The sequence below is a fragment of the Electrona antarctica genome (assembly GCF_951216825.1).
Source record: "Electrona antarctica genome assembly, chromosome: 5".
Lineage (NCBI taxonomy): Eukaryota > Metazoa > Chordata > Actinopteri > Myctophiformes > Myctophidae > Electrona > Electrona antarctica.
This window is the reverse complement of record NC_136810.1, coordinates 18,921,076-19,065,254: the sequence shown is the minus strand read 5'-3', so window position 1 is coordinate 19,065,254 and position 144,179 is coordinate 18,921,076. Positions and strand designations below refer to the sequence as shown.

Genomic DNA, 144,179 nt, shown 5'->3' with positions numbered 1-144,179 from the left:
GAGCCAGAGACTTGTTTCCATTGTGGTTCATAAACATTCAAACGTCTAGAGATAAACAACAGCAAAATAAACAATAGACAAATCTCCTGTTATTTTATTTTTTGTATTTTATTTTTGTATCAATGTTGTACTCAAAGGGAACAGCAGACTGTGTTGTGGCAGGTAGCAAGTAGATCAGTGACTTAGCACACTGGCTGCATGATCTGGAAATTGTGTGTTCAAACACCACTCAAACCTTTACTTGCCAAAATCTGCCATTGACCCCCATTCTGAATTTCTCAAATTTAAAAGAACTATATTTCTAAAACGATGAAACATTTCAAAGATTCCTTTTCAGGCAAACATGTCCACCGTAAGATGAACCTAAATAGGTTTGAATGGGGTTTCTAGGTGTAAGTATGTAGGACTAGTAGCATGCCAAAGTTTGTGCTATTGCCATTGGGAATGCATTGGGCGTTTAACTTAAATAACTCAGAAACTACAAAACATTTCAAAGTAAAAAGTTCCAGCATGTGTCTCCACAGAAAGCTGAATTATAGAACGTGTGAATTCTAGGTGAAAGTGCTTTTTTGACGTGCCAATATCTGCCATTGAGCCCCATTGTAAATGTCTCAAATTTGAAAGCACTATATTTCTAAAACGATGAAACATTTCAAAGATTCCTTTTCAGGCAAACATGTCCACCGTAAGATGAACCTAAATAGGTTTGAATGGGGTTTCTAGGTGTAAGTATGTAGGACTAGTAGCATGCCAAAGTTTATGCTATTGCCATTGGGAATGCATTGGGCGTTTAACTTAAATAACTCAGAAACTACAAAACATTTCAAAGTAAAAAGTTCCAGCATGTGTCTCCACAGAAAGCTGAATTATAAAACGTGTGAATGGAGTTTCTAGGTGAAAGTGCTTTTTTGACGTGCCAATATCTGCCATTGAGCCCCATTGTAAATGTCTCAAATTTGAAAGCACTATATTTCTAAAACGATTAAACATTTCAAAGATTCCTTTTCAGGCAAACATGTCCACCGTGAGATGAACCTGAATAGGTTTGAATGGGGTTTCTAGGTGTAAGTATGTAGGACTAGTAGCATGCCAAAGTTTGTGCTATTGCCATTGGGAATGCATTGGGCGTTTAACTTAAATAACTCAGAAACTACAAAACATTTCAAAGTAAAAAGTTCCAGCATGTGTCTCCACAGAAAGCTGAATTATAAAACGTGTGAATGGAGTTTCTAGGTGAAAGTGCTTTTTTGACGTGCCAATATCTGCCATTGAGCCCCATTGTAAATGTCTCAAATTTGAAAGCACTATATTTCTAAAACGATGAAACATTTCAAAGATTCCTTTTCAGGCAAACATGTCGACCGTAAGATGAACCTAAATAGGTTTGAATGGGGTTTCTAGGTGTAAGTATGTAGGACTAGTAGCATGCCAAAGTTTGTGCTATTGCCATTGGGAATGCATTGGGCGTTTAACTTAAATAACTCAGAAACTACAAAACATTTCAAAGTAAAAAGTTCCAGCATGTGTCTCCACAGAAAGCTGAATTATAAAACGTGTGAATGGAGTTTCTAGGTGAAAGTGCTTTTTTGACGTGCCAATATCTGCCATTGAGCCCCATTGTAAATGTCTCAAATTTGAAAGCACTATATTTCTAAAACGATGAAACATTTCAAAGATTCCTTTTCAGGCAAACATGTCGACCGTAAGATGAACCTAAATAGGTTTGAATGGGGTTTCTAGGTGTAAGTATGTAGGACTAGTAGCATGCCAAAGTTTGTGCTATTGCCATTGGGAATGCATTGGGCGTTTAACTTAAATAACTCAGAAACTACAAAACATTTCAAAGTAAAAAGTTCCAGCATGTGTCTCCACAGAATTTGATTTTGGACTATTTGAAAAAAAGATGAAAATCATGAAAAAACGACATACTATAGTTCATGGCTTCAGACGGCATACTATAGCATGTCGTTTTTCATGATTTTGGAGGATTTGAAAAAAAGATGAAAATCATGAAAAAACGACATACTATAGTTCATGGCTTCGGACGGCATACTATAGCATGTCGTTTTTCATGATTTTGGAGGATTTGAAAAAAAGATGAAAATCATGAAAAAACGACATACTATAGTCCATGGTTTGGGACGGCATAATATATTTTGCCATATTTTCATGATTTTGGGACACTATGTCAGAGCCAGGACTTGAACCTGCAGCCTCCTGATTCCCAGGCAGGCTCTGTACCCAGTGAGCCACTGTGCATGCTGTTCTTAAAAGGCCGAATAGATAATGACAGAAGAGCCAGAGACTTGTTTCCATTGTGGTTCATAAACATTCAAACGTCTAGAGATAAACAACAGCAAAAGAAACAATTGACAAATTTCCTGTTATTTTATTTTTTGTATTTTATTTTTGTATCAATGTTGTACTCAAAGGGAACAGCAGACTGTGTTGTGGCAGGTAGCAAGTAGATCAGTGACTTAGCACACTGGCTGCATGATCTGGAGATTGTGGGTTCAAACCCCACTCAAACCTTTACTTGCCAAAATCTGCCATTGACCCCCATTCTGAATTTCTCAAATTTAAAAGCACTATATTTCTAAAACAATGAAACATTTCAAAGATTCCTTTTCAGGCAAACATGTCCACCGTAAGATGAACCTAAATAGGTTTGAATGGGGTTTCTAGGTGTAAGTATGTAGGACTAGTAGCATGCCAAAGTTTGTGCTATTGCCATTGGGAATGCATTGGGCGTTTAACTTAAATAACTCAGAAACTACAAAACATTTCAAAGTAAAAAGTTCCAGCATGTGTCTCCACAGAAAGCTGAATTATACAACGTGTGAATGGAGTTTCTAGGTGAAAGTGCTTTTTTGACGTGCCAATATCTGCCATTGAGCCCCATTGTAAATGTCTCAAATTTGAAAGCACTATATTTCTAAAACGATGAAACATTTCAAAGATTCCTTTTCAGGCAAACATGTCCACCGTAAGATGAACCTAAATAGGTTAGAATGGGGTTTCTAGGTGTAAGTATGTAGGACAAGTAGCATGCCAAAGTTTGTGCTATTGCCATTGAGAATGCATTGGGCGTTTAACTTAAATAACTCAGAAACTACAAAACATTTCAAAGTAAAAAGTTCCAGCATGTGTCTCCACAGAAAGCTGAATTATAAAAAGTGTGAATGGAGTTTCTAGGTGAATGATTTTTTGACGTTCCACTATCTGCCATTATACATTTCTCAAATTTAAAGCACTATATTTCTAAAACTATGAAACATTTCAAAGATTCCTTTTCAGGCAAACATGTCCACCGTAAGATGAACCTAAATAGGTTTGAATGGGGATTCTAGGTGTAAGTATGTAGGACTAGTAGCATGCCAAAGTTATAATTTTTTTCGGACGGCATACTATAGCATGTCGTTTTTCGTGATTTTGGACTGTTTGAAAAAAAGATGAAAATCATGAAAAAACTACATACTATAGTCCATGGTTTGGGACGGCATAATATATTTTGTCTTTCATGATTTAGGGACACTATGTCAGAGCCAGGACTTGAACCTGCAGCCTCCTGATTCCCAGGCAGGCTCTGTACCCAGTGAGCCACTGTGCATGCTGTTCTTAAAAGGCCGAATAGATAATGACAGAAGAGCCAGAGACTTGTTTCCATTGTGGTTCATAAACATTCAAACGTCTAGAGATAAACAACAGCAAAAGAAACAATTGACAAATTTCCTGTTATTTTATTTTTTGTATTTTATTTTTGTAACAATGTTGTACTCAAAGGGAACAGCAGACTGTGTTGTGGCAGGTAGCAAGTAGATCAGTGACTTAGCACACTGGCTGCATGATCTGGAGATTGTGTGTTCAAACACCACTCAAACCTTTACTTGCCAAAATCTGCCATTGACCCCCATTCTGAATTTCTCAAATTTAAAAGCACTATATTTCTAAAACAATGAAACATTTCAAAGATTCCTTTTCAGGCAAACATGTCCACTGTAAGATGAACCTAAATAGGTTTGAAAGGGGTTTCTAGGTGTAAGTATGTAGGACTAGTAGCATGCCAAAGTTTGTGCTATTGCCATTGGGAATGCATTGGGCGTTTAACTTAAATAACTCAGAAACTACAAAACCTTTCAAAGTAAAAAGTTCCAGCATGTGTCTCCACAGAAAGCTGAATTATAAAACGTGCTAATGGAGTTTCTAGGTGAAAGTGCTTTTTTGACGTGCCAATATCTGCCATTGAGCCCCATTGTAAATGTCTCAAATTTGAAAGCACTATATTTCTAAAACGATGAAACATTTCAAAGATTCCTTTTCAGGCAAACATGTCCACCGTAAGATGAACCTGAATAGGTTTGAATGGGGTTTCTAGGTGTAAGTATGTAGGACTAGTAGCATGCCAAAGTTTGTGCTATTGCCATTGGGAATGCATTGGGCGTTTAACTTAAATAACTCAGAAACTACAAAACATTTCAAAGTAAAAAGTTCCAGCATGTGTCTCCACAGAAAGCTGAATTATAAAACGTGTGAATGGAGTTTCTAGGTGAAAGTGCTTTTTTGACGTGCCAATATCTGCCATTGAGCCCCATTGTAAATGTCTCAAATTTGAAAGCACTATATTTCTAAAACGATGAAACATTTCAAAGATTCCTTTTCAGGCAAACATGTCCACCATAAGATGAACCTAAATAGGTTTGAATGGGGTTTCTAGGTTTAAGTATGTAGGACTAGTAGCATGCCAAAGTTTGTGCTATTGCCATTGAGAATGCATTGGGCGTTTAACTTAAATAACTCAGAAACTACAAAACATTTCAAAGTAAAAAGTTCCAGCATGTGTCTCCACAGAAAGCTGAATTATAAAACGTGTGAATGGAGTTTCTAGGTGAAAGTGCTTTTTTGATGTGCCAATATCTGCCATTGAGCCCCATTGTAAATGTCTCAAATTTGAAAGCACTATATTTCTAAAACGATGAAACATTTCAAAGATTCCTTTTCAGGCAAACATGTCCACCGTAAGATGAACCTAAATAGGTTTGAATGGGGTTTCTAGGTTTAAGTATGTAGGACTAGTAGCATGCCAAAGTTTGTGCTATTGCCATTGAGAATGCATTGGGCATTTAACTCAGAAACTACAAAACATTTCAAAGTAAAAAGTTCCAGCATGTGTCTCCACAGAAAGCTGAATTATAAATAGTGTGAATGGAGTTTCTAGGTGAATGATTTTTTGACGTGCCACTATCTGCCATTATACATTTCTCAAATTGAAAGCACTATATTTCTAAAACTATGAAACATTTCAAAGATGTCCACCGTAAGATGAACCTAAATAGGTTTGAATGGGGATTCTAGGTGTAAGTATGTAGGACTAGTAGCATGCCAAAGTTATAATTTTTTTCGGACGGCATAGCATGTCGTTTTTCGTGATTTTGGACTATTTGAAAAAAAGATGAAAATCATGAAAAAACGACATACTATAGTTCATGGCTTCGGACGGCATACTATAGCATGTCGTTTTTCATGATTTTGGAGGATTTGAAAAAAAGATGAAAATCATGAAAAAACGACATACTATAGTCCATGGTTTGGGACGGCATAATATATTTTGTCATATTTTCATGATTTTGGGACACTATGTCAGAGCCAGGACTTGAACCTGCAGCCTCCTGATTCCCAGGCAGGCTCTGTACCCAGTGCGCCACTGTGCATGCTGTTCTTAAAAGGCAGAATAGATAATGACAGAAGAGCCAGAGACTTGTTTCCAATGTGGTTCATAAACATTCAAACGTCTAGAGATAAACAACAGCAAAAGAAACAATAGACAAATCTCCTGTTATTTTATTTTTTGTATTTTATTTTTGTATCAATGTTGTACTCAAAGCGAACAGCAGACTGTGTTGTGGCAGGTAGCAAGTAGATCAGTGACTTAGCACACTGGCTGCATGATCTGGAGATTGTGGGTTCAAACCCCACTCAAATCTTTACTTGCCAAAATCTGCCATTGACCCCCATTCTGAATTTCTCAAATTTAAAAGCACTATATTTCTAAAACGATGAAACATTTCAAAGATTCCTTATCAGGCAAACATGTCCACCGTAAGATGAACCTAAATAGGTTTGAATTGGGTTTCTGGGTGTAAGTATGTAGGACTAGTATTATGCCAAAGTTTGTGCTATAGAGCGTCGCAGTCCCGCCCCCTGTCATAACGACGGCAAACAGAAATTTCCTTTTTCCTACGAAAAAGCGTGACGGAAAAGCGCGACGGAAAAGCGTGACGAAAAGCGTCTATCTATCTATCTGTCTGTAGTGTCTGTCTGTCTGTCTGTCTGTCTGTCTGTCTGTCTGTCTGTCTGTCTGTCTGTCTGTCTGTCTGTCTCTCTGTCTGTCTGTCTGTCTGTCTGTCTGTCTGTCTATCAATCTTCAAGCCTGCCTAACTTCTTTTATTTTGAAGTTGTAGAAGGACCAAGACCATGTGATTTAACCATGTGACCAGGGAACATAATAGACACGTGACTTCAATTTTTTTATTCAGAAACAAATGGAGCAGTGTGTGGAATCGTATTTTGTATTGTCCTTTCTCCTCCATCAGGCGCCCCGGCTGGCCAGGGGGAGGCAGTTTAGAGACCAGGATTACTGCATGTTTTTGTGAGGGTACCTACCCTAGGGGACACGGGGAGAACATGCAAACTCCACACAGAAAGGCCCTTTCGCCAACCTCGCCACGGGTATGGGCACTGATGACGCGGAGGAGGAAACACGCCGCCAGCACCCACAGTGTCCCGAACGGGATTTGAACGCAGGACCTTCTAGCTGTGAGGCGGCAACACTACCAACTGTGCCACCGTGCCCCCCATTTTTGAACTTTTGAAAGAAAGATGAAAATCTTGAAAAAACGACATACTAAAGTTCATGGTTTCGGACATTATAAAACACACATCACAACTGTCACTCGATCCTGTAGGTTTACACTCTATAACATACAACAAATTAGACCGTTCCTCACCCAGGAGTCAGCCCAGCTCCTAATCCAGACAACAGTCTGGTCAAAACTTGACTATTGTAACTCCCTCCTTAGTCCTTACTGGCCTACCGGCATGTGCACTTAAGCCTCTCCAACTAATCCAAAATGCCGCAGCTCGCTTGGTCTGCAGCCAAAATTCTCACACGTCTCCCCCCTTCTCCGCTCCCTCCATTGGCTCCTGGTCGCTGCCCGCACAGAATACAAAACTCTGATGCTGGCAAAGCAAAGCAACCAAAGGCATGGCTCCCCCATATCTCACAAGTATGATCGAACCTATTGCAGTCAGAACTGCAGACTCACTCCCAATCTTCCACCGTAGTCTGAAAACCCACCTTTTCAGACTCCATCATGGCCCGTAGGACTTGCCCTAGCCCCTTTTGATAGCATTTTATACAGACTTATAGCATGTTAGACAGCACTAGAATTGCATTTTATGTAGTCATAGAACTTTATAGTACATAAATATAGTCCTAGCGCCACGCGGCGCAAATGGGAAGAAGGCAATAGCGGGAGGGTTCTGTACTGTACTGTACTGTACTGTACTGTACTGTACTGTACTGTACTGTACTGTACTGTACTGTACTGTACTGTACTGTACTGTACTGTACTGTAAGTCACACGGGCCACAGTGTTCCGTGGCCCGTGTGTGTGAGTGTGTGCGTGCGGGGGTGTGGGTGCTTGTAGCCATAGTGTTTGTAGGAAAGAAAAGCATAGCCGGCGTGAGTGTGGAAGGGAGGCGACTTTGGTGGCAGTACAATGACCATTGTTCCGCGGGTGGTGTTGAGGCTCGGCGTGCGGCGCGACATGAGGAGATAGATCTGGAACTACGCGGAGGGTAAGTCTGTGACGTCAGTGCCGTGTGAGTGTAGTGTGTAGGACGGCAGCAGTATGGTGGTCTTGGCATGACGTAGCTGTTGACTTTGGGTCCCTTATCCGTGTTTTGCGCACACCATTAGCTATAGATAATAATATAGTATAGTATGCATAGTTTATATATATAGTTTAATTATATAGATACTCCATTGTCACGCTCTTAGCTTAACTACTTTTTATGTATGTGATGTAGGCTATGCCATGCTTTTTTGTTATTGCTTAATGTAAGTCGCTCTGGATTAAGAGCGTCTGCTAAATGCCTAAATTGTAAATTGTAAATTGTAGGTTTACGTATATTTGGTCTATTCTTTTAAAGGCTTTTTAACCTAAATCCTCTTAGAGTGTGCTTGAAGTTTACCTATTTCAATGGGACCCGTCTTCATTGATTCGGTTCGGTTGGCTATGCTATAGCCACTATAGGCCAAGCTGACTGGATCTCTGTCTGGACTGTGAGCTGATTGTCACACTATGCCAAGCCCTATTGGGGATTTTCTCTCCAATTGGTCCACCTTGGGATCGTACCCAACACAAACATTGTACACAAACATTGAAGGCGAAGGTGAGGACGCACATTTTGATTGGCTGGAATGAGATGATGTATGATAATGTGCCATGATGATGATCAGCGGCACTCACTTCACACGGATGTGATGTTTTTTTATCGATATAAAAGCACATTCATATTGAATACCAGCCAATATGTTTGCATAATATTAGAACTGAAGATAGAAACGGTGAGGCTATATGAGTAAATGACACGCAAAAGCCGAGAGTCAGATTCAAACTTGCGATGTTACGAGGACACACACAGCACCCTCCTTAGACTGCCCCCCACCCTTTGCCTATGTGTAATTATTGTCCATTTAGTTGATTGTCTGTAATTACTGGTTAGCTGTCAGCATCAGAGAGTCCCTCTCAGCCTCTGTGACATGTTGCTGCTCATCTACCTACATAGAGACACCGCTGTTGAAGAGGGAGGGAGGATGGGCAACAGAACCGGCGCAGAGGAAACAACTAGAGGGAAGCTAACAGGAGAGAAGGGTTGCAGGGGGTGCATGATGGAGGTGGGGGAGCGAGAAGAGGAGAGAGGATTGGAGAGGACAAGAAAGCGTAGGACAGGAGCGAGTGTTGACATGTGTTTCTGTCAAAGACAGAACCTTGCTATTCACAGGGTCAAGCGGCTGCTATTTTTTGTCTGTTCTCTCTTTCTTCGAGCTGCCCATCATGCCTTTCTTCCTTTCTTTTGTCACGGGGAGGAAAGGAAGAGGGCCTTTCAGCGAGTTAATTTCCCTATCATTTAAAGTGATGAACCCAAACCTTTTTGACAAGTGCAGTAATTGCAGGGCTTCTGATCATGTTCTGAGATGAGAAGAGTCATGTGCATAATTTATTTATATTTTTCATGTGATCTTCCTACACTTTTTTTTTCTGTTAAAAAGAAAATCCCAATGAAATCTTCCACGGTTTTACTTATTTTGAATTAAAATGTATATAGGCCTATATATATGTGTTTAACCAAGCTGAAAATGTTTATATAGTTGTCAAGGCAGGTGTATCTTAATTCTAATCACATACTTCATATACTCAATATACATACTTCAAAACACAAATTAGACGTACGTACAAGTAATAATAATTATTATTTTATAATGATTATACTAAAACACAGGACAATTTAATAAACATCACTCCTCCTTTCTGCATGCATTTCCTCTTCCTTGTCACTGTCCTAAAGCATATAACAATCTTTAAAGATGCCAATTCCACAATTTGGAATGTTGGGGAAATGTAGCACAATTGTCAAAGAAAGATTTGTGCCCCCAACTTGGACACTTTGGATCTCAAAGGATTTGTCAGAACTGTCAGAACGTCTTCCCCTCAGATCCAATTACCAAACCCTATAGGGTCATTAGAGGTGTGGGGGAGGAGCTCAACTAATGTCTCAGTAAATCACATGTAAAAAGCCACACACTCACCGAGCAGACAGTTAATACCATAAATTATGTTTTAATTTGAATATTAATATTTGAATGTCAGGCATGTTTTTCCTGTAATGGGGATCACAGGATAATCTCCTTGATGGGGCTTTGAACTAAAGAGCATTGGAGAGAGAGAGAGAGAGAGAGAGAGAGAGAGAGGGGGGGGGGGGGGGGGGGGGGGGAGGGAGGGAGGGATGGAGAGGGATGATAAAGAGAGAGTAGGAGGAGCTAGAGAGCACTAGAAGAGAACTGAGTGAGGGAGCGATGGATGGGTGAGGAGGGAAGGAGAGAGAGATATGGGTGAGGAGGGAAGGAGAGAGATGGGTGAGGAGGGAAGGAAAGAGATGGGTGAGGAGGGAAGGAGAGAGAGAGATGGGTGAGGAGGGAAGGAGAGAGATGGGTGAGGAGGGAAGGAGAGAGATGGGTGAGGAGGGAAGGAGAGAGAGATATGGGTGAGGAGGGAAGGGGAGAGAGATGGGTGAGGAGGGAAGGAGAGAGAGATATGGGTGAGGAGGGAAGGAGAGAGAGAGATGGGTGAGGAGGGAAGGAGAGAGATGGGTGAGGAGGGAAGGAGAGAGAGATATGGGTGAGGAGGGAAGGAGAGAGAGAGATGGGTGAGGAGGGAAGGAGAGAGATGGGTGAGGAGGGAAGGAGAGAGATGGGTGAGGAGGGAAGGAGATAGATGGGTGAGGAGGGAAGGAGAGAGATGGGAGAGGAGGGAAGGAGAGAGAGAGATGGGTGAGGAGGGAAGGAGAGAGAGATGGGTGAGGAGGGAAGGAGAGAGAGAGATGGGTGAGGAGGGAAGGAGAGAGATGGGTGAGGAGGGAAGGAGAGAGATGGGTGAGGAGGGAAGGAGAGAGATGGGTGAGGAGGGAAGGAGAGAGAGAGATATGGGTGAGGAAGGAAGGAGAGAGAGAGATGGGTGAGGAGGGAATGAGAGAGATGGGTGAGGAGGGAAGGGGAGAGAGATGGGTGAGGAGGGAAGGAGAGAGAGAGATGGGTGAGGAGGGAAGGAGAGAGATGGGTGAGGAGGGAAGGAGAGAGAGAGATATGGGTGAGGAGGGAAGGAGAGAGATGGGTGAGGAGGGAAGGAGAGAGATGGGTGAGGAGGGAAGGAGAGAGATGGGTGAGGAGGGAAGGAGAGAGAGATATGGGTGAGGAGGGAAGGAGAGAGAGAGATGGGTGAGGAGGGAAGGAGAGAGAGAGATGGGTGAGGAGGGAAGGAGAGAGATGGGTGAGGAGGGAAGGAGAGAGATGGGTGAGGAGGGAAGGAGAGAGATGGGTGAGGAGGGAAGGAGAGAGAGAGATGGGTGAGGAGGGAAGGAGAGAGAGAGATGGGTGAGGAGGGAAGGAGAGAGATGGGTGAGGAGGGAAGGAGAGAGAGAGATGGGTGAGGAGGGAAGGAGAGAGAGAGATGGGTGAGGAGGGAAGGAGAGAGATGGGTGAGGAGGGAAGGAGAGAGAGAGATGGGTGAGGGCCAGTGAGTAAAGGTAAATGTATCAATGCTGCAATGTAGAAATAGGCTACTCTCTTACAAGTAAAAGTCCGGAATTCAACATTTACAGTAAAAAGTGTTTGTATGAAAATGTACTTAAAGTACCAAAAGTAGAAAGTACTCATTCATTATGAATGCATGTCCCATTTCACAAGTTTTCAAATGTATACAAATCTTTTGAAAATAGCAGATCTACAAGCTCACAATGCGTCGCATCTCGACAAAGTAACTATAGTAACTAAAGTTTTCAAATAATTGTAGTGGAGTAAAAGTACAATATTCGCCTCTGAGATGTAGTGGAGTAGAAGTATTGAATAAGTACTGAAAATTGGAAATCCTCTAATAAAGTAAAGAAAAATACCTCAAAATTGTACTCAAGTACAATACTTGAGAAAAAGTACTTACTTACTTACTTAGGAGGTAAATGGAAAATGGTATTTATATAGCGCCTTTATCCAAGGCGCTTTATCTATGTAAAGCGGCTTTACAGAGTGTGCATTACATTCACACACACATTCATACACTGATGGCGGCGGAAACCACGCAAGGCACCAACCAGGGAGGGCGGGCGGGGGGTGTCCCACGTTCGTAGCATCTTTCTCTCTTCCCCTCTGCCCTCTCTCTAACCCGCACGCTGACTGCCTTTTGTCAAGCCTGTTGTGGTGATCAGACATATAAGGATGAATGGACCGAGAGCTATCACACTGTTACAGACAGATCACTTCTGTGTAAAGACTAACAGAAGGGACAGAGAGAGAGAGAGAGAGAAGGAATCGGAGAAAGATGAAGAGGGATGAATGGAAAGAGGGAGGAGGGAATAGAGATATCACACTAATACAGACACGTATGTAAAGACATTAATAAGACTAATAGAGACCATACTGGACATAAATTTAATGGCGGAGTCGCCGGCATCTGATGATACGTTAGCCTTAATCTGCTTCATTTCCATTCCCTGTTGAAAGATGGACAGCAATAAGAAGGCCAGATTTTTATGTCTCGACTGTCGTGCGGTGCTTAAAATATGAACACACTCACAACCGCCAATTACATTAATGCCTTTTTTACAGAGCATTTGCATATGCCAGCAGCATATGGCCTGTGGTTAAATGCTTCGTGTGGACTGCAGCAGTGTTGAAGCTATAATGTGTGGATGTAAATGAGGTTGACTTCTGATAATGTCCAAAGGTAAAGCTTTAAATCTCAACTGTGTAACGTCAAAATGTGGGTGCAGGCTTTGTTGGCCCCTGCATGCATTCCCCTGAACAATGTTTGTGCCAAGTTTGTGGCCAACCTGAGCAACGGTGCACCTCGCAAGTCCGGATGTTACGCTTGTGCCATCGACCCACCGTCGACCCATTAGGAAGTTTAGATAGGATATTAGCATATTACGTCCCATAGAATGAAAGGTTGCATTTAATAAGCATTAAGCAACAAATCCCATGCTTCCCTGACTCTTACTGCTATAGAGGCTTTATTATGTGCTAGGGTATGTCCAGTGGCAGGCATCCAGGCAATCCAGTTGTGTTAGTGTTACACAGGAACATAAACAACATATGAAACATCTGAGATGAATAGAAAAGGGTTATTTGATTTTAATAACCCAACATGGCGACCAAAGCCTCTAGCAGTGAAACCACTGAGTATGATTATATTATGTTTATGTACTTACTAAAAAGTAACATACAGCTTTGTTGCAACCCTTTTTGTCAAGCGTTGCTCGATAAATATGAGTAATTTCAATTGAAAGACAGTTATGTCGTTAACTGTTGTGGGTAGGGGTCATGTTACAAAGTGCAGCTTGTGTAAACTTTGTCATACAGTACTTTGTTCCAGATCTACAGTGAGTGACACTCCAGCAGATGGAGGTAAAACTATAAGTCTGTGAGATTTTGCGATTTTGCGATTTTAGAGTGTCACATGCGCACACATACAGTATATATAGTTTTAAAACCAACCACTGCTCTAAACTCACCTATATCAGACAGAGATGTGGCAGAATATATGCTTTGGATTTGGTAAAGGTGTGGGAAATCATTTTGACCCCTATGTGTCATGAAAACACAATTATAATGGTATGGATACAGTACATGATTCATTCATATTGTTTTTGAAATGTAGAGTTAGAAGATTGTGTCTGAGGTTGGTATAACCTTTCTGTAATTAATGTCTTAATGTGTGTGTGTGTGTGTGTGTGTGTGTGTGTGTGCGTGCGTGCGTGCGTGCGTGCGTGCGTGCGTGCGTGCGTGCGTGCGTGCGTGCGTGCGTGCGTGCGTGTGCCCCAGTGAGTCCGTTGGACCAGAGCGTTTGTTGGGAGGATGAATGTAAATGAGTGTGATCTTTAATTAAGAGAGCAGAGAAAACATTTCCATTATCTCTCATATGGAGATGAGCCTGGGGACGCGGATATTCCCTGGTGAAAGCCTCATGTTGATAAAACCACACACACACCACTAGCTGGCACAAGAACAACCCCCATGAAGCTTCTATGGGTCTGTCTGTCTGTCTGTCTGTCTGTCTGTCTGTCTGTCTGTCTGTCTGTCTGTCTGTCTGTCTGTCTGTCTGTCTGTCTGTCTGCCTGCCTGCCTGCCTGCCTGCCTGCCTGCCCGCCCGCCTGCCTGCCTGCCTGCCTGCCTGCCTGTCTGTCTGTTTGTCTGTTTGTCTGTTTGTCAATATTTTTGTAAGATTTATTTTAATTTTGTCCCATTCCCAATTCCAATAGTTTGATTAATAATGTTAACTCTGGTATACTGAGTCTCCTGCATCCGCTCATCAAATTATTGGCTTAGGAATAATGTCACAAAAACAAAAAGACCTGGGGTGTGTAATTGATAGAAAATAAAGTAATTGTTTGGGTGAACTACACCTTTTGGTGGTTAAGATGACTTCCACCCGCAAATAATTAACTCAAGATCTAACTGTCATATTAATCTCTCTCTCTCTCTCTCTCTCTCTCTCTCTCTCTCTCTCTCAAATTATATGAGATCACAAGTAATTAACTCTCCATGTGGCCTTGTAGAGATATACTAACATCAAGAACGAAGGACATAACTGTCACTTTTTTCATTTACTCTTTCTATAGCACTGTAGCTCTTGACGTTTAGCTCTCTTCCTGTGAAGCAATCAACATAACGACACAGTAACCCTGTATCAACCGTTCAAATCCCTTTCTGTAGATATTTCCAATATGTACAATTACTAGATGATCATCAACACCCAGTCTCGTCAAGTGGTTCCAAAATGTTGGGATTGGCAAAAGGGCCTTTCTGTGTGGAGTTTGTATGTAATCCTCGTGTCCCTAGGGTATAGGTACCCTCACAAAACACATGCAGTAAACATACAATAATCCTTTACTGCATCCAAACAGGTTCTCCTGACCATAGATGTCTCATTGGCGGCTGCAGTTCATTGGAGCACCGTGTCTCCATTGAAGGCAGGAAGTCAAGCGGAAGTGCTTGGCATTTGCTGAAGTCGTGCTTGCGTCGGCTGCGTCGCTGCCCAAAGTGACGTCACTCATGCGACTCCTCCATGTCTCTCGCTGCCACTCAAGTGACTACTGGCCAATCACAGCACGACTTTTCCGGGACTGCTGTGACTTCGCAAGGAATCTCGTGAAAATTGTGCCTTCAATTTTGACGACCCAGAGCCAGAAGAGGTGTCTATGCTCCTATAAACGCCCAGCACAGGTATTATTCTCTCCGATTTAAGTCGTCTCTGTTGAGCACCTTGCTTCACCTTGACTTCTCTTGTCCCTCCTTCAATCAACTATATATTGTCACATCACTGGTTTACACAAGTGTAAAGAAGTGAGTGAACATATTAGTCTTTGCAATTGCATAAAGCCATGGTTGTTTTACAGAAAGGGAGAAGAAGATAAAAGTGCTGGGAGGGAGAGGGACAGCAGGGAGAATAATAATATGGTACAGTATACTGTGTGTGTACACGCTCACTCACACATGCATTGCACACGCACGCACGCACGCACGCACGCACACGCGCACGCGCACACATGCACACATGCACACATGCACACATGCACACACACACACACACACACACACACACACACACACAGCATCATAGTGAGGGCCGCGCTGTTTACTGTCAGTTGTTCCTTCTTATTCTCACCTTGTCACCACAAAGGAGACAAAACTAAAACATCATGAATAATCTAAATTGTCATGAATAATTCACCGTGCGAGCAAAACAAATGCCATTTTACAGGAAATGCATTTACATACATTTCAATGAGAGTCATATGGATTATCCACTTGCCTTATGAAGTCATATTCCCCTGAAATATGAAGCAATTTACCTTTCACACGAGCACACATACGCATGCGCGCGCACACGCGCACACACAATCAAGCATGCACGCGCATGCACGCACACACACACACACACACACACACACACACACACACACACACACACACACACACACACACACACACACACGAAAACACACAAAAACACACACACGCGCGTGCGTGCACACACACATGCGCACACACATGCGCACACACAAGCACACAGACAGACAGGGAGATCAGCATGTTAATAGAGGACAGTAAAAACAGAATAATGTGAGATTCTTGCATAAACAGGAAATTATTTCGTCTTAATTTAGCCGTGATGCATTCAAGGAGCAGACAGGGGTTATTCCTTGTTCATCTAGAACAGGCTGCTTTCAACAGAGAACCCATTTGTTGTTCATTTTGTGCATTCAGCGAAAGATTGACGAGGCGCTCCGTAATCTCAGACTGCTGATGTTTAACAGGAGGTGACAGCCCTGATCGTCTGATTTCAGCTGCTGCTGAATTGTTCTCTAATTTATGCTCTATCATAGGACAGTGCCGCGTGTTGGAAATAGAGCTCATACACCTCGCAAGCTTGTGAGCGTGTATATAAAATAAAATACAATAAAAGGGTATACATTCACTGAGTAAAGGCACATGTGTAAGGTTCACGTGCCTTCGGAGCGCTCACATCTAGCAGCACGCGTTAAAAAAAACTAAAAAAGGAAAGAAAAAGAAAATCAGTCGGCTTCCCATCATGCACCTGCATAACCCAGTGGCGGATTTGAGAAACGGAAGCTGCAAAAGCTGGGTTGAAAATGCAGAGGTAAAGTGAGTGATGTCAGAGCACAGGCACAGCACAGGACTCAACGGCACTTCCACATATTCTGTGAGCAGCCTCTCTCAATTGTAATGAGTACATTCAACTATTATACCAAACGGTCATCCACGTTTTTAGTCCATATGACCTGCATGGCCGAAAGAATAAGGTCGTGAATACAAGCGGCCGAAATGAGTTTTCTTCGACGGGTGGCTGGCATCTCCCTTAGAGATAGGGTGAGAAGTTCAGACTCGGAGTGGAGCCGCTGCTTCTTCGCCTGGAAAGGAGCCAGCTTAGGTGGTTCGGGCATCTGCTTAGGAAGCCTCTCTTGCGTCTCCCTAGGGAGGTCCTCGAGGCACGTCCCACTGGGAGGAGACCCCGGGGCAGACCAAGGCGCAGTTGGAGGAAACACATCGACTCACTGGCCTTGGAAAGTCTCGGGATTCCCCAGGAGGAAGTCACTAATGTTGTTCTGGAGCAGGGTACGGTCTGCAACACTCTGGTGGAGCTGTTGCCCCCGCGACCCGACTAAGGATAAGCGGTTGAAGATGGATGGATGACCGGCATTATGCAGAGGAAAGTTGCTCCAGGCTCGTTCTAAATTAAATAAATCTCTGTTCGTTAGTGACCCCACACCCACACTGTTTTGAACATCTTCTTGTTTGTCTTTAAAGGGCCACTTCACCCCTTTTGCAACCAGATCTTATTTTAATGATGTTTGGGAGACAAGAAACACTTTCCTGGGGGTTTTGTGTGGGTAATATGTGTTTTTAGATATTTTTGTATTTCAAAGTGCCAGTGATGTCATGGACACTGGTCTCACTTCCTTCCTGGTGTCACAGTATGTGGCTGTGTGTGGGCGTCATCAACTCTTCAGCCCTGACAGTATTTAAACCCTGGTCTTCACTCCACTCATCGCCAGATCATTGCACAACCTTTCATGGTAGTACTATAGCTTGACTCTAGCCAGTGTTTACTAGTGAAGTTATAGTTTAGTTATATTGCCTATAGTATTTTGCTCCTGTGTTTCCTGCAACTCAAGCTCTTCTCCTCTCCTCCAGAACCCAGCTCACCTGTTCTACTGCCTGCTCGTCTGCCTGCCACCTGCCTGGACTGCTCTCCTCATTCCTCCATGTTTGTTTTACATGCAACCTTCCACAAGCTCCAATTCACCATATTGTGAATAAATACCTTAAATTTGCCCCTGTGTTTGGCTCTGCATTTGGGTTCAACTTTCTGCTACCGTGACACCTGGACTACATGTTGTCACCGTTTGGTGTTTTAAGCATTCTTTTATAATTTAGCTATTGAAAAATAGCAGATCTACAAGATCATAGCGCGGCACCGAGTGAGCTTGGTCTGCTATTTTTGAAACATCGTGAAAATGCTTTGGAATATATATTCTTTCAGAGTGAACATTTTTAACTCAAATCTTGGAACAACATATTTTCAGATGGGGGTCGGCGGCCAAATACATATATTTTTGCGGGACCTTGACATGAAAATGTATGAGAACGACTAAAACTGTCAGGATTTAGAAGGCATTTGTAGAATCGTCCTCAGGTCTAAATGGGTTAAAGTCATATTGCCCAGCCCTAATCTGGTGTCCGCTGTACGGACGGGGTCCATGGCGCTGTACGGACGGGGTCCATGGCGCTGTACGGACGGGGTCCATGGCGCTGTACGGACGGGGTCCATGGCGCTGTACGGACGGGGTCCATGGCGCTGTACGGACGGGGTCCATGGCGCTCTTTGCCTTGGGGTCAAACCCAGTACGGACGGGGTCCATGGCGCTGTACGGACGGGGTCCATGGCGCTGTACGGACGGGGTCCATGACGCTGTACGGACGGGGTCCATGGCGCTGTACGGACGGGGTCCATGGCGCTCTGTACGGACGGGGTCCATGACGCTGTACGGACGGGGTCCATGGCGCTGTACGGACGGGGTCCATGGCGCTGTACGGACGGGGTCCATGACGCTCTTTGCCTTGGGGTCAAACCCAGCGCTGTACGGACGGGGTCCATGACGCTCTTTGCCTTGGGGTCAAACCCAGCGCTGTACGGACGGGGTCCATGGCGCTCTTTGCCTTGGGGTCAAACCCAGCTGTACGGACGGGGTCCATGGCGCTCTTTGCCTTGGGGTCAAACCCAGCGCTGTACGGACGGGGTCCATGGCGCTCTTTGCCTTGGGGTCAAACCCAGCGCTGTACGGACGGGGTCCATGGCGCTCTTTGCCTTGGGGTCAAACCCAGCGCTGTACGGACGGGGTCCATGGCGGTCTTTGCCTTGGGGTCAAACCCAGCGCTGTACGGACGGGGTCCATGGCGCTCTTTGCCTTGGGGTCAAACCCAGCGCGGGACTGAACGAGGACGAGGTTCTCATCTGACAGTGCTGATTTCACGCTACGACTGACTGACAAGGAACCAAAACGACTAATTGAGCTAATCTGGTACTAATCCTATAACATTAACGGCTAATTTATATAATCTAAGAGCTAATTTGTTTCTATAAGCTGTGTGCAGCTTCACCACGTGAGAGAATAATAATGTGCACTGTAAAATACAGCGTGTCGATCTAACTCTGAGACTGTTACAGATGGGCCCAAAAGGGTCCGTTTTGACACTCTTTGAGTCAAAGCTCCAGATTTGACTGTGTGATATTGATGCCCCGGGCCCTGAGTGTTAGGGGAGATGGAGACAGCACATCGTTCCCCGAGGAGCAACAAGGTCAATCGTATTACACACTGAATAATCATACTCTGTTAAACACACACACACACACACACGCTTGCGCACGCACACGCGCGCACGCACACACACACACACACACACACACACACACACACACACACACACACACACACACACACACACACACACACACACACACACACACACACACACACACACACACACACACACACACACACACACACACACACTAATGATACTCTTGATCTGTCTGATGTTGTTTTCACTGTGTTTCTGTCTCATGTGGCTCACTGGCTCTTTCTCTCTCTCTTTCTCTCTCTCTCTCTCTCTCCCCATCTCCCTATCTCTGATCCCAGAAGGCCTGAAGCCCATCTGTTCCTTAAATGAACCAACCACACACACATTACACGCACGCACGCACGCACGCACGCACGCACGCACGCACGCACACACACACACACACACACACACACACACACACACACACACACACACACACACACACACACACACACACACACACACACACACACACACACACACACACACACACACACACACACACACACAGAGAGAGAGAGAGAGAGATGCGTGATTGGTTGAAAACATGTTGAAGACATTTAATTACAACAACACATAGGGACACCAAAGTATTCCCATGTCTCTTTTCTTTCCCTCTCCATCTCTTCAACTCTCTATAGCTGTCTCGGTTCTCCCAAAATTCCTCTCATAACACAAGCTGTATAGGCTGTACGCACAGACATCTGTTTTATTCTATTCTTGTATTAATATACAAATAAAGACACCTGAATGCCGTGATTTTTGTACTTTTTGTCTATGGAGTTGCATTAAGTTCCTCTCGAAGAGTCATATGGGGTCCAGCCACTAGATGGCACAGACACACAGAGTTTACTGTGCACTCACGAGCAAATTCTATTGGGTGTGGAGCTATGTGGATTAGAGACATACTAGACCTGTATATGGAGATATCATTTGGGCCCTGTCCAGAGCCCAGGGAGAGGCTTTATGTGCTGGTTCTGGACAACAGTGTATCCGACGGACTCGACACCGGGCAGTGCAGTGCATTCCCTGTGATGGTGTGGAACGCGTGTGTCAAATTTGAAGTCTGTGGGGCAAACAGTTCCCGAGTTACGTGGATTACAGATGTACACACGTACTGTATGTACGTACGTACTGTACGTATACACACAGAGACTTGGGGCATTTATAAATAGATTATTTGATTAGAATTAGACCTGTACGTGCCCGTCGCAGTCGGCCACCGGTCTACTTGGGAACGATGCAACTTGGGAACCTAATGATATACGTTGTCATAGCACCCGTTTTAACTGTCAGCCGGTGTCCCACATGGAGATCTGTTTATGTGCCTGTGTGTGAAGACTGCAAACTGAAAAGTGTACTTGGCAATCAATTCGGCCCACTGGCAGAGCCTGATTGGTTGAGCCTCAATTGGCTGAGGCAGAGGCCGGAAATTGCACAGGTGAAAGGAGTTGGCCTCATTAGGCCCACTGGCAGAGCCTGGCCTAGGTGAAAGGAGTTGGCCTCATTAGGCCCACTGGCAGAGCCTGGCCTAGGTGAAAGGAGTTGGCCTCATTAGGCCCACTGGCAGAGCCTGACCAGAGCCTTTTGTGGTGGTTCTGAAGAACCGTGGGTCCGACCGACTCGATACCTGGCACTGCACTCCCTGTGGGGGTGTGGAACGCGTGTGTCGAATGTGAAGTCGGTGGGGCGAACGGTTCTCGAGTTACGTGCATTACAACCGTGCACACACGCACACACAGATTTATAGTAGGATAGCATGAATTCATCATTCTGTTATCGTTGAAAACCATGAAAAGTGACATACACACAATATATAGTGAGACAAGGCAACTGTAAGGAAGTAAAATCAGAACGAGACACAAATGCAGTGAGAGGATACTGTGTGAGAGAAGACTGAGTGAAGAGAGCTACAGATGAAAGAAGAAACAGCAGGAACAAGAAGGGATGCAAGAGTTCTGGCCTAAGGGAGCCATCTAGTGGTGTAGTACTGAAATAACAGCTTTTAGAAATAAGGTCATATTTTCAGCCAGATGTAATTCATCTTTAGTGGCATCTCTGTGGGAGGAAATAACAAAATGTATCTCTTTTGCTTTTGATAATCATAGTCCTGAGACCATAGTGCCTCCTACTCCTCACATCAAAAGTCCTGTGTTAAAGTTAGAAAAAGATTGGAAGATTTGGATTAAAACCTCTAACATAACATAAATGGTTTATGATTATGAAGGTAAATCCTGCACAACATGACTATGCTTAAATTATGACTTTGGTGCCGACTATGTTAATGACTATCATTGTGTTTTGTGGATATTTAAACCCACCTTTATCTACATATAGATTCATTATTCAATAGTTTCTCAAATTAACCATTTAATATCCCGTGTGTGACAGGATATTATGAGTCATGGTCTGTAACTGACATACTGGCATGATACTGCAGGCCATGACAATGACCAGTACCGATGCAGCTATAGGGCTCAATCTTGCGCCACCCTTATCCCAAAACTAATTTGCCATTTGTTACTATTTTAAAAATCATTTCAAAATAGTTCAACTAGCCGATCTACATCGAGACATTGTGAGCGGCTATTTGAACTATTTTAAAAGTTTTTTTTAAATAGTAAAAAATGGCAAATTAGTTGAGGGATAAGGGGTGGAGCAAGATATAGCTCATACTCTACAAGGGTTTAGATTTTTGTAGATACTGTAGGTCAAATGTCACTGACTGCTTTGTTAAGAGAAAGACACACAGCAATAAAGTAATGCCATTGTATTTGTTTATTTATAAATCTGCTTTTAACAATAATGGAACAATTTACAAAACAAGCCTTTATGGAAATATAAAATTCTAGGTCTACAACTACATTTCTAAAAAAAGAAAAAAAAGTCTAACATCAGGAAGTCAGGTTATGTACATAAACTGTACATTATGACATGAAAACAAAATCAGACATGTCATATACAATAATACATTAACAATAATAATAAGAACTCACAACACAAACAACCCACCAATCATTCAAGTTCAGCAGAGTTAAATTACTTCAAGTACATACACACACATACAAAGCTCCACTATTGAGGTGTGAATCAAAATGCACATAATGTAGTTAACAGTATTTCCTCTACAATTTGAGCTATGCATGTTTTAATACTGGCCTGGTGGTTTAAAACTTCACAGAGACCCCTTTTCCACCGGTTGGTTCCCAATGGGAACCGGTTCAGTTATTTTTGGTTCTTAGTCCATGAGCCAGAGCTCCAACATTGGAACGTTAATTATGAATTGAGTATTCAAAACTATACCTACAGTATATTAAATTGTTCATAGGATCAATATAAGTACATTAATATACCGTATGATAACCCTTCCACAGTAGTAGCTTTTTCATATTTTCTATTTTTTTTCACATTTTCCTATATAATGCCTCATTTGCATATTTACACATTTTAAATGTGTAATACAATGAATCATTGTCTTCATGTAGCCTAAGTCAGGGGTTCTCAACGTTTTTGGCCGGGGACCCCCGAAAATGCTTTGGCAACGTCTCGGGACCCCCGCCCCGCCCACTCCCGACCCCCAATATAAATTGACTGCTACAATAACCTTAATAATAGAGACAATACACCATAAATAAATACTGAAACCAGATATAGTCATTAGGTAAGGTGTATGCATGTACTATGTGTACTATATGTAAACTCTTCATTTCCATTTTCCAGCCATTCAGTTGCATAAAAATAAAAACAAATACGTTTTTTTTTTTTTTATTATTTGGGGACCCCCCAAAATAATTTGGCGACCCCCCGAGGGGTCGCGACCCACGGGTTGAGAACCCCTGGCCTAAGTAATCAACTGGGGAAGTTTCATGGTGATAACAATCTAATATAGGTATGGTTTTGCTCGACTCAATTCATGATTAACGTTCCAATTTTGTAGCTCTGTCTCATGGACTAAGAACCAAAAATAATTGAAACCGGTTCAGTTCCCATTGGGAATCAACCGGTGGAAAAAGGGGGTCAGAAAGGGCAGACATACTGCACTAGGACACCACTACGTGTTCTCACTCATGCACAATGTGGGGAAAGGTTTGTCTATATTGGAAATTGAGTTAATAAAACTGACAATAAGTTGATATTATCCTCGTTTGTCTTCAAAACCAGCTCATACTAACCCTTTTCTGTACATTAGGCAATAATTTAAACTGCCAATTGTAGAAATTATTTAACAATAATGATGCAAAGTATCTCTTTAGCTGAGGTTCTAATAACAACCTTTTTACCACACAATGATCAGTGATAAAGACAATAAAATGTGTTTGGAGCTACTTTATGCAGAGTGAAGGAGGGTTGCACCATCATTTTGTAAAATATGTAAAATAATTATCATTCATAGCAAGCATTATAAAATCAATCTCTTCTAAGAAGGGGAACAGGGCTGTGCATGCAGTGTAGAATATTGTATATAGTTTTGATCCTTAATATATTGCGGAAACACAGATTGTCTGACACCGTAACATTGATGTTTGAGATCAGATGACATTTAGATATCTGATATATCCCTATTTTGGACAGTCCTATAGGCCACCGATATCATTGATATGTAATGTTTTGAGCAATATTTTTAACTATAGAATTTATTTGAACAGCGACCAGTGGCACATTGTGACTTATTTTTGAAGACAAAACATTTATAAATATTCACCTGTAATGTCCAAAATAGGGCCACCAGATTGAAAGTGGTTACAAATCAGAACATGTTGGCTGCATAATTGCGGATATTAATGTCATCAGAAAAGTCACCATGACCATGTATTGGTCGGGCTCTATTAGATATGATCTTGATGTAAACACTCAAGTTTGATGTTTTTTTCATACTTTGTGGACCTGCTAGGCTGAGAGTTCCCCTTTTTGTTGTGGCCACCAAAGTCACAATCAGTTCACCTTTTGTATTGCATTGGCAATGTTTGGCTTTGTAGCGAAACATCTTCCTACTAGAGAACATTGGCTATTACAGTGAAAACAAAAACACCACAGTTGTACTGTCAAGGCTGTATCTTGGCATCAAGACAGTCTACCGGGGCAGTTGGACTGCGTGACAGACCAAAAGCATGTTTCGCTCTCTAACTTCCAGACTTGTGACTAGACTGTGTCCGTGGCATGAATTAGAAATGATAGCCGACCGGGTAAAAATGAAATGTTGTGTCATTTGAATCATAGCCATGTTCAGATCAGTGACACTCTGTTAGGTTCACTCTTATTTCTGCTCAAATTGGCTCCGTTTAGTTCACGTCATTCAGTTCAGGCAAAGATTTTTATCAATACTCCTCCAGCACAGTTGGCGACTGTAAACGTTAAGTCTCCATCGCACGACTGATCTCGCTGCTGTAAGTGAGCGAGCTGTTACTGGTTCACTGGTCCTGGTGTCATTGATATTATGCACATTATTGGCACATGTCTTCCTGGCAAATGACAAAGCAAGAACCTGCAAGAGTACAGAGTAAGGCCCCAAGCAAACAATGTGATCGGTAGGTTGCTCACTTCCAAATAGTGTATGTGTGCTACTGTGCTCTTCTATTCACTAAAACAGGCCTCCTCCAGGATAGCCTTGGCTTTCTGTTGAGGGAAGAAGTTCTGTTGCTTGCTACCATTATGCATCTGTTCAAGTATTCATTAGGTTTGACTGTAGTCAGGGAGCCAAATAGACCCTTTAAAATGAATGGCGTCCACCTGTATCCATTACCTTGTTGTGCAAACTCTTTTCTAAAAAAAAAAACCTCTTGCATCCAATATTCCAAAGCTTTCAAATGGCAGACTCTGGAGCTGGTTCCGCTGTGCTGTCATATGTACCATTGCTATGGTAACAATGTGTGACATCCTTTAGTTTCTGCAGCATGGTCACCTGGACGTGTTTAGGAGGTAAAAGGGGGGAGGGGGGGGGGGGGGGGAGCAGAGAGGGGGAGCAGAGAGAGTGAGAGGTAGGGATTGGGTGTGTCATATCTCTGAACGGGCATGAACTAGTTTATTTAATTGGTTATTGCCGACTCTACGCATCGTACCTTTGGTGGACAGTACAAGCTATATCTGAGCATAACTTATGATACTTTACAGTACAATTCCAAGTTCGAATTCCAAGTTCCAAACAACTAAAATTAGTAAATACATAAACGGACTATTATGAAAATGCTCTCTTCCTGTAACATGTACTAACAAAAGTGCATCTAAATATACAAATACAGGAACACACAAACAAACAACAGACACACATGAACACGCCAAGACAAAGGCCAACCGTGTCAGTCATACTAACCATTGGGTCGGGCTTTGAGCCTGTGCCATGGTTACTAGAGAAACACGCGTCTTTGGGACAAAGGCGGAGCAAATCCTGGTGGGTGGGACCAGAGGACCAGGGCCAGCTGGCAATCACCCAGTCAGTAGGATCCTCCCACTCTGCTCCAGCGTCAGACAGCTGCCACACACGCACACGCACACACACACACACACACACACACACACACACACACACACACACACACACACACACACACACACACACACACACACACACACACACACACACACGCCACAATAGCACATGAACTAGAAGGCTGGATTTTTAATAACAGCAAATAGCTCATTACTAACTATGACAGTGTAGAGCGTCGCAGTCCCGCCCCCTCGAGAGACCCGGAAAAGAATTCCACTTTCATTTTCCTCAGACTTTTCAAAAAATATTTATTTAAAGACGTTTACGCTGCGGACAAAGCCAACTCTTGTCGTGACAAATCATGACAATAAACACAATGTTTTGGGCCGAACAAATAATTAGAAAGAAGAAAAAAACGGCAGGTTACAACACTTTTTTTGTTGTTTTTCTTCTTTGTAATTATTTGTTTGGTCCAAAATATTGTGTTTGTTGTCATGAATTGTCACGACTCCAGTTGGCTTAATGGAACTACAAAATTAGTGTACAAAATTATTTTTTGTACACTCTCAGAGTTAAATTAACATTGATTTTACAATATAAAGTGGGGGTCCAAGAGATAGAATTGCCATTAAATGGGGGTCCATAGACTAATGCATGCAAACGGGTTGAGAATCACTGCTAGAGCCGTACAAAATCTTCTCTTATGTGGGGGTCCCTGGCATATCTCTTCACATGGGGGGTCTGCGGGCAAAGAAATGTCAATTTGGGGGTCCTTGACATGAAAAAGTTTGGGAACCACTGCTCTATAGTACACACGCACAGTTGTACAGTACCTGTCTCAAAGCCTTCAGACAGTATGGGATGACGGCATAGTTCCACAGGCGGGTAAACCACGATCTGGAAGCTTCCACTGACATGGGACAAGACAGGAAGAGACCTGGCCCTGCAGAAGAGCATCACAGTCACTTTCTGACAATGGACTGTTTGAGCATCTGTCTGATCCACAACTCGAGTAAAAGTCAAATGTTCTTTTCCTACATTAATATATACTAGAGCGGCCCCCTGTGTGTGTGTGTGTGTGTGTGTGTGTGCGTGCGTGCGTGCGTGCGTGCGTGCGTGCGTGCGTGTTAAGAATTAAGAAATTCCATAAAATTACAATTAAGAAGTTGTGAAAATAGCTGATCTAAAAGCTCGCCCCGCTTGTAGTACAGTACAGTACCTATAGAGACATCTGCAGAAGTGTGCATATCCAGGAAGTGGTCGAGGTGCTGCCAGACTGCCAGCAGCCAATCAACAACCTTGTTCATCTCAGGGTTCCGACAGCGACTGCTTAGCTCCGCCTGTAGAAGCTGTCTCCGTAGGAAACGACCCAGGAAGCCTTTCACAGGCTCCGCCTTACTGGACCACGTGATCCAGCTAGAACCAATGAGAGATGGCCAATAAAATACAATATAATAAATCAAAATCATTATAATATAGCTCATTTAAAGGAGTATTCAGTGATTTGGGACCTCCCCCCCCCCCCCCCCCCCCCCGCTTCGCCCGCTAACAAGATGTGCACACTACAGTGGGGGACACGCAACCGGCCAACAGCACGCACACCAAGGCCCGCCCCCGCTCGATCATGATTGGCGGAAGGCCCCTCTCTCTCCTGATTGGATGAAGGCTGGGCCACCTAGCCAAAAACGAAACCTACGTTTTTTTTTTACCCCAGGGGTCAACTGGGGACAGGGTAAGGTCAGCACACTAGGGAGGATTATCACAACAAAACAAAAAAAGAAGTGATAAATTAAGTGAAATCACTAAATATACCTTTAAGCCACTCACTCTATGCATGTGCATGTCCCCTCTATAGTGGATAACAGTATTAGAAGGTGGTCTCTAGGACGGATGGACAGACAGACAGACAGACAGACAGAAAGACAGTAGTGTACCTGAGGCTGTGCTGGGGCTGAAGCTCAGCAGGACAGGTCTGACTCATGGTTCCAATGACATAGGGACTGGAGAACAACACAACGCACACAGTAAGCTGCTTTGATGTTTGTAGTTGCTGAACGCAAGACAATTGGCTGTTAGTTGTATTTGTGCACATACAGCATGCATTGCATTACATACTGACCAGTGGTGTTGAGTGGTGTTACACAGCCCATTGATCAGTTCCGTAGGTGGTGATGGGAAGTTGTGGAGGTTCTCTACAATCACCACTAGGGGCAGCACTTTATCCCCTCTCCCACTGTTACTGCCCTTGTACTGCTCACACAGCTTACAAAGAGACTGATGGACCTCCTGTTCACGAGCGCACACACACACGTACGGTTTGTTAACTCATTGTTTAGCCAAAAAATGAGCTGGAAATTCTCCTGTATCAGAAAACTTGTCTGCAAAAATATTGCAAGAAAAGGTCACAGTCAAGTTTTGTTGAGTAGTGTGTTATGAATGTGATTGCAAATACCCACAAATACCCACAAATTAAAGATGACCCTATACTTTATTTTATTTTTATTTTTTTTCATTATACTGGTTATATGTCAGACAGGAAGTTCTGTTTTCATTTCAACCATGTGGAGGTCAGGTCATGGTGTTTGTCAGCCCTGCTCAAGGACAGATGAGTGGTTTCACAACATCCCAATTAAACAATTAAAACCTATATACTTTGTTGACTCGAGTCCGCCAGGGTTCAATACTAGGCCCCCTCCTTTTCCTTCTCTACACCAAATCTACAAGCTATTTAGAGCTTGTAGATCAGCTTTTTTCGCCCGAATGTTCACCCCAGAATAGGGATGCTATGGTTCATGTGGCTAACAATGACACACAAACAGAAAACATGTTGGACGCACACACACACACACTTGCATGCACACACCTGCACGTTGTCCTCCCCAACACTGAAGGTAGTGATTAGTCCTGGCGTGACGTCTAGCCCCTCCCTCAGTACAAAGTGCTCAGCCAATCGGACGGCCAGGAAACTCTTGCCCGTGCCGCTGGGCCCCGACAGAACCACACAGCGACGCTCCTGCAGCTGTGAGATGTACTGTTGCATTATGGGTAACGGGAGCAGCGTCTCGAACACCAGGCCATCGGGACATTGGAGAGATGAGTCTGGAGAGAGAAAGACTCACATTTAACGATGATTTGTTCATTTCTGGAACACAGGAACACACCATCTAAGATTCCCCTATTATGGGAAATCCAAAAACAAGAAATAACGCCATGGCGCATGACCCAGGGGGATAATAGCGCCCTCTAGCGGCAGTCACAGTGATTTCAGACTTTACGGTGCTCTAAAGTCTAAAGTGTCTTTTCTGCTTTCGCTAGTCTACATTAAATAGCCGATCTTGACCTCTTCAAGTATCCACAGAGAAGACAAGACAAGACAAGACAAGACAAGACAAGACAAGACAAGACAAGACAAGACAAGACAAGACAGACAGACAGACAGACCTTTCAGAGAGACAGATATGGTGTCGCTGTCTCCCACCAGGTATCCGCAGGGCAGCAGTTCCGGTGTCTGTAAGCCAGGGTGACGGTGGATGTCTGCGATACTGTAGCCCAGGACGCTGTCACTGGACAGACCCAGCTGGCCCACAGGGTCTATGTGGAGGACATACTCCTACCAGCAGCCAGAGAGGAGATACATAGACAGCACCAAGTCAACATATCATTCAGTAAATGTCGGATACGGAAAATACGGATGCTGGGTTTCAATTGGTTAACCCATTTAGACCTGAGAACAGATTCTACAAATGTCAACCTACGTTTCTATGTCAGTGGTTCTCAAAGTTTTCATGTCAAGGACACCAAAAACTATAATGTAATTGGCCACCGACCCCCATCTGAAAATATGTAGTTCCGCTAGGGACCCCCCAGAAGCAAAGATTTTAGTTAAAAACGTTTGCTGTGCAAGAATATATATTCAAAGATTTGCGCCAAATTTCACGATAAAAAGAAAATAGCAGATCTACAAGCTCGTAGCGCGGCACTCGGTGCCGTGTTATGAGCTTGTAGATCTGCTATTTTTCAATAGCTAAAGTATAACATAATGCTTAAAGGGCAAACAGGGAGCGATAAAACGCACCTACTGTATAGTTCATTTTCAATGAGACCTGCGTTTTTGCTCGGAGAAGTCGTGGTGCGACAACGCAAGCGTATTTACGTGAGCACGGTCCCGTGAATTTGTTGCGCGCGTGCTCGTTACGTGCACAAGCCCGCGACTCACCAGACCTGGATTCTGTTTAGCTTTTTTTTTACGCTTGCGTTGTTGCGCCCCTCTTCAACAGACCTGGAGGAGACCTGTGTTGATCCAGGCAACAACGCCTGCGTTCCTCGCTTCACGTTTGCAAGGCCATAAAACAACAAAAGGGGTTCCCGCCCAGAATGGGTAAAGAGAGAACAGAACAAGATAACTAAAGTAAAATAGAATCTAATCGATGGATTTTTATTTTACCTTGAACAGACTCCGGACCACTCCATCCAGAACGTCCCACCTGGTCCGCCCACTCACCCGCATGCAGCCAATCAGGAACTGCGTCTCATTGTCCTCCTGGAACACCAACCCAAAATAACATGCATGATTTGTACACAGAAAATGAGTGAGTTATACTCCTCAAATGTAGTAATTCTCGAAATACTTCCTTTTTTCAACATTATATTGAAATATGAGTTCACAAATAGAGACATGATCGCCAAATTCAGTCAAGACTTTCACGATGGTGTCTTGCGGTGCAAATAGTCAAACCTACAAGCTCACACCACGTGTCAGCATGACGTGTTGTGAGCTCGTAGATCTGCTATTTTCGGTGCGAGACACAGCACACAACTAAGTGTCAATCAGGCTTTACACAGCCGTTGCATTGACCCGCCAGATTGGTAAAAAAAAAAGGTTTGATTGATTGATTGATTGATTGATTGAAGTATTTATTAACAGTTTGCAGAATGTGTACATTTCACATGAAAGCACAACTCAATACAAAGACTGTTACTGTGGACGACACACTGATAAACCATTACACTTTACAACAGGGTCCACCATTTTCAATTCATCAGAACGATGAACAAAGATGTACAAATATACACTTCTATATTTAAAAGAAATCACACCCGTGTGAAGTGAGTGGTGCAACTCCGTGTGGGGGTTCCCAGGAACGCGTCCAGGGGGCCGGGCCGATTCCGGCGTGCCGCCCCGCGTCCGAAACGGTTGAGAAATGACAGAGTTATTGTGTACTGTACTGTACTGTACTGTACTGTACTGTACTGTACTGTACTGTACTGTACTGTACTGTACTGTACTGTACTGTACTGTACTGTCACTGTTGAACTCCCTCTGGTGTTGTGGGTGTGAACTTCGTTGACATTAAGGAAGTATTTAGACAGGTACATGCGTATCTTGGTGGTGTAGTGAATCTTGTGGACCAGACCCATTGCAAGATGCTATACTCCCACTCTAAGGCAGTCCAGCCTGTCAAAGTGGGCAGGGGTGAGGTGGGTTTGGGGAGTGAGGCCAAGTAGTAGCCTGAAAGGTCTTCAAAGTCATTCCATGTTTACTTTAGAAATGTGCAGATACCCTGTAATGTATACCAGAGGTTCAAAACCACTGGTGCTAGTAGTACCACTGGTGGTACTTGAGCCCCTCTCTAGTGGTACACAGAGGAGTCGCCCCAAAAAAAGGAGAAAAAAAGACAAAAGTGGAATGAAATCTTTGTATATTACTACAGGTAGTTCTTCTGACCAAGCAATTGGCTGAAATAGCTAGGCTATCCAGCCGTGTTGAAATGAGCATGACAGCACACTTAGCCGTTATCTTCTGAGGTGGTACTTCAGAATAAAAAGGTTGGGAACCAATGCTGTATACTACACTTATACTGTATGTTGGTTTGTTTACTGTTGACGGTTTACTGTTAAAGCTAATCATCTGGGGACCCCCCAAAACAATGTGTTTACTGTTAAAGCTAATCATCTGGGGACCCCCCAAAACAATGTGTTTACTGTTAAAGCTAATCATCTGGGGACCCCCCAAAACAATGTGTTTACTGTTAAAGCTAATCATCTGGGGACCCCCCAAAACAATGTGTTTACTGTTAAAGCTAATCATCTGGGGACCCCCCAAAACAATGTGTTTACTGTTAAAGCTAATCATCTGGGGACCCCCCAAAACAATGTGTTTACTGTTAAAGCTAATCATCTGGGGACCCCCCAAAACAATGTGTTTACTGTTAAAGCTAATCATCTGGGGACCCCCCAAAACAATGTGTTTACTGTTAAAGCTAATCATCTGGGGACCCCCCAAAACAATGTGTTTACTGTTAAAGCTAATCATCTGGGGACCAAGTGTTTGGAAACAAGATCCATACACAGCATCTCCAGACTCAAATACCACACGACACGAGTGTGATTTGAGTCTGGCTTATTAGCCAGGCTACAGCAGTACCCCCCCCCCCCCCCCCCCCCCCCTAATTTGAAAAGATATGCCAGGGACCCCCATAAGAGAAGATTTTTACGGCTCTAGCAGTGATTTTCAACCCGTTTAATTTCAAGGACCCCCAGTTTGACATGCATCAGTCTACGGACCCCCACTTAATGGCATTTCTATCTCCGGGACACCCAATTTATATTGTAAAAATCTATGTTAATTTAACTCTGAGAGTGTACAAAATGGAACCATTTAGGGTCCATTTGGTTCCATTTGTACACTCTCAGAGTTACAAACCCATAAGGGTCCATTTGGTTCCAAACTATCATGTAGCTGGGGACCCCCTGGAACTCCCTCAAGGACCCCTGGTACTACAGTACCTGTGTGTTGCTCCTGTGGGACAGAGACACCACCACTTTGACATGTCTGCCTTCTTTCCTGCTGCCGCTCTCTGCACCGTCCAACAGCAGCATGTCTGCAACACAACACAGAGACTACAATGTAGGGCTGAACCATGTTGGAAGAATTGACATTGTTGAAAAGCCTTTTCCCCCTCCCCTTTTGTTGTGCCTGATTTGCCTAGCGTTTCACACTTGGGAAAATCCCCCCCTCTTTGTTGTCTGTGACAATGCTTGGACAATTTGCTGATGTTTCACTGAAATGCCAAGTGAAACTTGCAGATTAGTCAGATTAGTCAAATTCTCTCAATGAGTAAAAAAAACTGTTTTAGTACAATTTGCCTTAGCTGCATCCTTTTTTATTATCCCACCCCATCCATCTATATATTCAATATGGCTGACTTATTTTACCCAGCCCAGTAGACTCTGTGACGTTTGAAGAAGCGTGCTGGTTCTGAGTGTGACCCACGCAGGGATGCGTTCCTCCTTCTCCTCCTCCTTCCACCACGACGCCTCCTCTGTAGAAGCCGCTGTGCTGCCGGCCGGGCTGCTGCTGCTGGCCGTTGGACTGCTGTGAGCCACCGTGGTTCTGCTGGTGGTGGTTCAGGTACGCGTTGTGGTTGTGGTGGTTGTGGTTGAACTGAGCCTGATGCTGGCCGAGGAGGAGGCTCTGTGCTGCTGGGTTCTGCTGGCCTGCAGGCGTCTGGCTGGTGGGGTTCACAACACTGTGCTGCTGGTCGTGTTGTTGTGTCTCCACCTTCAGTCTCACGTTCTCCTGCCTCAGTGCCTCCATCTCTCCCTGTTGTGTTGATACAGGGGCCACTGTTCATTTCGGCGACTAAAAACTAAGACGAAAAACGTTCGTCGACTACCTTTTTTCACTGACGAAAACCTAAATGGAAACTAAATTAAAACTAAGCCATGATGACTAAAATTAAGACTGAATATATTGACAATTTCGTCAACAAATTGTGTCTCCACCTTCAGTCTCACGTTCTCCTGCCTCAGTGCCTCCATCTCTCCCTGTTGTGTTGATACAGGGAGAGATGTGTACAGCAGGCCACTGTTCATTTCGTCGACTATAAAACTAAGACGAAAAATGTTCGTCCGACTACCTTTTTTCACTGAGGAAAACTAAATGGAAACTAAATGAAAACTAAGCTATGATGACTAAAACTGAAACTGAATATGTTGACAATTTCGTCAACAAATAAAAACTAGACTAAAATGTTAGGAAGGGACTAGTGGACAAGAGATCCAGTATAAGTAATTTTACACTTGGTTGCATGCTGAAAATAGCAGATCTACAACGCGTCGCGTCGCAGCGCAACGCGTTGTGAGCTTCAAGTATAAAAACAGTCATTACGACGGCATCAAGGCCCGTCAAAATACATTTTAGTTGACTAAATCAACTGTAGATTTAGTCGACTAAAATCTTATGATATTTAGTCGACTAAAACTAGACTAACACTAAAACATTCTGGGTGACTATTCAAAAAACTATTCAAGAGACTATGACTAAAACTAAAATAAAAATGTGGTGCCAAAAACATCACTGATACAGGCCAGTGTTCATTTCGGCGACTAAATCTTGTAGATCAGCTATTTTCAGCATGCAAGCAAGTGTAAAATATTTCATTACGATGCCATCAAGGCACGCCAAAATGCCTTTTAGTCGACTAAAGTCTCTAAAATTTGAACCAAAACCTTTCAGATTACTAAAATATGAAAACGAAATCAAACTTTGCTGTCAAAATGAACACTGATACATCAGCATCATGCATGTTGTATACTCTTCATACGTTATAATTTCAAGTTTTGAAATGTAATTTCTACAAAGAGACCACCTCCAACCACCACAATTTGGTTACTTAAATTGTGTTAAAATGCTAACTACAGTTAAGCTTAAAATATCCTTTTATTATTATTTTAAATAAATTGTGGATTATTGAGGCGTTCCAAGGGGCCTGAGCTTAATGATTGTCAATGGAACCAAATGGACCATTTGATTCATTTTGTACATTCTCAGAGTTAGGGGGGGTCCATGGCCTAGTAGTGCATTGTAAACCAAAATGAACATTTTTTAATAATACGCAAAGTAAGTAGGAATAATATGCAACAGCTTTAATCTGGTTAGTTAATAATAGTTTACAATGACTTATTTTATGAACGTTATACCTGCATGCGCGTCATAGCTTCCCGTAAAGTGTCCAGCTGGTGGGCTGAACTCAGAGCCTCCAGCCTGATGTCGGTCAGCTTCATCTCTTTGTCTCTCAGTTCAGTGCGAAGCTGCATCACCGTCTCTCTCTCCTCACTGGCAGAGACACTCTCCGAGATCCTGAACACAATACAAACATATAGTTCACACTCAGTTACCCCATTAAAAGTTAGTCCATTAAAAACCCATTCTGGGCGGGAATCTACAAGCTCATAGCGTGGCACTGAGTGCCGCGCTACAAGCTTGTAGGTCTGCTATTTTTGAAAAATCGCAAACATGTGGTGCAAATCTTGGAATATATATTCGTTCACAGCAAACGTTTTTAACTCAAAACTTTGCTTCTGGGGGGTCCCTGGAAGTTGGAACAACATATTTTCAGATGGGGGTCGGTGGCCAATTACATATATTTTTGGGGTTCCTTGACATGAAAATGTTTGAGAACGACATAGAAACAAGGGTTTTTCCGAAAACTGAAAAATTTAGAAGACATTTGTAGAATCGTTCCCAGGTCAAAATGGGTTAACTGTTTTCATTTCACTTGTGAAATTGCCAGACAATTTAACATGCCCCAAAGTCAGTGAATCATGTACATGTGTACATTAAATCATGTGTACATTAAGAGGTCAAATAAAATCAAGTCCTCCACTCCCATCAGACCCAGATATTCCTAAACTAGTTACTTGATTCCACTTAGATTTGATGTACCGTTCAGATAAAGCCATTGCAGATGTCCCATTTGTACTGCTTTAGTTGTTGCACTATACTGCCGCACTGCCGTTCCATCTTTGAGAGATTTTTTCCTTTTCAGACACCAAATGGTTTAGAGTTGTGTGTTCTATTTAAGTTATTTAAGTTTTAATTAGTTTTTTTTAGATTGAATAGACTACGGAGATTGTTGCAGTATAGCGGATAGTTGTAGCAAAGTTGCAAGATAAGGGACATCTACCATGGCTGCCATTGTATCGTGAAGACTGGTGAGAAAGAGAAGACAATTAGAGAGGAAGGCTTTGTGGATTATAAACATGAGGTTGCATGCCGCATGCAGACAGAGGTTTGTGCATTTCAGCGAACAATAATCCATCACAGTTTCATCATCAAGCTGTGCGAGTGTCTCCATTTATTCAACAAACCTTTAATTACTTTGAGGGAGAGTTTGTCTGAGGACCTACAGTTACAACCTGTGATTGATTGATTGATTATTGCCTTTTGTGGGACCTCTAACCCGTGATTGATTGATTATTGCCTTTCAAATGAGATAGTTTGTTTAATTTGAGGCCAGTTTACCGAGCCAAAGAGCCAGTCCTCAACAGTGAGCTGTAAGCCCAGCTTCCGACAGCAGGGGGCAGACAGGGACTACACAAACACATGTGCATAAACACAACACAACATAGAATAAATGAAAGAAACAACTAAAACAGTAGGGTTTGACAGTGTGGCTAAGTAAAATATCATCTTTATATTAAAGGACCATGCCGGTGGTTTTGGCATGTTGAGCCCATTGACTAATACTCACATTACTTTGACACTATACTGCTTGGATGGTATGAAAATCTACTTGCAGACTAAGTAGATGTTCAGAATCGTACCATACCGAAATAAACAAACTAAATTATTCAGTAAATCCAATCCATTTTTGGACAAAATATCTAAATCAAACTAATGTGATGTCAAAGGAAATTAACAGGTAAATGGTGTGCTTATGTACGTTATAGACCTAAGCTGGAATAGACAATGACAGATGCTGATATGGTCCTTCAAAGCAGTGGTTCTCAACATGTGGGTCCCCACATTATTTGGGACACACACCAAAAAAAGGAAAATAAATCAAATGAAATGAAAGAAGACCATTACTGCTTCAAATGTAATCAACGAATTATACTATAAAACTGGCCAAACATTAAAATAGCTGATCTGCAAATCAACCTAAGTCATATCATAACTAGTCAGATCTGGCCCAGAATAAGCTATATTATTTAAACGAAGACGTCCTGGAAATGACGTAAAGATCATCCCCATATGTGATTTGGCCTAGTCCTGAACAAAGTAATATAGTAAGAGAGTGGCGACACTAGTGTTGACTCCCATTGTAACAATGGAACGTCATCATAACGTCATTGTGACGTCATTTGGCTTGCTGGGGGTGGGCCAGAAAAGGTTGAGAACCACTGCTTTAAAGGGAAGTTGCAGCTATAACTGTAACTATAGCCAGCTATAGACTTACAGAGAGCCGGAATGGGGGTTCCCCAATCCTGTTCTGATGGGATTGTGGGAGGTCTTAGAGACATTCTGGTTGTGTTGGGAAGAGGCCTTGGGACATTCTGTGTTCTGTTGTTTTTTCTGACCGGAGGACAGCTTGGAGTTGGTGGGCACAGAGGAATCCTCCATGTCCGAATGGGACGAGACTGCTTTCTGAGTCCTCCTCTTTCCAAAGGCCTGCTTGAAGGAACTGCGCAGCTGGAGGAAGACGGAATGAAGACGGTAACAAAAGAGAAGGGACAACATTTTAGTTAACTATCAGAGGGGTTATAGGTGTATTAGCTACCAGACTATCAGCTACCAGACTATCAGAGGGGTTATAGGTGTATTAGCTACCAGACTATCAGAGGGGTTATAGGTGTATTAGCTACCAGACTATCAGAGGGGTTATAGGTGTATTAGCTACCAGACTATCAGAGGGGTTATAGGTGTATTAGCTACCAGACTATCAGAGGGGTTATAGGTGTATTAGCTACCAGACTATCAGAGGGGTTATAGGTGTATTAGCTACCAGACTATCAGAGGGGTTATAGGTGTATTAGCTACCAGACTATCAGAGGGGTTATAGGTGTATTAGCTACCAGACTATCAGAGGGGTTATAGGTGTATTAGCTACCAGACTATCAGAGGGGTTATAGGTGTATTAGCTACCAACAGCAATGTTCTTAGAATAATACAGTGTTTCTCAATCATTGCAGCATGACCCACTTTTGGTGTCACAGACAAAGAACATCTCAGGAGAATACCGTTATCCATTTCATGAAGAAAGTACATTTTTGGTGTACCTTGAGTAAAACTAAACTGAGAAGCACTGGACAGTGCTTCTGGTGTTTTAAGCATTATTTTATACTTTAGCTATTGAAAAATAGCAGATCTACAAGCTCATAGCGCGGCACCGAGTTCCGCGCTACGAGCTTGTAGGTCTGCTATTTTTGAAAAATTGTGAAAATGTGGCGCAAATCTTTGAATATATATTCTTTCAGAAACAGGATATGTACAGTACAGTACAGTACAGTACAGTACAGTACAGTACAGTACAGTACAGTACAGTACAGTACAGTACAGTACAGTACAGTACAGTACAGTACAGTACAGTACAGTATTCTACACATGACCACACATGTTAACAGGCTTGTCTCATGTCAGCACCAGAGTTTTTCCTAAATTCTTCATTCCGCAAATCATGACTTGTATGTTCATTTATTTAAATTGTGCCCAATTTAGTCATGATGCCAGTTCCCCTTGAACAATGAAGTACACTTGAACAAGGTTCCTGATGTTAAAAAACTATGAACTAATTATAATACTAATAAAAACTATTCCGATTACAGAACAAGACATCACAATGAACCAAGATTGTAGGTATAGGTAATCTGGAAAAGCTTTATATGGGGGATAAGGTCAAGGGGTTAAATACACAAAGATGTTCGCCCCAGTGTACCCTGGCAACCCTGCACACACAAAGAAAGGCAGGCACATACTGTGAACATTAACCCATAGACTGAGGTCCATTCTACAAATGCCTTCTAGTAGTTCTCAAACCATTTCGCACCAAGGACCTCCAACATGATATGTATTTGGCCACATTTGTTTCATAAAAAATATCGAAAATGACACTTTTCCAGTTTGAACCCAATTAGACCTGAGGCCGATTCTGAAAAGCTTATATGAACAAATATGTATTCAAAATGTTGCTATATACTATGCTAGTTGTATGTACCAAAAAGGGTTCCCGGATTGAAAGGTATAGTTAGGTTCCCGGTCTAAATGGGTTAACCCATTTTGGTGTTTCAAGCATTATGTTATACTTTAGCTATTGAAAAATAGCAGATCTACAAGCTTGTAGATCCAGAATGCTGCAGCTCGCTTGGTCTTCAACCAGCCAAAATTCTCACATGTCTCCCCCCTTCTCCGCTCCGCTCCTGGTCGCTGCCCACACAGAGTACAAAACTGATGCTGGCCTTCAAAGCAACCAAAGGTATGGCCCCTTATAGTGATGTGTGGATAGAACACGGCAACCCGCCTGTCCCGTACCCACACACACACACATGAAGGCATCATGGAGTCATTCTTCTCCTTACCCAGTTCTTGGTCTTCTTCTTATTGGTGTTGCTGGCGTGGTTGTTATGGAGGTCGTTGTTGCTGCTGCTGAGGCTGGAGGAGCGGCTGGTGTGGCTGTTGCCGCTGGTCAGACTGGTCACGCTGTCTGTGGACGGCTGGCGGACCATGGAGGACTCCGAGCCATCGGAGCCTCCGCTGACCGTACTGCCCTGTTCAGAGCCTGTGTCTGTGGAGAGGGGAGGAGAGGAGCAACACGTTAGCATATTTTGTTTATTTATTTATTAATGAACTGAGTGTCTGGGAGCCCTGGCAAATTAATTTCACCCTTATTTTACTGTGAATAATTTTTAAGGTGAGACAATAAAGTCTTTCTTATTCTGAAAATAATAAATCAGCTAAAGATTGTTCTTTTGTCCATCTACTTCTCTTTCAACAGTTAGTTTTAATTAAGATGCATTTTGATTGATTGATTGATTGAAAAATGTATTAACAGTTTGCAGAATTACAGTACATTTCAAGCACAAACTCAATACAAAGGCTGTTAACTGTGAGTGGACGACCCAATTAAGCATTACACTTGTTTCCAATAGGGTCCACAATGTTCAATTCATCAAATTTGTGATATATTAATGATCTTTATATTTATCAGCCGTTTATATTTATATTCCCCCCCCCCCCCCCCCCCACACACACACACACACACACAAACAGAAAAGAAAACACCTTAAACATCCATGTGCATAACATGGCATATTAGTTATTACACATGTCTGGGACATACAAAAGCAGCCAATTTATGGCCAGGGAGTCATTTTTACTGAAAGGTAATGGCTGGTAATGGCTTCAGCACCCCATAAAACCCCTATTTACACACCTCACAAGCTCATATTAGCTCATTTTAAAATGTCCTGCTGTTAGCCTAGGCCCTCTGGGTACCCCAACTTTGATTGGCTCCCACAAAGTATCCCAAGGGAGTTGGCTTGGAACAAATTTTTCTGTGATTTTTTCGATCTAAATATTAGTATTAGTGATTTACAGTGTGCGTGCGTGCGTGCGTGCGTGCGTGCGTGCGTGCGTGCGTGCGTGCGTGCGTGCGTGGTTCACCTGGCGTGCAGGTTTCAGTCGTGTTAACAGCAGTGTTAATGGTGGCCTGAGTCCTGTTGTTGGTGTGCTTCTTGAGTTCCTCAACGGTCCGTCTCAGCTCGCTCAGTTCACTGTCCTGGAGCAGAGGGTGGAATGTGGCAGAAGGTCAGTGAGCGCCGTATAACCATATCTCAACCCTCACCACACTCTGCATGACCCAGAGGAGCATGCGCAGCTGGTTCACTTCTTTGTCACGTTTACAACAAAGTTGGACATGCTGCCGCATGTTACAGGACAGACAGACAGACAGACAGACAGACAGACAGACAGACAGACAGACAGACAGACAGACAGACAGACAGACAGACAGACAGACAGACAGACAGACAGACAGACAGACAGACAGACAGACAGACAGACAGACAGGTTTCAGTCGTCTGTCTGTCTGTCTGTCTGTCTGTCTGTCTGGGCTGACGCCTTGGATTGTTCTGGAGCTCAGAGCAGTGTTCCTCAAACATGTTCATGTTCATATCAGGGACAACCATCGCATTGTAAAGCGGCAGCTATATGGCTCACAAACACAATGCGTTTGTGACACGTTGTGAGATTGTAGCAATGTTTGGTGCGTGACACCATCATTGTCATTGCGTACACTGTACATAATGACACGTTTCTATTTGCCTATTTGTGTATAGGGTCAGTGACGTGACACCCCTAAAAAAGTGTTTTTTAAAAACCTTTAAATAACAGGAATAAAAATTATTTACTTTTGTTCTACTCACTCTCATCTTTATGGAAACATATTTAGTTTTTAGATATTTTATTGGAATCAGAATTTATTCAGCATTTTGTTGTACTTGTGCCTAAAATCATCATATGGTGTGACATGACAATAATTGTTTATAAAATGAAAATGGAGTACACCTTTCTTAAGTTACTCACTTTATCAAAGTCCTTTATCATAACTAACCTGTAATCCACTATAGTTTTGTGAAAATGTATTAAATCTGTATATTATTTTCGTAATCAACACTCAATGTGAGGCCCATGTTGTCGGTCTTTCAACATATTTTGTATTTATTGTGACAAAACTTTCTCTAAAATTACACAAATATTTGTGACTCTTCCTTATACTATTTGCTATGTAATCCATGAACATTAATGGTTTCATCATTAATAAAGGTATGATTTTTTTCACTATTTGGAACGTCACACCAAATGATTTAGTGTCACACCGTATGATCATATCTTCATTTTTCAAAGCAAACTGTGTTTTAACCTACCTATTAGTGAGTACTGAACTTTACAGATTGATTAAACAATTACTCAGGAAAAACAGCAACAGGAAAATTGCTTTAACATGGAATAACATGCAATGACTGAATAAAACAAAATTAAACACATTTTATTGTGGATAGTTGCAGATTTTAGGTGAAGCTGCTTAAAACAAATGTTTAAATGGACAAAAGAAACATGGGTCTTTGTTATTTATTGTTATATCTGTAGGAAAATACAGTTTGCATCATATGGTGTGACAAAAAAGTCATATGGCGTGACAGGCAGACAGTCACACCATTATGATATAGTGTCACACCATATTATGTTTTCTGCACTTAACATAACCTTGAGGCTACTAGCTACACATTAGCATGCTAACAACATGCTAGCTATAACAAAGCAACATAGATTTACATGTAATTATGACCAAAAAATCTAATAACTTTAGCTTTTTTAATGAAAAAGGTGTCACACCCACAGACACTCGGATGAGTCGCATTGGTCAGCGTTCCAACAAGATCGTATTTCATGGAAATGTTAAAATGATAATTCACCACAGACACCTGTCATGCTATTGTAATGCAAGTGCTGAGCAGCCTTACTGAAGAAGGACCTCTCTATCCCAATGGGTGTCCAAACAATTGCCTGTTGAAATTTCCCAAAATGGTGTCACACAATATGATTTTGGTTTGGGGGACAAAATATTTTTGATCAGAAATGACTGAAAACATTATGCTTGGACTTTGAAAAGATTAGGCTCACAAATAGACATCTATATTATATTTATGGAATCTTTAAAATAATTTTAGCATTTTTTCCCCTTAGTTTTATTCAAGTTCCTACTTTGAGAAACAGGGCCAGGACAGTCGCACCATATGAGTTTTGCTATGTTTGGTTGAAAATTCTGAAGAAATGAGGAATGAAATGTTTTAATCTTGAGTATGTTCACATGAAGCATAATGTCCTGCACAATATTCAGATGGTTTTTGACAAATATATTTTTTATTTATACGTGTTTGACACTGAGGACAGCAAAGGACAGCATGTCACGTCACCCACCCATCATGTACAGTACAGTACAGTACAGTACAGTACAGTACAGTACAGTACATGTCAAGGACCCCCAAATTGACACTGATGAACCCGCTGACCCCCATTTGAAAAAGATACGCCCAGGGACCCCCACAAGAGAAGATTTTGACGGCTCTAGCAGTGATTCTCAACCCGTTTAATTTCAAGTTTGACATGCATATTAGTCTACGGACCCCCATTTAATGACATTTCTATCTCTGGGACCCCCGATTTATATTGTCACTTCACTCACTCACTTCACTCACTCACTTCACTCACTTCACTCACTTATTCACTCACTTCACTCACTCACTTATTCACTCACCTCGCTCACTCACTCTTTCCCCCTTGTCCTCCTCTCTCTCTCTAGCCTGGCTAATAAGCCAGACTAATATCACCAACGGCTGATTCGGTCTGGCTTATTAGCCAGGCTACTCTCTCTCAGCCATCTCTCTACCTACCTTCTGTTCAGCAGCAGTAGTGAGGTTCTGCAGCCTGACTGTCATGTTGCCCAGACTTTGCTCAAAGGCGGCCACCAGGTGGGACTGTAGGGAAGGAATCACAATACTTCCATCAGCAGCGAGATTGACAGTCAAAGTGGTTAACTTAAGTGGATAATTTAAGTGGTCCCCATCGAGACCTCAGGCCAATTCTACAAATGTCTTCTAATATAAATCAGCAGTTCTCACACATTCGAGAATGTTCAAAAACATGAGATGCTAAAATGTGTTTTGGCGAGCCTTGATGCTGTTGTAATGTCTGATTTTACACTTGCTTCAAAAACAGGACGTTGCATCATAAGTCATAATGTGAAACATCCATTTCCAGATGTCTTTTTGGCAGGTAATCCAAAGGATTTTGCTGCACCTGAGTGACATTTTGGCGACAGGTGCATTGGAGTTAATAAAACTACAGCCGCACACCCATGTCTTCTTCAGGCATGCCTGATTATTGATAGCGATAAGTGAAGACAGTCTGCTGTCCACACAGTAGTATTTTTTTTTTTTTTTATCACATCAACATTGTTGTTATGCAACATTCACATACTGTCAGCCGCGCCATGCTGGAGCTCTGACTGGAGCCGTGATCCCAGATAACATCGTCACTGTCGGCTGAAAACCTCATATGTTCAACACAGTTCCTTTTTTATTATTATTATTAAAATAGTGAAATAGCCTGCAGATCTGGTATTCTCCACTACTTTTTGTGACACTTTTGAATAATGAAGGCATTAATAATAATAATAATAATAATAATAATAATAATAATAAAAACGTTTAAACATAGAGGTATGAGCTTTCTGCCTGACAGCAATGATATGATGGTGGATGTGTAAAGGCGTGCAGTCTAGACACTCAACAGACCAGAGCAGATGTCCTGTGATGTACATCTCAGACAGCAGACAGCATCATACGGCAGCCACAAGGAACAGATTTCACTCTCCCAACTGGTACTAAAATGATCACTGCTTTGACCCTGAGATTCCCAGTAAACCTTGGACCAGTTTTCCAACCCCATGTTTAGCTAACTGTCGCACCGTCAGGCCTTGTACTGAGGGACTACGTTAGAGCTGGTTCGTCACAAACACAAAATGTGGTATATAAGCACATGAGCACAATTAACCACTTAACACATTAAGAGGCTGAGGCCGATTCTAAAAGTGTCTTCTAAGTCCTAACAGTTTTCTGAAAAAAATTTATGTTGCTATATCAGTGGTGCTCAAACTATTTCATGTCAAGGACACCCCAAAATTATAAGTATTTGGCCTCATCTCAAATATTTATTCCCATAGAAGCAACCAAGTATAGTGGTTAATATATTTATAGTCGCACTAAATTATTAAGGGCTGCAACTGATTATTCCCTTAGAGTCTACTCTATTCTATCCATGACTTTATCGATTAATTGCATAATCGAGAAGCGTAGCCATATATTTCTTATCAACCGATGGACGCAAAAATGTGTACTTTTTTTGTTCAAAATTGATTTGTTTGATTAATTAACACGAACGTGAATAAAATAATAAATAAGAATGCCAACCCAACAGGGAGCAACGTGCACGCACGCCGCTTCAATCAGACTCACGTTGGCATTGAGTTGTGTGGTCAGAACAGAAACCTTCTCCTGAGAGGAATCCAGCTCCCTGCGCAGCTTACGGATCTAAACGGGACACAGCAGAAACCAATGTCAGGTAACGAGTTAACAACCATTGATAACGTAATGGGGTGGATGATGTGTTCGTATCAATAACGGTATAAACCCAGACTAGTAACTCAATCTCACCTCAGACTGAGACTTCTCCTCAGGCTGCAAAACAGAGTGAGAGGGAGAACAAAAAGAGTACAGAGAGATAGTCAAAACAGGTGAAAAGTATAAAACACAGAAGTTAGAACATGTCTGTGTGTGATTATATAGTAGATGGATGGATAGATGTGTCAGTCTGATAAATTATCTCAACATATCCACTTGCACCCCTGACGCACGCACGCACGCACGCACGCACGCACGCACGCACGCACGCACGCACGCACGCACGCACGCACGCACGCACGCACTGTGCATGTTCTCACCGTGGTGGAGTAGACAGATGAGGTGCTGGAGACCAGGGACAGACTGGAACCATTCACTACACAAACAAAAACAAGCAAACAGTCGTGAACACGCTGAAAACACAAAGTCTGCCTCAACTTCTGGACCGGTTGAGACAAAACAGGGAATTACAGAAAGACACACAGACTGACATACTGACAGGCACTAGACCTCATGATTTAGGGAATTAATTAATCATGCCTAACTTATACTTCATAGAGCAGTGCTTTTCCAACTTCAAACCAGTGAAAAAAGTGTAAAACTAAATAAAACAGAAACAAAAAGGAAATAATAATTCAAAAGTTTTCGAATCGTTGTATTAGAATAATGTATATAGTTGTTACAAAATCACGAGGTACAGCTGGACTATTCTGGAACTACATGCCATATAAAGATGGTGTTAACTTGTGATACATTGTTCGCTTGAAGATCCATTCTTTTAAGCACTGTCTACATATTGATTGAGCGATTGACGTGTTTATTGACAAAAATGCACATAGTATACTACATGAACACATTTGTACATATCTGTCAAATGCTCGAGAGCTTATTTCCATTGTCCTTTGGCTATATTATAGGTTTTATTGCCTCAAGGTTCTTGCCCATTATGTGACCTCTTGTTGTTCAGATCAGCGGTTCTCAAAGTGGGCCTAAACATGGGTCCATTTGGTTCCATTTGTATACTGTCAGAGTTATGGGGGAAGGGGGGGAGTTCTTGAAATGCAAGCGTTTGAGAACCACTGGTTCAGATCACCTGCATGGGAGCTTCTACTGGATTCTGTGACTCACTTCATTTGTTCTGACATGTCGATGAAACGTTGTCAGGCGTCTAATGAACTTTCTAATCCTCATAATGGTAGCGATGACCTTTTCCCAATGATTCAACCTACAGGAATAATACTGAGTCACAGAGTGGTGAAGGCTGGGACAAGAACGGACTGCTCCCTGCGCAAGGGAAAGTTAGGCGTGTGTGTGTGTGTGTGTGTGTGTGTGTGTGTGTGTGTGTGTGTGTGTGTGTGTGTGTGTGTGTGTGTGTGTGTGTGTGTGTGTGTGCGTGCGTGCGTGCGTGCGTGCGTGCGTGCGTGCGTGCGTGCGTGCGTGCGTGCGTGCGTGCGTGCGTGCGTGCGTGCGTGCGTGCGTGCGTGCGTGCGTGCGTGCGTGCGTGCGTGCGTACTTTGTACTCCTAGGGCCTTTGTGTAGTTGCCAACCTCTACCAGGTCTAAAACCGTGGCTTATGAGGTATCGAAACTATCCATCATCATTAGTCTACAGCTGACAGAACCACTGTTCACTAATAACAGTATAAGAACCCTCTAAGAAAGAAAGAGACAGACAGACAGACAGACAGACAGACAGACAGACAGACAGACAGACAGACAGACTCCTACCCTCCTCCAGGCCGTCTCTGAAGGAGGCAGAGGAAGAGATGGTCCTGCTCTTCTCGTCCAGTGACATATCAGAGCTCTTGTGCGCGTCACAGCTCCCCGTCTCCTGATTGGACAGCCCGTTTGCCACGCCCCCACCACCCCGTGGAATAGACTGGGTTCCTGAATTGCCTACCGTAGGACATCCTATAATTGAGACAGACAGGCGGGGGGACAAAAAGACACACACCCACACACACAGATAGACAGCATGTTAGTAATTGTGGGCCCAGCCCACTATTTTGTTCCTTTTTTTTCCCGTGCCCGTTTTTCCTGCTGGGCTGTGACATCATGTGGGTCGACCAATAGGAAGACAGAGGAAGGGGGGGGGGGGGGGGGAGGTCATGTGGGTGATCATCGAGTTGAGAAGTTACTCAAGCCCACACTGTTTCTTCAGGAACAGTATTTTCTACTAGTTTTGACTTGATATTGAGTGAGTTAATATATGACTTCACATGTTTACAAAAGGTTTACAGGTAATTCGGGTCGGGACGAGTAGGCGGTTATCCAGAACCGATGCAATCTGACCGATACGCCCATATATAGACATACTGTATAGTCAAATACATAGGCAAATATAGGGATCTGGATTTTTATTTCATCATATGACAGTGTCACTCAAAATGGGTGTAAATAGTAAATACTCAATCTACAAGCTAATAACGTTGTGAGCTTGTTGATCTGCTATTCAAAAATCTTTGAACATTAAGATTTTCACTATAACGACATGCCCAATAGGAACATAAAGTATATTTTACAAATATATAACCAATGAAAAAGTATTAACCAGAGCTTGCAACTTAGGCGCGTTTCATACTCCTATTTTAGAGCCGAATAAAAGTCGGTTCGGCTCTGTAGAGCCTACAATGTGAGGTCATTTGAGGTTCGGGGGGCGGGTACCGTCCTAAAGTCGGCTCTTCGGTGCTACTGAAAATTTCTGACGAGCCGAAATCATTTCGGCACTACAGCGGTAAAATAGGAGTATGAATCGGCCCTAATAACTACATGGGATCCTTTGGAAAACATGGTACATTTTTTACCATAAATTGAAAAGTAATAGATTTGGACATACGGTGTGGTTGTGGCAGGCTGTACCCACCTAGCTGAGAGGTGTAGGTGAAACGTGCTCCCGAAGGCGAAGGGGAGGAAGCGCCCGCCTCCTGGACACCTCCTCCCGAATGGGAGCGCAGCCAATCACGAGGCTCCTCTCCTCGCAGAGGGGACAGGTGGCCGTACCTATATAGAATGATGGACAGGGATATGGACCAATCAGTGCTGTACGTGGTAACAGTCATATCCCCATAGAAGACAGTCACTTTCTGTGCTTTCATCTGAAACTGAAATGTAATGTCAAACCATTTGGAACCCCAGTGTACTGTATATTCTGGGGCGAGACATCAGCCAAAACAATGGCAGATCTATAAGCTCATAATGTGTCGCACTGCGACACATTGTGAGCTTGTAGATCGGCTATTTTTGGCAAAGAAATTTGGTGTAGAGACTGTAGACGGAAGTACAGTTATGTAACTCAAGTCCAGTTGTATATGGGGCTTTGTCTTTCCAGCAACACATTATGTGCTCACAAATCTGCCAAGGTCACAGTCAGGCATTTCCATTTCACTTTTATTTACTGTATCTAGATTTAGTTTTTATTCAGTTGTAGTGTTTCATTTATTCTAGTTATACAGCGTCAAAGGGGCCCAACATGTACCGTCGAACAGGGTTTGTTTGTATCTGTCTGTACCGCTGGCCCCACAAAAGTAGACCAATCACAGTGAGCCGCACTGCTCAGGTGGCACTGCTGCACCAATCCCAGCTCACCTTGCGCTTGCACAAAGAAGTCACAACGCTATTAAGAGTCTGTGTCTCGTTTTCTTTTATGAACCAATTCTGTTTTTATCTCACCTGCACACAGTTATTTATTTTCTTTCCTTTCCTTTCCACATGCAATCATTTTTATTACGAGCAAACAGACTAGCCTGGACAATAGTGGACGTTTTTGCTTTAATTGCCACTCATGCACACAGCACTATCAAAACATTCCTGAGGTCAACACTTTGAGGCTGAACTGTGTGTGTGTGTGTGTGTGTGTGTGTGTGTGTGTGTGTGTGTGTGTGTGTGTGTGTGTGTGTGTGTGTGTGTGTGTGTGTGTGTGTGTGTGTGTGTGTGTGTGTGTGTGTGTGTGTCCCATGAGCAACAATGGCTCACAGTCTGTCTGTATGTAGGTCATGGCTTTCTTCCTGTCACATGTGCAGTGTGACCCAGCTGACATTTCAGTGACACTGTATTATACATGATGATGTGCATCTACAATCACAACATCATCTGCACAAGGGATGCACAGGGACATGCATTCTACAATCACAACATCATCTGCACAAGGGATGCACAGGGACATGCATTCTACAATCACAACATCATCTGCACAAGGGATGCACAGGGACATGCATTCTACAATCACAACATCATCTGCACAAGGGATGCACAGGGACATGCATTCCATGCAGTGGCGGAAAGAGTGCATTTACTTAAGTACTGTACTACAGACCACTATACTTCTACTCTGCTACATCTGCAAATGTTGTACTTTTTACTCCACTCAAATTATGTATTAGTTAGTTACTAGTTACTTCTTTTTATTTTCTTTTTTTTTTAAATGTTGGTACTTTAGGTATACCTTGATGCCAATACTTTTGTACTGGAGAAACATTTTGAATACAGTATTTCACTTACTAACAGAGTACCTTTTACATTGTGGTATATCTACTTTTAAAATCGGCGGAGTACTGCTTCCACCATTGATTCCATAGCCTGGGGTCCACCTATGCTTTCTATGGCATAGGCAGCTCCCGGCAGGATCCGCTGGGAGGCTGTAGACGCAGCTGCGCGACATGCGACTAATTAATTAGAGCGACAGAGATGAGTGTGTGTGTGTACGGGTGTGCGTGTGTGTGTCAATTTAACAAAGGTGCAGACGATCAGAAATCAGCAGAGAGTGATCGACGTTTGCACTACTGTATGCCGAATTGAAGTGAACTCGGTCCCAAACTTTTTTTTTTCTCCCTGGAAATAAAAACGTCTGGGTTTCCGAGGCTATTGATTCCATGACACCTCCCTGAGTCCCTATAGTCAAGAACAGTGACCTACTGACTCAACATTAACATGAACTCAAGCATGCACGCACGCACGCACGCACGCACGCACGCACTCGCGCACGCACGCCAGGAGTGAAAGGGTGGAACAGTATGAGTCTGATGCAGAAGAAGAAGAAGGTCGGTAGTGGCTTATTGTCGGTATCAGCCACACGGGAGTCAATCCCCGTTAGGCCGTTACAATGCGCTAGACCCCTGGGAGATGGAGTCTATCCCCGTTACAATGTGCTAGACCCCTGGGAGATGGAGTCTATCCCCGTTACAATGTGCTAGACCCCTGGGAGATGGAGTCTATCGCCGTTACAATGTGCTAGACCCCTGGGAGATGGATTGCTGAGGTGGAGCGCCACACCTACCATCAGCTCCCAGTACTTGCTGCACCAAGCCGTGCTACTCATTCACTGAGTTGGCGGTGCCCAGGATCGAACCCATGAACTTGTGGTCCAAAGGCGAGGGCTCTACCGACTGTAAAAATACTATTTGTGCTCAGTTGAGTTTGCATGGAAGAATCCGTTTAACTAAACGCAAAGTTGATAACTGTACAAACTGTCGGTTACGGTTGGTTGGGCTGTCTGTCTGTAGTGTCAGATCAAAGTTTTCAAGCCCAAACCGAAAGCGGGTCGCATCGTATCACTGATCAGTTAAAATTAGTGTAAACGAATTGACCTTACAGGCCCGGGTTTTGCACAGTTAAATGGACACTCACAATTGTTGCGCTGTGTAGATTATCATCACAACACAAGTGCTGAGAATAATTCAAATGATGGTCATAATCAAAATAACAGTGCTGACATCAGTTAAAACAGGACGAGAGAGAGAGAGGGAAGATCACTATAATTACACCTATAGACTGCTGCGCGGAGGCGAGGTGTGTGACTGAGAGAGGCCGCTAACAACAAGGTTCACTTGCAACTGAACACCCACCCACGCGCACACGCACACGCACACACACACACACACACACACACACACACACACACACAATTAAACCAAACACAGACACACTGTCCACAGCAGGTCTGGCCTCTCAATGCACTTTCAGGTCAATCTTCATTCCAGGAGGCGTTCTCATTCCTCTCCATTTGAACGCTCATTACAAGGAAGTTTTCGTATGGTAATCTATGAACTAATCATTAAGGATGAATACTCTATACGCCTGGGCCGGCTCAGCGGTCCAGGCACCTTGGCTGGTAATCCAGCATGACAGCGTGTCGCGGGTTCGAGTCCTGATTCAGACGAACTGTACTGTGTGAGTGTGTGTCGTCGTCATCCCCCCCTCCATCTCTCTCCTCGTTTCCTGTCTACCTACTGTACATCTATCCATAAAAGGCAAAAAGCCCCAAAAATAATATCTTAAAAAAGGAAGGACTCTGTCATTAGGTAAATTCATCCCAAATACAAGTGTCACCATCCTAGTCTCGGCTGCTTTAGACCAGGGGTTTTCAACTGGTGGTCCGTGGACCACTGGTGGTCCGTGAAGGTATTGCATGTGGTCCCAGCTGACCATGCATTTAGTAATGTAGGAAATTGAAGACTTGTTTAAATCGACCATTAGTTGAGAAACAGTGCACTGAATGACCTGGTGGTGTATAATGGGTTAATGGCGCGTCAATGTTTTCATTTACTGGGAAGTCGGATGTCAAGAAAGGGAGTTAGAATCTCAAGAGGAACTGTACCGGATTAGCCTCGGGAAACCCAGACGTTTTTATTTCCAGGGAGAAAAAAAAGTATGGGACCGAATCCACTTCAATTCGGCATAGAGTAGCGCAAACGTCGATCACTCTCTGCTGATTTCTGATCGTCTGCACCTTTGTTAAATTGACGCACACACGCACACCCATACACACACACACAATCCTCTCTCTGTCGCTCTAATTAATTAGTCTCATGTCGTGCATGTCGTGCAGCTGCGTCTAGATTCTCCCGGCGGATCCTGCCGGGAGCTGCCTATGCCATAGAAAGCATAGGTGGACCCCAGGCTAGTACCGGATTGACTGGTTGAGTCACCATTGTTTGGGAAATGTGCCCATATAATCAATCTCATGTGTCTGCTTGCTCATACATAGGTTGCAATGAATCAGACATGAGGTTAATATGGAAGGTTATGAGAACATAGTAAGGGCAACTACAGGGAATGGAATGGATCAGTGGTTCTCAATTTTATGTCAGTTAAATATATGAATTGTGACTGTAGGGCTTGATTCACCTCAAATAAACAAATTGAATTAAGCCCCACGGTCAATATTTAAGCGCCACCTTTTGAGCTTGTGGATCTGCTACTTTTGCTATTTTTGTGTGACGCTGTGACATGATCAAGTACACTACAGCGTTACATTAATTTACAAAAAACCCCACAAAAGGTTACAATATTATATGGAGATAAGAGGTTTCTGCCCGACATCAACAGTACATAATAATGGGTCCTGGCCTCCTGGCCCATGGGTCCTGCCCTCCTGGGCCATGGGTCCTGGCCTCCTGGGCCATGCAGTGTTTGGGAGGCACTAAGTTAAAGTACAGAAGCAGACACAGACAGCCACAGACAGCTCTCTGAAGAGAGGTGTCCTGATGCACACCTACAGCCACAGACAGCTCTCTGAAGAGAGGTGTCCTGATGCACACCTACAGCCACAGACAGCTCTCTGAAGAGAGGTGTCCTGATGCACACCTACAGCCACAGACAGGTGCATCGGAGTAATTAACTAAAACGATGGGGATAAAGGGGGAACAGGGAGAGGGAGTCCCGCACACTGTCTTGACTTACAAAAACAACATTTCGGTCACTCTGACTTTCGTCAGGTCCTACAGAAATCAACGTTTTTTAACTCATTTTTAGACGACCCTTTAGACGTCTATTAGACAAAAAAATGCTCAGTGGGTTGTCGGTAAATGGTAAATGGTGCATTTATATAGCGCCTTTATCCAAGGCGCTTTACCCTGTCAGTCGAGGACAACAAATGCATTTTGCAGACTATACTCTATAGAGCGTCGCAGTCCCGTCCCCTACCATGGACCAGGAAATGAATCCCAATGCATTTTTCCCATAGACATTTCTAAAAGTATTTATTTAAAGACGGTTACGCCGCGGACAAAGCCAACTCGAGTCGTGACAACTCATGACAACACAAACAATATTTTGGACCAAACAAATAATTACAAAGAAGAAAAACAACAAAAAAAGTGTTGTAACCTGCCGTTTTTTCTTCTTTCTAATTATTTGTTCGGCCCAAAAAATTGGGTTTGTTGTCATGATTTGTCACGACTCGAGTTGGCTTTGTCCGCGGCGTAAACGTCTTTAAATAAATACTTTCTGAAATGTCTATGAGGAAAATGAACGGAGAATCATTTCCTGGTCCATGGTAGGGGGCGGGACTGCGACGCTCTATAGTCTACAACATTAGTAATTAATCATTTCTCTAGTCACTAGATAAATGATTCATTACTAACTACATTCAAACGCCCGTGACTTTATTGGCCATGCAATTATACATTTAGCCAACACTGACTCTGCAGTTATTCAGATGTGTTTGGTAACATTTTACTGACTTTAGGGAGAAATATAGAAAAACTGCAAATCTAAAACTATAAAGCCTTTAACGGGGGAAATGGTCTATGTTTATGTACGATTTATGACTGAAGCTACGAATGTCCTGACGCCGGTATGGTCCCTTAGGTTTCCAGCCATTCAGTGGTGGAAAGTAACTAAGTACTTTTACTTAAGTACTGTACTTAAGTACAATTTTGAGGTATTTGTACCTTACTTGAGTATTTCCAATTTTGTACTTCTACTCCACTACATCTCAGAGACAAAATTTGTACTTTTACTCCACTACAATTATTTGAAAACTTTAGTTACTAGTTACTTTTGTTCTTTTACTCAAGTACATTTTCAATTCCGTACTTTTATTTGTAACAGAGTAGTTCTAAATTGCAGTATTGGTACTTTTACTTAAGTAAAACAATTGAGTACTTTTTCCACCACTGCCAGTCATTCAGTTTCCCTCTGCCAAACCACCGCTGAAATCCCTTTTTTTCTAGCAGTATTAGCTTATTGAGCATGAAGCACTGGGAGCTACTGGTGCGTCCCATGCTCAGTGGTATAAATCATCTAGATAGGGAGAGAGAGGGGGCTCTGGCATCATGTGATTGGCCTGGGAATGAATGGTAAAAGTACTAACTTAGCTTTGTTATCTCGTGGACAAATTCAATTAGGAATGCTGGGGCAGTGTTGATTTTGTCGACTTTAAAACTAAGACGAAAAATGTTCGTCGACTACCTTTTTTTCACTGACGAAAACTGAATGGAAACTAAATGAAAACGACTAAATATACTGACGATTTCGTCAACAAATAAAAACTAGACAAAAATGTTAGGAAGGGACTAGTGGACAAGAGATCAAGTCATTTTACACTTGGTTGCATGCTGAAAATAGCTGTATGTCTGTCTTAGCCTGGCTAATAAGCCAGACTAATATCACACAACACTGTCGCGGTATATCAGTCTGGGCTGGCTCCACTTGGATTTCATTTCCCGGGGAACATTTTCTCTTTGACGCAATTGGTCAGAGCTACTGTCAGTCAAAGGTCTCAAGCATTGAACGTCACTGTACCAAAGCCCGCCTATATTGCATACCGTGTCCCGATTGGTCCGACCTGTTCTCTGCTGTAGGAAAGAGGCGTGCTACTGAGCCTCGCCAGACCGTAATCCGCTGGTAGGCAACTTTTTTTTGCCAACGGCTGATTCGGTCTGGTTTATTAACCAGGCTATGTCTGTCTGTCTGTAAGCCCAAATCCACATAACCGCACACAACCATACAATATAACATGCACGTCTGATGCCAATTATTGGTTATTTGGAGTATTGCACGACTCACACATGTGACTCAAAATGTTACCAGATTATTCCTGAGAAACATTTGTTTTGAATAATGCCCAGAGAAGCACAGACACATCAACAGCCTCCAGACAGAAACAAGCCTCCATTTCCTTTCTGCCCCCGTCGATCCTAAACATAACAAAGTCTCCAGCACTGCCACATGAATTTAAGGAATGCCCCTTTACAGCAGCACCACTGGACCATGTCATTGGCCATGGTCGGAACAGGAGCTGTAAATCTGCCTGGTGACATCTCTGGGATAGGCCGGGCCATGCAGCTAAAGATTAATGCGTAGATTAGTAATCAAAACAGTGTTGCTGTGATAGTGTCTGAGTGGGGATGTGGAGATGGCAGCATTAGGGCACAGACCAGTGACTCCAACGGATCGTGTACCAAAACAGGCTCGGTTCTGTGGGTTTCCAGTCAGGGACTATAGCGTGCAGCGGAATGTGGCCCTTTTTTTTATATTTGAGTCGCTGTCGCGAAAACTAATGAAGTATAGCGTCATGTTCACCGCATTAAAATTCAATTAATCAAGCTTAAAAGCACAAACATGTTACTCCAAGTTAAAGGAATTTGGGCCAAGACTAGCAGATCATTATGGCTTATCAGAGACGCAGCTTTAGAACATTTTGCGGCTGTTTTCTCTCGCTCTCAGGGCCATGAATCATTTCGCACTCATTCTGGACACTCAGCTGGGAACTGCAATTACAAACAGCACCGTAGACGTAAGATGTAGAAATAAGATTTTTTTTTTTGCAGGATTCCTGCCTGGTGGCCTACTGTATGTCATATGTCACTGTAAAATCCTTGGCATTAATTTATCTCTGATAGTGTAAAAATGAACACAGATGGACATTGTAAGGTGAATTCAGTGCTGATGGTTTTGCGGTGCAGGGTTGAAGAGAAGGCCATCACTTACCTCGGTAGGGTAGTAGAGGCCACGTCAGGATACTTTCCTCTAGTCAGCCTGCTCCCCAGGGATGGCACGGAGTCTCCTGACCCCCCCAACCCACTGTCCTCTCCTCCACACACGCCGTTCTGTTTGTCCTCCTCGCCGCCTCTTCTCCTTTCTCCTCCTCCTTTATCTCTGTCTGTGCGGTTGACTGAGGGCAGCTTGGACCCGAGTCCGACGCTCCTCTTGGTGCCGCTCGTGTTTACCCTGGAGTCGGTTCCCGGAATGTCGACCGCGGCGGCCGTGCAGTGGGAGACGGCGGTCATGGAGCTGTTGCTGCGGTTACCAGCGGAGCTGCCGTGGCTTCGGCTGGGCCGCGGCAGACTGCGGTACTGGAGGACCGACTGGCGACTGTTGACGGAGAGGCAGCCGTCGTCTACGCTCCCGTGTCGGCCCATGGAGCGTGCGCTGAAGCCAGGCTGCTGACAGCGGCTGCCGGTCCCGGTGGTGCCGCCGCCGCCGAGGGCAGAGTGCTGCTGCAGTTTGCCCACCGTGGCAGAGCCGCTCGTGATGGTGATGCCGCTGGAGGTCACTGAGGTTCCTGACCCTCCTCCTGTTCACAAGAAGCAGAGGAGAGAAATCAATACCAATAATTACACTCAACCACTAGAACCCTAAGCATCTATTCTGGAGGAATCATTTGGCAATCCATAGACTTGACTGCTAGACATGACGAGGTGGCAGCCAAGAATATGGACTTTTTGGCCTGGGGCCGTGGCTCAGCGGTCCAGGCACCTTGGCTGGTAGTTCCAGTCTGGCAGTGTGCCGCGGGTTCGACTCCCGATCCTGACGGCCTTCACTGCATGTCACCCAACCCCCCCCGCCAATCTCTCTCCCCATTTCCTGTCAGCCTATTGTCTGTTCCTCCTCTATAAAAAATATAAAATAAAGGCGAAAGCCACAAAAAAGCATAAAAAATAATAATAATATAGACTTTTTAGTCCATCCTGGCTTGTTTCTTGTATGATGTAAGATGTATTTATATCGTCCACATGATGCCTTACATTGTCATTTAGTGCCCTAAACATTAACGTCCATAGACTTCGCTGGCAAATGATCTATGTCATAAAGGCTCTAAACAAACATAAAAAATCAGACCAGTCTGAAGCGAGTGGTGCAACAGCACCCCCTATTGGTACTCTAAACATAGTCACATTTGGTACTCTAAACATAGTCCCATAGGGACAAAGCTGTTCCTTGGAGTGGTTGCACCACTCAAAAATATTATTATTATTATTATTCAATCTTCATCATATATACTGTACATCGACGAGCAATACAACTGATGCGACCCAGTCTGCTGCAAAGCAGCATCTCCGTATCAAATGAAAACCTACCGCCACCCGGGAAGTATTTCTTGAATCCCAGAGTGCTGGTTGTTGCCGTTCTAGCCGAGCCAAGTCTCCTGGTGGTGTCCTCCCCAGCAGCAGATGGAGAGTGGAGCAGGAGGCTCCTGGGAGACAGACAGCTGCTCCTCTCTGATACCTTGGCATCATCTGTCTTCGCTGCAGGCCATGGAGAGAGACAATAGTGAAATAGTGAGTGTAATAGTGAAAACATCTACAGGCTCAATGCGTTACGATGCGACGCGTTGTGTGAGATTTTTTACATTTTTCCCTTTCTTAATTATTTTGTAAAATGTTTTTTTTTATGTGTGTGTGTGTGTGTGTGTGTGTGTGTGTGTGTGTGTGCGTGCGTGCGTGCGTGCGTGCGTGCGTGCGTGCGTGCGTGCGTGCGTGCGTGCGTGCAGGGTAGAATTAGAGCGATAGCCACTCAACATCAAAATAAAGAAAAGAGCACTTAGAGCACTGTTTTTGGTTATACTGACCATTCCATGACCTCTATGTTCTGGACATAGAGGTCATGTCCCCCCCCCCCTCTGAAATAATATACATTCAAAGATTTGCGCCACATTGTCACGATTTTTCAAAAATAGCAGATCTACAAGCTTGTAGCGTGGCACTCGGTGCCACGCTAGAAGCTTGTAGATCTGCTATTTTTCAATAGCTAAAGTATAACATAATGCTTGAAACACCAAAAGATGTTCCCGCCCAGAATGGGTAAATAGTTACCTGTTCCCTGAGTCTTCAGTGAGGTGCTTGTCATACTGATCATCTGTGGAGTCTTGGCTCTGGGAGAGGCCACACCCACCTGCAATACAGCAATACATCAATTAACCTATAGCAAAGCCCCTCCCCAAACTGCTATGGTCCAATCACAGCTAAGCATAACATGGGTTAGACAAACCTCTCCACCAATAGTTGTCCTATATGATAAAACATTATTTAAAAAAAAAAATGTCACAGACATATTTTTCCAGTGCATACGGCAGGCCTTGTTGTTGGATTTGGAAGAGATTTTGAAGGTCTGGTTCAAAAAATGAACCAGTATTTAATGTCTAAAATCCATGATATTTAAATAGGCCCATCTCACAGCCCGCTTTCCACGCCCACTTCCGGTAAATAGTGGTGTCTTTAACGTGAGCATTTACACGTTTTTTTCTCTGGATAATCTAAGTACATTTTCTAATGTAAAAATGTGACAGACCAATATTATTATGAAGCAAACAAGATGGTAAATCAGGTCGAACAGATAGAACAAACCTTACCTTGAGAAAACAAAAGTTGTAGACTTCTTAAATTACCTCTGTTAACATGTAGCGTCTATGGAGTGACGTCACGCTATCACCACTAACCCCGAAAGGGGGCGTATTTAGGGGGGCGGGGAAATTCTGTGAGATAGGCTTATTGGAATGAATGAGCCCGGCTGGAAAGTGTCCAAGTGGGAGTGTCTAAGTGGGAGAGGCCGGGGCTTAGCTAAAGGTGAATCGCACTATTATGACATTATTTTGTGATAGTATTTGCAAATATTACGCTTCATTTTAATCAACTCTGAAAAACAATTGGCATCAAGAATTAAATTATAGTTGGTGACTATTTTAAGAATGTTATGAAATTAAATGAAGAGGTTACTGAAGATAGCTGATCTACTGAGGGTACTTCCAGCTTCCCTGCGTTGGCTGATCTGAGTGTGCGGGAGGGTTTGTAGGGTTCGATCATACTTGCAAGATATGGGGGAGCCATACCTTTGGTTGCATTTTTTGGGGGGGCACTACCGACACATTTAACTGTGTTGCTCATTCCATGAACACCTGGTCCTTAAAAGCTGTACCTCGTTGCAAAGGTGACTAATCAACCTTTGCAATAAAATACAATACCAAGTGGTGTTATTAAAGGGGTGAAATAATCTACGAAAGTTAAGTTTCCAAACTTTTTGTGAGGAGTGCATACCTAGGAGCAGAACCACACCTACCTGTGCAGTCATGCCCCGCCTCCAGGAGCCTGTCTGACCAATGGAAGGTGCCTTCCTGCCCGAGGAGCTGTGCTGTGATTTGTCAGTCATTTCTGCTCCAGAAAAGTAGCGGGCATTGCAGCACTCTGCAGCAGCACCACGATTCTCACAGTCTGCCTCTGTCTGCAGGAGAAAAAATAGAGTGGGTGTTTGTTTGTTGTTTGTTTGTTTGTTTGGTTAGTTTCTTTAATTCCCCATTATCCTTCTGTTGTTAGCTTAAAGCTGCTACTAATAATTGGTTTCAATGTGGAATCTTAACAGTGTGCTGCTGAATTCTGAGACGAGGTGATTTTGGTGTGCGTGCGTGCGTGCGTGCGTGCGTGCGTGCGTGCGTGCGTGCGTCCTCTTGACTTAGAGGATGAGTTAACAGGCTACTGCGGTGCCAGAAAAAGGCTCAGCCGGATTCTTTCCATGATGTATATTGCTAAAAAAACACATTATCTCTGTTCAGTGTGCACCTGATTTCTTTGGCTACGAGTACAGACAAAACATTGACGGATCAACACAGCAATCATTCATCATCACACCAGGCAGATGAATGTTTTCCAAATGGGGTAGGAGTGGATGTCAGAGTGAGAACACGTTCAGTAGTTCACTGAAAAGAGACTGGACTGGATTAAAGCACTGCAGCTCATTTACACAGTGAGATTAGCGTAGCCCTGCCCGAAGTAATACAATAAAAATCACACCCATGTGAACTGAGTGGTGCAACTCCGTGTGGGGGTCCCCGGAACTTCCAGACCCACAGGAACGCGCCCAGGGTGCCAGCCCGGTTACGGCGAGCCGCCCCGTGTCCGAAACGGTCGAGAAATGACAGAGTTACTGTGTGGGGGAATTAGCATTTAGCAGAAACCTCTCTCTCGCTCTCTCTCTCTCTCTCTCTGTCATTAGCAGGCAACAGTGCAACACTATCGCTCTCTCTCTGTTTCTAGCACAACAGCGCCACTTTTGCCCCTACTGGTACTCTAAACATAGGGACAGGTACGTGCATAGACATATATAGGTAGACGCCCCTTTCGGATCTGGAGCGTATGTGCTCAAGGGAGGGCAAAAGATTCCCGAGATTCCTTGCGAAGCCCCTCGGAAGCATGAGCGCGCGTCACAGAGCGCATATTTGGGTCTGTAAGTCCCGGGAAAAGACGCGCTGTGATTGTAACGATATAGTTCTAAATTGCAGTATTGGTACTTTTACTTAAGTAAAACAATTGAGTACTTTTTCCACCACTGGGTACATGTAAATTGGTTTTGACTTTGATTGGTTTGCTCACCTCTAGAGTGACGTCCTTATGGAGGGCGACAGGCACAGGTGTGTTGGCAAACTCGTTGTGAAGTGACGAGCCTCTGATGTCGTCGAGATCAAAGCCATCGCTGATACCGCTGCTCACCGAGCTACTGTCGTCCCAACTAGAGAGACACACCACAGAAACAGTCGCATTTTAGTTTGAATACAAGCTCACAACACATCGCAGTGCGACACATTGTGAGCTCATAGATCTGCTATTTTCCCGGGGTGTTAAAAGTATAACTCAGGCTTTAGAAGAGTGTGTGCCCGATTTACTCACACATAAAAAGGAATGACAGAGAAATGGTGAGTAGAGAAAGGGAGGGACGCAAAGGAGACAAAGAGAGAGAGAGAGAGAGAGAGAGAGAGAGAGTGGGGGGGGGGTGATTCAAACATCAAAGTAGATCAACAGAAAGGAACCTGTTTAGTTCCACGATGCTCTGACTTTTGTCCCTGTGTGTAGCGGACGCTTTCTTGGCTAGTAGGATGAAAAAGATGCTTGAAAACTCTGGCTGTCCTGCTGTTGCTGTCAGAAAACCCATTTGAGTGGAGCGCCAAACTCTTTATTTTATACCCTAGCACCGTTAGATACAACTGCTCTTCATTGAAAACACAGCTTTAGCTTAACAGCTAAAGCTGTACGGGGGGGTTCCCAATGGTCACATTTTAATTAAAAGTGGAATTAGATTAGGGTTAGGTTTACCAAGCTAATTCATTCCTGGTGTCCCAGCTGCAGAGGCTGACTGAAGAATAGAGCAGATATGCTTATATATTCCATCAATTGCACAACAACAGTGAAATGCACGCTGTTGACACTTCCATGCATCTGTACGTTGTTTTTCGTAAGCATATCGTAGTGCAATGCAAACGAGCGTATGAACAATCAGAGTTCTAGATTTGTGTTTTGTTTTCCCTGGACGAAAACTATTCCCAAACTGTCCTTGACATTTTGTGTGTGTGCTGTGCGCCTTTGCGTGCATGCGCGCGTGCGTGTGCATGTGCGTGTGTTGGGGAGGGGGGGTACAAAGGTGAACCTTGCTTTAAAGTCAGGTTCAGACACAAAAGCACAAGTGATAATAGATTAAAGTGGATGAATGTAAAGCAGAGACAAGACAGACACTGTCAGATCCACTGAGTCCAGTGCTAAACCATTAGTTCTACATCACTAGTCTCTTCTTCTGGAACTATTCAGCTCTGTTGCCTGGTGATGAATAGTATCACCAGAGAATGCCAAACTATGCTCCAATCACAAGTGTGCGCACACACACACAAATACAGTACAGTACACGTAACCCCTTAGTGTTAAGTTAACCCTGAGAGAGTACAAATGGAACCAACAGGTCCATTTGGTTCCATTTGTACCGGCAGTCTCTCGTCGAGGCGCACGCACGCACGCACGCGCACACACACACACACACACACACACACACACACACACACACACACACACACACACACACACACACACACACACACACACACACACACACACACACACACACACACACACACACACACACACACACACACACACACACACACACACACACACACACACACACACACACACACACACACACGTTGCAAAACATTAATCTGCAGCTCTGATTAATACTTTGCATACTGTAACTCTAACTACTGTATGATAAATAAAGTAGCCTACTGATCATAGTGTAGACAGTTCACGTCGGACATTGGCTTCTGTTGTGTTTACCCTAGTGGCTTCGAAGAGAGCCATCATTGTCTTAAAAGAGGTCAACTGTGGCTTGGGATCTAGACCACAACTTGTCTGAGGTGCCTTGTCTGTCACATATTGCTTCGAAGTCAACGTTGCTCCATTCAGGACACACCGTCGCCACATAATCATTCACTTGGGTAAATGGTAGTCAGTATTGGTTTGTTTGTCAGTCTGGTTTGTCTCGTTTGTTCAGTATTTGCACACTGATATCCCACCGACAGGTTGAGGTTTGACCCTATATGACGTCAAACTGTACCGACTCGCATTCGTTCCCAATTGGATGCCATTTAGGCGCGCGACAATTAATCAAAACAGATTTCGTCGATTATAAAACAAATAATACATGTTAATACAAATTGATTTTCAAAAACACAGAAAATAGCTATTTATCGCTATTTTGTGTAATTTCTATTTTATTTTATCCAGACAAATAAGGTTATCTTATTCGATGAATTGAAAAAAAGTCGTGTGGAAGAATCACACATGAAACATAAATAATCGCATGCGTAGCAATTATCACAGTGCATTCCCACTATATGAGCAGCTTCTAACAGTAACTTGTTGTCACAGAGTGCTGACAGATGGACTCTCACACAGTCACACTCACCACGTTCTCCTCTGTTCTTCTTCTTTCTCTCGTCCGCTTTAGTTTACACTTTGTTCACCTCATTCTTCAGTGCATTGTTTAATTTCCTGCTCACCTTAATGCTTCTCTTTTCCTTTCCCTCTTTGTCCTCTTTGCTCTCTTTCTATCTGCTCTGCTGTTTAGCTCCGAACTGCTTCTTCCAGCTCACGAACTGGCCACAGGCAGCCTCTTCACCACTGAGCCACTGACTGACTAAGCTTTCGCCTGAAGCTGTACACACACACACGCACACACGCACGCAAACACACGCAAACACACACACACACACACACACACACACACACACACACACACACACACACACACACACACACACACACACACACACACACACACACACACACACACACACACACACACACACACACACACACACACACACACACACACAGAAGGGAGGAGGGGGGGCCTGGCTGTCTCAGCACGCACTATTCATTCGCCACTTAAACAAACATCAACCAACTGATATCCAGGAGACAAAAAGCTCTGCATGGACGAACATGTACATATACACAACCCTTTTAAACAAGCACACGCACGCACACGCACGCACACACACACGCACAACAGACAAGACACTCCTGTGTGCAGCAATTTGATCCCTGTTAACCTGGAGTAACTTCACTACTGAGAACTAGGAGGACACGCGCACGCACGCACGCACGCTTGTGAGGAGATCATGGAGGAGATACTAACAATCACTTTCATTCCCTAACCACTGACCTTAACCTTAACGTGATCAGTCATGATGTTTGAAAAGCCTTTTTTTAAAGCGGTAATTAACCACTTAAACGTTGTTGAATGGAGTCCCTCAGGGCTCTATCCTATAGTGTTTTCTGTTTTCACTCTACATTAAATACCTTTGCTGAAACTAGCTGATCTATACAAGCTTACATCACATTGTAAGCAAACCTGACTGATATATCAGTCATTATTTCACTGATATTATTTGATATCAGTATCAACAATCTTTACGCATGTCTGAATCTGGCGTCCCTACTTTTGGACAGGTCATAATAAGCAAAAATAAGCTTTTTCAAAAACTCACAACAAGTCACAACCCAATGTTAGGTTAGATCGCCTCTTTGTATTTGAATAGGGTTTTAAAAAGTGATTTGAGCTTATGATTAGTTTTATTGCTCATAAACTAGATTTTCCACAAAAATAGAAACTTTATTCAAATGTTCTATCAAATTAAAGTCATTGGCTGCCAAGACAATGTTAGAAGATGTTGCACTTTCTTTTACAAAATGTTGGTCAAAACAACGACTTTCAAAAAATGGGATTGGCATCGTACCAAAACTGATCAGGCAACAAAGAGCATGTGTGAGGTCGCGTGCCCTTGAGCAATGCACGCAAACTAACCCCCAACTGTTTTGGCAGAGCAGTGGAGAGCAGTGTTGTTTTTGGCAGCAAATTTTGATTTTAGTTTTAGTCATAGTCTCTTGAATAGTTTTCACTTAGTTTTAGTCACATTGTAGTCACCTGGAATGTTTTAGTGTTAGTCTAGTTTTAGTCGGCTAAATATAAGATTTTAGTTGACTAAATCTACAGTTGATTTAGTCGAACAAAATGTATTTTGGCGGGCCTTGATGCCGTCATAATGAATCACTTGCTGAAAATAGCCGATCTACAATTTTCAGCATGTAACTAATTGTAAAATTACTTATACTGGATCTCTTCTCCACCACTAGTCCCTTCCTAACATTTTAGTATAGTTTGTATTTGTTGACGAAATTATCAGTATATTTAGTCTTAGTTTTAGTCATTATAGCTTAGTTTTTATTTAGTTTCCATTCAGTTTTCGTCAGTGAAAAAAAGGTAGTCGACGATAATTTTTCGACTACAGTTGGAGGCCATCGATATTGTCCTTTTCTTTTTGCTGAGGTTTGCGTGATCTGCACAAAAAGACAGTTAACCCATTTTGGGCGGGAACCCCTTTTGGTGTTTTAAACATTGTTATAATTTAGCTATTGAAAAATAGCAGATCTACAAGCTCATAGCGCGCCACCGAGTGGCGCGCTACGAGCTTGTAGATCTGCTATTTTTTGAAAAATCGTGAAAATATTTATTTCAGAAAACTGGAGGATTTTAAAAATGTTGAGGTCAGGCCTAAATGGGTCAAATGATAAGGGACAATATCGGTGGCACCCAACTGTAAATCAACTCCGGTGGAGAGCTGTGCGTGCAGCTCTCAGATGGCCATGTGTGCAACAACCACCGCTGCCTGAAAACAAACATGCAGTACGTGCTCAGAAAAACCTTCAGTGGGTAAACAAACCATAGGTTATGCTTCATTTAACTCTGTTTGCCCTAAAACACCCATAGGCTCATTCCACTGCAAATGTGCAGCTTAATGAGAAATATAGAAGCGCATGCAGCGAGTCATTTGCCCTCACATATATACCCTCAGGAATACCACAAAGTGGTGTTTAGCCTCGGAATAAAAGTATAGGTTTTAAGTATAAGTGTCAACAGCCACACTGCAGTAAAGTGCCTGCCTCCTATGTTTAGCATTATGTTGTTAACCATAGACAAGCAGGACGTCAGATGGATAAAAGGCAGACAGACAGACAGACAGACAGACAGACAGAATGTTTCTTAAAGAGCATACATTTACGTTTACAAGCCGCCCTAGATACACAGTTAGGGTGGAGCAGGTGTGCTACGTATGGTTTTATAAAAGTTCAGTTGTATGCTGTCTTTACGTATATGGCTTTCAATATTCCAGCCCTTTCGTTCTTATTATATTACTAGTTTTTATTGGGGTTTTTTTGTATAGACAAGACAGACAAAACCCCTTATTAATAAGCGTGACTCAAACGGTGTCACGTGGTGAAAACAGTTGATTGACACGCTCACAACCCCCCAAAAAATGGGGCGGCAGTGGCTCAGGGTTAGAGTGGCCGTGAGGTTCCCAGTTCGAACCCGGTCGTCCCCCCCCCCCCCCCCGAGTTTGTGTCGAAGTGTCCTTGAGCAAGATACTGAACCCCTAGATCAGGGTTCCCCAATAGGCGGCCCGCGGGCCATTTGCGGCCCGCGGAGCGCCTCCTGGCGGCCCGCGGAAGAATTTAAAAAAAAAAACAAAAAAAAAACCTTTTTATTTTTTTTTGGGGGGGGGGGGGGGGGGGTCCCAGATATAAATGGCATTAAATGGGGGTCAGTAGCCTATGCATGTCAAACTGGGCACCCTTTTCAAATGGGGTCCTGCCCTGAAAATGAATTTTCAGGGCAAGACCTCGACCTCACGCGTGCGGACTCGGCCCCCAGCCTGGTACCCTAGTCAAAATATGGCCCTCGAGGAAAATTAATTGGGGAACCCTGCCCTAGATGCTCCCGTCGACGTGCAGGTTGGTGCCTGGCATAGTTTCCTCCGCAAATTGGTGTATGAATTGGTGAATGCAATGCACAATCTATGTAAACGCGCTTTGGATAAAAGCACTATAATGTACCATTTACAATTATGCTGCATTGCAAGTTTTGCAACCTACCTGTACAGGCTACTGTAACACAGTATAGTTGACCTGGACCACTAGATGGCGCTCAGCTCGCATATCAACAGTTATTATGAGGTAAGGGATGAACTCTACGGTGAGGTTATGACACTATGCTGCAGAACACAATACTGACTTTATTTACTAGTAATCCCTGAATTACCCACATTTTTAAAAGCCTGACCCATGCAGTTTATGCGTGCGTGCGTGCGTGCGTGCGTGCGTGCGTGCGTGCGTGCGTGCGTGCGTGCGTGCGTGCGTGCGTGCGTGCGTGCGTGCATGTTGCTTTGATTCATGGCCCTAGAGTGAACTCCGACCAATGTGGCCTCAATTTTCCCAGACGGTGGAGGCTGGATTAACTGGCTAGCAAAGCAAAGTAACGCACATGCACACGCAAACACACGGCTGACAGTTCCAAGTGCATAATGCATGCCCACCTGACAGAGCAGACCTTAACTGTTGTTGCAAAAGTGACATTTAGAGTTGCTCTTTAAGTTGAGTGGTCCAGTGGGTTGTGTGTGTGTGTGTGGGGGGGGGGGGGGGGGGGTGGCTTCTTTCTTTAACCCATTTAGACCTGAGGCCGATTCTACAAAATGTCTTCTAAATCCTGACAGTTATCTGAAAACCCTATGTTTCTATGTCATGTATTTGGCCGCCGACCCCCATCTGAAAATATGTTGTTCCAGGAACCTCCCCAGAAGCAAAGATTTGAGTTTAAAACGTTCGCTCTGAAACTTCAATCAAAGATTTGCGCCAAATATACATGATTTTTCAAAAATAGCAGACCTACAAGCTCGTAGCGCGGCACTCGGTGCCATGCTACGAGCTTGTAGATCTGCTGTTTTTCAATAGCTAAAGTATAACATAATGCTTAAAACACCAAAAGGGGTTCCCGCCACAGAATGGGTTAAAAGCAAGCGTTCCACAATGAATGACAAAATAGAAACACCACTTTATAGTGACTGACTCGCCATAACCTACTGGAAACAAGCAGATACAATGCCACTGACAGTGGTGGGCAATAACAATTAAAGTACATTTACTTCAGTATAGTACTGTAGTACTGTATACTCAAGTACTTTACTTGAACTTATTTCAAAGACAAAAGTTTTACACAATTTGACCCCACTACACTTCTATAGGAAAGGGAAGGGAAACAATTTCAAAATGTTATTTTTTGAAAATATAGAGAGTCAGTGTAGAGTCAGTGTCGACTAAAACTAAGACGAAAAATGTTCGTCGACTACCTTTTTTCACTGAGGAAAACTAAATGGAAACTAAATGAAAACTAAGCTACGATGACTAAAACTACAAGACTATATAGGATACTGAACATAGGAACTCACTAATTAACAGCTAAATGACATAATATTATTATGTCATTTAGCTGTTAATTAGTGAGTTCCTTTGTTCAATATTAGATAGTCTGCTGCTGTCCGCATTAAAACCCAGAGAGTTCATATAACTCTGCACTGCAGGTGTAAAGGTAACCACCTTTACCGTCGGTTTTCCGAAAAATGCGTGTGCAGGGACCTTAAACGTGGGCCATTCATTTGATTTTACACTCTCAGAGTTGAATTAACACTCCAGATTCTGCTTTGTAGCTGTCGCACCGACAAGCTGTCGCACCAACAAGACAATACTGTATGTCTGAACTTCACACTCTGAGCACTGAACTTTGAGGAAAGGTGAATTGTCACATGACCTGAGATACAGGAAATATATATATATATATATATAGGTCCTATGCAAATATTGGACCTAGTTGTGTTGCGTTGCGTACAAATAGGTACGCAAGGCAAATACAGAGACAGTCACTCGCGCACACGCGCACGCACGCACACACACACACACACACACACACACACACACACACACACACACACACACACACACACACACACACACACACACACACACACACACACACACACACACACACACACACACACACACACACACACACACACACACACACACACACACAGGGTAAACCTGGAACCTCCATGTGTGTGGTTGTGTGTGTGTGTAAAAAGCCCCCTAGGCTTCAAACAATGGCTGCTCTGTTGACTAACCTCTGTATTATCCTATTAGTGAGCAGACACAGTCCCACGCATACACTTACACGCACGCACACCACACTACACCACAGTACTGACCACTGTGCTGCTGACCGCTCACACTCACCAGTCACTACACCACAGTACTGACCACCGTGCTGCTGACCTCTCACACTCACCAGTCACTACACCACAGTACTGACCACCGTGCTGCTGACCTCTCACACTCACCAGTCACTACACCACAGTACTGACCACCGTGCTGCTGACCGCTCACACTCACCAGTCACTACACCACAGTACTGACCACCGTGCTGCTGACCACTCACACTCACCAGTCACTACACCACAGTACTGACCACTGTGCTGCTGACCACTCACACTCACCAGTCACTACACCACAGTACTGACCACTGTGCTGCCGACCACTCACACTCACCAGTCACTACACCACAGTACTGACCACCGTGCTGCTGACCGCTCACACTCACCAGTCACTACACCACAGTACTGACCACCGTGCTGCTGACCGCTCACACTCACCAGTCACTACACCACAGTACTGACCACCGTGCTGCTGACCGCTCACACTCACCAGTCACTACACCACAGTACTGACCACCGTGCTGCTGACCGCTCACACTCACCAGTCACTACACCACAGTACTGACCACCGTGCTGCTGACCGCTCACACTCACCAGTCACTACACCACAGTAGTGACCACCGTGCTGCTGACCGCTCACACTCACCAGTCACTACACCACAGTACTGACCACCGTGCTGCTGACCACTCACACTCACCAGTCACTACACCACAGTAGTGACCACCGTGCTGCTGACCGCTCACACTCACCAGTCACTACACCACAGTACTGACCACCGTGCTGCTGACCGCTCACACTCACCAGTCACTACACCACAGTAGTGACCACCGTGCTGCTGACCGCTCACACTCACCAGTCACTACACCACAGTACTGACCACCGTGCTGCTGACCGCTCACACTCACCAGTCACTACACCACAGTAGTGACCACCGTGCTGCTGACCGCTCACACTCACCAGTCACTACACCACAGTACTGACCACCGTGCTGCTGACCGCTCACACTCACCAGTCACTACACCACAGTACTGACCACCGTGCTGCTGACCGCTCACACTCACCAGTCACTACACCACAGTACTGACCACCGTGCTGCTGACCGCTCACACTCACCAGTCACTACACCACAGTAGTGACCACCGTGCTGCTGACCGCTCACACTCACCAGTCACTACACCACAGTACTGACCACCGTGCTGCTGACCGCTCACACTCACCAGTCACTACACCACAGTACTGACCACCGTGCTGCTGACCGCTCACACTCACCAGTCACTCAGACCATTGCAACCTATTCTTATACCCTGAGGAGGGAGGGAGACATATGTACAGTGACACTGACAAATACCCCCCAAATCAACTAATAAAGGAGACATCTGAAAAGTGATGTCACGTGACGTTGACTGGGGGCTAAAAACAGTTCAATAAGTGCCTTTAGGTTTCGCTAACTGACATACACCATTGTTATTATATACCTTAGCCTCCACCCGCTCCCTCCGCTCTGGAAATTCTAACACACTCAAAACCACCAAAACAAAACTCCGCACCATGGGGGACCGGGCCTTCTGTTCAGCTGCTCCTCGGCTGTGGAATGCCCTCCCCGACCACCTGAGAGCACCACAATCCGTGGACGCTTTTAAAAGGGGACTTAAGACATTTATTTTTAACAAGGCATTTGGCCAGTTGGACCATTAGATGCCCGGTGTACTTTTAATCCTTTTAGCAGTATACCATGAAATGCATGAATTGTGCTAATTTTAGTCCTTTTATTTACTCATGCATTATTCTTCTTCTCTTGTTGTAGCACTTCAAATTTGCTTGAAATGTAAAGTGCGTTATAAATAAAATGTATTATTATTATTATTTACCTTCGGAGTTCAATTAAAACTCCAGATTTGACCGTGTAGTACTAAACTAGTGGTTCTCAAAGTGGGGTCCCCCAGGGGGCCCTTGACGGGGTTATAGTCAGTAAACTAGTGGTTCTCAAAGTGGGGTCCCCCAGGGGGCCCTTGACGGGGTTATAGTCAGTAAACAAATGGACCCTCATTGGTCTGTAACTCTCAGAGTTACGGCCCGTGGCCTAATAATGCATACCGAACTGGGGGCCCTTGGTTTGAGAACCGCTGCACTATAGGCTCGCTCGCTACCTGAGAGGGACGGGGTACATCCTACCTGAGAGGGACGGGGTACATCCTACCTGAGAGGGACGGGGTACATCCTACCTGAGAGGGACGGGGTACATCCTACCTGAGAGGGACGGGGTACATCCTACCTGAGAGGGACGGGGTACATCCTACCTGAGAGGGTAGGATGTACCTGTTTTCCAGTCCACGAATGCAGCATTTACTATGGTGAAAGAAATGCAAATGCCACTCCTTTCCGCATGCCATGTTGGAAGGCAGCATTCCCCAAAGTCTCCTGAACTTGAACTCAGCATTTTGCGTTTAACAAATTTGTTTAGAAATCCATGTCGTTACACTGCATCTCCACTAGGAAAAGAGTGCTGGGTTGCGCCCTGAACTACTGCTATTTTTGTACAAAAGTGCCCTCCTACAGGATTTCAGCCCCTGCCCCTCAAACAGTCTCTGCACGTCCCTGTCTCTGACAGGCAGCTGCAGAGGGGTATACTTGTCTAGCCTGGCTAATAAACCAGAATCAAATCACACTGTCGTGTGGTATTTGAGTCTGGAGATGCTGTGTATGGATCTTGTTTCCCGGGGGGCGGGTTCAAACATTTTCTCTTTGACGCAATTGGTCAGAGCTACTGTCAGTCAAAGGTCTCAAGCATTGAACGTCACTGTACCAAAGCCCGCCCATATTGCATACCGTGTCCCGATTGGCCACACCAGTTCTCTGGTGTAGGAAATGGGCGTACAATTGAGCCTCTCCAGACCGTAATCCGCCGGCAGGCAATTTATTTTTGCCAACGGCTGATTCGGTCTGGCTTATTAGCCAGGCTAATACTTGTCCTAGAGCAGCGGTTCTCCAACTTAGTTTTTTCTCAGGTCACTCATGTAAACAATATTTTCATCCAATTAAGGCACCACTGAATTGAATTGATACTTTACAGAAGCTTACATTTATAGTCATATTATGGTACGTGAATATGCATCTTTCCCCCGAAAGACACGGTATGTGTCAGGAGGAAAACTTGAGAGAATACTATAGTTTCCATTACGACAGATTGAAAATAACTTCCCCTTTGACATCTAACCACATGAACCGCAGCATCCCTATTCTGGGGGGAACATTCACCAAAAATAGCAGATCTACGAGCTTGTGAGCTTGTAGATTGTGAGCTTGTAGATTGTGAGCTTGTAGATTGGCTATTTTTGATGAGGAGGTTTGGTGGTCTTACTACTTACTAAGTATAGTGGGATTAAGTCGACTAAAACCAAGACGAAAAATGTTCGTCGACAACCTTTTTTCACTGACGAAAACTACATGGAAACTAAATGAAAACTAAGCTTGTAGATCGGCTATTTTCATGCATCGAGGCCCGCCAAAATACATTTTTGTCGACTAAATCAACTGTAGATTTAGTCGACTAAAATCTTATGATATTTAGTCGACTAACACTAAAACATTTAGGTGACTAAAATGTGACTAAAACTAAATGAAAACTATTCAACAGACTACAATTAAAACTAAAATCAAAATTTGCTGCCAAAAACAACACTGGTTTGGTGGTCTTACTACTTACTAAGTATATGGATTAACCACACTGAAGTGATAGTGATAAATTCCAAATATGTCATTTCTTGCGGCACGGCACCCCTGGACTTGCATCATGGAACCCACTCTGAGAACCATGAGGGACAGACAGGCATCATGTCCTACCTGTCATAGTCCCGGTGGTCTTTGACAGGCAGCTGCAGAGCAGCGCGTCTCGAGGAAGCCACAGATGATGTCATGACGTCAAGCTGGGAGAGGCTGGCCATGCGCCGGCAAAACACGCCAAACTGTCTGTCTGCTAGATCTCTGTGATAATGCAGAGAACACACACACACACACACACACACACACACACACACACACACACAGATGTTATTTCAAAATGCATTCGCAGTATAGTATATACTATTGAAACACAAACATTAATGCACAGACACATCTCAATTGTAAGAGAAACACTGATCAAGTACTGACCAATGAAATAAGACAATGTACTGTATTTACAACTACACAGGGGCACCAAAGATGCACTAAAACGAACTGATGAACACACACACACACACACACACACACACACACACACACACACACACACACACACACACACACACACACACACACACACACACACACACACACACACACACACACACACACACACACACATGCGCGCGCTAATGCACAGCACGCACACACATTTACTTGCAGTAAAATTGGTGGTAAAAGGAGACTGTTTAACAGATATGTCATCAAACATTCCCGTCAAACTTACTGTACACACCTTAGACAAACACCTTCCCCCTTCAACCTGCCACAGCAACACAACTCTTGTGTCTGTAAGGTTTACAGACGGTAACTGACATGCCCCTTCAACCTGCCACAGCAACACAACTCTTGTGTCTGTAAGGTTTACAGACGGTAACTGACATGCCCCTTCAACCTGCCACAGCAACACAACTCTTGTGTCTGTAAGGTTTACAGACGGTAACTGACATGCCCCTTCAACATGCCACAGCAACACAACTCTTGTGTCTGTAAGGTTTACAGACGGTAACTGACATGCCCCTTCAACCTGCCACAGCAACACAACTCTTGTGTCTGTAAGGTTTACAGACGGTAACTGACATGCCCCTTTAACCTGCCACAGCAACACAACTCTTGTGTCTGTAAGGTTTACAGACGGTAACTGACATGCCCCTTCAACCTGCCACAGCAACACAACTCTTGTGTCTGTAAGGTTTACAGACGGTAACTGACATGCCCCTTCAACATGCCACAGCAACACAACTCTTGTGTCTGTAAGGTTTACAGACGGTAACTGACATGCCCCTTCAACCTGCCACAGCAACACAACTCTTGTGTCTGTAAGGTTTACAGACGGTAACTGACATGCCCCTTCAACCTGCCACAGCAACACAACTCTTGTGTCTGTAAGGTTTACAGACGGTAACTGACATGTTTTATAGCAGTCTGAAAACCAATAAAGAAACCAGACCGGCTTGAAATTGTATATGAATTTCAGAATATTGTTTCTGAAATTAACGCTTCACATGCTCGCAGAGTTTGATTTTTAACACCATAAGCTGCCTAAGACTATCTAAATACATCAAAACTGAATCAAATGTCACATTTTGTGAATTTGCAATCAGAACAAATTGGACCAGTAAAAAAATATATACTAAACTTGTCTTTAGATATTATAAACGGACAGTATTTGTATCAATAACCTAAAGATATTTGATTTAATAAATCACTATGTAAAAAAGCAAAGGCAAAAGTGGGGCGACAGTAGGTCAACCAACACCTTACTGAAGATATATGGTGGATATAATTAATATAAAGCTATATTACAGTATATTCTGTATAGAAGTATAATAGAACACTGACCATAGAGATAAAAGGTACATAGAGGTTCTACTACGATAGAGTTATAAAGTTATAATATGGTCCTTCAAAGAGGTCAGAAGGAGAAGAGCTCTACAGATTAAATGTTTTCATTCTACAAATGCCTTCTAAATCCTGACATTTTCATGTCAAGGACTCCCAAAAATATATGTAATTGGCCTCCGACCCCCCATCTGAAAATATGTTTGTTCCAGGGAACCTCCAGAAGCAAAGATATGAGTTAAAACTTTCGCTCTGAAAGAATATATATTCAAAGATTTGCACCACATTTTCACGATTAAAAAAAATAGCAGATCTACAAGCTCGTAGCGCGGCACTCTTTTTCAATAGCCAAAGTATAACATAATGCTTAAAACACCAAAAGGGGTTCCCGCCCACTAACTTAACTTCCACTGAAGCTTTTGCCACAGTTGAGTAGTCACAGTAACAGTTTAAGCCTGGAATTGATTGATCGATTGAATACTTTTATTAACAGTTTGCAAAAAGTACAGAGGTACAGTTATACAATAACGCTACACACAAAAAGCCCTGAGCGCTTGTTTCGATTGCAGTCCTGTGTATTCAATTCATCAAGGAATTCACTGTCGTCCAATAATGTGAAGTGACAGGCTGTTTGTCATCTGCATGGCAAGCAGCGCTCCAAATAATTATTTGTCTTAAAGTTTGTTTATGTTTTAGCACTTTACAGGAATTAGGACCTATAAAAGTTCACTGCTCCGGTGTAACTATAGCTCCATAACCAATTATGCTCAAGTTATGCTTCATCGCATGACGTGTACGTGTCGCGTGCTGAAAATATCAGATCTACAAGTGTCACAATGTGTCACATGCGAGTTGCCTTGCGAGTTTGCGCGCTTGTGGGTCTGCAATTTTTAGGCAAGAAACAGTGTCGAAGTATATAGATCAGGCTTTAAATGACAGCACACTGTACCTGTTTCCTTCTTTCTACTGATAAAAGAAATTTCCAAGTAGGGGTCCGCCTCTCTTTTCTCCTATTTGCTTTCTTTCTTTGTCTTTCTCTCTCTTTTTTGTTCCTCTGTTGTTCTGTGTTTGTATCTCTCTCTCTCTCTCTCTCTTCTGTAAATGCCAGCCAGGTAACATGTAGAAGCAGGTGGTGTTTGTGGGTGTGGCTCTGTTAGGCTGAAAGTGGCTGTTATTGGCTAATAATAGTGTTATTGTCACACAGAGGGAAAAGAAGAAGAAATGTGTTTTATTTCCCTGTCAGTGCAAGCAGTAACAGAACCCCTTGGAGCATACTGTAGGATTAGAATACGATAATTAATATTTACCACATCATTATTTTTTCATACCATCATGGCTGGTTTGTGTGGGTGACTTTTAGAATGCTGGGAGGCTCAGAAATGTTTAAACTAGGCTAGAAAAGCTATGCCTCAGTCTTCAACCCTCTTGGCTATAGTCGCAAATTCTTGCATTGTAGGAAATAACTGTTGTAATTAACCAACACATTACCATGCAAGAATGTTGATTTGACTGTAGATATCAATTTGGTTCTGTCTGGTCAGAACATTAGCATACTAACTACAGGCCTGAGAGGAAGTGTCATTTCCTCTGATAAGACCCAGTGCTGACAAGTTATAAACAACGGCCAACTCTTCTCTTTTCTCTGATTTTTCTCCTACGGCCAAACTGGTTTCTCTGAAACGAGAGATTCAGCAGTTGCACACGTCTGTTTGGGGAAACAAACAGCTGTGCCAATTAAGGACATTTGACTGAGAGATGGTAGTGAAACCTAATTGAATTTATCTTCCCTTGTCTGATTCTTTGAGCAATCAAAATGCAATAACTCAATCATGTTGAGTCATTGTAAACGGTTCCAACAGCTGTAATGACTAATCATCTACATGACCAATAGTACTGTATTTCATAATCCATGTATTCCTCATGACCTACTTTGATTAGAGCAGTAATTTGTTTGTCAAGGTGGCTTTCACGGATTGCTGGAGATCAGACCATGAACAAACAAGCATAAAGCAGACAAGCTTATTTATTGGATGTTTTATGATGTAAAGTGTTGCCAAATCCTCAGCCACACCAGCATGATGACTCACAGAAGCTGACTCATCAACAGAACCTTTTGTTTTCAACAAGGCACAGCCACAGGGAAAGGTTTGGTAAGCTTTAAGGTTTGCTAAGTCAAGTGTAAGCTTATACTAACTAAACATGACAACAAATACTTGCACTACGACATGCACACACTTTCCTTCACAGGGTAAGAAACTGTGGCACGCGGAAGCCTCAGGAGGTCAGGAGGTAGAGTGGCCGTTTGGCAATGGGAAGGTTCCCAGTTCAATCCCCAGCTCCTCCTTGGCTTTTAGTGTCAACGTGTCCTTGAGCAAAACAACCGCAACACCAACTGCTGAGAGCTGTTCAACAGTTGCCTTACTGCTTCCAATATATAGTTATGATGATGAGTTAAATGTAAAGGACAAATACCAGACGCAAATGCACACGACACGATGTCGACTGAAATACTTAGTCCCAACAATGACTAAAGGGGGCACATTTTTATAAAACAGTATTTTTAAGCTGCTTGCATTGAAACGACCGTTGTAATCATAATTAATTGCTTGTTTAGACTAGAGAATCTTCTTTGTAGCTTTGGTGAAATTATGTCTTTATTATGTTTTTTTTGTACATGTGAGTTTATTTGTAGCCTCCAGACTTCACTTAAACCTAGTACTTAGTTTACCAGATTCCCAAGGGCTCTAAGTACAGTATCTTCTCCAAAACTAGCCGATCTAATAATTGTAGATCTGCTATATTCCTCAAACATTAGCCCCAGAATGGGGAGATGTTATAGGTTTCTAGTGGTTAATGACTCAGGTCAAACAGCCTGAGGTGTGGTGTGTTTGGATGGGGTGGGGGGGTCCGTCTGCAGACATTCCACTGACCCAGCAGTGTAAGCCAGTGACATCATCGTTGTGTTCCCTCCTACTGACCCCATTGGTATTCCGTCTGTACAATGACATTAAGCTGAATGTATATACTCCATCACGCCAGGGTGTCACCGCGTTGCACCGTGACGTGTTGTTACTGTAGCTTATATGGTAGATCTGTTTCTTTTTGGCAAGCAACACTGTTGAATAAGAGATACAGAGTGATAGATAGGCTGGGTTAGAAGAGAAAGAACGGCGTTGAAGAATGGTTGATGGTTTACTGAACAACACGAGTATAGCTGAGAGAAAACGGCAGACAGAGAAACAGAGTGATGGCTGCAGAGAAACAGAGTGATGGCTGCAGAGAAACAGAGAAACAGAGTGATGGCTGCAGAGAAACAGAGAAACAGAGTGATGGCTGCAGAGAAACAGAGAAACAAACGGACTGGAGGTTTGTTAACCGTGGTTACTGAACAACAAAGGTCGCTGGGAATGACATTAGAGCCCTTGAGGGGCGTGTGTGTGTGTGTGTGCGTGCGTGCGTGCGTGCGTGCGTGCGTGCGTGCGTGCGTGCGTGCGTGCGTGCGTGCGTGCGTGCGTGAAGTGAAGTGTTGGCAGTAATATCTATGGCCCCTATAAGCCAATGACCTCCCGGCTAACCTGTGGTCTTGACCCTAAACAAATCACAGGTAACAAGGTCAGAGGGTCATGAGACAAGTACTGACTAGCAGATTCTCACGTTGAAAATTATGACTTGAAAATATGTTCAGTGTAGAATGTAACGGTAACCCAATGTTTATGAGCTTGATGTATTAACATTATCCATTAATCTATTGTATCGTTTTATCCACACTAATTCCATGATGTTCAGTCAGTCTGCCAAGATAAATATAAAAATACATTTAAATATTTACTATTGAATTTAGACAAGTGGTTCTCAAAGTGGAGTCCATATGGACCCTCAGACTCAGAGTTCCTTGAGGGGGTTCCAAATGGACCCTTACAGGTCTGTAACTCTGGAAGTGTATATATGGAACCAATTGGACCCATATGGGTCTTTTTGTACACTTTCAGAGTTATGGGGATCTTTGAAATGTAAAAAAACAATAACACATTTCTGGCGGGAACCCCTTTTGGTGTTTTAAGCATTCTGTTATACTTAAGCTAGTGAAAAATAGCAGATCTACAAGCTCATAGCGCAGCACCGAGTACCACGCTACGAGCTTGTAGGTCTGCTATTTTTTTTAAATCGTGAAAATGTGCCGCAAATCTTTGAATATATATTCTTTCAGAGCGAACGTTTTTAACTCAAATCTTTGCTTCTGGGGGGGGGGGGGGTGTCCCTGGAACTACATATTTTCAGATGGGGGTCGGCGGCCAATTTCATATATTTTTGGGGGTCCTTCACAAGAAAATGTTTGAGAACAGGATTTAGAATCGTCTTCAGGTCTAAATGGGACAATAATAATAATACTACTACTACTAATAATCATAATAATACAAAATAATAAAAATTGAGAACCAGCGATGTAGAGTGCAGATGTACTGTCCAGTGTGTGATTTGTTTTCACTAAGACAGAAAGAAGCACTCTTAAACACACTGCTGGCACAGTCTGAGGTAAAAGAGCTGCATGCTGCCATACTGGATCGCCATGGAAACTGGGCATGTCGCAGCCTGTCCGTCTGACTGTCTGTCGAAAAACTAAAGAATAATTAAAGCATTTAACAGCTGGGTTTTAGTTACGCGCTTCACTGCCAGTAATGTGTGTGTGTGTGTGTGTGTGTGTGTGTGTGTGTGTGTGTGTGTGTGTGTGTGTGTGTGTGTGTGTGTGTGTGTGTGTGTGTGTTTGCTTGTATTACTATTTGTGAGGACCAAATGTCTAGTATAGTATAGTAGAATCAGAGAAATATACAGTACATTGTGAGGAGTTATTATGCCTGATTAGTTCTGCAGCTGTGTCATGCATCAAAACTATTTTCGGCTTTTGGGTTGAGGTTTAAAATGTCAAAACATTGGAAATATGGCATTAATAAAAGTCCTCACAAGTATAGTAATATATAACTGTGTGTGTGTGTGTGTGTGTGTGTGTGTGTGTGTGTGTGTGTGTGTGTGTGTGTGTGTGTGTGTGTGTGTGTTGTGAAACAGCAGAGACATTGTAACCTGTGGCTGTCTGTCTATCAGCTGACTCAGATGCATGTGGAGAAATGGCTAAGAAACTAAAACATTATCGCTCTGACTGACATACCCTCAGGTGTGTGTGTGTGTGTGTGTGTGTGTGTGTGTGTGTGTGTGTGTGTGTGTGTGTGTGTGTGTGTGTGTGTGCGTGCGTGCGTGCGTGCGTGCGTGTGTGTGTGCGTGCGTGCGTGCGCCAACAAAGCAGTGAACAGTAGGCATTTTAAAACTTGTTCCTGTCATGGACCTATATTGATTCTGTCCTAGGGGCCCTGATATGAGAATATTAAATTGTGTAAGACTATGTCATCATTTTACACAAGAAATAGATTCACAGTGGTGATATTGTTAGAATAGTACAGAGCTTGTATGTAGATTGTCTATTTTCACAATGTTTGCCTCTTCTGTACATAATATTTGGTCAATTTGGTATTAAAAACCTCTTAAAATTACATTACATTGTAACTTTAGAAATGTGCAGATACCATGTGTACACTTTACTTTATACTATACTGTATGTTGGTTTGTTTACTGTTGAGTGAGAAAACAATGTTGCATTAAGCTAATCATCTGGGGACCATAAAACACTGTTGATGGTATTGTCTGCAAAAGTAGTGGGTTATAAATTTAAGAACTCTTCTCAGATATTTGTTCCTGGCACAGAATCCCAGCACGCCGGAGACTAATGTGTAACTATTTTCCTCCGTAAATGTATTTGGGAAGCCCTTGTGCAGTACCATGGTTCTCAAAACATTTCTCAAACCACTGCCCTAGTAGTGAATGGAGATGGGTGTACTGCTGCCATCTAGTGGCTCACACCTCTACTTACAAGCACTGTGCTGCTATGCTGCTCATACAGAGAACAGCTGAGCTGTTACATGATGTTGGTGAGGTTGAGAAGTCTAATATTGATTTCAACAAGGGGCTACTGGTGGCTATTAAACATAATAGAAAGAAAGAATTACAGGCCATGGGCATAAAAAAAGCATAACAAATAAATAATTAACTAACAAAGTCTTGGTCAAACCGACCGATTAATCATTAGAATCGACTATGAGGGGAACAGCCCTACAGACTAGATTTGGTGGTTAGGGACAGGTTGAAGGGTCAGGTTAGCTAAATGACTGACCTGGTGTTGTGTGTCATTGTGGTCTTCTTCCCCAGCACGTCGCCATCACTGGAGTAGCCACCCGCTTCCATGGAACCGGCCTTTGCATCGTCTGCTTTCTCCTAGGAGAAGACATTGATTTTACAAATGTCTTCTAAATCATGACAGTTTTCTGAAAAACCCTATGTTTCTATGTCATTTCCATGTCAAGGACCCCCAGAATTATCTGTATTTGGCCACGGACCCCCGTCTGAAAATATGTTGTTCCAGGGACCGCCTAGAAGTAAAGATTTGACTTAAAAACGTTCGCTCCGAAAGAATATATATTCAAAGATTTGCGCGCCACATTTTCACGATTTTTCAAAAATATCAGACCTACAAGCTCGTAGCGCGGCACTCGGTGCCGCGCTGTGAGCTTGTAGATCTGCTATTTTTCAATATATAAAGTTTAAAATAATGGTTAAAACACCAAAAGGGGTTCCTGCCCAGAATGGCTTAATTTAAGAAATGAGTTTCAGTGGTCCAGTGTTGAATTTATAGTCACCTTAAATGTTTTGCTTTAGGGTCTAGGTTTAGTTAAATCTACAGTTAATTTTAGTCAACTAAAATGTATTTCGGCAGACCTTAATGGTGTCGTAATGCATGATCACAACGATCATGCCATTTTCAGAGCACAACACCCGAGCCGCGCGCAACCAAACGTAAAATGACTTGTCTTTTAGTTCGACTGGATATCCCTAACATTTTAGTCTAGTTTTTATTTGTTGACACAATGTTGTCATAGTTTTACTTTTAGTCATCAATAGCTTATTTTTTAATTAGCTTTTATTTAGTTTTCCTCGGGGGAAAAAGGTAATCGACAGACATTTTTCGGCATAGTTTCAGTCAATGAAATCAACGCTGCAGTGGTGTAAAACAAAAGGAAAGTCTGAGGCCACTAAAACCCTGGGTCCTAAAACCCTGGGTCCTCCAGGCCCACTAAAACCCTGGGTTCTCCAGGCCCACTAAAACCCTGGGTCCTCCAGGCCCACTAAAACCCTGGGTCCTCCAGGCCCACTAAAACCCTGGGTCCAGGCCCACTAAAACCCTGGGTCCTCCAGGCCCACTAAAACCCTGGGTCCTCCAGGCCCACTAAAACCCTGGGTCCAGGCCCACTAAAACCCTGGGTCCAGGCCCACTAAAACCCTGGGTCCTCCAGGCCCACTAAAACCCTGGGTCCAGGCCCACTAAAACCCTGGGTCCTCCAGGCCCACTAAAACCCTGGGTCCAGGCCCACTAAAACCCTGGGTCCTCCAGGCCCACTAAAACCCTGGGTCCTCCAGGCCCACTAAAACCCTGGGTCCTCCAGGCCCACTAAAACCCTGGGTCCTCCAGGCCCACTAAAACCCTGGGTCCAGGCCCACTAAAACCCTGGGTCCTCCAGGCCCACTAAAACCCTGGGTCCAGGCCCACTAAAACCCTGGGTCCTCCAGGCCCACTAAAACCCTGGGTCCAGGCCCACTAAAACCCTGGGTCCAGGCCCACTAGAACCCTGGGTCCAGGCCCACTAGAACCCTGGGTCCAGGCCCACTAGAACCCTGGGTCCAGGCCCACTAGAACCCTGGGTCCTCCAGGCCCACTAGAACCCTGGGTCCAGGCCCACTAGAACACTGGGTCCTCCAGGCCCACTAGAACCGTGGGTCCAGGCCCACTAGAACCCTGCGTCCTCCAGGCCCACTAGAACCCTGGGTCCAGGCCGACTAAAACCCTGGGTCCTCCAGGCCCACTAAAACCCTGGGTCCTCCAGGCCCACTAAAACCCTGGGTCCTCCAGGCCCACTAGAACCCTGGGTCCAGGCCCACTAGAACCCTGGGTCCAGGCCCACTAAAACCCTGGGTCCTCCAGGCCCACTAGGGCTTAACATTCCCCAGAAATTATATTTGAATATTGGTCTTAACAATTGGCCGAATATCGAATATTATTATGCATAATAGGCTTAATAGGCATAATAGGCTTTACATATGTCAGGAGTCAGGACATTGCCCTCACCTCAGTAAACAATATCTTTAGTTTGAGTGATAACAGTGCCAGTTAAGTGTTCCAATTAGTTCACTGACAAGTCAAACAAATCATGAAAACAGGAGGTAAAAAACAAATCTAAAACATTAGCTAATGTTTCTTCAGTTTTCAAAAAGGTTCCAAGTCCAGTAGCTAGAGCTAGGATGAAATCCAGGACACAGTAACTGGCAGTGACTGCAAGCGCTCAACTACATACATACGCGAGTAAGGGACACACACAGCATGTGTGTCTATTCCAATAATAATATATTTTGTACACGCCCACTATTCGAATATTATTTTTTTATATTCCAATCAGTGTTGTTTTTGGCAGAAATTTTTGATCACCTGGAAAGTTTTAGTGTCTAGTTTTAGTCGACTAAATATCATACGATTTTAGTCGACTAAATCTACAGTTGATTTAGTCGAACGAAATGTGTTTAGGCGGGCCTTGATGCCGTCGTAATGGCTGTTTTTTTACCTTGCTGAAAATAGCCGATCTACAAGCCCACAACGCGTCACAGTGCGACGCGTTGTGAGCTTGTAGATCGGCTATTTTCAGCATGCAACCAAGTGTAAAATGACTTATACTGGATCTCTTGTCCACTAGTCCCTTCCTAACATTTTAGTCTAGTTTTTATTTGTTGACGAAATTGTCAGTATATTTAGTCTTAGTTTTAGTCATCATGGCTTAGTTTTCATGTAGTTTCCATTTAGTTTTCGTCAGTGGAAAAAGGTAGTCGACGAACATTTTTCGTCATAGTATTAGTCGACGAAAACAACACTGATTCCAATGTATTTCCCCCCCCCCCCCCCCCCCCCATATTCGAGGATTATTCGAATAATGAATATGAATCTACCGCACCCTCTCCTGTCCGGCAGGCTGTGGTCTCTTCAGGTAGCGCCCGCTCACTGGACTGTCAGCTCTGTTGCTCAGGCGTGGCACGCTCCTGTAGCCGTTGCCCACGGAGGGGGCATCGCCAGCCTGTAGCCGAGGAGGACGGGACATACTGGCCAGTCGCCAGGGTAACGTGGAGGAGCCGGCAGGAGGCCCGGGGCTGGGGAGAGGCTTCACACCACTGCTGTCGGCCTCCATGACAGCGCTGACATCAGGAGAGGAGGAGAATGCCCAGGACACTTAGTTATTAACCACTTAAAACAGTGGTTTTCAACCCTTTTCATACCAAGGCACCATTATGAATTGGGCATTTGAGCCACGGACCACCATTTGATGATATGTTTAGCCTCCGTCTTAGGCGCAAGACATAGAATATTTTGTTGAATAAGATTTTGTCCCATTTTGTCCATTGAATTGATGTTGGTACCATTAGGAGAGATACCAGGCAAACGTTGATCAAAATAACAATTCATGCTTAGTATTTTGGGGGGCTATCGTGCCCAGAATGAATGAATGAATGAATGAATAGACACAGACACAGACACAGACACAGACACACACACACACACACACACACACACACACACACACACACACACACACACACACACACACACACACACACACACACACACACACACACACACACACACCCACCCACCCTACCAGTCTGATCTGATCTGGGTTCCTCTCAGACAGGACATCGTCTCCTGGAGATTCTGCCTGAGGTCAGCCATGTTTCTCACTGTCTGCAGACGCCTCACCTCAACTGGGTCCTCACCTGTGGGAGTACAGAGGAGACGAAAGGGAATGTCAAACCCCTCAAAGGCTGTTGCAATAAAATGTCTTACCTGCAGAGAATATCCATGACTACTTCAAGTAAGAAGTGTGCATCAGCAAAAAGCACTGCATTGCAGTATTGCATAAAACTATTAGAATGGGTCCAGAGTTTATACAGTTCTCAATTCTCGGCTCCAAAATAATTCTTGAGAAGCTAGAAGAGCTACCTCTAGTGTAAGGTTCTGTGGTCTGAAATATCTGGAGACAAGAAGGTTAGCCGTCAAGAGAGTGTCCTGGAAAGATCAGCAACCTTGTCTGCTGTGTTTACGCCGGGTCCACAGGCAAAAATCAAGTGTGTGTGAAAAGAAAAAACAGTAGCCTGCCTCTACACATCAGAGAGGGATTTAAACCTTCTGCACACACACAAACACAAGCGCATGCACTTACACACTGGTGCAGAGCCTTGAAAAACAGGGCTAAGTTCCCTAGTGCGTGCGTGCGTGCGTGCGTGCGTGCGTGCGTGCGTGCGTGCGTGCGTGCATTTATACAGCATTCCAGGGGGGGTTTGAGAACAATCAGTCTTTTCTCTGAGTTCAACCTGCTTTTTAAAATGAACAGTAAATCTTAAACACACACATACACACCCTCAACAAACATGCACACAAATGCATGAAGGCATAAACAAATTCACGGTCACAGTCACACACAGCATGCTGTAGGGATGGATGGGGCGTGACATGTATTGCATGCACACATACGTAACGGTACATACGCATACACACACATTGCAATGTGTTGGTTGGTGTAACTGCAGGGATGTGACACAGTTAATCATATATGACCACACCCACTTGTCAGATCCTCCAGGGAGCTGTGCGCTGATTGGCTGAAAGTTGCCTTTCTGCATTGCACCTCTAGGAATCCTGCACCGGTGACATCAGGCTGGGACCTGCACAACACAGACAGGGGGTTCACGGGGAAGGTCACTGGGTCAATTATTATTGCCAAAAGAATTGAAGGATGGCATTTTGCAGGATATATATTTTCGTGCAGTGGCATATTAACCCATTTTGGGGATTGGGAACCCCTTTTGGTGTTTTAAGCATTATGTTATACTATTGAAAAATAGCAAATCTACAAGCTCATAGCGCGGCACCGAGTGCCGCGCTACGAGCTTGTAGATCTGCTATTTTTGAAAAATCGTTAAAATGTTGCGCAAATCTTTGAATATATTCTTTCAGAGCAAACGTTTTTAACTCAAATCTTTGCCTCGGGGGGGGGGGGGGGGGGGTCCCTGGAACAACATATTTTCAGATGGGGGTCCGCAGCCAAATTCTGGGGGTCCTTGACGTGAAAAAGGTTGAGCACCACTAACATAGAAACAGAGCTTTTTCAGATTACTATTAGGATCTAGAAGCCATTTTCAGGTCTAAATGGGTTAAACAGCAGACAGCTACATACCTGTATATATATGGCGCTACAGTGGCCATGTTATGGTGGCTGTAAAGTTGTGTTCTGGGGAGCTGAATGCTGCCTGTAGTGCTGATTGGAACACCACTCTGTGCAGGGCCATTCCCCGCCACAGGGGGCACTACCGCACTCTCGGCCTGGTGGTGGCTGCCGGCGACCTGCGGGGGGTCGAGGCCAGAGCAGGAAGTGGACCTCTGTCTCTCCGACCGTCGGTCTGACAGTTTTTCAACCTTTCTTTCAGTCCGTGTTTCAGCCTGATTTACTGTCTCTCTGTCCGTTTGATCTCGGCGCACAGCCAGGTCATTACCGTCCCGTCTCTCTCCTTCCATGACAGGACAGGTCAGTGTGCCAAATGAGCCTTTCCTCTGTTTGTTGGCGACAGGCTTGGGGATGCTGCTGGTGGTAGTAGTGGCAGAGAATGTGGAAGTGGACGGAAAGAAGATGGCGGGGTTGTTGGAACTCCCCTTTTTGGTTCCACCGGATTTGTTTTCATTAGCGCCATGATGAAGGCTGGAGAGCTGATTCGTGGTGCCCTTCCTTGCATGCTCCGCCTCTGACCCCACCCCTTCCTAGAATAAAGAACAGTGATGTCATTTAGGCGGATGAATGGTTTGAAATAGTGGTACACAAACTACACGGTGTATATTTCTGATGTGATACAGATATTGTCATTTTCACACCCTGATACCGATCATGTCCGCCAGGCCGGGCGGTCGAAGGCCATGAAGAGATTATGTTTTTTTCCCCGCCCCTTGTCTGTTTGGGACCGTCTGTGAACAGATAATCTTTGCATGCACACTCCCGGTAGACAACGGGAATGTTTCAAATCAGCCTCTAAAATAGTACTATAGCTTGTGAAGCGGTCATTAGTATTAAAGGAGCATTCAGTGATTTGGACCCCCGGTCCGCCCCGGTAACAAGATGTGCACATGCACGCACTACAGTGGGGGGGAGGGGGCACGCCAACACACAGGCCAACACATGCACACCAAGGCCCGCCCCCGCTCGATCATGATTGGCGGAAGGCCCCTCTCTATCCTGATTGGATGAAGGATGGGCCACCTAGCCAAAAACGAAACTTGGACTGGACTTTTTTGAGTCCAGGGCTTAACTGGGGACAGGGAGGATTATCAAAACAAAAAAACAACAAAAAAAGAAGTGATATTTGAATTAAGTGAAACCACTGAATATACCTTTAACCATCTCCAACCTCAGTTGTTCCACTGTAACCAGTGCCAACTGACAAGACACTATTTCAGATGACAATATATACAGTACATTTTGTTATCATTAACCGTCACATAAAAAAACATGTTTAATAAGCCCACTGTCCAGTGTTTCATGCAAGGATGTATACAGCCATACTGACCTGTCTGACCACCAGTGGTCCAGACTGCGAGCTTCTCCTAGAGCCAAACACTGAAGCACCCTTCACCTTCTCCTTGCCTCCATTCTTCTCCCTATATGAGCATGGGATCAAGCAGTGTCAAACAGTAAATAGTGTTATGAACAGGAGATGCTTTTCAGACAACACTACTTTTCTGACAAGGTACTTAGTTGACCGGAGTCCCCTAGAGCTCTATACTACTGTAGGTCCCTCCTATTTTTCGCTTTACAAAATAGCTTTAAGAAAAATATCTGTTTTTACTGAACGTCTACAGAATGGAGTCGCTAGGGGTTCATGTGTTAAAAGGTGCAGTATGCTACTTTAAATAAACGCTAAGCATATTCTAAATTGTGAGCATCATAATTATAGACTGTTACTGTTACATTCATCAATATGTGATGAATTTGTTGAAAATGTGTCTCTGTTCAACAAACTGAGACTATGAGACGGCTTTTAGTTAAACGTACTTGTGTGCGTGCGTGCGTGCGTGCGTGCGTGCGTGCGTGCGTGCGTGCGTGCGTGCGTGCGTGCGTGCGTGCGTGCATGTGTTAAATGTGTGTGTCTGGGCCGCAAGCGAACTGGGGGTGGCAGGAGCCGTACGAGCAAAAGAAGGGACAACAGTGTCAATTTTGTGTCTCCAGAATTACTATCAAATTAGATGGTGTTACAAGCAGGGACGTGCAGAGAGTGTTAGAGGCTGAAATCCCGTCAAGAGGGCACTTTTGGACGAAAATAGCAGATCTACAAGCTTGTAGATCTGCTATTTTCTGGGCGCGACCCAGCACTCTTTAGCTAGTGGAGATGCGGTGTACGACATGGATTTCTAAACAAATTTGTTCAATGCAAAATGCTGTGTTCAAGTTCAGGAGACTTCGGAAAAAAGCAATTCTCTGTGTGCACATCCCTGGTTACAAGATAATATAGCTAGACACTAAGCTAAAGCAAAAGAACACAAAAAGATGGGCATCTGTCCTCAAATGTGTTTACAGTCTCTTTCCATCTATATTCGCTCCTTCCCGTTTTCTTTCTTCTCGTTGTTGTTTGTGGTTGGTTGCAGTGCAAAAGGAACTTTTGAGGATGCTGAGTTTTTGGCCATACTTGTAAACAAAGTACAAGCACAACTACAGCCTGTCTGTCAATCGTGTCATTGACAAGCATGATTAACAGTCAGTAGGTTAGTTTAAGTTCAAGTTCATAATAAATCCCCAAATAAATAAAAGAATGTTGCCACTTTTAACACTTATGAAATGAAATTAAATAAAAATACAACATCCAATTTATATAGTACTTTTCTTGGTACTCAAAAGTCAAATAAAATAAACAACTTGCTAACAGAATTGTTAAAAGGCATAATATTAACTAATCAGAGTTAACACAGTAAAATGTATATACTCTCTGAGTTAAATGAACACTTGCAATGCAAACCTTCCGTTTTCTTTAGTTCCATTCCTGTCTCTGTCTTTGGCTCCAGGTCTGTCCTCCCTAGAGACTGCCTTGTCTTTAAACCCCAGAACAGCCTGGGACCTGTCCTTGTCCCCCTGCTTCAGGGTGTCCTTGTCCCCCTGCTTCAGGGTGCCCTTCCTGGGTGACATCAGATCAGAGCAAAGTATTGTAGAACACAACAACATAGAGTCAATCTGACCAGATCAAAGTAGAGAAGTAGAGGGCTTTTCATGCAGTGAAATGAAATCAAAACAAAGCTCCCTTGTGGAATCCATTACCCTTAGCGTTAGGACAAAAGGTTGCAGGTGCTCAAACCATTGCTTTTTTGGGTGTCTTTAGTTAATGCACTGTGGGATCTCATCTGCAGTGTTGCATATCTGTGTTGTGTATCTTTGAAACACATAGTTCCAATCCAAACTAGTTCTACAAATGTGTTGGAAATAATACTCTTTTTAAATGGGGATAATAAAGATCTTGGGGCTGCATTATCATCATTTCAAATAAATGGTACCATGAGCAAGTATGCGGGATTGCAGCATTTTACATTTCTTCAATCTTCAGTCAAATTACTAGACATATTTTACACAAATGTTTCATTTGTTTGCTGTGTGCCAGCATGAAGTTACAGGAGATGGAATAAACAGACTATAGCATGAAGTTAAATGTCTACAGGAGATGGAATAAACAGACTATAGCATGAAGTTAAATGTATACAGGAGATGGAATAAATACACAGATTAGCAGGTGTACCTGCTGGTCAGCGCTCGTCCCAGGGTCCTTAGAGCCTGCTTGGGACTGGGCAAGGAGGGGGCAGGGGAGGGGGAGGGAGGGGAGACGGCAGGAGGAGGTGGGCTGCAGGGGGAGGTCCCCAAGGCATCCTCTTTGATGGAAGCCACACTCTGGGATCTCTTTTCGCGTCCCCTTCTCTTCTCTCCTTTCTCCATGCTCTTCTCCTCCTTTTCCACTTTCTCTGCCATCTTGTCTGCCTTAATCTTCTCTGCCCGCTTCTCTCCTCTCCCTTTTTTCTGCGCGTCGCGTCCTCTCCGAGCGTCCGCCTGCTGTCCAGTGCTGCAGTCGCCGCTTCCGCCACCCCTGGTAGCTGACTTACTGTTGAACAGCTTGAGTTTCTCCAACATGGACTTCTGAGCTATGACTTTAGGGGGAACTTCCAGGGCTTTGCCCTGGGCCTTGGATTGTCTTTGGGGTTTGGGCTGCAGGCCTTGGTTAATCTGGGGCTGAGGCAGGGAAAGGGCCAGGGTCTTGGGATGGTTTCGGGTCTGTTTCTGGTCCTCGCCACCGTGAGATTGTTGGATGGGTGCCTGATAGAGGAGCTGAGGCAAAGAGCAAGACAGCGCTTGGGATGGAGGCGACGGAGATGGAGGGAGAGTGTCTGTCTGTCTGACAGACAGCAGAGATGAGGAGATGGCAGAATGTTTAGCGCCGAGGGATTTGCTCTTCCAGGCTTTGTAGCTGCTGCTGTCGAACACCGACTGGGCCAGAGGGGAGTTAGAGCGGCAGGAGGTGGTAGGTAGTGGCAGGGACGAGGTGGAGGAGGTATACTGTGGGAGCGATTGAGAAGAGAAGGTGGAGCAGGACGGGGATGGGTCGAGCGGTTCTGCCAGGGAGAGAGCCCGTTCCATTGTGATAGGAGAGGGGGAAATACTGCCCTCTGTTGGACAGGGACAGTGAGGAGGGAAAGACTGTATTTAGCATAATTTTCTTCTACGGCAAACGCCTTAGAAATCAATGTCAAAATCAGGACCCATATGTATACGGCAGCTGGACATTTAATCATCAGCATTGTTGTGATGGCACAAACCAGGCACACTCATAGCCACGATGCTGGAAATGTATTAACAGAAACCAACGTTTCGACCTGTAAGGTCTTCTTCAGGGAATGAACAGTCAATGAAATTGATTGAAACAGGCTGATCAGTGACTGGCACCCTTCACACATCAATATTACAGTAACAAACTAGAACGATTACAGGCTGTATAGAGTTAATATTCATAACTACGGCAACACTGTGCAACTGTCAAGATATCTATGCCATTTCAACCTTTAGATAATTTTGCCCTTGACCTTTGCCCTTTTCGACCCAAAAGTTAAAGAGGTGACAGTACTTCATCAGACACCCTGGAGTCATTTGTATGTGCAATGATGTATTAACTTTGTATTTAGGGTTTCTTCCTGGAGGCTGAACCCTTGACAGTCAAACGGGCCTCCCCTAACCCCCCCCCACCCCCCACCCCCCTTATCATACAACTACAGCTGTGGGTGCGGCTTCAGTTCAGGTGATACTTAATGAACTGGTGGGCGTGCCCACATAGAGACAACATTTTAACAAATACTGTACACTTTTTAGAAAATATTATACCTCCTTATATAACAATAAGACATCAGGCTCAGTCTTGATAAACAGTTGTATATTGAGGAGCTTGTCTGTTCTATTATACCCTCCTCCCGTGTGAGACCTACCTCTTGGCTGTTGCATGCTGGCTGCAGGCTGGAGACAGGCCCTGGGCCGGTCATAATGGCTGAAACTCAGAGAACTGGAGTGGGAGCGGGAAGGGGAGGAGGCCATACCATTACCTGGTGGGACACGCATGATGGGTGCTGGCAGTCTATATGAGAGCGAGGAACAGAGGAATGCGGAGATAAGAGCAGGGGGAATATGGGGGGAAATAGAACAGGGGGAGGGGGAGTTTGGGGGAGAGCGAAAAAGAGTGGGTAGAAAGTGAAGGAAATTGAGTTAGATTAACAGAAAATGAATTTTAGAGAATGTAAGTAACTAGAGCGGTGCCTGTTTGGCACTGGCCTACTTGGAACGATGCAAGTTGGAAATGCATGCCCCATCCAGTAATGACTTGCGCAACTTTGTGCTGGTTCTGGACAACGGCGTATCCGACGGACTCAACACCGGGCAATGGTGTGGAACGCGTGTGTCGAATTTGATGTCGGTGGGGCGAGCGGTTTTCGAGTTACGTGGATTACAGACGTACACACATACGTATGTACGGCGTGCGTACGTGCGTACGTACAGAGACTTGGTGCATTTATAGATAGATGTTCTATACCCCACCATCCGTTGTTGCCCACTTGTTATTAAGCCTTTGACAATGATGAATACCTGGAGGATACTTGAGTATGGCTGAGAAAAAAAGTACTGCCGTAGCAGACAACCCGCAGCACTTAAAGGTTAAAACAAAATCCTTCTAGGTGCAAGGCTCGAAGATATAAGTTGAAGTGAAGAAAATGCCAGCACTCATAATTGTATGTCCTTTTGCATTCCTCAGCGTTGACAACACTGAGGAAGGCCATACAGGCCGAAACGCGTACGTTGTTCACTCTCGTCAGAGGTAAATAAAATCATGCAAAAGGACATACAATGAGTACTTGAGTATGGCACCTACTGTTTATGTTATTTGGTTCCATTTGTACACTCCAGAGTTATGGGGGACTTGGGGGTCATTGAAATTAAAACGTTTGAGAACCCTAAATGTACTGGAACAGAACCTTAAAGGACCACTTCACCACTTTTCAACTTCTCTTCCTATAATTGGTCCTAACTAATGTTCATGATAAAATGCCACAATTTTTTCCTACTCAGTCTGTGTCTCATAGGAAGGCTGTGGGCAGTTCAGAAACCCGTCCACCAATGACATCATCGATGGTGAATCCAAGCTAATAGAAACGGCAGGCTTTCTTTTCCTGAAAAGTTGCAATGCAAAAGTTGAAGCCATCATTCTCACGATAATAAAAATCTAAATATATTTTAAAACAAATCTTGTTTAAAAAATAATCTGCCTAATGATGATGTCACTGGTGGACGGGTGTCCGAACTGCCCAAAGCCCTCCTATGAGACACAGACTGAGTAGGAAAAAATGGTGGTGTTTTATCATGAACATTAGTGATAGCAATTATATGAAGAGATGTTGAAAAGTGGTGAAGTGGTCCTTTAATTAGTATCATCGGTAACACCTATTTCCAAAATGGCTGCTGTGCCTGTACCCCTATAGAGCGTCAATTTACAATCACAATTTAGGCATTTAGCAGACGCTCTTAATCCAGAGCGCCTTACATTAGGCAAGAACAAAAAAAGCATGGGGATACATCACATATATAGCGTCGCAGTCCCGCCCCCTGTCATGACGACGCCAGGCCCAGGAAATTATTCCCAATGCATTTTTCCCATAGACATTTCAAAAAGTATTTATTTAAAGACGGTTACGCCGCGGACAAAGCAGACTCCAGTCGTGACAAATCATGACAATAAACACAATATTTTGGACCAAACAAATAATTACAAAGAAGAAAAACAACAAAAAAAGTGTAACCTGACGTTTTTTTCTTCTTTCTAATTCTTTGTTCGGCCCAATTTTTTTTGTTTGTTGTCATGATTTGTCACGACAAGAGTTGGCTTTGTACGACACTTAAAAGGTCTTTAAATAAATTTGAAATGTCTATGAGGAAAATGAACGGAGAATCATTTCCTGGGCCCTGGTAGGGGGCGGGACTGCGACGCTCTATTGGGTGTGTGTACTGTGTCCACACCACAGCACAACCATGTCTACAACAAATATCCAAGGTTAGGGTCAGTTCACTTTCAGTTCTACCAAATCGAAATATAAATATAATGTGCATTTTATTTGTAGATAATGGCTGACATGTCTATATCATTTGCATTTTCACAACCCTTTCATGAAAACGTCTCAAGCTCTTCAGCTTTTAGAAAAACTGAAGTACTTCCTGAAATGATGGACCTGAAGAAGTGAAAGAACCTCATTGGCGGGATAAAGTAAACGCAGACTGACATTCAGTGTACGACCCCGGGGGACAAATAATGAGCGAGTGCAGTATAGCACGACATTTTTTCGTCAACTACCTTTTTTCACTGACGAAAACTAAATTAAAACTAAGCTATGATGACTAAAACTAAGACTAAATAGTAAATATATTGACAATTTCGTCAACAAATAAAAACTAGACTAAAATGTTACTAGTGGACAAGTGGACAAGAGATCTTGGTTGCATGCTGAAAATTGCAGATCTACAAGCACACAACCCGTCACAGTGCGACGCGTTGTGAGCTTGTAGATCGGCTATTTTCAGCAAGTGTAAAATCAGCCATTACGACGGCATCAAGGCCCGCCAAATTACCTTTTTTTTTTATATATATAATTTTTATTTTGCAACCCAGTTTTTTCACCCAGTGCCAATTATCTACTGTAATCCTGGGCGCTACACTTCCTCTGCCAACCTGGGGGGGGCAGCGGACTGACCTCATGCCTCCTTCTATGCATGAGGAGTCCAAGCTGCTTCTTTTCACCTGACAGGGGGGAATTTCCCTGGCAGGACGTAGCGCGTGGAAGGAACACGTTATTCCGACCAGTTTTGGAGACCAGGATTACTGCATGTTTTTGTGAAGGTACCTACCCTAGGGGACACGGGGAGAACATGCAAACTCCACACAGAAAGGCCCTTTCGCCAACCCCACCTCGGGTATGGGCACTGATGACGCGGAGGAGGGAGCACGCCCCCGGCGCCCACAGCGTCTCCAGCGGGAATCGAACCCAGGACCTTCTAGCTGTGAGGCGACAGCACTACCGACTGTGCCACCAAATTACATTTTAGTCGACTAAATCAACTGTAGATTTAGTCGACTAAAATCTTATGACATTAAATGAAAACTACTCAAATTACATGAAATTTGCTGTCAAAAACAACACTGATGAGAGGAAAATGAATTGCAGACCTAGCGGTCGTTCTCTGAGCCGGTGACAACGCCCCACCTCCGGTCATCTGGGATGGACTGCAGCAAACACAGAGAGACAGATTAGGTATTGTTGAAGATGGGTGGAAGGAAAGACAGAGAGAGATCAGAGAAAAGAAGAAAGGTGAAAAATAGTGTAGCCCTGGTGTGACTATTGTGATGGCAGACCCCTGCCCTGACCAGTGTTGGTGCCAAGTTTGGTGTGGATTGGAGCAACGCTGCGCCTCTCGGGTCTGCATGTTACATTTGTGATGTCCACCCACTGTCCGTACGCCCACCGTCGACCCACTAGGCAATTAATTAAGCAAGATTACACGAGAGGGGGTGGTTTAACGTCATTAATGCACGCCTGTGATGCTGCAGGAATGAGCCCACAGGGCGAGTTCCGAAAGCAACGCAGAAGTTAAACCAAGTTAAACCAGTTAAACCACCCCTTCTCGTGTAATATTGCAATTATACAACAGTTACCCTTAAAACTAAGAAAATCGCGGAAAAAACATTTGTTTTGATTAGGTGTGGAGCTTGTTTGAACCACGGCTAGAAGGCTGTTTCAACCAATCAGATTGCTTCCTCGAAACAACCTGTTGTATAATATAGGATAATGTAGTACTTTTATTCAAAGAAAGAGTTCTCACTTGGTGACTGCATCAGCAGATGGTGTTTTGTGTTTGTCCGGTGTGTGGCGGGGCCTCTCTGTTGGTTTGCTGTGGATCAGACTGGCCTGTTCAGAAGTAATGGGCTTTTCAGACAGTCCGGTCTGTCTTACAGTGACAGTCTTCTGGTGCTGCTGCTGTTTGTACTTTGACAGGCTGAAGAACAGACTCAGAATGGTCTTGAGGTTTCCTCCATTGATCTCTGAAAGAGAGACAGAGAGTTGGGCAGGAGAGAGAGAGAGACAGACATGCATACTTAAAGGACCACTTCGCCACTTTTCAACCTATCTTCATATAATAGGTCCTCACTAATAATCATGATAAAATGGAACGATTTTTTTCTACTCAGTCTGTGTCTCATAGGAGGGCTGTGGGCAGTTTAGAAACCGCCTTCCAGTGACATTTTTTAAACAAGATTTTTTTACAAAAATGTTTAGATTTCCATTATCGTGAGAACGAAGGCTTCCATTTTCGCATTGCAACTTTTCAGGACTAGAAAGCCTGCAGTTTTTATTAGCTTGTATTCCCCATCGATGATGTCACTGGAAGACGGTTTCTGAACTGCCCACAGCCCTCCTATGAGACACAGACCGAGTAGAAAACAATTGCGCCATTTTTTCAAGATTATTAGTGAGGACCTATTATATGAAGATAGGTTGAAAAGTGGTGAAGTGGTCCTTTAAGCAATGTTCTTCAAGCTGACTGTTTAATGATATTAGCATGTTGGTGCTGAATAACTGTAACTTGTTTCAAACTAACAGTGATTAGCGTGAATGGCTTACTGAACAGGCCTCTAGTGCTGTTACAATAGAATAACTCACGCTCTGAACACAGGCCCTGGATGTTGATTCCTTTAGCAGCCAAGAAACCCAGAGACACTTCAATATTCTCAATCTTACATGGAGAGGAGAGGAATTCACATATAGGTTATTGAATACATACATTATATCTAATTCTTTGATTTGATTGATTGAAATATTTATTAACAGTTTGCAGAATTACAGTACATTTCAAGAACAAACTCAATACAAAGACTGTTAACTGTGAGTGGACGACCCAATAAAGCATTACACTTGTTTACAAGAGGGTCCACCTTGTTCAATTCATCAAAACATTTAGAGACATACAAATAGACACTTCTATATAGCCAAAGAACAGAACAGGAATTCATCAGGAATTCCACTGTAGTAGGAGAAAAAAAACTTGCCTTAAAGGCCTATTTCACTTTGAAACTTGTCATTTTATCTACTCTGGCTTTTGTGAGCACCCCAGACAGTTTTATGTTGCTTAATAGTATTTAGATATTTTATATTAATATTATTGTTTTTGATTAATTGAGTATGAAGGACCCCAATGGAAACAAGCCATATAGGCTTTATTGGGTTTAAATCCTCTTGGCAGACCTTGTATTACTTTCCTGTGCTTTTTTTCCTCTATCCATCAATGAATCAATCAATCATGGTTAAAATAGAGTTTGAAGTTACAGCGGGTCCGTATATAAAGGGGGCGTGTCTGATTAAATTAATATCAAATAGGCCTAAATCTAAATACTGAATTGAGCTATTTAAAAACAGTCAAAAGAAATGAAATGTCCCTTTAATATGAAACATTATTCATATCAGCAACACTTCTGGTTCAACAGCTACTAAATGTCTCCACTCACCATCTGAGCTCTGGTCTTTGGGACACCATTAATGCCACATATCTCCTCATTGGCTGTGGACGAAGGGAAACATAGGTTTCGTGAGCGCAAATGGGCTTCAGTTCATAAAGGTTACTTTTTAATGGGTATCATTCAGTGGCGTTTCCAGGAATTACATTTTGGGCAGTCAAGATGTATTAATGCATTTACATTCCAATGGGTGATTGAGGATTGTGCTCTACTGCAACGGCCAATCAGCTGTCCACTAATAGTTCTCAGGTCTTGTTTTTGTCCTCTTTTTTGAGTGGTGTAAACCACTCCTACAACTGGCTTTGTTAGTTTACGTGTCTGTCCGTACCAAAAAAATCACACCCGTGTGAACTGAGTGGTGTAAGGTCTTATATAGCCTGTCTGACGTAATGAAATCATGTCTGACGTAATGAAATCACACCCGGGTGAACAGGGTGAACATTTTTGAGTGGTGTAAACTACTCCTACAACTGGCTTTGTTAGTGCAGAAAAAATGAGCATGGTTGCTATGTTCACCCGGGTGTGATTTCATTACATGGCTTTGTTAGTGCAGAAAAAATGAGTATGGTTGCTATGTTCACCCGGGTGTGATTTCATTACGTCAGACATGATTTCATTACGTCAGACAGGCTATACCTTACACCACTCAGTTCACACGGGTGTGATTTTTTCTGCACAGACTAACAAAGCCAGTTGTAGGAGTGGTTTACACCACTCAATAATGAAATCACACCCGGGTGAACAGGGTGAACATAGCAACCATACTCATTTTTTCTGCACTAACAAAGCCAGTTGTAGGAGTGGTTTACACCACTCAAAAAAATGAGCATGGTTGCTATGGTCACCCAGTTCACCCGGGTGTGATTTCAGCTTTGTTAGTTTACGTGTCTGTTCGTACCAAAAAATGAGCATGGTTGCTATGGTCACCCAGTTCACACGGGTGTGATTTCATTACGTCAGACCACAGCTGATCAGTCTATATAAGACCTCACACCACTCAGTTCACACGGGTGTGATTTTTTCTCATTGTATGGATTTTGGCCAGGCCAGAAATGGATTTGGACAGGCGGACGCCTGCCCTCGCCTTATTGTAGATACGCCTCTGGTATCATTGTTGTACCATGTCATAACACATTGAATATGATAAGCAAAGGTTTAGCCTGTATTTAATAAAGTGATGTTTTAAGAACAGGCAAGTCATCTCTGATAGTAAAAGAGTGGTAGTACAGTAAAGGAGTATAGTAAAGTAAAAGAATGGTTAATTGTCAGTGCCAGTTAATTTGGAGATTAGGTTGACACACACATACCGACCACCTGTATAACCTGGGCCAACAGAACTCCATCATTTAAGTCCTGCTGAAGGTCCTTTATCAGTCGCTGGTGACCTGACTTGGTCAGATAATGGTTGGCCCAGTCTGTATAGATCTAGGTGCAAAGACAGAGATACACACAGAATATAGTACAATTAGTAAGTTGTGACTTACACAGATATTAGTAACTGTAGTAGCAGAACCTCAGAAACACAGAGGTTTCCGTCACTGGTTTCTGGTTGTTTCACAACTACCAAATTCACCTATACGGACGGCTGCAATTCGAAACGGCCCCCCGTAAAACCTGAATCCCCACCCACCCCTTTTCCCCCTCACTGTATATGTTCCCCCCCCCCTTTTTCCCTCCTTTTATGATGATTTCCTGTTTTTGGTTATCACATCCCACCAAAGTCAGCAATGCAACACTGTCGGAAGCAAACAACTCTGACTTGAATTGTTGGAATAATCTTCCTTTGCTTTGTCCAATCTGTAAAAATGACCACTATAGGAATACTGATGTTCTGCTTAAAACAAATATTTTTGTTTTGTTTTTCCCTTTGTTTTCATTTGCTGTACTATTTGTGCAACAATGTCTATAATCTGTATGCTATTGGCCAGTGTCTGAGATGCCTGTTTTTGTACCATTTAAAATGGGAACTTCCTGAAGTTATATAATATTTATTAAGTTACTCATGGATTAAAGAAAAAATTTAATCTTGCGACTAAACTAAACAGACTAAACAATTAGCTCAACATGTAGACTAGATTTTGTAGAATTATGATGGCATGAAAGCAATGGCTTTAACCCTTTATTTTATGAAATATCCATGGTCATTAGGAATCTCTGGAAGATTTATACTGTATTCTATTCTTAGTGTGAGTGTGACCACTTCAAATACTCTGTAATCTTAAAATGACTAATAGCCCAAAATATTTTTGGTGTGATCATGTGTCATGCTTCATCCAACTGACTGAAATCAGTCGTGGTGACTGAGAAGTTGAATCCATGTAAATTAGATAAGGAATACCCTTAGAGTATAAATACCCTTCTCCTAGCCCTGCCATTTTTTTGCCTGATATAATGATCAATCAACAGCAGAGGGCAGCACTGTGTCTATGATGATAGCTACACAAGAGATGGGACTGCTGGCGGGCTGGGCTGGAATTTATCCACTCTCAAATAAAGTCTGTATTAAAAAAAAAAATAATATATTGATTCTAAGAGCAGTTGGATTTTAAAGAAAATCTAAATCCTGTATTGATTAAGCAAAAAGTGAATGGTGGATATACAGGTAAGACACAATCAAATACTAACGCATACTGTAAATATTTATTTTCTCCCTTTTTACCTCTATGATGATTTTCTGTTTTTGGCTATATAGAAGTGTATATTTGTCTCTAAATGTTATGATGATGATGGTGGACCAGTCAATCAGTCAGTCAATCAATCAATATCTGGGTGCTGGTGCACTGTGAGCTGCCAAAGCAATTGGCAATATGGCTTGAGAATAGATTCTGCAAATGAAGATAACTATAAGTCGGCATGAGATGAGCAGAAAAATGACGCAATCATTTACGGTTGAATATTTCCAGATCATCGCTGTCGGTGGAAACCTTGTACCAGACCGGTATGGTCAAAACGTTTACTTTTCAGGAAATACCTATATGTTCCAATGTAGGCCTATAGTTATTATTTAGTCACAAGCGCCAATACTTTTCATTGGTTCAATATACAATCCACACACTGTCACATCACTTGTAATGTGACAAAAACAATGATATACGAGCTGTTGTGAGATTGTAGATCAGCTATTTGTGCTACTTTTGGGTGGCACAGTAGTATGATGAAGTAGGGCAGTAACGAGAAAACATAAAACGTTGAAATATAGAGACACAAGGTTTCTGGCCAACAGATTTATTGGTCCCCCTCATATGTTTGTACTTTTGTATCTTGTTCTACTGTCTGAATATGTGATGTGAATGTCTTTTTGTCTGTTTTTAGTGCACTGAAACAAATTCCAATCAACCCTGTTGACATGGCAATAAAGTCTTAAAAGAAAGAGAAAAGAAAAAGAAAAGAAAAAAAAAAAGATTTTGATGAACGGTTCTCAGATTGACCCTAACCTTCCTGCAGTCTAGTGTTTGAATAACGCTGACATACTGACCTGTATTCTGATCAGACAGAAGCAAAACCCCAAAACTCATCTATTATTGATCACTAAACCCTACGGAAGGACTGAGGGGTCTGATATTCCTCACTGCCAACCCCCCTCCCCCCATCACATGCACGTACGCACGCACGCACGCACGCACACACAGTTGATGCCCCGTTCTCAAATAGCAGTCAGAGAAAGTAAGGGAATGAGGACTAGCAATGAGAGAGTCCCACAGAGACAAAACGCACACACGTGCTGGCGCATGCGCGCGCACACACACGCGCACACACACAGTGCCACTCAGCATTACAACTACACACAGGATGATGTCATTTCTTCTCTCCCTTTCTCCTTCGTCCCCCTCTCTGCCCATCTCCTCCTCCTCCTCCTTCGTCCCCCTCTCTGCCCATCTCCTCCTCCTCCCATTCTCAGTCCTCTCAAGTGTCACATTGCTTTTGTACCTTCTCTTTGGAAGCTCAAAACAGTTTGAGCTATTTTTTACTTAAAATGTTTTTCTACAACTCATGGGCAAAGCTTGTACTTGTCTTCCACTATAATTATTTGAAAGGTTTGGTATAGGCTTACTTAAAGGAGAATTCCATGCTAGAAGGCTTTCTTACCTTTATTTGTAGTTGTTACGTCCCCACCAAAGAGGTCCAGGTGTTATTTTGTGCAAAAGCTCCTTATTGGCTATTTCCCCTACCATAAGCCCTAAATGAATTGCATTGAATGTGAATTGAATGGGGCTACGGGGTGTTGTGCTAATTCGCTTATTTCCATCGCTCAAAAATATATATTTTTTGTATATATCCTCTCTTCATAATGTAAATAGTATCCCAAGCGGCACACTTTACTACTTATTTCGATGGAAATAAGCGAATTAGCACAACACCCCATAGCCCCATTCAATTCCCATTCAATTCAACGCAATTCATTGAGGGCTTATGGTAGGGGAAATAGCCAATAGGGAGTTTTTGCACAAAAAAACACCTGGACCTCTTTGGTGGGGACGTAACAACTACAAAGAAAGGTAAGAAAGCCTTCTAGCATGGAATTCTCCTTTAAAACATACTGTATATTGATTAAGCCATGTTTTGTACTACTATTTGAAAATGTGGTTTCACTTAGCAAAAATAACTGATCTTTTTTTCTGGTTTTACTCATTCACCGGTCTCTCTGTCAAGGCTATTATCTCAATGTATCTGTAGCACAGCTTCTGTTCCTTCCTGTACTTTATCAATCTCTCTCCTATTCCTCTGTATACTTTGTCAATCCTTTTAGCTGTCCAAGTGTATTTGTTTTATTGAATGTGCTTTTAATCAAAAATCACACTTGTGTCAACTGTCAAGTGAGGGGCAGGGCGCCCACAATATTTATATCAGCCACATACATGACGTCTTACGGTACGTCGTCATTTAGGAACCCTAAACAAACATTAAAGTCCATAAACTTGACTGGGTGACGATTTATGTCTTAAGTGCGCTAAACAAACATAGGTAGTAGTAGTAGTAGTATTACTGTAGTAGTAGTAGTAATACAACATGTATACTGATAGGCCTATAGACGTATTGAGTAGCAACTGTCAGTGACAAGTTGTTGTAGTAGTCTTCCCCTTGACACCTCAAAATGCCAGGTGATAAATGTTTCCGTTGGATTGTCTGCTGTGTCACGTTGGACTGCAGCTGTGCCCACGGAGCATTTTGAATGAGCTTATGACAGAGAACTTTCCTCATTTATAGAGGCAAGCTCTATATGGCTCCTGATGGTACAAAGTACCTTTTGGTGTACCTTTGGAGCATCAACCATTACTTAAAAGAGTGTGCACACTAGCTGTGCTTATCAAGGTCACAGAGAGACAGAGGGATTTCTATATAGTGTCTGAAAAAGTAGAGAGACATGTCAGACGTCAGAGCTCTCCTGGCCTGCCGCTTCAAGGGGCGCCCTATAGTTTCCAGCAACGTCTCGTCATAGAGAGCCCCCTCTCTCTGATCTCCGTCCCCTTCGCCGTGTTGTGGGGCAAACTGAACCATCTATGAACTGAACCATAGCTGAACGGTGTCACGCTTTGCGTTTGTAAAATTACTCATTTGCCGACGAATGGAAAGACGAGGCTTGCGCTCAAGTACAAGCTATTAGGAAGAGAGCTTTATCTCCGCAAAATCAGGGATATTATGAACACACTCACACACAGAATGGAAAGATGATTTTGACAGCTACTGCCCCACTTTCAAGGCTACAACTGATGCGCAGCGCAGACACGCAGTAGCCTACCTTATTGAAGGAACTAACTATTATAGGCCTACATGTAATTGCTTAGCGAAAACATCTGCAGAAATCTTTCATGCCCCATGTTTATATTTGGTGGGTGCTCAAACTGCATGATGGGATAGGTGTCTGTAGCACTCTCTTTGAATTAGATAAATACTCTTTAAGAGTTTTAACGAAGACGACTTCAGTTCTATAAGCTGTAGAACTGTATTCACTCCAATTAACCAATACATCATTATTTTGCTATGATTCCATGCTTTCAAAGAAAACAAAAAAACACAATGACAGTCATTCAAAATAAAAGTATAGTCACATTTTGCCTTTCAATAATTGAAAGGCAACACACCAGACTAGACTAGAGTGACATACATTAGGATATTTGCTATTGTGATATGGCATAAGTGTTAATATAAAGATCGGATCGGGAAAGATCGGTTTCGTTATGTCTCAAAATCAAATGATCGGAATGTGATCGGGAGCAAAAAAACGTGATCGGGATTCGGGACATCCCTAAATACAATGTAGATCGGGTGGTTTTTAAATCTGTTCATTGAAAATAGCTGATCTGCTAGCTCACTAGGTTGTAGATGGATTACAATTATACTAATAGTGATATATAAATAAAATCATGACATGACCAGCCAATAATAATAAAGACACCCAATTAAAATAGAAACCTCATAGATTATATAAATGTGTATGTGGCTTAATTAAATGACCAGTGTTTGGTTGTTATGCATCCATGGTTCTGTGCGCCATCAGTGCACATTAGCTTGATACTTGATTGTTTGATATAAAGTCCAGACAATCAAATCCTTCCTTCTAAAGTCCTTCTGTTATGGCACAAGTATGAACCGAGCAAATCTGCACCATTAAAGTAGTGTAATAGCATAGAAAAGTAACTGTTTACATTTACAAGCTTGTCATGTCATTCTAGCAAAGTGATTGATCTGTGTCTCTGCTAGGGTCCTACTTGCCCCACAAGGATCCGGGCTGGAAGCAACAAATGTTTACGCCCCTTTTGGGATATTTTGCTGGGCCCTATACCAACGGACTGATATGGAGCGAATCGCAATAGATTTGCAATATAACAGCTCATATCGGCTTTTATTCCTGTTAATTTGCTGTTCATATTTCATATCATGAAGAGAATGTTCCCTTGTATTCACTAAATATGCCAGGTTCCACTGAATCTGTCTACAGCCCCTTTACTGGATTTTAGATAATTTGAACAACGGTACAAACGCAACACTCCCTACACTGTAGGGAGTGTTGCGTTTGTACCGTTGTTCAAATTATCTAGGGCCTACAGTATTACGGACACTGTTACTGAACACTGAACCAAAAGCATTCATCAGATCTTCTCCGGTGTGAAGTGTATAGATCAGAGTCTGACACAGTTAACTGTAATGTCCCACTGGAAAACTTTCATTCAACACCAGGGGCGAGTGAGTGAGCGTCCGTGTTTCCCTGGTGCTGAGTGATGTCTTCTGACAGTGTCACAGTTCCAGTCCTGGCATCAGCATCAGCATCACCACCTCCCTGTATCCTTTCATCTCTTTTGCCTTTGTTCACTCCCTCCCTCTCTCTATCATCCATCCTATCCATCCATCATACACAACCCTCCCTTCCTTCCCCAATTCTTCATATACTCCCAAACCGTCCCCCGCCCTGAGTTCGGTTCACTTCATAAAGGTCTCCTATGAAGACAACATTTGTTGTTTAATGTTTACAAAGAACTAAAGCAACAGCGTGTGTGCGCGCACGCACACACGCACGCACACACGCTAGGGCATTCACTTCTAGTCATTTTTACTAGTTGACTAGTTGTTTAACTACCTATTATGTATTATGGAAATAAATAAACTAGTACCAACAAGGTCGACTAGTGGATTTACTAAACTAGTCGACTAGTTGCTTAATGCCCTAACGCACGCGCGCACACACACACACACACACACACACACACACACACACACACACACACACACACACACACACACACACACACACACACACACACACACACACACACACACACACACACACACACACACACACACACACACACACACACACACACACACACAGATCTCTCATAGAGTTCAATGGGTATAGTGTATGCAGGGCTGGAAGATATATCATACATTACATTCTGTGCTCAGCCAATCAAATCATCGCTATGAGTGATCATCAGCCAATGTTTGTGTTCACACAGACCCACAAAGCTTGGCATAGGTAGTGCCTCTCAAAAATACCATATATCTTCTGTGTATTTCTCACTAATTGCTCCTGATGTGCTGGTTGGCGCCTTGCATGGTTTCCGCCGCCAACGGTGTATGAATGTGTGCGTGAATGGGTGAATTGGATAAAGGCAGATCTACAGCTGTCCTACTGTGTGTGTGTGTGTGTGTGTGTGTGTGTGTGTGTGTGTGTGTGTGTGTGTGTGTGTGTGTGTGTGTGTGTGTGTGTGTGTGTGATGCACCGATGTATCGGCCACATAATCGGTATCGGCCGATATTTCTGTTATCGATCAATATCGGTATCGGCAAATTAAACTGACATTAACCGATGGCAGTAGCCGATGTTTATCTGTTGTCGATAAGCATGTTGAGGGGTGATCTCACCCGCGTGCCTGTTGGTTACCTGTAGTCTACCAAGCTGTAGATTTATTTTTATATATATTTTTTTTATCCCACGATTTTGCAACCCGTTTGTCAATGATCTAATGTAATCCTGGGAGCTACACTTTACTTCCTCTGCCAACCTGCGGAGGGCAGCAGACTGACCTCATGCTTCCTTCTATGCATGAGGAGTCCACGCTGCTTCTTTTCACCTGACGGGGGAGAGTTTCTCCGGCCGGACGTAGCGCGTGGAAGGAACACGTTATTCCAACCAGTTCCTTTCCCCTCCATCAGGCACCCCGGCTGGCCAGGGGGAGTTAGTTTAGAGACCGGGGTTACTGGATGTTTTTTGTGAGGGCACCTACCCTAGGGGACACGGGGAGAACATGCAAACTCCACACAGAAAGGCTCTTTCGCCAACCCCGCCTCGGGTATGGGCACTGATGACGCGGAGGAGATAACGCCCCCAGCGCCCACAGCGGGAATCGAACCCAGGACCGACCGACTGTGCCACCGTGCCCCTACAAGCTGTAGATTCTGAACATTATTTTATTTCTTGCATTGAATATATATATTTGTTTCTCTGGCACAAAAGGGGGAAATAAAAACAACACAAACTAAACATATCAGTATTTGCTATCGGCTAATTGTTAGTTTTCTTTCTAAATGCCTCGATTCGATCGTCTGCTGGGAGAAACAAAAGGGAAAGTCATGGGAGATATCAATCTCTGATTATAATAATGAATTAGATATAGGGAGCTTAAAATAAAACAAAACATAGAAGAGACAGGTTACCTTTAACCCATTCTGGACGGGAACCCATTTTGGTGTTTTAAGCGTTACGTTATACTTTAGCTATTGAAAAATAGCAGATCTACAAGTTCATAGCGCGGTGCCACGAGTGCCACGCTACTAGCTTGTAGGTCTGCTAATTTTGAAAAGTCATGAAAATGTGGTGCAAATCTTTGAATATATTCTTTCAGAGCGAACTCAAATCTTTGCTTCTGGGGGTGTCCCTGGAACAACATATTTTCAGATGGGGGTCGGCAGCCAATTACATATATTTTTTGGGGTCCTTGACATGAAATATTGAGCACCACTGATATAGAAACATAGGTATTTCAGAAAACTGTCAGGATTTAGAAGACCTAAATGGGTTAAAATAAATATTTGCCATACATGGGTCCATGTAGAATGTGGTTGAAGTCACTGGTCTACAAATCCCCCCCCCCCCCCAATCTGTCCTTTCTACAGCTCATCCATTAAACATGCTAGAATAACAGACAGACCTGCTTAGCCCAGAAGACACCAAAATGATTTCATTATTTAAGAGGGTGGTCCACAGCATTCACGTGGACCACCCAGAAGCAAAGATTTGAATTAAAAATTTATTCAAAGGTTTGCACGACTTTTCAAAAATAGCAGACCTACAAGCTCGCGCTATGAGCTTGTAGATCTGCTATTTTGCAATAGCTAAAGTGTAACATATTGCTTAAAACACCAAAAGGGGTTCCCGCCCGAAATGGGTTGAACAGTAAGACTGTGAGCGTATGCATACAGGTACAGGATTGTGGCATGTGTATGGGCTCTTTCTCTGGAAATTTTTCTGAGCATTTTGTCTGCCTACTAGCCGCACATGTGTGTGTTCTATTTGTTTTGTATCATGTGTTCTCGACCAAATCTCTGCTCTTACTTTACTGTACTGTGAAATAAAGAACCCATTGACGGTGTAGTTGTTAAGAATGTTATTGCCTCCAGAGTCCAGAGCTACACTTGCCCAGTTGCCATTCAATGCTGGCCAGTTCAAACACCACATCACCGTCGACTTGCCAAGTCAAATTGTACTGGTCCCTGTTCAGCTTTCCCAGTCTCAATAAAGAACAGGGGAAGTGACAACACAATTTCCTTTCATAGGTGACAAATAATGACCAAAACTATAGCCCACAGCTGCAACAGAAATACAGTCTAGATTAGAATGACAATTTAAATATTAGGCTGCTATAGGCAAAAGATTCTCAAAGCTATACCACGTAGTTCTCAAAGCAAAACAACGTCCATGTAAGTTTACACCAGGTATAAGACTGGATGAAAAGTATTTTGTGCATGCTTACCAAAAATTGCAGTGATATTAAAATAAAAGAATAAGAGCAAGAGTGAAAGAATACAAATATCATGTGTTTCTTGTCTGTGCAAAGATATCAAATAACAACAAACCCTTAAACCACTAGTCCACTGGCTGCTGCAACAAACTGTCAAGTTAATGAGCCCTTTTCAAAAATGTAAAAAACGAATGAAATGAATTTGCCTACAATTACATGTCCAAAATAAGGACGCCTAGGGTTGAAAGTGCCAAGACATTCTCAACTCAACTCACCTTCTTCTGGTTGTTCAACGTGTGGCCAGCTCTCTTCTTTCTCTGCTGCTGGTCCTGATGGTGAGCAGGGTGTTGATGTGAGTGATGATGCTGAAGGTGCTGCTTGCTTTTCTCTGACCCACACTCCATTGCAGAAAACTAAATGCTACTTCTGTTTCTTCATGCCTTCACACTCTATAATACTAAACTTTTATTCCCCCCCCTCCTCTCTCTCTCTCTCTCTCTTTGGGTCATCCCTCTCTCTCTCTCTCCCCCTCTTTCGTGCCCTATTTCCTTCCGGCTATCGACTCTCTCTCACACACTCCTCACGCCATTCCTCACAGTGGGAGATCACAGTTTGCTCACTAGGATTCCCTCCCCTCCTCACTCTCTCTCCATATCCACTCTCATGCCTGATCACATCACATCTTCATCGCTCGGTGTCTTTCCTCTTCTCTCTCCGTCTCTGCGGTACAGTCTAGCTCCGTATAGTTCACCCATATCAGACCCAGTGTCTGTCAGCCCTCCACCCAGGCAGAGAGCTTCAGTAGCTGGGGAGGCAGAATCCCAGGGGTCCCTAGTGGTTTCCGAAGCATAACCGGAGGGCTGAGTCAGAGTCAGATAGAAGAACGTTTATGGTTGTAACTCCTGAACCTAGTATACTTTGCCAGCTAGACTATAGTGTTTATTTTTCCTCAACATTCTCTGCAATTGTCCTAATAAAGACTTTGACGATGGGTAAATTAAATGGAGTTTGGGTGAAATGTTCTGGAAGAGTCAAAGGGTGCAGAGCTTCTCAAAGACCAAAGACCCAGTGGTTAATAAGATGTGAAAGTTTGCTAAATACTGGGGTTCCACTGTGGTGTGTCACGAGTCCCAGAATTCCAAGGGACTCCCCTGAAGACCACTTGCAGCCAAGTTGTTCCACTGAGCTCGTCCCAAGAATCCTTCAGTTCTTCCACTCTGGGTTTGGAGTATACAGTCAGTGGTGGTGGTCTCTGGGCGCCATGACAACACAGTGTTTGATCCTGTGAGGTAAAAGGGTGGGCACGTTATTAACTAGCCACCTAAAAAAAGTCCTAAATAGCCAGGATCAGAGCTGAAGCCAAAGTATAGACAACCATGGAAATCTAAACTAAATAGTTGGCTCCGCCAGGCTGAAAATCACACAAATCAGTACGTTAATGAGTCCGATTTTTGCTAGCCCCTCCTATATACAGCTTTTGTCCCCACACGTCTCAATATTTGCCATTGACAATGAAAGGAGAAATTGGGTCAAATGTCCACCAAATATGACGTAAATCTTGTCCCCACACTTCTCAATATTTGCCATCGACAATGAAAGGAGAAATTAGGTCAAATGTCCGCCAAATATGACGTAAAATTTGTACGATGACGCCCCTCACTTCACACAGATGTGATTTTTCAGATTCCATTCCAATTGGCTATGATGACTGCCTGCCAAAGTTTGCAGGCCCTGGATAGGCAACCCAGCCTGGCACACTTTTCTAGTTCAGTGTACAATATTAGGCTGGTTTAGCTGTGCGTGCCTGTGCGTGACTGTTAAGCCCTGCTAGCAAAGTCTAGAGTAGAGGCTGTGCTGTTGATTAACACAAGTGGATAGGTTGGTGCTAGCAGCTAGAGGAAAGCCACGGGGTCACCAACATCAGCAGGGGGGGACATCCTGGGGGCAAGAATGCAGTGCAATCTGACCACATGAATTAAAGGAAATATAAAATCTCATGACTGAACATTTTTGAGGGGCCAAGTCTTAACATGCAATTCATGAAACGGCGTGAAAGTTAGGAGCCCCCACTCCTAAAGGTATCCGGAGAACTCGCCAGTTTACCAAGTTGCCGCGATTTAGTGCATTTTAGTTCTTCATTTAAATTGCATTGAATTGAGAGAGAGAGAGAGAGAGAGAGAGAGAGAGAGAGAGAGAGAGAGAGATGGATATAGTTGTTTAGAGTTAACACTAGAGAAAGTAGGAATGCTAAAAAGTACCGAAACAATGTAATTCATTAGTAAACAATTCCTGAAATGGTAGGCCTACTTATCATTGGTATTCACATACTCACCTTTTTATCATCATCTAGCTGACCATTTTATTGCACAAAATAATTTGATCACTTTGGAAATTAACTATAACATCTGTGAGTTTGACATACTACAGTAACTACACTGATGAAGACAGCGTGTTAGCATAACGATGAAGACATTGATGAAGAATTTTCGCTGTGGCGACTTGGTAAACTGGCGAGTTCTCCGGTATTCCTCCTAAACAATTAACACAATATAGTCATAAAAGGGACAAGAATTGACAGATACAGAGATCTCCATAATATTAGATCTCATATATTATATGGGTATATGATATACCCATATAATATGACTGATATACCGTATATCAGTCGGATCGGTGGTGCAACGTAGGTGTCACACAGCCACGTAGTGGCCCAAACTCCAGATGTGAGAACTGCATAGCACCCGAACCTCTAGTAACTTAAAATAGCCTATTTTTGTGAGCTTGTAGAATAAATCACACACAATAAAATAGCCAATCTAAAAGGTTGTAGATCAGCTATTTTCAGCGAATGTTCCCCCCAGAATAGGAATGCTAGGATTCACGTGATCAAGATGAAAGTTACCAGTAAGTTTCACCAAAAAGATATAAATAGGACTCATGTATGTATGGATGGACTAATCGGTTGTGCCCTCTAGTGTTGGAAGCACGTCACTGCTGATATTGAAATTCAAATATGGTTGGGCTTATTTTAACATTAACTTTTTTATTATTGTTTTTTTGGAAAATGAAAATGGTGGCAGATCTAGAGGTCAGAGGTCAAAAGTCAGAACACGAAAGTTGTTCGGCATGAGGAGACTCATATGCGTATAAAAGTTGTATTGCTGATTACAATTTACAATTTACAATTTAGGCATTTAGCAGACGCTCTTAATCCAGAGCGACTTACATTAAGCAATAACAAAAGCATGGCATACATCACATATATAAAAAGTAGTTATCATGAATCATGCGTAGACTAAGAACGTAACAGTGGAGTATCTATGTAAACTATACATACTATACTATATAATATATTATACATGTGTACTATAAAGTGCTATGACTACATAAAGTGCAATTCTAGAGCTGTCTACGTAACAAGCTATAAGTCTGTTTAAAATACTATCTAAGTCTACATAATGTGCTATCTAAGGGGCTAGGCTAGGGCAAGTGCTACGGGCCATGGTGGAGTCTGAAGAGGTGGGTTTTCAGACTACGGCGGAAGATTGGGAGTGAGGCTGCAGTTCTGACTGTGATGGGAAGTGCATTCCATAGTTTTGGAGCCAGAAGGGAGAAGAGTTTGGGACGTGTGGAGCGTTGTCCCGGCGTTTTTAGTGAAGGTACCTCCAGCTTCCCTGATAAATGGCAAATGACAAATGGTTCATGAGCTATGCCTGTTCAAAGTTTGCATTTTCAATTGCATGCTATAGAGCCACCCTTTGGCCAATGGTTGTGGGCTTAACATCTTCACCATTTGGCATAGTCTTCTATCATGTTCCCAAGTGTGGGGAAAACAGACGGTTAAATCAGGTATAAGCGTTTTTCAAACTGCTCAAAATGGCGGAAAATCTGAGGGCAGCACTTACTGGTCAAAGTGACAGATGTGTTCCCCATGAGTCAAGGCACATGTGGAAACAAGTGCCAAGGCTTTTGGCCAAACAAGGCATGAGTTATGCCTGTTCAAATGTTTAATTTTCAAACGATTGCTATAGCGACCCCCATTTGGCCAATTGGAGTAAGACTGGCCCTCTACCATACTGTAAAGTTTCATAAACATGTGACGCTGCATGTACTGTATGTATTAGGGGCAGAAGAATTTTCATAAAACTGCAATTTTCATTGGCTCATAAAACAGTTCATGAGCTATGCCTGTTCAAACTAAGTCTGCATTTTCAATTGAGTGCTATAGCACCACCCTTTGGCTAATGGTCGTGGGCTTCGCGTCCTCACCATTTGGCATAGCCCTCTACCATATTGCCATAACTGCTTGTTTTGGCGGAAGGAGAAGAGGAAGAGAAAAAACAACTGACAAATACAATAAGCTTTAAGGGACCAGAGTCACTTTGGGCTTTGTCTCTTAATAACAATGATGTGAAGTGATTAGCTTTTTACATCAGTTCTTGTTGGAATCGACACTGTCCTGTGATGGAGCATGAATGGAGCGCTTTACAGTAATCTCTGGACCTCAGTGAAATTCTAAAGGTTTGTCAAGTAAACCTTGCCAAGCAATGAAGGCCCATATAGGGCAGGAGCCTAACTCCTGTTTCTGTAGCGTGAGTCAGCTTGATGTACAAGTACACCCCCTGGACATGACACTAGTATGTCGGAGGGACATACCCCAATCCAACCCTTGATGCAGAGTGCCAAGCAGGGAGGCACCAAGTCTTTGGTATGACCCGGCCGGGGATCAAACCCCGACCTCCCAGTCTCAGGGCAGACACTAAGTCACTGAGCTGGTCAAATGTTTGTCGAGATAGGATATAATGTTTGGATAGACAGAATGAAAAAATAATTTAATGACAGATTAAATGATTATCAAATATAACCAAATAAATCATTACAAAATAAAGTGTTGAACCAGATAAATTATAGCTATCCAAAACCATGCACATTATACACATTTAACCACAACTTCTTTTTTTAAATAGCCGATCTACAAGTTGACATGCCATAGCTCTACAAGCTCACAACTTGGTGTTGCAATGCAAGGTGGTGTTGTGAGCTTGTATTGTTTGTTGTGAACTTGTAGTTTTGAATATCCGAAGTTAAGTATAACATGTGGAGTATTCAATGAATAGTGACAAAACAAGCAAGAAGCTATAATGTTAACTAATTTATCATCCATAAATTAACTGTACCCGAAAGAATGTTGGTCCTTCAATTCCACTTGTTTCTGTTCTGTTCACAAGACTATTTTAATAAATCTAGATTGTATCATGGCTCCTTTTTATCAGTTATATTTCTACCGTGGTGGTCAATACCTCTCTGCTCCTTCTCCTGTGTTTGCCTAAAATGAAATCCATCCACCAGTACGAAATGAGAAATATTTAATAAACAGTTCAACCCACTTAATGAAACACTAAATATTGGTTTTAGGGATGATTGGTATAAAGAGGTAATGAGTGGCACCTCTGGAGAAACTGACTCATATCCTCTGTGCAGGGACGTGCACACATAGACATCAAAGGGGGCTTCAGCCCCTGCCCTTTTACCTGTCTATAAAACAACTGCCCTCTCCAGACCACGAATGCAGGGGGGCAGCATTCGGGAGGGCAGCATTCGGGAGAATTGCTTTTTCCCTGAAGTCTCCTGAACTTGAACGCAGCATTTTGCGTTGAACTAATTGTTTCAAAATACATGTCGTTACACCGCATCTCCACTAGCTGAAGAGTGCTGGGTTGCGCCCCGAAAATAGCTGATCCACAAGCTCACAACGTGTCGCGCTGTGGATCTGCTATTTTTTGAGTGGTGCAACCACTCCAAGGAACAGCAATGTCCTAACCTATGTGACTATGTCCTCACCTATGTGACTATGTTTAGAGTACCAGTAGGGGCAAAAGTGGCGCTGTTGTGCCAGAAACAGAGAGAGAGAGATAGTGTTGCACTGTTACCTGCTAATTACAGAGAGAGAGACAGAGAGAGAGAGGCAGGGGGAGAGGGGAGTTGCACCACTCAGTTCACACAGGTGTGATCTTTGTCCAAAAGTGCGCCTCTAACACTCTCTGCGCGTCCCTGCCTCTGTGATAACATGGAAGGGTTCACAAGGGTATGACCGGTCTTTCGATGCAGTGGACCCCTCTAGAGAGTGAGCTTCAATGTACCTAATTGAACAGTACATACTGTATGTGGAAAAACTAAAATAGACTCTTGTAACCTGGCATTTACAATCATATCAAAACGGTGGTGTACTTGTAATGTCTTCAATAATAATAATAATAATAATAATAATAATAATAATAATAATAATAATAATAATAATAATAATAATAATAATAATAATAATAATAAATTACAACACTTTTCCAAGTGCTCAAAGCACTTTACAATGGTTCATTCATTCATACATTGGGAGGTGAAGCTCAGAAGCCATTGCTGCCAAACGAGATTTCCCTCTTCACTCAAACAAGTTCTACCCATGGTGATAAGAATGCCTGTCAGCCAAGTAATCAAGAAAGAGAATGAATCATTTGAGGGTCATCAAGCAGGCAAAGAGGACGAACATGTTCATTTGTGACTGTTCCTGAATTAAACACCATTGTGCAATTTATTTTCCGTTTCCTGCAGACGATTAAATAATACAGTTTGTAGGGTTGCGGCTTGCCATAGGGATCTTCATCACAGTCAAAACTTCACAATCCCCGTTTGACAGATATTTCGTTTTTCAAGTGGAGTTTTAAATGGTCCTTTATCCAGTCACACTTCATGAATGTAATAATTTAAAAACACATGGAAAGGTAGTTGTTTTCCCTTTAAGGGATAGTTTGAAGTGTCTATCAGTAGTTCAATTCTGGAGGAAAAGCCCAACAGTATATCCTTAAAAATGTATAGAGCACCAAAGTCCTGACATCACCGCCGCTAGATGGCGCTATCCCGCTATCTGGCGGCAGTGACATAAGACTTTGCGGTGCTCTATTCAGTGCTTCCTCTTCTTACGTGGGGTTGGGCAGGTCGAACACCAGCGGGGGGTTCATGGGCATGTAGCCTGCTGTACAGGTGCAGGAGTTGATATAGGTGGTACAACTGTCAGTCATTATGCCATAACCTGGAAGAGAGGGACGGACAGACAGACACAGGACCCACAGACAGATGGGAATTGAGACAATCTGGCAGACACACAGTTGATATTAACATCAAGACCTATAGCTTGTTACGTAGACAGCTCTAGAATTGCACTTTATGTAGTCATAGCACTTTATAGTACACATGTATAATATATTATATAGTATAGTATGTATAGTTAACATAGATACTCCACTGTTACGTTCTTAGTTTATGATTCATGATAACTACTTTTTATATATGTGATGTATGCCATGCTTTTGTTATTGCTTAATGTAAGTCGCTCTGGATTAAGAGCGTCTGCTAAATGCCTAAATTGTAAATTGTAAATTGCATATATCTAAATGACGGAGCGGATGCGCAAAGACCCGCCCCGGCAGCACTGTTTCATGCAATATATTTGTGCATGTTAGAAGTATTTTTTTGTTGAATTATTCATGACAAAGTTGTACAGTATGTATATCCATAACATAAACAAGCAGCACGCTCGCAAACAATTCACTAGTTCTTTGTTTCAATCATTTTGTTATTATTATTTTTCACAATAATATGCATACATCTGTCACGCGAATTATCAAAACATTAGCAAGTAGGCTAGCCGGCGTTGTATCAGATTGTGAAAATATAACTAATAATAATAATAATAATAATAAAATGATTAAAAGAAAGAACTAGTGTATTGTCTGCGCGTGCTGCTTGCTTATTTTATGGACATACATACTGTTGACTTTTACAACTTTGTCATGAGTAATTCAACAAAAAATCAATTATAGCTATCCAAAACCATGCACATTATACACATTTAACCACAACTTATTTTAATACTCGCACAAATAAATTGCAGTGCTGCCGGGCGGGTCTTTGCGCAACCGCCTTTAGAATTAGTCATTAACATCAGCGTGAAAGATAGGGGTGGGTGTGTGTGTGTGTGTGTGTGTGTGTGTGTGTGCGTGTGTGTGTCCTACCCTCATGCACCCCTCCAAAGGTGTGGAGTTTTGGCTGTACCCTTCGCTGCAGTGTGTTTAGCAGATCAATGCAACCCACACGCTTCAGATCCGTGGGGAGCCAGTCCCTGAAGCCTAATACACACACATACAAGATAAAAATAAAATAAATTAAAAGACTATCATGTTGATTCCGGATAAGCGGTTGAAGATGGATGTTATTCATCCCTAATGCTGTTAATGCATTGAAGTTCCATGGGCTGAAAGTAATTGGCAGGCTACCATGAGTGCAGAATGATAGATAGAGATAACATTTTGTGAACCGTTTCCTGTTGTCCCTGTCTATAGGGGACAAGAAATGGGCGGAGTTTGGGCGGAGCCTGCCTTAGAAGGACTAGTTCTGGGCACCATGTTGTTTGTTGGCTTGCTCTGAGGCTACAGTGTTTAGTACAGCTAGCGACCAGTGGCAGCTAGACTCACGACACAACAGATTAATACTCATTGGTAATGACAGAAGATGGATCGAGCAATTTATCACTATCTTGTTTATGGAATGAGGTTTTGCACCCTTGTTGACTTTAACAACAAAACAGCCAGGACCAAGCCAGATAATGGACATGGTGATATGGTGGCTTGACAAGCAGACATAGTAGTTGCTGCTGATGTTGTTTATTATTATCATTATTATTTGCAGTCTTTAATCCAGTGCCACCGGGTGAACACCAGTTTTGGCCCTCGTTGCCACCGAAGCCCATTATAAATAAAAGAAAGAAAATGAAATTCTATTGTGCATGTAATGTGCATGTCATCACCTGACATGCAGATTAGAGCAATTTTCAAAATATGGATAAAAAAGAAGAAGAAAAAAAAAGAATATTCTTTTCTTTTCTTTTTTTTAAAGGCGTCCAAAGGCGCCAATGGCACTCGCGGGCAGGCGTCCAAAGGCGTCCTGTGGCACTGAGACAGTTAATGCCAAGTTCACTTTTTTTACTTTGCTTATTTGCATGACTAACACAGATTTTATTCATAAATACAATATCAATAAGTTCTTTCTGTAAATATGTGGCAACTTTACATTTAAAGCAGACCATTATTTGTTCACTCAAACTGAACACTTACCTTTTGGGGAAATTAACTGTGTCAATACCACCACCTTGAGTTTGTCAGCTTGTAGATCTGCCATTTTCAACTGTGCTAATAATTTGGGAAATTAGCTTAATTTCTGTCACTGGCTGTCATTATTATCAGCTAATGTTTACAGATCCTTGTCCCATGCATTTACCTTCAGTGGTACATGCAGATAAAATTTATTAATTGAATGTCAGTCTCCAGGTTTTATTCAGAATACACTCCGACATCTCATGTCCTTGGTTTTGCTTCCACTTTGCATTGCATGCTGGACTGGCGTACCATATCAAAACAGAGACGTCAAAGATAGTAGAGAGATGGAAGATGGTATACACAGTCCAAGTTGTAGTTTTTTGCTAAACATAGATAGTGGATTGATGGAAGATCGTGTACACTGCCCGAGTTCAGTGCTTGCTCTGACTACAGAGTGACGTAACAAACAAGATGGCGGCACATCTCTTAAACCCACAGGGACCTTTTGATCCCTGTGGGAGTTCATAAATGAAGTTCTGCAGCTCGGTTTGCCAGTAGGAAACCTCCCATAAGCGAAATATTTTGCGAATGCTCACTTAAAATAACTAAATGTGGTTTGTGTGTGTGTGCGTGCGTGCGTGCGTTTTACCCAGAGGAGGCGAGTGTGTGAGCAGAATGTCAATTCCATCAGGTATGAGGTCCCACTTGTCCAACAAAGGTTGTCCTCTCGGGAGGTTGAAGGCCCAGCCATTATACCACGGAGTCCTGATGGAGGAGAGAGGCACAGAATGGGTGTTTGATCAGTTTAATTCAAATGGAATTCAATGTTATTATAATGCCAAATCCCAAATACTTTATAGATCAGAGACAACTGCTTTAAATGAAAATTGTATCCCCTCGTTGACACACAAGTGTGTGTAGCTACAGGATTCGAGGTAAAGTAATGTGGAAATAACAAACCCGGGTGGCATGCTGCAGCGATAGAAACCAAACTGACACTTGTATTTCAAACCCCAGCTCGTCACTGTTCAGGCTGCATGAACAGCATTCGAGCGCTCAGTTTTCTGGCCCCTCAATGTCATAACTCTGTGGCTCTGGGTCGACTACAAGTACAACCTAGTCTCGCAGGACCACTTGACCAGACTAATATTCCACAAACTACACCTGCCAAAAGCCGAGAAAGGAAGCCGTCATTGTTCGTCATTTCCATTCATGAAAATATATTTTAAAACACATTTAAAACATATATTACAATTTTCATTTTTGATAAGCAAATTATGCTTTGAATAATTTGATTTACAGTAGGACAAAAATTGTGGGTGGCAAGAGTCAGGCTCGCAAGACTACAGCCAAGCCTCGCAAAAGACTACAGTAAGTGGTGTTGCCGTTTGTTTTTTACTGTTGTTGAGACCGAAGACAAATTTCCACACGTGGACAATACATGAAACTAACTAACTAACTAACTGACAAATTAATCAGCTCTGAGGGTCTAGCCATGTCTCACCATGGTGTGCCATATATTCTGAACCCTCTGACGGTGACCTCAGAGTCCTGCAGATACACGCAGTTGGTCAGCAGATTCTTGGCCTCCTGGAAGTCGGCGGGCCGCAGCTTGGACACCGAGGGGAAGCGGTAATAGTCCTGGCGCACCAGTTCACACAGGAAGGACGGGTCAAAGGTCAACTCATGGTTTCCCGCTATGACGACCTTAGATTCATAGGGAAGGCTTCCTAACAGGAGAGAGGGCGGGGGGAGGGGAGGGGAGGAGAGATTAATGAGAAGTTAGTCAAGACAGGAAAAGAAGGCGTTTTGTGGAACGCTTGGAGGACAGCGACAGAAGAGGAGAGGAGAGGAGTGTGTGTGTGTGTGTGTGTGTGTGTGTGTGTGTGTGTGTCTCCAAAACTATGGAATGAACTTCCCATTGCAATCAGAACTGCAGACTCACAACCAAATCTTCCGCCATAGTCTGAAAACTCACTTGCACAAGCCTCGACAACCTCACAGGTGTACAGCAAAAGCTACATTTATTTATTTAAATTGTAAATTTGTGTGTGTGTGTGTGTGTGTGTGTGTGTGTGTGTGTGTGTGTGTGTGTGTGTGTGTGTGTGTGTGTTACCTAGCCAGTCGTTGAACTTGCGGACTTCAGAGGGCAGGCCCAGCTCTGTGAAGTCTCCACTGTGCAACAGGACATCTCCGTGCGGCATGGTGATCCCGTCCGTTCTGGAGTGGGTGTCTGACATGCATACAAAGCGCGTGTGGCCTGGAGGTTTGGAGGATTCATGGTCCAGTGGCGTCACCCTGAGGAAGGATTGTGGTAATGCTGTTTCAGTGCTGACATTTTGAACCACTCAGATAATAGAGCAGTCTATTTACCCATGGGAGAAATTGAATTTTGACCTTCAGGCAGTACCACCTGTCAACAGGCCTGTTTTAACAACGGCACTTACTGGCGCAGGGCCCTGTGCGAGACTATTTCAAATAGGTACAGCTGTTGCTTCCGTCTAAACCGTATTCATAGGTCACCGATTTGAATGTACCGCAACAGTGTTGATTTCGTCGACTAAATGGAAACCAAATGAACTAAGCTATTATGACTAAAACTAAGACTAAATATATTGACAATTTTGTCAACAAAACTACAACAAGACTAAAATGTTAGGAAGGGACTATAGTGGACAAGAGATCCAGTATAATTAATTTTACACTTGGTTGCATGCGGAAAATAGCCAATCTACAAGCTCACAACGCGTTGCAGCGCGACGCGTTGTGAGTTTGTGACTAAATGTGACTAAAACTAAATGAAAACTATTCTCAATAGACTATGACTAAAACTAAAATCAAAATTTGCTGCCAAAAACAACACTGTACCGCAACACAGGAACCCCAGCTAGTGTTTTTGGTCGTCCAACAGTTTCTTAACCACTCGGGGGGAGGAGACTAAAAAATAGAAGATCCAGCGTCGGGGAGCAGCCTTGGAAGCAACTCTATGGAAGCAGTGGCGATAGTGTGGCCGCACTGGCGGTGCGCTGAACACACACACATTCATTCACTGGGCGCGCAAATGCAAAAAGTGTCATTCTTGATTGTATTGCGCGCACGCGAATCACGCGGGGCCTTTTGATTTGGTGTAGCACCAGGGCCCTCGGAGGGGTTGATTTAACACTGCCAGTGAACCAGTAATTGTCAAACCAGACCACAGGAGAAAACTGTATCGGTATAAGAGCAGGAAGACCAAATAATAATAATAAATATAGCTGCAAGCAGCGATAAAGCGGGACCAAGATAGAAGAAGAACAATGCGCAATAAGAACAATATGCACAAATAAGACTGACGAGCTGAGTTGTCTGTACCTGGGTTTGAAACAACAACCTTGCGGTCCAAGGGCAAGAGCTCTACTGACTGAGCTACACGGAGACAATCAGTTACTCCATTGTTAACAGGAAAATCATTCAGTGTTAGTTCAGCATAAGTACTCAAACTTTTAGAAATTAGCAGATCTACATGCTCATAACATGTCCCGGTACAGTAAAGTACAGTACAGTATAGTACGGTACAGTACGGTACGGTACAGTACCATATGGTACAGTACTAGTTCAAAGTTAGCATTTTCAATTGAGTACTATAGCGCCACCATTTGGCCAATGGTCATGGGCTTCGCATAGTCACCATTTGGCATGGCCCTCTACCATGTTGACAAGTTTCGTGAAAACCGACTGCACGGTTCAGCCAGAACAGCTATTTTTGGCGGAAGAAGGAGAAGAAGAAAAAGAAACACAAAAACAATAAGTGACCAAAGTCACTACGTGACTTCTTGGTCCCTTAATAAAAATAATATCTGGGATTTACAGTATATAGAGCTTTTCATGAGTACTCAAAGACATCCTCCTAGCCCCTAGGGGAACATAAAAGGACAACTTTATTAGGAAAAAGGATAAGTAACAAGATAAGAATGAAAAGCAATAAAACAGAGCATGTAACAGGTTAAAAAGAAGTCAGCTTAGAAATGCTATTCTAAACAGGTGGGTTTTCAGTGCGGTTTTAAAGGTAGGGAGGGGGCATCTCTGATGTGTTTGGGGACGGGGAGAGCATTCCAGGGGGTGGGGGCGGCCACAGAGAAGGCCCTGTCCGCCCAGGTTTTGCGCTTGAACGTTTTGGGGATCACAAGGAGACCGCTGGACCTGAGGGAACGGGATGGGACGTGTGGCTCAAGGAGGGCGGAGAGGTAGGGGGAGCCAGGTTGTGCAGTGAATACAACTGCTAACGCTACTGAATACAACCTGCCACGCTACCATGAGGGCGCCACTACCACAAGTTACACAGTGTTAGCTTTAAAGTTGTGTGCTTTACTCACATATGAACAGCCGGAGGCTGGAAGCGCTTGTGGTTGATGTTGTAGTAAGTGAAGGCTTGGGAAGGGTCAGAGCTCAGCTCGTCCACACACACTGACACTTTCTCCTGGTTCTTCTGGGGCCCACAGTCTGCCTCTGGCTCCTGGTCCTCGGAGGCTGAAAGCACAAGATGAAACCTTATTTGAATTATATGGAAAATGTGTCCTTACCTGTATCAGAAATGTTATAGGTCAGTTATTTTCAGCTATCTCAGTCTGGATCTATTGCTTCCGGAAACAACTTTTTCTATATAGTAGATTTGTCTCTTCTTGTTTTGTTTTGTCCAAGTTTTTTGTATTTTATTGTATTTTTTATTTTGTATAATATTATTATGGTTATTATGCTTTAACTGTGCTGTCTTCTATGTATGTACGGGTGGTCTGTGTATTTTGTGAAAAATTGAAAATAAAATATTCAAATAAACTATGACCGGGTCACAATTATTTTATGTTGCAGGCAGCACATGCCTAGCCTGGGTAAACCCACTCCCCCTGCTGGACAAGAATGCAAATCTGGCGAGGGGGGAGGGGTTTACCCAGGCTAGTACATGCCCTCATGTAGGGCTGTCATGATCATAACATTGTCGATGATTTAGAGTAGACTAATGATCTAATTGAATACTAGGTTGTCATACAAATAATTGTGTGTTGTGTTGTGATTCTTATTGATTCCTTCTGTCCCAGCTGCTGCTGCTTTTCATAGTGTCGTGCTTTTCCATTGAATGGTCAATGGAAAAGCAGATCTACAAGCTCACAACGCGCCGCGCTGCGACACGTTGAGAGTTTGTAGATCAGCTATTTTTGGGTCGCAACCCAGCACTCTTTATCTACTGAAGATGCGGTGCAACGACATGGATTTCTAAACAAATGTGTTTAACGCAAAATTCTGTGTTCAGGAGACTTCGGAAAAAAAGCTATTCTCCTGAATGCGTGGCATGTTTGCATCTCTTTCACCGTTAGTAAATGGCTGCATTCATGGTCTGGAAAGGGCAGTTGTTTTACAGATGGGTAAAACGGCAGGGGCTCAATTTACAATTTAGGCATTTAGCAGGCGCTCTTAATCCAGAGCGATTTACATTAAGCAATAACAAAAAGCATGGCATACATCACATATTTAAATCATGAAACATGCGTAAGCTAAGAACGTAACAGTGGAGTATCTATATCATGAAACTATATATATATATAAACTATACATACTATACTATATTATACTATACATGTGTACTATAAAGTGTTATGACTACATAAAATGAAATTCTAGTGCTGTCTACGTAACATGCTATAAGTCTGTTTAAAATGCTATCTAATCTATGTCTACATAAAGTGCTATCTAAGGGGCTAGGGCAAGTGCTACGGGCCATGATGGAGTCTGAAAAGGTGGGTTTTCAGACTACGGCGGAAGATTGGGAGTAAGGCTGCAGTTCTGATTGTGATGGGAAGTGCATTCCATAGTTTTGGAGCCAGAAGGGAGAAGAGTTTGGGACGTGTGGAGCCCCCACACGTCCTCAAGCCCCCTTTGATGTCTGTGTGTGCACGTCCCTGTTTGTATGTCAGGCTGTGTGTCGTGACAAGCTTTGCTGACTGCCACTCTAATTTCCCCATGTACTGTAGGCTACATACAGACCTTGGCTGTAGGGCTGGGGCAGAGGAGAGGGCTGCGTGGCCCTGCTCCTGAGAGCCATCCTCATGGAGTCAATTCAGAAGCCACTGCCCACCTGCAGACCAGTGGCACCTTGGGGACATCTTCCTGGCATGCTCACAAACACAAACGCACATTAATAAACACTTTGCAATATTGTACTCAACAAACTCACTGGTGGTGCATGGCTTGCATCATTGTTTTCTCTTACAGACAGACAGTAGGCTACAGAGTACAGACACACACCACACACAAAATTCACACAAAATTAATTATTTATTAACCTCTCTTATACAGTATTCATACATACAGACATAGCCTGTCTGCTCTTATAGCCTCGGACGTTTTAAGTCTGCTCTTAAACTGGAGTCTTGATGATGTCATGTGTATATATGTGTAAACAACATTATTAGGACAATACTCTAAAGACCTTTAACTGTAGCTAAAACTCGTCCTTCTGGGAAACATAATTTTACAGAGAGGGTGCGTTCTTTCCCATCCTGATCTTGGTTTGGACTTGTCAAAGAAATTGAGAGAATCATTTTAGTCTGTGTGTGTATCTCTCTCTCTCTGACACAAATGTACGTCAATCAAGTCAGACTCAATAAAATGCATCTCTGGCGGTCCTTCTTTGTCCAGGCATATAATGGAGCTATAATATATAAATATAATGAAGTTAAATTAAGTGAAATGAAGTTAAATTAACCAGTACAGTACCACCACACACAATCCAGCTGTTCCAGCATTACCTACTGTATGCATTGTGGATGATTTCTCCAGCACCGCCGCATCATCCCTTAGCTGCAGATGATCGGTCTCTCTGCTCTTTTGACAAGCTCATCAACTCGGTAGATAAAAGACAAAACGTTCTCTGGGTGTGGTGTTGTTTTGCTGCTGTTCGCGTAATGCAAAAAATAAATAATAACAGCCCCCGTTATGGTTTCTGTTGTCTTTTTTTGCTTCCGTAGTCTACTCGAGCGTGCTAAAAAGAACAGATCTGCAAACTGCCAACGGTCTGGCGCCGTGGAGCGACGCCTTGTTGTTAGCTTGTAGATCTGGATCATTTTATTTTTGGCAACGGATGCCCTCTGCTGCTACCGGCCCCCGATTTCCGGTACGTGTTTTTCAAAATAAGACGTTTTTTCCCACTTTATTGATAAAAAGACAAAGACAGCAACACAACTAAAAACACTGGTAAACTCGAAAAAGTGCCCTTCTGGGCACAGTTCTCTAGCCTGGTTAATAAACCAGACCGAATCAGCCGTTGGCAAAAACATTTTTGCCTGTGTGATATTAGTCTGGCGTATTAGCCAGGCTAACAGTTCTCCACCAGGAGGATGAGTGTGTGTCTGATGTTTGGCGTGTGTGTGTGTGTGTGTGTGTGTGTGTGCGTGTGTGTGTGCGTGTGCGTGTGTGTGTGCGTGTGCGTGTTTGTGTGTGTGTGTGTGTGTGTGTGCGTGTGTGTGTGTGTGTGTGGGGGGGGGGGGGGCGGCTGTTGTAGCGCCACCATGAGGCTGATTTGAAAACTGTCAAGTGGCATTTCTTCCAAAGCCTAGTGGGAATATGCATGCACAGTTTCACCACAATCGGACGCTGCATTGAGGAGTTGTGGCGGTTTGTACAAAACGGGTAGGCTACAAAGCGGGCTACTCCTGAAAAGTTTAGAAGCCAATCGTAGCCAATGAGGGTGGATTATGAGAAATCAAACAAACCGTCTTGATCACATGACTATGGAGAGCATGTGTACCGATTTACGTGAAATGTTGATAAAATCTGAAGGAGTAATATTAGAAAATGTGTTTTACATATGTCGGCCTCCTGGTGGTGCTATAAAAAGCAGATGTGAAAAATTCCAGGCAAAGGTTTTTCCTTGGCCTCTAGGGAGTTGGCATACAAAGTTATCCACAGATCTGTGCAGTTAGAGGTAAAAACACTTTTCGGACAGTTATAGCGCCACCATGAGGCTGAGTTGAAAATGTTCATGTGGCATTTCTTCCTCGGCCTAGTGGGAATGTGCGTGCACAATTTCACAGAAATCACACGATGTGTTCATGATTTGCAGCATTTTGTTTGAAACTGAGCACTCCTGCGAACTTTGGAAGCCAATCTTAGCCAATCAGGACGGAGTCTGAGAAATCTGAAAGACCTGTTTCGTTGAATGGCTCTAGAGAGACTGTGTACCAATTTGCGTGATGTTTGGACAAAATCTGTAGGTGTACTGTCCAAAAACTTGTTTTGCACAAATTGGCCTCCTGGTGGCGCTATAACAGGCCGTTCTGGAAATTTTGGGGCAGAGGTTCATCGTTTGCATCCAGGGAGTATGTGTGCAAAATTTGGCATCGACCAGGTTAACGGTGCCGGAGATTAGCTGTTCACGGACGGACGGACGGACGGACGGAGTGCAAAACATACTCTCTCCCCATGCCTTCGGCCTGGTGGAGACAATAACAAGCCTAAATGTTTTGGTCTACTCTATTCTTAATGGTAGGAAGGAAGGATGTATATTGTTAAAATACGTGTATTCGGATAGTAATAATTGTTATAGTGTTTGTTCAATAATATAACAGGAGCTATAGCCTATAAATAATATAATTAAATTAAAATAGTTGTGAATGTCTGCCTACTATATACTGATCAGTGACCAGATGCTGTGGGTGAGCCTTGTGACCATGTAATATTGAAGGCTTTATGAAATTCTACTCCTTTCATTGCTTGGACACCCCACACCCCACTTTTTCTGGTTCTCCACGAAAATAATGTAGCAATATTTGTATTTATTTGCCATTTTGCTGTTATGGAGTTATAGGTTAGGCAGCAGTAATAATACAAAGCCACTATAGAGGTCACTGAGTAATCATTTTAGGACATTCTACTGAAACGTTCACATTTTTACATGGATTGTGTTCATTCATAGCCAGGTTGAATTTCACCACCACGTCCTCCTCCTCCTGCCCCTCTTGCTTCTTCTTCTTCTTCTTCTTCTTCTTCTTCTTCTTCTTCTTCTAGTAACTTGTCAACCTATGTTTTTAACCAATTCTCAAAATGTAGTAGCTTCAACAAGTAGGCCTAAAGGTTTTTTACTTGACGGTTCTATTATATTATAATGATACCACAAAAAAGCTACCCTTATCGTAAGCAGAACACAACATGGCAGTTTAGCATAATATACCATCTACTAAATTCTAAATCATTGTAAAGCGCTTTGGATAAAGGCTATATATAACGCACCATTTACCATCTACAAAAGATAATACGTTATGTGAGTTTGTACCAAGAGAAAGACGTATTAGAAATGTGCATGGGTTCATGGAAAAGCTGTTTTTGAACAGCCATCTCAGGCTCTGAGATGTTAAAAAGGAATCCCATATCAGAGCCCCAATCCTGCTAAACATTTGTGTGTGAATTTGAAGTAGCACTTGAGGACCCATGTCCTCCAACCTGACCACACAGCCTGGCCTCTATCAATGGACGTATTAATTGAAATCTATAAACACCCAGCAAAGCCGCTTTTCTAATTTTCTTTTCTCCAATTCCCTGCTTTCTCTAATCTCTAAATCAAATGTGCCGAAAGCTTCCAAAAGGATTGGGAATGGTTTAAATTCAGCCTCAAATGAATGGCATCATTATGAGGCATTGATTTGAAGCGGACTTGTATTGTTTTGGGTCTGTTGGAGTGAATAATTATACATCTCAGAGCATTTGAAAAGATAAACATAATTCCAGCATTCATAGACTACAGAGAGACTTTAAGCGTTATTGCAAAAGATTATGCCAGTACTTGGAAATGGAGAAAAGCAAGTAGGGGTAAGTAGATATACGCTTGGGACACTTTTGTATCGACACAAAATAATCTTCCATTACTTTAATACTGACTACTTGAACAATAATGACAAACCCTGAACAGATACAGGGGTCTGCTAACAATTTATCAAGCTGTTAAATGAGTACAAGGAGTGCATTTCCCCAAAATTCTGTATCACACGGGACAGTGGGTATAGGGGCAGATGGAACACATCTTGTTCTGAACTTCTAAACAAGAATGTTTTTTACAATGTTTGTATTGTTTGTTAGGCTACATTACCTGATATGGGAATTCCAACTTTTCAATTCGATGTGCTCCTCCTGAGCTCAAAGTGGTTATCAAAGGCTATGTATAGGCTACTGTTGCTTAATGAGTAAACAATTTGAGAGTAAAAAGAGTTAATAGTTGAACTTTGTGCATTTAAGATACGAAAAGAGACTTTTATATTCCACATAACAGTCTAATCCGATTGCTAGTGGCTTGGATTAGCCTACTTATTTTGCTAACTAGCACAGTTGACTAGCTTATGACTGTAAGTTGAATGTTTGCTGTGCTATTAATAGTTAGTTAGTTAGTAATCATATTTCAGTGAACGTTATAGTAGACAATTATACTTTCAGACATATTTTCACTGAGGGTGGGAAATATCATGTAGGCCTAATGCATGGTGATTTAAGGAAAGACGCCATAAATAATTTGAAGCCTTCTGCTCTTAAATAGTATCATGATCTTAAATAAATAAGACATTTGAGATAGGACTATAGGTAAGAACCAGCAGCACCCATGCCTTACATCAGCTATTGTTGTCTTACCCATGCAGCACCCATGGTGTGGTAGGCCTATGTCTACTATAGTTTCATTGATACGTTTAAATTACTGTATGCACGTACATATATATTTACTATGAAAACCTGCATTTCTGTGTGTCACCTCCATATATGGTCACGCATCGTGGCATCATGCCTCCATCTCCATATATGGAGCTGACCATTCCATATGTTGATCCATCCACACCCGTCCTTCCTCTTCGATGTCTCCCTTTTGACTGATATACCTGTCTATTCAAACTCTAGACGGGCCCGCCCCAAAGTTATTAGTGCAGCCGGCGAAAACTAGAGTTCTCAACAGGCCCGAAACTTAAGGCCCGGCCCCATGGGCCCTCATCAAACCCTGTACACTCAAGACACTGCCCCCGCTGCCACCCTTAGATCTCCATATATGGAGCTGACCTGTTCTGACATTCCATATGTTGATCTGATCTCATCAAACCATATGTACAGCCCAGGCGGTGGCGTAACCGTCTGGGCACCCGACTGGTAATCCAGTCGCAGTGTGCCGCGGGTTCGACTCCCGAGCCCGACACGGCCTTTACTGCATGTCTTCCCCCATCTCTCTCCCGTTTCCTGTCAGCCTACTGTCTGTCCCTTCAAAAACCAATAAAAGGCGTAAGCCGCAAAAAAAAATCTTAAAAAAAACAAAAACAAAAACATATGTACACTCAAGACACGCTCCATATATGACCAGACCTCATCAAACCCTGTACACTCAAGACAGGCTCCATATATGGTCAGTAGAGAATTCATTCCATATGTTGATCTGACCCCCCATGCAAAGCGCCAGCACTCGCACAGCAGTCTGCGGGCGAGGTCGCTTCTCGCCCTCAGGGCGTCTTACTGCTATTGTATATATTTAAAAAAACATTATATTCTGATAGTAATAATCATTGCATCACTGCATCATCATTATTTATCACAAATTATTATATTTTATTAATAAACAGAATTCATGGTCAGTCATGCAGTGCAAGCATTGCCATAGATGTATGAGAATTTCAGAGACCCCCTAGGAAGCTGACAACTGGCCCTTGGGATGGGGGATCGTGGGTGTGTAGGGCCGGCAGGTCAGGGGTTAAACGGGTCTTTCCTCTCATGATAAATCACCGCTTAATGAGACAGTCTTTGTCCTTTAATTCTCTCTCCACTCTCGGTGTCTCTGTCCTTCACTTCACCCTTGCTGCCACTTGCTCTGTCTATAAGTTGCGTTTATTCTGTTTTATACTGCCTATAGAGGGTATGCGCATGCATAAAGTGAATGGCAAATCGAGTGGCAAATCGAGTGGCAAAGTGAGTGGCAAAGTGAGTTTAATGTTGTTTAACGTTGTTTAATGCAATCAAATTGGACTTTTCTGTTTGGATGTATGGGCTGTCAAGGACGGAAAGTAATTTTTTGGCACTCAGTAGGCGTTCCCGCATAACTTCCTGGTTTGATGATGATGTCACATGCATACCCTCTATAGCACTGCGATCCAGAGACCTCCGGGGGTTCCAGGGGGTCCCCTGCAGCTAAATGACTGATATGGACCCTTACAGGTCTCACTTTATTTATTTATTTTAGTCTATTGTTTGTATGTGACATGTCTGAGAGCGCTTTTGGCATGTCCATGTACTAATGTACTATACGCCTAATGTACAGTACTACTATACTATAATAGTACTAATGTACTATACGCATGAGAACATGTCCATGTACTAATGTACTATACGTCCATGTCCATGTACTAATGTACTATACGCCTAATGTACAGTACTACTATACTATAATAGTACTAATGTACTATACGCATGAGAACATGTCCATGTACTAATGTACTATACGTCCATGTCCATGTACTAATGTACTATACGTCCATGTCCATGTACTAATGTACTATACGTCCATGTCCATGTACTAATGTACTATACGTCCATGTCCATGTACTAATGTACTATACGCAAGGAGGGCATGTCCATGTACTAATGTACTATACGCAAGGAGGGCATGTCCATGTACTAATGTACTATACGCCTAATGTACAGTACTACTATACTATAATAGTACTAATGTACTATACGTCCATGTCCATGTACTAATGTACTATACGTCCATGTACTAATGTACTATACGCAAGGAGGGCATGTCCATGTACTAATGTACTATACGTCCATGTCCATGTACTAATGTACTATACATCCATGTACTAATGTACTATACGTCCATGTCCATGTACTAATGTACTATACGTCCATGCCCATGTACTAATGTACTATACGTCCATGTACTAATGTACTATACGTCCATGTCCATGTACTAATGTACTATACGTCCATGTCCATGTACTAATGTACTATACGCAAGGAGGGCATGTCCATGTACTAATGTACTATACGCATGAGAACATGTCCATGTACTAATGTACTATACACATGAGAACATGTCCATGTACTAATGTACTATACGCAAGGAGGGAGAACTTGGTTGTTTGTTGTGTGTCTGCAGAGAGAGAGAGAGAGAGAGAGAGAGATCATTCACTCAGGGTAGTTCATTTTATAACAATGTCTTTTCTCTGGGATGTCAAGGGGCCTCTTGGAGAGGTGGATCATCACGTGTGTGTGTGTGTGTGTGTGCGTGTGTGCGTGCGAGAGATTGTTTTTGTTGTTCTGGAATATGGAAAAGTGTTTCTAAAAGTGGACTTGATAGTTACATAAGTCAAATCTTAAAAACTTGAGGAGTGGTTTATGACTATGAGCCATTTCATTTGACCTACGAATGATCTGTTTGGATGCCATGTCTGTCTGTCTGTCTGTCTGTCTGTCTGTCTGTCTGTCTGTCTGTCTGTCTGTCTGTCTGCCTGCCTGCCTGCCTGCCTGCCTGCCTGTCTGTCCAGTTTTTGTATGAGTTGAGTTATGCTTGAAATGTATTGTAATTCTGCAATTCTGCAAAATGAATTATACTTCAATCAATCAATCAATCTGTCCGTCCGTCTGTCTGTCAAAAATACTCTGTCAAGTTACCTAGCCATAATGTTATAGTCCGGTCAGTTTGTATGCAAGCTTGTGTGTGTGTGTGTGTGTGTGTGTGTGTGTGCGTGCGTGCGTGCGTGCGTGCGTGCGTGCGTGCGTGCGTGCGTGCGTGCGTGCGTGCGTGCGTGCGTGCGTGCGTGCGTGCGTGCGTGCGTGTGTGCGTGCGTGCGTGCGTACGTACGTGCGTGCACGCGTGCGGAGGGGGGCTGTGTGTGGGTGAGTGGACCGTGGTGATTCTGTGCCATTGTGCATGTGTTGTTTGATTGGCCGGTCCTGTGGACACTGTTGTCCACTGACCAGCACCATATGGACGTCTTCGGCCTCCCATGGAGCTTGGACAACATAGTGGCAAATGTCAAGCTTCATGAAGAAAGAAGCTTGTGTGTCTAACTCAACCGGGTTCAGGTGCAGGAAAAGTCAATATTACCAAAAAATCTGAATCACACTGGAAAAAGTATTCTATTCTTTTATTTATTGGTAGTTATTTTAATGTACACTGCTGGTCCTGAGTACGATTTTCGTTTTATATGTGCAAACATGTGAAATCATACTTGACTCATGCAGCCTTGGACGTAAGATTCATTCGTTTTGGGGTTTTGTTTGTCTCCATATTTGATTACTGCAGCTGTAAGACATTCACTGTCAATTTAAACAAACTATTTTGGTTTCTGACTTGACTTTTTTTCTAACTTGTTTTCTTAGACCAGGCCTCTCCACTTGTTTCTCTCGCAAAATCTGGCAACACTGTCCACTGTCTTGATCTTTCCCTCCATAGTCCATCCACCTCCCCCCCTTGGTCCTCCCTCTCTCACCAGCTGAATAACCACTAATGGCCCTATCAGACACGCAACCCACTGCTTAATGAGCTGAAAAACTGTGTGTGTGTGTGTGTGTGTGTGTGTGTGTGTGTGTGTGTGTGTGTGTGCGTGCGTGCGTGCGTGCGTGCGTGCGTGCGTGCGTGCGTGCGTGCGTGCGTGCGTGCGTGCGTGCGTGCGTGCGTGCGTGCGTGCGTGCGTGCTCTGTGTGGCTTCTTTTACTACACAAAACGCGAGAACCCTGCATGCACGCATACATGCAAACTAAAACTAGCCACCATATGTTCTGATAAGTCATGCTTTCTTAAACCATCCCTACTGAGTGTGTGTGTGTGTGTGTGTGTGTGTGTGTGTGTGTGTGTGTGTGTGTGTGTGTGTGTGTGTGTGTGTGTGTGTGTGTGTGTGTGTGTGTGTGCGCGCGTGTGCGCGGGCGTGCATCTCTGATCTCCCCAGTCAGAAATCCGCTTTAATGAATAACAGTTTGTGATCTTGAATCAGAGAGGACACAATTATAAACTCTAAAAGTCTAGGAAATGTAAGGTCAAAGTCCAAAAGAGGAATTAATGCTGTTATCTAATCCAGTGGTATTCCCAAACATTTCAGCTCAAGACCCAAAAGGAGTCATTTGCTGTATACCCGGCCGGGGCCCAAACTAGTGAAAATAGCAGATCTTTAAGCTCATAATCTCCAGCCTTCAGCCATTCAACCTGGCAGAGATTTTAAAAAAATTGTATCAAATGGGGGGTATGTGGCCTAATGCATACCAAACTCATGTGAGTCCTTGAAATTAAAAAGGTTGAGAATGAACCTCAGCTATGAACAACACGGACTATAACTCAAAACTAACGCGAGGAAAACAGTCCAATAACAGTAGACTTATATAGTATATATCTCTGCTGTCGGGAGGAAACCTCATAACTCCAAAATGTTAATTTTTCAGGAAATGAAAAATATAATTCTTTCATTTAAAAAAAAAAACAAAGCAATACAGCCTCATCAAAGTTGGTGTTGTAACTTTATATATTGTCAATTACTTCCATGAGAGGGGGAGAGGTGGTGGAGTTAGTTGCTTTAGCAGACAGTTTGAGGGTCCAATGGAGTTAAGAGGTTTTGTCCAAAGCACTTTTTTTCAAAAACCTCAAAAATGGAGTGGAGGAAAAATGGTTTCCTATGGTAACTCCTATGTCGCAAGTACCTACATTCTCCATGCATTTGAGCCCAATTAATGCTTGGTTACACACTGGTGTTGCCTGCTGTAAATTGCAGATCTACAAGCTCATAACGCGTCACATACCTGACGCATTGTGAGCTTGTAGATCTGCTATTTACTGAGCACGGCACCGGCATGCAACTTCGTATGATGGAGGCTTTAGGTGTTCATGCGATGCCATGAACATCTCTGCATGCGCCACAGCTGCAACTCATACATCTCTGCATGCGCCACAGCTGCAACTCATACATCTCTGCATGCGCCACAGCTGCAACTCATACATCTCTGCATGCGCCACAGCTGCAACTCGTACAGTACGTAAGTCATTATCAGTTCGCATGGCAGTCCATCTCATGACAATCGCACTGGTAGCACATGCCTGCTTTGTGCTAATTTATAACCAACCGATGGGAAATTTAACGATTCAGTTGTGACATAATGATACATTTCTCTTAATCAACAGTGTAACGGTGTACGATTATCTCATGACATTATCAACATATTTAGATAATTTACAGAAGAGATAATTAATGATGTAGGCCTACATGATATTATTACCAAATCCACCAAGTCCAAGTGGTGCTGCCCAGTGTGTGTGTGTGTGTGTGTGTGTGTGTGTGTGTGTGTGTGTGTGTGTGTGTGTGTGTGTGCGTGCGTGCGTGCGTGCGTGTGCATGCGTATGTGTGCTCAGACAGAAGGATTACCTTACTGAGTGAGTGTGTATCTCTCGTCCTCTGTTCTCCCATACATCTCTATTGCTCCTTGGTCTCCTTTCTGTTTCACCTCCTCCATCCCTGGCCAGCTCTCTCTCCTCTCCTTTCATCCGTCCTCCCTGCCTCCCTCACATCTTCCCACTCCTTCCCTCCATCTAAAAGGTAAAGAATGTCCCTTATGCTCCTATGAATCAGTTCAGAGCAAGACAGGAAGCACATACGCTGCGTGCGTGTGTGCGTGCAGTGTGTGTGTGTGTGTGTGTGTGTGTGTGTGTGTGTGTGTGTGTGTGTGTGTGTGTGTGTGTGTGTGTGTGTGTACGCGTGCGTGCGTGTGTGTGTGTGAATGATAAAACAACCCCAAGCTGAAAGATACACTCCTAGGGGTCACCCTGGGGCCCTGGAGGCCTTTGTTATCACTCTATTCACATTCTTTCTCAGCTGCACTTGACAGCCTTTTTATAGTGTGTGTGTGTGTGTGTGTGTGTGTGTGTGTGTGTGTGTGTGTGTGTGTGTGTGTGTGTGTGTGTGTGTGTGTGTGTGTGTGTGTGTGTGTGTGTGTGTGTGTGTGTGTGTGTCCTCACAGGTAGTATTGCTTGCCCACCACCATGCCTCACTGCCTCTTTTAGGCTATAGAAAACCTCTCGGTTTGTCTCTCCAACTCTCAAAAGGGCTCTGGAAATTAAAGTTCTTCCTGCACGCTCACAGAATAGAGTCCTTCTCAAACAATTTTCTGGGAACGCGAACGCCGCCGACACAGTTTGGGACTCATACAAGAAGTGAAACATGAGAAACAGACCGTGACATGAAAAGTGAAATGAAAGACACACAAAAAGTTATTTTAAAGTTAAAGAGTTATTATTCTGATGTTTTTCCCCCATATAGCATTTGTGTGTGAGTGGGCCCAGATATATACAGAACCCTAATTGTAAATATAATATAATTATTTACAATTAAGGCAGCATATTCTTGTGGAAATAAAGTTAGGCAAGTAAACTTCTTGCAACTCCAAGACAGTGAATTCCAAAATCAATGCAGATGACACTGAGTGTGATTGGTCCAAAATGTCAGTATAAAACAATTTTGTCCATGAGAATTTCTTTCCTTTCAACAAGTTAAAGGATAACCATTTTCTTACCTTAATCTGATGTTATTAAATCCAATAATGAGATGAAAAATGATATAACTCCAAACAGAGCAAGATAGAGCTCCGACCGTGCAGCGCACTGGATCTTAAAACAAAAACAAAATGAAACCTTCATTTAACCATGTAAAACACATTGAGACTGCGGGCTCCATCTTATGCCATGCTTTATCCTCAAGTAATAAACATTTTCCGTGAATTACGCATTCAGGAGCTTCCACTATGCGTAAACGTTATCTTGCGGCCACACAACCCACAATTAATTTTGCCGACTCCTATATTTGCGGGTGGAGGTGGGTCTGTAGGCGTGTTGATGCGCTTTCCCTATATTTGCTATCTTATGCACACAGGTTTAGGACAATGGAAAGTGCCTCCTCAAACCACCCATAATGCAAATTCTGTTTGATAAAAGAATGCGCTCCTGACTCTGACGGTGAGACCTGAGTTGGAGCTGCCTCGGCTTGAGTCATGTTGCACAACATTCACAGCTCAGAGGTCTCGTTCTGTCTTAATTCTCCACAAATCTCTGTGATTGGAATTTTACTATAATCAGCAGTGTCAATTCCTTTGATCTTTCCTCCTAGATTTGCATGACTCATGAGTGAGGCTGTGTTGGAGCTACTGGACACAAAACAACCCGGACTCAGTATCAAATATAAATAGGCTATATTTCAAGGCAGCAACGTGTGTCGCTCTTCCATGGCCATAGTGTAAATCACTGGGCATATTGGTGGCACTGTGATTGGTTTAATCATTGTAACGTCCAAACCACACCTATGCATAATGTAAGGGGTAATGGAGGTGTTTTAGGAACATATAGGCTGTGGCACAAGATAACACATTTTACGGGGCCACACCTCTCACACAATACTAAATCCCCAAATTAAGGAAAAAGGCCCCCTGTCGCAAGATGGAGCCCTGCGTCTCTTTTACAAGTAGGAACTGGCCAAGAGGCAGAAATAAAATTACACTTCAATACTACGTAAATGTCACATTTTGGAACAGCAAATAAAACATCCATGATACACCTCAAACAAATCACCAAAGTGCAAATGATTTAGTAGCGGGGCAAAATACGCAATGTACAAAATATAAACCTATTCGAGGGATGACTTCTGCCCACCCGGTTACATTTTATAGCAGGTGCGTATAGGTCCTGACAGTATAGCAAACGTTATGAGGAAGGAGGAGAGACCCGCACACCGCCACTTGCTGGTTCAAGAACTTTATTTTAAAGAGTCATAGCAACGTTTCGGCCTTTCGGCCTTCTTCAGGCTTGAACCAGCAACTGGCGGTGTGCGGGTCTCTCCTCCTTCCTCACAAAATATAAACCGAAATACTAAATATATCTATAGGCATGAACATATAGGCTAGTACATATCCAAACATGTGCAGGTGTTGGACTACATCTAAGATGATCCTTTTGAAACTTCTCAAGGGAACTTTTAAAGCCAATTTTAGTCTGGACTGTTCCACGACCAAGGGCCAATACGCTAAATCGCTTATTTATATGCATTTATATGTTTCTACACATGTCTTTCATAATGACCAGATACGTCACAGAGTGTTTTGTCCCAAAGGAGCTTCTGTAAAAAGGTGAACAAGCCTATGTATGACCCAGCTGCTCTGAGCTATACGGTGCGTTGCGTTCTGGATTTATTTTATTTTATTATTTTTTTAAAACCACTGGTTTCGGATATAATAACATAATTTCACGGTAAGAAAAGTGCTGTTCCAGAATTCACCTTTAAACTAATTTAACTGTTTTAAAGGACTTCCAGGACCACTAACCACTTGAGCCTGATTTGTACTTTGTCGTGTGACCGCCGCAGGCCAAGCTTCCCGTGCTCTCCCTTAGCCAGAAGTTAATTAATCCATTCATTAGACATGAATGAGTTAATTGTTTAATGAGGGACAGTAATGACTTCATCTGCAAACAGCCTCTCATTTGCTTTCAGCTCTTCTCTCCTTCTCTCCCCTCCCCTCTCACCCTTTCTGCTTTCACTCGCCCACGTGAAGTTTCCAACACACTCAGCTCTGCAGGGAGAGAGAGGGAGAGAGAGAGAGAGAGAGAGAGAGAGTGAGAGAGAGAGAGAGAGAGAGAGAGAGAGAGAGAGAGAGAGGAGGAGGAGGACAAGAGATCGGGAGATGCAATGATTCTTTTGAAATGCTGGAGTATTTTAATTAAAACCAAAAGGGTCACAATCACTCCTCTTTCTACTTCTCACTCTCCCTCTACTTCTCTCTCCACTTGTCCATCACTTCAGCCAATTCTTTTCTTTGTCCCCGGCTCCCCGTCTCCTCACCCACTTTTGACTCTCCTTTCTCCAGTGTGCCAGAAGGAATGACCGTATCTCTCCTTGAGGAGGTGTTGTGGTCCGACTGCACTCACAAAAAGAGCTATTAGATGCTTTGGACTGGGGAGGTATAGGGACTATACTGGGGCACTCTGTCGCTCTACATCGTTATTGTACCAATTGAGAAGTGCATGAGATAAAGAGTGACTGAGAAAGGAAGGAGAGAGAGAGGGGGAGAGAGAGACATACTGTAGGAATTCAAAGTTCCTTTCCATGGTGTTAATACTTGAAGGTAATAGCCAGCCCTGAGTCTTGTATTTAACAAGGTTCCTATGTCCTTTCTGAGGGGAGGAGAAATTGCATGAAAGAGGCTAACAAGTGTGTGTGTCTGTGTGTCTGTGTGTGTGTGCGTGCGTGCGTGCGTGCGTGCGTGCGTGCGTGCGTGCGTGCGTGCGTGCGTGCGTGCGACAAGTTAAGGGAAAAAATGTGGAGTGAATACTGAACAGAAAAGCTATTTAGGGTTAGTTGTGCTCATGATGTTAGTTATGAGTTATGCCAACGCTTAAATGATAATGAGGTTAGTTAGATTGTATAACTAGTATCCAATTTTCCCATTGCTCATTCTCTCATTCTCTCTCTCTCTCTCTCTCTTTCTGGGGAGGAAAGAGGGGTGAATTATATCAGTATTCAAACCATCGCTTCTTCATCTGAGTTGTCTCACATCCTGTCCTCTTGTCACCATTCTGGAAAAAGAAACAATTATCCCAACACAAAGCGATGTGGATGGAAAGATGTATGTATGTATGTATGTATGTATGTATGTATGTATGTATGTATGTATGTATGTATGTATGTATGTATGTATGTATGTATGTATGTATGTACGTATGTATGTATGTATGTACAGTCGGATGGATGGATGGATGGATGGATGGCGGTAGAAAGAGATGCTGGGTCTTGTAGTTCCTGGAGTGAATAATTGGCGGGGGGCGCCGAAGAGATACGGCGCTGAAGTGGGATAGACCACAGAGACCAGAAGGGTTATTCATGAGGTTCACTCTATTACAGGGATTAATGATGTAAGGCTGCCCACACACACACACACACACACACACACACACACACACACACACACACACACACACACACACACACACACACACACACACACACACACACACACACACACACACACACACACACACACACACACACACTACCAGGTATAGTCTCTCCAGCAAGACTTTGACTCCCACAATTTTCAAGGGAACGCTGAAAACAATCCTGGTGTAAAGCAGAAGTCCAGCCCTCGTCTTTGCAGTGGTGTCAATTTGTCCTGCTGTATTAGTCGAAGCATATGTAGTACTAAATATATTGCTTCCCATGTCAGACGTGGGAATTTATAAAATATGACTGTGGCACTGTGCAGACCAGTGGGCCTGTATAGTCCTTGAGGAGGTCCACAGCAAAATAAGTTAAAAAGAATTTTGGAAAGATTTCAACAACAGGTAATGTGGAGTCCCTCCCTGCATGGCATAGGCCTAGGCCAAATACCTATAATTTGGAGGTCCTTGACATGAAAAGGTTTGAGAACCACTGTCGGTGCTCACTGGTGTGCCTTGGGATTTTTTTTATTTTTTATTATTATTTAAGCAATATTGCTTATTGCTTTTTTGTTTGCTTTTGATTGATTGAATAGACAGCAACCAGAGTACAGTCAAACACTTATTCCAAAAGGGATCGCACCAAAAAAAGTCCTTGCGGTCTTGTTTCCCTTCAGGCCCTATGCAATCTGCAATCAATTCATAGACATGACATGAAGAATAACAACAACATTCAATATCATCAAAAACAACCAAAAATCACAGCTGTGTGAACTGAGCAGTGCAACAGTACGGTACTCCTCATACTGTACTGCAGTGTGTGTGTGTGTGTGTGTGTGTGTGTGTGTGTGTGTGTGTTGCTTTTATCGACCTATCGAAGGCTTTTGACACGGTCAATAGGGAGCTTCTCTGGAATATCCTCCTGAAGTTTGGCTGCCCACAGAAGTTTGTCAACATCCTTAGGCAGTTCCATGAAGGGATGACGTCACGTGTGACTATTGGTGGCCAGGAATCGGAACCATTCAAGGTGCTCACTGGTGTTCGCCAGGGATGTGTCCTTGCTCCAGTCCTTTTCAACATCTTCCTCCTGTGTGTGACACTCTTGCTCCATGAGAGGATCCAGAGGGACAGTGGGGTCACTGTGGACTTCCGACTTGAAACCTGTTTAACATCCGAAGGCTCCAAGCAGTCACAAAAGTAACATCAGAGTAAGTCATGGAACTGCAATACGCAGATGAACTGTGCAGTTGTGGCCCACACACCGGAGGCACTGCAAGCTACCCCTGCAGCCGCTGCAAGTGCTTATGGCAGGCTGGGCCTCTCTGTTTACGTGGTGACTGAGGTAATATGCCAGTGGGCATCCACTCCTCCATCTCATCCCCCATCCCTCTCTGTTTACGTGGTGACTGAGGTAATATGCCAGTGGGCATCCACTCCTCCATCTCATCCCCCAACCTTCACCATGCCAGTGGGCATCCACTCCTCCATCTCATCCCCCAACCTTCACCATATCCAATATGCCACTTGCAACAGTGGACTCCTTCAAATACTTGGGCATCTTTCTCTCCGACGACTGCAGCATCGACAGAGAGATTCAAAACCGGATCAAACAGGCATCATCCTCCTTTGGCAGACTCAGGAGAAGGGTGTTCCAGGGTGTTCCAGAACAAGGACCTTAGGTTCTTTGTGCGTGCATGTGTGCACGTGTGCACGTGTGTGTGTGTGTGTGTGTGTGTGTGTGTGTGTGCACGTGTGCGTGCGTGCGTGCGTGTGTGCGTGCGTGCGTGCGTGTGTTTTCATGGTGATAATGACCATGGCAAATCCATACCATTTACTGTCTGGTTGTGAAAAGGCATAACTAAAGACCATTCCCTGTGTCAAACCATGGTGACTGGTGACTTCCCTGTGTGTGTGTGTGTGTGTGTGTGTGTGTGTGTGTGTGTGTGTGTGTGTGTGTGTGTGTGTGTGTGTGTGTGTGTGTGTGTGTGTGTGTGTGTGTGTGTGTGTGTGTGTGTGTGTGTGCGTGTGTGTGCGTGCGTGCGTGCGCAACCGTGCAGGGTTTGTGTGTATCGGTCTGTCCGTCCGTCCGTCCCAATAGTTTAAAATGGTCCGTCCGTCCGTCCGTCCATGTATCTATGTGACCCCTGTTCTCATTTCTCTCTCTCTCTCTCTCTCTCCTTTATTTATTTATCCCATATTAGTTTTCTTTCCATCCATCTTCCTTTTCTCTTTAACCACCCCCCCCCCCCCCATTTACTCGCTCCTCTCTTCCTCCTATCCTCCCTCCCTCCCTCTCTCTTCCTTCTATCCTCCCTCCCTCCCTCTCTCTTCCTTCTATCCTCCCTCCCTCTCTCTTCCTCCCTGTTAGGCCTAGCCATGTGTAACAGATATGGTAGATTGAGAACAGATCAGAGCAGATCATTGAGGTGAATGGCTTCAGTGAGACCTCTCATTCACCGCAGAGCGAGCGCTTTCAAAGGAGCCCTGATATGGAAGAAATGGGATATGCTCCTGGCTGCGCCTTTATATTCCTTTATTTTGGTGTGTGTGTGTGTGTGTGTGTGTGTGTGCGCGTGTGTGTGTAGCATGGTGACTTCCATGTGAAATTAGCAAACAAAGGTGAAATAGGAAGTGGATTGAATAGTGTTCACGCTGGGTGTGTGATGATAATCTGTGTGTCTGTGCGCGTGTGCTTGTGTGTGTGCAAGCGTGCAATGCGATAGAGCCAAGGGGTGTTACAGTTTTCAGAAAAGGAAATGGAAAACACTTCTCATTTTGTAGCATTTTGAATTCATCACCGATCATTTGCATGCATCAACCATGATAATCGACACCATGCTCTGGCTTTGTAATATCAATAGTGTTTGCATGTAGAATCTGTCAGTCAGTTTGTAACATAAAGGCTATTTGTTTCACTGTGTGGAGTTTTGAATTAGTTATTGGTCCATTTGAATATTTCCCTTTCAGAGGAGCTTGTGTGCTGTTGAAATAAGGCATAAAAGAGTAGATTAGTAAAACATTGAACCACTTTGAAGTGCTTTCAAGTACTATGTACTAGAATACACTAAAAGACAAACTTTCAGGCAAAGTATTGTGTCATAAAACACTGTCCTATTTCCTCACGTGTTCGGTGAAGCTGTTCCTAGTAATGCTGGCTTAACAAAAGACAAATACAATTTCTCATCTGCATTGTTACACTGCTAGGCTACAAATATGGATGTTCTAAATTCCAAATTTACAAAGTGAAAGGTCAAAGCACCGTGGCGTGAACCCTAGTCAGCCAACAAGTGTTCTACAATCGCTACAATTTTCAAACTGAAAAATCGTGGTAGGCAAATACCATAATAAAATAGTGTTTCTATGAGTTATGACCAGGGATCATCAACATGACTTGGTCTCATCCGTGGCAAATTTGAGAGTTTCTTTTTTTACACACAGAATATGTATGACCCTTTAACACTAGTGTCCACATGGTTATCAAATGTTTTATTTGCAAGGACCCCCATAAACTCTGAGAGTAGTAAAAATATATCCAAATGGACGGGTCCAATTGGGTCCATTTGGTCATTCAGGGCTATCCATCTCTTTGTGATTGGGCGGGAACCCCTCTTGGTGTTTTAATATGTAATACTTTAGCTATACTTTAACTTTAGCAGATCTACAAGCTCAAATGTGGCGCAAATCTTTGAATATATATTCTTTCAGAGCGAACGTTTTTAACTCAAATCTTTGCTTCTGGGGGGGGGGGGGGGGGGGGGGGGGGGGGTTGGTCCCTGGAACAACATATTTTCAGATGGGGGTCGGTGGCCCCCATATCATATCATTTTTGGGGTCCTTGACATGAAATATTAAGCACCACTGATACAGAAACAGTGAGGTATTTCAGTCAGGATTTAGAAGACATGTTTTTAAATTTCGACGTCAGGCTTAATATTATTGTCCCGTCTACTAATTTTGTATGTCCATGGCAAAAAATGGAATATTGACAAAAATGTCCACCACAAGCCACCATGGCGACGACTCCTGGTGCATGGTCAGAAGACCACATTTCAGAGATGTGTTATTATAACGGCAGTCGGCCTGAATGAGTGACGGTGAAGAAAAGAGATATTCCATCATGGTGATCCCAGGGTTCATAAAGCACTGCTCCTGGCAGTGAGATTACGTTTCGTGGCATATGGTGCAGCAGGTCCCTGACTGAGTAAGACCTGACTGGATTAGCTGTGTTTCCTGCCCCGACACAATACACTCCACCAGGAAACCACATCAAACCTCTCTCTCCCTCTGTCTCTGTCTTTCTCTCTCTCTCTCTCTCTCTCGCTCGCACGCACGCACGCACGCACGCACGCACGCACGCACGCACATGTATCCTGTGTGCACACAAAATGTGGTGGAAACAGAGCTACATTTTCCAACCACCTGCCCACTATACCAAGACATCAGAGACACATACTTCCCACAGATTACACAAACCTAAAGTGAGTTTGAAAACATGACCAAAACATCAAAAACAAAACCTCCCATATATACTTTGTCGACTAAAACTAAGACAAAAAAATGTTCGTCAACTACCTTTTTTCACTGAGGAAAACTAAATGGAAACTAAATCAAAACTAAGCTATGATGACTACAGCTGAGACTAAATATGGTGACAATTTCGTCAACAAATAAAAACTAGACTAAAATGTTAGGAAGGGACTAGTGTGAGACTTGTGAGCTTGTAGATCAGCTATTTTCAGCAAGAGTAAAATCAGCCATTACGACAGCATCAAGGCCCGCCAAAACACATTTAAGTCAACTAAATCAACTGTAGATTTAGTCGACTAAAATTGCATGATATTTAGTCGACTAAAACTAGACTTAACACTAAAACATTCCAGGTGACTAAAATGTGACTGAAACTAAATGAAAACTATTCAAGAGACTGTGACTAAAACTAAAATCAAAATGTGCTGCCAAAAACAACACTGGACCTACTGTACAAGTGTACATAAGTACTACTTTTACACGCATTTTAAATTTTAGGCTTTTTTCTTTTATACCAGTAAGACGCCCTGAGGGCGAGAAGCGGCGCGTGCACGCATCCGCCTGGGTGACGGCAGACTGCTGGGCTGGCGCTTTGGCATGGGGGGGTCAGATCAACATATGGAATGAATTCTGTACTGGCCATATATGGAGTGTGTCTTGAGTGTACAGGGTTTGATGAGGTCAGATCAACATATGGAATGTCAGAACAGGTCAACTCCATATATGAAGATCTAAGGGTGGCAGCGGGGGCAGTGTACAGGGTTTGATGAGGGCCCAGGTAGGGCCGGGCCTTAATTTTCGGAGCTGTTGAATGGACAGGTATCAGTCAAAAGGGAGACATCGAAGAGGAAGGACGGGTGGGGCAGGATCAACATATGGAATGTCAGAACAGGTCAGCTCTATACATATATAGAGATATAAGGGTTTGATGTCAGATGTAGAGTTGCTGGCTGGCTCCATATATGCAGATCTAGGTGATGATATAGAGTTTGATATTCATATTAATCTTCTGCAATGTGACATAGCTCCCTCCCAACTACTTTCCCCATTTTCAACTGTTTTATTATATTTTGACACTTGCTTTGGCAATGTAAACGTATGTATTCTCATGCCAACAAAGCTCATTTGAATTGTGTGTGTGTGTGTGTGTGTGTGTGTGTGCGTGTGTGAGTGCGTGCAAGAGCGGAGCAGAAAGAAAGGGTAAAGGGCTGAAAGCCAGAATAAGAAAGGTAACCAGCAGGAAACTGCCAGTCACACTTATCCCCTCCCCCTGTCTGTCTGCCTGCCTGCCTGTCTGTCTGTCTGTCTGTCTGTCTGTCTGTCTGTCTGTCTGTCTGTCTGTCTGTCTGTCTGTCTGTCTGTCTGTCTGTCTGTCTGTCTGTCTGTCTGTCTGCCTGCCTGCCTGCCTGCCTAAAAAGCTCGGTAAAACTATGCCTAAACTTAACCTCAGTAAAACAAATACAAGAATTTGTGTTTTGGGGCGAGCCTTCCGGTTACCTCTCTTACTCTTAAGGCCTATTCATACTCCAGTTTTAGGTGATAAGGTGACCACGGAAACAGTGGTTAGTAAAAACAGAGAGATGTGTTTGGGTGAGTGGTGAGTCGTGACATCATGTTGTAGTTTCCGGTGGTCACCTTATCACCTAAAACTGGAGTATGAATAGGCCTGTACTCTCTCTCTCTCTCTCTCTCTCTCTCTCTCTCTCTCTCTCTCTCACTCTAGGTGAGGCAGAACATGTGGGGTCCAGCTATACATCAAATATTAGAAACCAACACGATTTCCAATTATGTCACAATATCAATATATCATCGATATCATCATATTGCCACTATATAATATACAACCATGTAGCTTTATACGGCCATGTTGCTGCATCACGTTTTGCAGTTGAAAATCCGATATTTTAGGCGAGGGATGTGGTAGTATATGACAAAGTATAAACGAGGCTTAAGACAGCTACAAAAGCAGGATTGGGAGCTCAGGGCTTTGCCAGCCAGACACCGATACAAAGGGCACGGATGTCATTTGAGGTCCCAGGGGAGAGCATAGCCACCCCCCACTAAAGCATTCAAATTTAACCTCCAATTCACTTCTTTTATGCATATCTTCTCCACCTCTGATTTTATTTATAAAGATTATTCTGATTTTAGATCAGCGCATGCAGCCGCAGAGTGCATCTCGATCCATCCCCGTCCATGCACATGTGACCTTGATGTGAGTGACACACATCTTATAGACATGCGTTTTCTTCTCTGCAGTCGTACATTAATTCATTGTTGACCTGATGAAGATATATTGACATTGAAATGTTATCACATTTTATTTTCTTGCACCCTATGGTTTAAAGACTTCGAGCAAGAGTTTGCTCCATTGAAGCAGTGTTGTTTTCGTCGACTAATACTATGACAAAAAATGTTCGTCGACTACCTTTTTTCAATGACAAAAACTACATAAAAACGAAATAAAAACTAAGCCATGATGACTAAAACTATGACTAGTAAATATACTGTCGATTTTGTCAACAAATAAAAACTAGTCAAAAATCTTAGGAAGGGACTAGTGGACAAGAGATCCAGTATAAGTCATTTTACACTTGATTGCATGCTGAAAATAGCTCACAGAAAATAGCTCACAACGCGTCGCGCTGCGACGCGTTGTGAGCTTGTAGATCGGCTATTTTGAGTATATATTTAAGTGCAAAAAACAGTCATATATGGCGGCATCAAGGCTCGCCAGAATACATTTTAGTCGACTAAATCAACTGTAGATTTAGTCGACTAAAATCTTATGATATTTAGTCGACTAAAACTAGACTAACACATTCCAGGTGACTAAAACTAATGTGACTAAAACTAATGTGACTAAAACTAAATGAAAGCTATTCAAGAGACTATACGACTAAAACTAAAATAGAAATTTGCTGCCAAAAACAACACTGCATTGAAGTGCCTTCTTCCTTTATGCATGCCTATAGTCCTGCTCCTGAAATGCCTCACGGGACCATCCTGAACTTGGCTATAAGGCACGGTGGAACCCCCATTGTTCCATACACTTATACTAAACACACACACTGCTTGTAGACTGGCCATTTTTAAGTGGGGCTTAAG

At 43.2% G+C, this 144,179-nt stretch overlaps 2 protein-coding genes across 4 annotated transcripts; both read right to left on the bottom strand.

Moving 5' to 3' along the window:
• Positions 1–25,058: 25,058 nt before the first annotated feature.
• On the bottom strand, positions 25,059–106,881 carry LOC306923179 (neuron navigator 2-like; the record flags this gene model as incomplete). The annotated part of the gene is made up of 42 exons (XM_079501207.1): positions 106,727–106,881; positions 97,302–97,419; positions 95,986–96,038; positions 95,144–95,216; positions 94,305–94,524; positions 93,652–93,708; positions 90,374–90,519; positions 88,645–89,563; positions 87,877–88,032; positions 86,434–86,524; positions 85,056–85,633; positions 84,446–84,543; positions 83,481–83,595; positions 82,782–83,019; positions 79,901–80,001; positions 71,962–72,102; positions 60,064–60,199; positions 58,757–58,918; positions 57,517–57,595; positions 56,782–56,949; positions 55,412–55,997; positions 47,565–47,701; positions 46,430–46,612; positions 45,023–45,078; positions 44,736–44,759; positions 44,538–44,612; positions 42,915–42,998; positions 40,126–40,240; positions 39,042–39,247; positions 36,926–37,158; positions 34,665–34,824; positions 32,898–33,285; positions 32,469–32,563; positions 30,127–30,222; positions 29,112–29,292; positions 28,546–28,781; positions 27,802–27,968; positions 27,617–27,682; positions 26,902–27,098; positions 26,516–26,625; positions 25,566–25,724; positions 25,059–25,157 (listed from the first exon to the last, which is right to left on the bottom strand). The coding sequence occupies exons 1-42, from the start codon at positions 106,853–106,855 to the stop codon at positions 25,059–25,061; spliced, it is 7,431 nt and encodes a 2,476-aa protein (XP_079357333.1). The 5' UTR covers positions 106,856–106,881.
• A 4,390-nt stretch (positions 106,882–111,271) lies between these two features.
• LOC306923683 (metallophosphoesterase MPPED2-like) lies at positions 111,272–122,642 on the bottom strand. 3 transcript variants are annotated; one of them, XM_079501923.1, is made up of 8 exons: positions 122,374–122,642; positions 121,610–121,732; positions 119,947–120,100; positions 117,711–117,892; positions 117,099–117,324; positions 116,244–116,359; positions 114,515–114,628; positions 111,272–113,532 (listed from the first exon to the last, which is right to left on the bottom strand). In XM_079501923.1, the coding sequence occupies exons 2-8, from the start codon at positions 121,671–121,673 to the stop codon at positions 113,420–113,422; spliced, it is 969 nt and encodes a 322-aa protein (XP_079358049.1). In that variant the 5' UTR covers positions 121,674–121,732; positions 122,374–122,642; the 3' UTR covers positions 111,272–113,419. The 3 variants fall into 3 exon arrangements, with proteins under 3 accessions (XP_079358049.1, XP_079358051.1, XP_079358050.1); XM_079501925.1 differs by having other exon boundaries at positions 121,610–121,740; positions 122,378–122,642; XM_079501924.1 differs by having other exon boundaries at positions 122,378–122,642.
• Between the last annotated feature and the right edge of the window lie 21,537 nt (positions 122,643–144,179).

Coding starts and splice junctions, on each gene's coding strand:
- LOC306923683 (XM_079501923.1), bottom strand. CDS start 121,673: ATGAGGATGGCTCTCAGGAGCAGGGCCACGCAGCCCTCTCCTCTGCCC. Junction 120,101..121,609: donor GCCCCAGCCCTACAGCCAAG/GTCTGTATGTAG, acceptor TTGTGCTTTCAG/CCTCCGAGGACCAGGAGCCA. Junction 113,533..114,514: donor CTTTGGAGGGGTGCATGAGG/GTAGGACACACA, acceptor CCTCTCTTCCAG/GTTATGGCATAATGACTGAC.